Source organism: Pelobates fuscus, chromosome 5, assembly GCF_036172605.1.
Source record: "Pelobates fuscus isolate aPelFus1 chromosome 5, aPelFus1.pri, whole genome shotgun sequence".
In the NCBI taxonomy this organism is placed as follows: Eukaryota; Metazoa; Chordata; class Amphibia; order Anura; family Pelobatidae; genus Pelobates; species Pelobates fuscus.
This window is the reverse complement of record NC_086321.1, coordinates 272,767,287-272,911,465: the sequence shown is the minus strand read 5'-3', so window position 1 is coordinate 272,911,465 and position 144,179 is coordinate 272,767,287. Positions and strand designations below refer to the sequence as shown.

The 144,179-nt window shown below is 44.0% G+C and overlaps 3 protein-coding genes across 4 annotated transcripts; all 3 read left to right on the top strand.

Annotated features, from left to right (window-relative positions):
* Positions 1-44,590: 44,590 nt before the first annotated feature.
* On the top strand, positions 44,591-57,319 carry LOC134611436 (solute carrier family 46 member 2-like). The gene is made up of 4 exons (XM_063455320.1): positions 44,591-45,886; positions 54,372-54,455; positions 55,071-55,227; positions 57,266-57,319. Exons 1-4 carry the CDS (start codon positions 44,791-44,793, stop codon positions 57,303-57,305), a joined length of 1,377 nt encoding a protein of 458 aa, XP_063311390.1. The 5' UTR covers positions 44,591-44,790; the 3' UTR covers positions 57,306-57,319.
* A 16,466-nt stretch (positions 57,320-73,785) lies between these two features.
* LOC134611435 (solute carrier family 46 member 2-like) lies at positions 73,786-116,064 on the top strand. The gene is made up of 5 exons (XM_063455319.1): positions 73,786-73,887; positions 82,749-84,108; positions 87,961-88,044; positions 102,569-102,725; positions 115,852-116,064. The coding sequence occupies exons 2-5, from the start codon at positions 83,028-83,030 to the stop codon at positions 115,937-115,939; spliced, it is 1,410 nt and encodes a 469-aa protein (XP_063311389.1). The 5' UTR covers positions 73,786-73,887; positions 82,749-83,027; the 3' UTR covers positions 115,940-116,064.
* A 9,820-nt stretch (positions 116,065-125,884) lies between these two features.
* On the top strand, positions 125,885-143,805 carry LOC134611430 (solute carrier family 46 member 2-like). 2 transcript variants are annotated; one of them, XM_063455307.1, is made up of 5 exons: positions 125,885-126,027; positions 135,162-136,517; positions 139,566-139,649; positions 141,449-141,605; positions 143,456-143,805. In XM_063455307.1, exons 2-5 carry the CDS (start codon positions 135,434-135,436, stop codon positions 143,535-143,537), a joined length of 1,407 nt encoding a protein of 468 aa, XP_063311377.1. In that variant the 5' UTR covers positions 125,885-126,027; positions 135,162-135,433; the 3' UTR covers positions 143,538-143,805. The 2 variants fall into 2 exon arrangements, with proteins under 2 accessions (XP_063311377.1, XP_063311378.1); XM_063455308.1 differs by lacking the exons at positions 139,566-139,649; positions 141,449-141,605; positions 143,456-143,805 and adding an exon at positions 138,554-138,668.
* Positions 143,806-144,179: the final 374 nt, after the last annotated feature.

Genomic DNA, 144,179 nt, shown 5'->3' with positions numbered 1-144,179 from the left:
CACACACACTGCACTCATACACACACACTGCACTCATACACACACACTGCATTTATACACACACACTGCACTCATACACACACACTGCACTCATACACACACACACTGCACTCATACACACACACTGCATTCATACACACACACTGCATTCAATATATACACACACTGTAAATAAATATTCAATTAATATAATTTTTTTAGGATCTAATTTTATTTAGGAATTTACCAGTAGCTGCTGCATTTGTCACCCTAGTCTTATTCTCGAGTCAATAAGTTTTCCCAGTTTTTTGGGGTAAAATTAGGGGCCTTGGCTGATATTCGGGTCGGCTTATACTCGAGTATATACGGTATATACTGTATTTAGTTATATATTTTCTACATTTGATGTCATATTACATTCATTATATATATTTAGTGTTTATTGTATTTAGTTATATATTATATATATTGTATTATAGTGGCTTTGGGATTACTGCCCGTTTTTACTCATTGCCTCCCCTGTTCTTGGGGATGTTTCCTTTCATGTGGTGGTTTTAGGGGGGTTTCTTGGGGATTCCTTTAAGTTTAAATTCCTTTAACTACCACCATACTATCAAGGTGGTCCCTTCCAAGCTCGATAAATGGGTGCATTGAGTTGACTATTGTTTTACCCTATTCCTTATACCATGGTACAATAACCTTCGGGCGGCATGCTGCTGATGCGTACTATGGATGAAGAAATCTCAGACTGGTCTGCATGCCCATGTGCATATCCTATTCTCAGTTAAAATGTATTGCTCACTATATCATGTTTTAATGGACACTATTATCACTGGAACATTTTCAGCTTATACCCATTACACCTGGAATACCACTAATTGCCTGCTTGGCATTTAGGGACTACTAGTCCCAGTTATATCATTAACACATAAAAAAAAAGGAGGAAAAAAGGCTGCGCCAAGATAAAACACAATAAAAATGGAATAAAATATTATAAGATTAGTCCCAATATATACAAAATAAATAAAGAATATAGAATATATAGTAAAATGTCTGTATAACACGTTCCACTTGGTAGAGTATTCTCTTTTTCTTTGATACTTCAAATCCTCCCGTGATATGGAAAACATAAAGGGAAAAGGACCAATCGTGCAGAGTGTATAAAATACGTGGCAATAAATAATAAGATGTAATACATTCACATTTACATGAGCTATAACCAGCTCAGGAGTAACAGGTGTTCAGCAGTTTAATCCCTGCTTGTAGGATATAACGAATTATTTTCCACTTTGGGTCTGGTGCTGTCCAATTCTCAGGAGAAGGAAAAAAATAGGAACAACAGATAGTGCTCTCTGATGATAAAATGTGGTATAAATAAAAAGAGAAGGAAATATACTCACAAATTGAAGTGCAGATCACACTGCACTTGAGATATAGCGTGGGCGGTATAATCCCCACCTCAGGATATATAAAATGCCAGGAAAGGAGATAATAAAAATATTTTATGTGTAAAAATAATAAAAATAATAATATGAATGGCACAGGAGAATAGCCAAACTTAATTTATTATTTAAAATACACAATAAAATCCATTAACGCGTTTCACCACTGGGGTTTTATCAAAATGGAATAACATTAAAACCTGGCAAGAATAAAATATATATAGGTGCACTGTTACTTTAAAAATGGTGCCAAAAGTAGCAGCAATTAGCATAATCCAATCAAAGTTAGGCATGATACATATTGGAAACAATATTTGTAGTAATAATAAAAATAAGGATAAAAATAAATAAAATAAAAGTCTGGCATGTAACAGACATAATGTATAGGAAATAAATATAAAACAAAGCTTATAGCTAAAACGGTGTTGTATTTACATATTAGGGAAGCGCGTCACGTGACCCGCGCGGAATTATGGGGGATGTAGTGCGCGGACCACGTGATCGCGCTCGCATACATATGATGACCGTCTAGGAAGTGGGCGGATGCCGCCCACTTCCTAGACCAGGGGTAGGCAACCTTTTAGCAGCACTGTGCCGATATAGGATTGTGATGTCTAGTAGCGTGCCGGTCCAATTTTTTTAAATTGAGGTGTGTGTGCTGCCGTATTCTGCTTGTGTTATTTATACTGTAATTGCTTTGCATCGTTGAATATGTGTGCGTATATGAGCTATTATAATGTGTATGTTCAGGAGTGGTTTGTGGTATCGTGTATGATACATATGAATGTGGGCGGTGTATGGGGGCTGCTTGTGGAATTGTGTGTGTGGATGGATGTGTCACGTTGTGTCTTTGGTAGTGTGTGTATGTGTGGGGCATTGCATGTGAGAGACTGCATGTGGGGTTGTGTGCATGTATGTGGATTGTTAGCAGGTTACGTTTCTGCGGATTGTGTGTATGTTTGTGGGCTGTTTGTATTATTTGTAAGAGGGGAGGGTTATTGTGCATTTCTGTGTATATCTAGCAGTGCGGGTGGCTTCCCTGGGTTCCAGTGGGGACCAGGCTGGCCAGGTACAGGTCAAGGACAGGAGCTGCAACAACAACTGCGAGCTGCTCTACTACAGTGTGGATTCACTTCCTCTATGTGATGCAATGCATAAATTAAGGATTGTCCTTCACCACCTTTTTGTATTAGCAGGTATCTGAAGTTTGTCCAAGACTTGATGCTGTTCATCTTGACACATAACCATTTTATCTTCCAGGAGAAACACTACCACCAGGTGAGAGGAACAGCTATGGGGACGGCTTGTGCCCCCTCATATGCCAACCTCCACCTGGGGTGGTGGGAGAGCACAATGGTATTTAATGAACACATGGAAAAATATACAAGGTATATAAAAATATGGAAACGATACATTGACGATGTATTGATCATATGGACAGACACCTCTGACCTCTTTCTTGAGTTTGTTAACATTCTAAACTCCAACACCATCAATCTGAGACTGACAAGTGAAATAGGTGGTAACCGAATTAATTTTCTTGACCTAACTATCTCTCTGTCAGACAAGGGGGTGCTTACATCCACCCTCTTTCGGAAACCCACGGCAACCAACAGCCTATTGGAGTGGACAAGTCACCATCCACCCTCCCTTAAAAAAGGTATCCCAATTGGGCAGTATTTGCGCTTAAGACGCAACTGCTCTACTATAGAAGATTTTAAACTGAAGGCTAAAACCTTACAATTCCAGTTTAAACAAAAAGGATACCCAAACAGATGCTTAAAATCTGCATATAAACGTGCACTGTTGGTAGACCGTAAAGACCTCTTAGCTGAAAAAAGCGTACAGTCTAATCAAGAAACCATAAGATGCATAGGGAACTTTGATGCGGGCTGGCATCAAATTATGAGTATCCTTGATAGGTTCTGGCCCCTACTGCACTAAGACCCACACCTACAGAAGGTGATTACACCTAAGGCGTCTGTGACAGCACGAAGGGGACGAAACATCAGGGACATCCTAGTCCCAAGTCACCTTAAATCTAGCATTCAGAAAACTTCATGGTTAAAGTCTCCAGTCCTAGGCACATACCAATGTGGAAAATGTAAGGCGTGCAAATTCATACGCCGCCCTTCTAAAACCTTTCCAGACTCCTCAGGGACACAAGAATTTAAAGTTCGCCACTTTTTCAATTGCCAATCCAAGGGTCTTGTATACCTACTCTCATGTTCATGCAATAAACTATACGTGGGAAAAACTTCCCGTATGTTTAAACTGAGAGTAAGGGAGCATGTGACCTCAATTAACCCTAAAAGACAAATTGATACCCCAGTTTCAAAACATTTGAAACTACATCATGGGGGATCATCTGAAAGGATAAGATTTTGCGGCATTGAGAGTGTCACTCTTGGACCAAGAAGGGGAGATTTAGACAAAAGATTACTCCAAAGAGAGAGTTTCTGGATTTACAAGCTCAAAACATTGTCACCATCCGGACTCAACGAGGGTTTTTCGTATACACCCTTCATTGAAGACTAAGGGAACCAGGCTGGACACAGTGTCTCTGCACTTTTACGGGTCCCTGACATACTCGTAACATATATGTTAGACATATATATTTAATCGTTATCAATAAGCTTATTATGCCTGATACACTTGTAAATTCTGTAATATAGCGTGTGTAGTGTAAATATATATATATATATATTCCTTTAATTTCTTTATCCTTATTTATTATTATTTATTTATTTTTTCTTATTTTTCTTATTCTTTTCATGAATACCTTATACATGACCATAGGTATGGAGAACTAAGTTGATCAGGTCCGGACACATCGGACCATCCACTTACTGCATTTTTATTCATTATCTATATTTATATTTATTTCTATTTTTATTTCTATACATACTTCAGTATATTTATATGTATCCAATATCTGTACTTGAGAGGCATTAGGGCTATTGGGGAGACCTTAGGGCTGTCATACTAACGTATAGGCATCAATGGGAGCCAATCCCGTTGTAACCCTATACTGAATCTTTACCTTTACGGATACCAGCCCATTTCGTCATATGCCCGCCCACCGGTCCCAGATGGGCGGGGTCTACCGACAAGGCATGGCTGCTCCTTTGCATATCGGGTCCAGCCTCTATGACGAAGGGCCGGATAGATCACGTGACTCGTGACACGCCGAGTCACGTGACCGGCATCAAGTGTTTTCCCCCCTGCATACTTAGCGGCTGTGTACTCATGCCTCCTGGCATACAGCATATAAAAGAGACTCACTAACAGTCTAATGTTGGCCCCTGACGAAGGTGCTCCTCTCTAGCACCGAAACGTACATTGGGCATTTTTTCCTCTCATATCATGTATATGAGCACTGGGCACTGGTGGTTTTAGCACCATGATAATCACCTAAATTTATATTCTATTTATTTTTCTTTTCTATGCCTGTCTAGCTAGATTAACAGGGAGAGAGGCTTCTTAAATTTAAACTAGCAGTCCGAATTTGACTGCTATTAACACTTTATACCTTCCTCGATCTCCCTCTACCTTTGTACTAGCTCCATTTGGAGCCCCTTTCAATTTTGTACCTATTACTGACCTTCTTTAGGAGGTATTTATGGTAGGGACTTAGGGATTTAAGCTTATCTCCTTATAGTGCATTATATTAAAGCTGATAATTAGGGGTGAGTTTTGATGTCATATGGCATAATTTATCCCTACCTATATGTACCCCTCCTTGGACGGGCATGGCACTCTAGTATCACTTGTATATACTTTATTTTTGTATTTAGCAGTATTATTATAATTTTTTCTGTCTATGGGTCTATAGTGACACTTACAGTGGTTCACAGTGACACCTACAACCGTGTCAGCCAGGATTGTAATTTTAGACACTACAGCTATAGATATTTCCAGAGCTGCGGTGAGTTTCAAGTTACCTTTGAATCTGACCACATTTTTGCACTTTGTTGTTTGGCCTCCGGTATCTGAAGTTTCACTGGGACTCCTAATAGGCCAGAGCCTGTTTGGCTCTAGCAGCCTTGAGTGCCGTGCAAAGACACCTTGAGTGCCGTGCATGGCACTAGTGCCGTAGGTTGCCTACCCCTGTCCTAGACGGTCATCATATGTATGCGAGCGCGATCACGTGGTCCACGCACTACATCCCCCATAATTCCGCCCACTTCCTAGACGGTCATCATATGTATGCGAGCGCGATCACCTGGTCCACGCACTACATCCCCCATAATTCCGCCCACTTCCTAGACCAGGGGTAGGCAACCTTTTAGCAGCACTGTGCCGATATAGGATTGTGATGTCCCGTAGCGTGCCGGTCCTATTTTTTTTATAAATCGAGGTGTGTGTGCTGCCGTATTCTGCTTGTGTTATTTGTACTGTAATTGCTTTGTATCGTTGTATTTGTGCGTATATATGCAGGGCTGTCTTTAATAATGACTGGACCCTGGGCAAAGCATTTGCTTAGGGCCCCCTGGACCCTGTCCCCCCTTCCCAGGCATGCAATCACGTCCTCCACCTCAACACAGTGGCGGACCTAAAGTAGAGAGGTGCAAGAATTCTTGGCGGTCTCCCTGTTGCACGGGTGATAAAAAGGTAGATCCCCCATCTGTCGTGCAACTCCAGAATAGCATTGACAGCTGGGGCTTTACCATTTACTCATGTTTGCAGGTCTGTATTTAGCACTAAGCAGTTTTTGTGTGTTTTTGTGGAATATGTTTGTATGTGGTGTTGGCGTGATTGCAAGCACACACACACACACACACACACACACAGATATACTGACACACACAGAGACATACTGACATACACACAGACATGCTGTCATACAAACATACTGACACACACACACACAGATATACTGACACACACACAGACATACTGACACACACAAAGACATACTGACACACAGACATGCTGACACACAAACATACTGACACACACAGATATGACACACACACAAACATACTGACACACACACACTGACAGACATACTGACACAGACATACACTTTAAAACTCACCCTCCAGTTTCCTACCTTAACTGCTGGTGGCTGAAGGCGTTGGGAGTTGGGGTCTAGAGCTCTTGGCCAGCCCCCCTCCAATCTGCCTACTCTTCTTTCCTGCGTGCTCCTCTCTTTGTGGGAGGAAGTGATGCGTGGCCGTCACTTCCTCCCAGCCTGCTGCCGAAAAGCAAGGGGCCTGCTCGCGCTGTTAAAGCACCTCAGCGTGTGCCGGATCCCTGCTGACAGAAGCCCAGCGGGTGGTCCTTTGTGCATGGGCCACCCGGTGGGCCTCCTTAGTGTGCAGATTACCAGCCAGAGGGTTAGAAATAGTTGAGGCCAGCAGGGCTCACGGTGCAGCTGCCCAGTTTGCCCCACGTTAAAGAAGGCCCTGCGTATATGAGCTATTATATTGTTTATGTTCATGAGTAGTTTATGGTATTGTGTATGATACTAATGAATGTAAGCTGTGTATGGGTGCTGCTTGTGGAATTGTGTGTGTGTGGATGGATATGTCAAAGTGTGTGTTTGGTAGTGTGTGGGGGCTGTTTGGGGTATTGCATGTGGGGTTGTGTGCATGTATATGGATTGTTAGTGGTGTTTCGTTGTGGATTGTGTGTATGTTTGTGTGTGGGCTGTCTGTATTATTTGTATGAGGGGAGGGTTATTCTGCAGCTCTGTGTATATCTAGCAGTGTGGGTGGCTTCCCTGGGTTCCAGTGGGGACTAGTCTGGCCAGGTACAGGTCAAGGACAGGAGCTGCAACAGCAACTGCGAGCTGCTCTACTACAGTGTGGCTTCCTATTCACAAGTGCTGGGAAGAAGTGATCTAAGATCACTACCTCTATGTGCTGCAATGCATAAATTGAGGATTGTCCTTCACCACCTTTTCGGATTAGCAGATATCTGAAGTTTTACTGGGACTCCTGATAGGCCAGAGCCTGTTTGACTCTAGCAGCCTTGAGTGCCGTGCAAAGACACCTCGAGTGCCGTGCATGGCACTAGTGCCGTAGGTTGCCTACCCCTGTCCTAGACGGTCATCATATGTATGCGAGCGCGATCACCTGGTCCGCGCACTACATCCCCCATAATTCCGCCCACTTCCTAGACGGTCATCATATGTATGCGAGCGCGATCACGTGGTCCGCGCACTACATCCCCCATAATTCCGCCCACTTCCTAGACGGTCATCATATGTATGCGAGCGCGATCACGTGGTCCGCGCACTACATCCCCCATAATTCCGCGCGGGTCACGTGACGCGCTTCCCTAATATGTAAATACAACACCGTTTTAGCTATAAGCTTCGTTTTATATTTATTTCCTATACATTATGTCTGTTACATGCCAGACTTTTATTGTACTTACTTTTAGCCCTATTTTTATTATTACTACAAGTATTGTTTCCAATATGTATCATGCCTAACTTTGATTGGCTTATGCTAATTGCTGCTACTTTTGGCGCCATTTTTAAAGTAACAGTGCACCTATATATATTTTATTCTTGCCAGGTTTTAATGTTATTCCATTTTGATAAAACCCCAGTGGTGAAACGCGTTAATGGATTTTATTGTGTATTTTAAATAATAAATTAAGTTTGGCTATTCTCCTGTGCCATTCATATTATTATTTTTACACATAAAATATTTTTATTATCTCCTTTCCTGGCATTTTATATATCCTGAGGTGGGGATTATACCGCCCACGCTATATCTCAAGTGCAGTGTGATCTGCACTTCAATTTGTGAGTATATTTCCTTCTCTTTTTATTTATACCACATTTTATCATCAGAGAGCACTATCTGTTGTTCCTATTTTTTTCCTTCTCCTGAGAATTGGACAGCACCAGACCCAAAGTGGAAAATAATTCGTTATATCCTACAAGCAGGGATTAAACTGCTGAACACCTGTTACTCCTGAGCTGGTTATAGTCAGGGGTCAAGTCCTGGGGGAAAAAGTGTGGGAACTCACCCAAGATTCCCCCCCCCCCCCCCACCTAAAAAAAAATAAAATACAAATACAATCCTATGCATATAGTGCAGTGCAGGGGGTGTATAATGAATGTAGTGTGTTTGTAGTGAAAGCAGAGTATGAATAATAAATGTAGTGTGTTTGTAGTGAGTGCAGTGTGTATAATAAATGTAGTGTGTTTGTAGTGAGTGCAGAGTGTGTATAATGAATGTAGACTATTTGTAGTGAGTGCAGTGTGTATAATAAATGTAGTGTGTTTGTAGTGAGTGCAGAGTGTGTATAATGAATGCAGTGTGTTTGTAGTGAGTGCAGAGTGTGTATAATGAATGCAGTGTGTTTGTAGTGAGTGCAGATTGTGTATAATGAATGTAGAAACATAGAAACATAGAAACATAGAATGTGACGGCAGATAAGAACCATTCGGCCCATCTAGTCTGCCCAGTTTTCTAAATACTTTCATTAGTCCCTGGCCTTATCTTATAGTTAGGATAGCCTTATGCCTATCCCACGCATGCTTAAACTCCTTTACTGTGTTAACCTCTACCACTTCAGCTGGAAGGCTATTCCATGCATCCACTACCCTCTCAGTAAAGTAATACTTCCTGATATTATTTTTAAACCTTTGTCCCTCTAATTTAAGACTATGTCCTCTTGTTGTGGTAGTTTTTCTTCTTTTAAATATAGTCTCCTCCTTGTAGTCTATTTGTAGTGAGTGCAGTGTGTATAATAAATGTAGTGTGTTTGTAGTGAGTGCAGAATGTGTATAATGAATGTAGTGTGTGTAGTGAGTGCAGTGTGTATAATACATGTAGTGTGTTTGTAGTGAGTGCAGAATGTGTATAATGAATGTAGTGTGTGTAGTGAGTGCAGTGTGTATAATGAATGTAGTGTGTTTGTAGTGAGTGCAAAGTGTGTATAGTGAATGTAGTGTGTATAGTGAATGTAATGTGTTTGTAGTGAGTGCAGAGTGTGTATAATGAATGTAGTGTGTTTGTAGTGAGTGCAGTGTGTATACTGAATGTAGTGTGTTTGTAGTGAGTGCAGTGTGTATAATGAATGTAGTGTGTTTGTAGTGAGTGCAGAGTGTGTATAATGAATGCAGTGTATTTGTAGTGAGTGCAGAGGGTGTATAATGAATGCAGTGTAGGTAGTGTGAGTGTGTTTGTAGTGAGTTCAGAGTGTGTATAGTGAGTGCAGAGTGTGTATAATGAATGTAGTGTGTTTGTCGTAAGTGCAGAGTGTGTATAGTGAATGTAGTGTGTATAATGAATGTAGTGTGTTTGTAGTAAGTGCAGATTGTGTATAATGAATGCAGTGTGTGCTGGATGGTGTGTGTGTGCTGGATGATGTGTGTGTGTGTGCTGGATGGTGTGTGTGTGTGTTGGATTATGTATGTGTGTGTTGGATTATGTGTGTGTGTGCTGGATGATGTGTGTGTGTGTGTGTGTTGGATGGCATGTGTGTTGGATGGTGTGTGTGTGTGTGTGTTGGATGATGTGTGTGTGTGTGTTGGATGATGTGTTTTGGATGATGTGTGTGTGTGTGTGTGTGTGTGGGATGATGTGTGTGTGTGTGTGTTGGATGATGTGTGTGTGTGTGTGCGCTGGATGATGTGTGTGTGTGTTGGATGATGTGTGTGTGTGTGTGTGTGCGCTGGATGATGTGTGTGTGTGTGTGTGTGTGCGCGCGCGCTGGATGATGTGTGTGTGTGTGTTTGTGTGTGTGCTGGATGATGTGTGTGTGTGTGTGTGCTGGATGATGTGTGTGTGTGCTGGATGATGTGTGTTGGTTTGTGTGTGTGTGCAGGATGATAGGGGAGAAGCATTTTTTTAAAATTCATGTGTGTGTGTATATTTTTTTAGTTTATTCCCCCCTCCCTGCTTCTTACCTTGTCAGGGAGGGGAGAGATCGCCTGGTGGTCCGGTGGAGGAAGCCAGCCGCTGCACACAGGGCCCATCACACACGGTGTTCCCTCTCCAGCTCTAACTCTCGCGAGACTCGCCTGTGCGGAGCGTTGCCATGGTAACCCATGGCAACGCTCTGACAGCCGCGGGTCTCGCGAGAGTTAGAGCTGGAGAGGGAACACAGCGTGTGATGGGCCCTGTGTGCAGGTAACAGGGCAGGTCCTGCAGGACTGGGAACGGCGTTCCTGCTTTGGAAAAAGTGCAGGAACGCCGTTCCCATGCATTCCTGCAGGACTCGAGCCCTGGTTATAGCTCATGTAAATGTGAGTGTATTACATCTTATTATTTATTGCCACGTATTTTATACACTCTGCACGATTGGTCCTTTTCCCTTTATGTTTTCGATATCACGGGAGGATTTGAAGTATCAAAGAAAAAGAGAATACTCTACCAAGTGGAACGTGTGATACAGACATTTTACTATATATTCTATATTCTTTATTTATTTTGTATATATTGGGACTAATCTTATAATATTTTATTCCATTTTTATACTGAGATGAATACAGAGGACACGCTTTGAGTGTGACACATTCTCATAGAAGGAGCCGGACACGGAGGTAGACTACAAAATGTTGGTGATTTACGGGGCGGCCCGCTCATACTATCAGCCGGACGCTGACACTGAGTTCGGTTACGTTATTAGAGAGTGCGGTAACGTCCATCTGTCCATCACACAGGATTGTACCTATACAGGACAATGATGACTGCATAGAGTGGCGTCCCTCCTGCATTCATTGCAATATGGAAGTGCAGACCACATGTCGAGTTTACCGCTAATGCTTCAGCTCGGACACAGGGGTATAGTACCTCACCGGTATGCGAGGGACACGATGCGTCATAACACTGGGCAAGGGGAGAGAACCCCTCCAGTAGAGCTAACGACCGTGCCATTGATTTTCGTTATAGAGGACTACCTAATCGTGCAGGGTATGCATGTTTAGACTGGATTCCTCTATTTCATCTCTTATAATGGATTTGCTGGATCCGGGCCACTGTTCCCACGTGAGAAATTTCTCAGTGGTATTATTGGGGGGATTCCCCGCTTATTCGCACACACTTCCGCAGACCTAGTGGGACAGTATAGGGGCTGTTTTGATCTGACTATCTTGGGTTCAGATTCCAGGATTGGCCCATTTTGATTGGTCACCCTATCCATTCCTTTGGATGTGCTCCTGGAGACGGTACGGCTAACGGATAAACCTGCGTTATTACAAGAGTGCAGGTTTTGATATAATCTGCACTATTTTCAAACAAACAATCAAACTCTTACAAGTATACCGTACGCATGGATCGCATGGAAGTACCGGTATCCTCGATCGATTTGGGTTCCCCGGTTATTAACAATCTTGGGATGAGTGGACAGGACTGTCTCTACTCCTCTGAGAACATATCTGGAGAACATGATTCGGATATGGAAGGGCTCTCCTCCTATACCCTAGAACTATCTTGGTTTGGTTTCTCGCTAACCCACCTATTCTGCTACCATCAACAAGACCTACTTGGACTCTAGGGTGTAACCCTGTGTGTCCCCGACCCCTACACGGACGTCGCATGTTGGGGACGCAACCTATCGCTGGAGCACTGTTCAGGATGTGTAGCAGACTCTGAGACGGCTGCCGACATTCTCAAACTGGACACACCTGCTTCGGACGTTTGAAGCTAGACCTTTGTTTTCGTTAGACCTGGAGTCTCCTGTCGTGAAGTGAAGGGACTTTACGTCTTGCCTACGTATTAGGGAACGCTAGGTGTTCGCGGGACTCCAGGCTAAGAAGGGAGGTATTCCTCTACAAGGATGCCTCGACTTCGGGTCTCACTATACTATGCCCTATCTTGTAGGTGGCGTGCAGACCGGGAACTCATACACGGATTTTTGACAGGTCGGGCATGGAACAAGATCGTACACGCGAGTAATCGGATTATTACAATCTCTCACTACAGCAAGTGTGGACCCTTCTTTGTTATACAGGTCCCGATTACCATTGGATCCGGATATCTGGTCACTCTTAGACGAAGATATATCTGGATGGTAATCTCAAACCCAGTTACGTTCCCCTCCTTTTAAATATTTCCGGGATTCACAATCTCCAGACTAGTCGCCCACCGCTTCACTACACGAGTTCAGTTTGGGACCCTGTTTGGACGTCCCTTGAGAGTTCCTCCTCTACCACAGTCGCGGGTTACACAGTCTGGAATTCTGGAATCACTTAGGATACGGCTAGTTTGACTGCACTCGTGCCTGCATAATTTATTTTCAGATGAGACAAATCACCGGGTAGGCCATGAGGGATCGGAAAGACCTTACTCGGTTTTATGACGGAATTGGTGGTAGACTTAGATGCATTACTTGAGTTTGGAGATTTGCCGGCAAGGCCGCATCGCCTGGTGGCCCTGGCACAACCAGAGGAGCCAACTTCCACATAGAGGATCGAGACCTGGTGACAGTTTCTTCTTGTGACCCTAAGTCTGTAAATTACCTTTGGCAGTTTACACCTACAGGGAAATGGCTAATAGGTCAGCTTGACAGCTCATGGACCGGCTGCTAGGAAACCGGTCGCAATACAATGTACAAGGGATCTACCAGCGGATGGTGTTCTTTTCCGTATTTTAGGGTGCCTTGACAGTTGGCATCTTCATTAATCTGTCTAATGACACTTCTCACAGTTGGAAGCTCCATTTAGGATGGCTCTTATATCTCTGTCAGGGTACCTGTGGTCTCTACCTCCGAAAGAGGTAGAGATTTAGCTGTTCCTCCATCCAGACGGTCTGACTGCTCCCTTCCCCGCGGTCTATCCGGTCATGCTAGGCCGGCCGCGAGGGAGTGACTGCCTTTTACAGCATCTAGGCAGGAAGTAGTCATCAGGACACTCCCCCGGAACGACCTGTCAGTCAATTGCTGCAGGACCAATCAAGACGCCTCGGAGGCGTGGTTACTGCTCTGAACAGGGTATTTAACAGAGCTTCTTTCATTAGCTCATTGCCCTGTCGTGGTTCTAGCTTGTTCTAGTCACTCAGTGCTTGTGTATTCTATTATCCCTTTTGGTTTTGACCCGGCTTGTTTACCTTACTCTGCTTATCTCTGTTACCCTTGATTCGGCTTGTCTCTCGCTTACCTGTCTTCTGTTACCCTCGACCTCGGCTTGTCTTTGACCATTCTATACTGTGCTACTTACGTTAGTCCGGCCATTCTAAGGTCCGGTATACGTATCTGGCTACTGTTTGTACTCTGCGTGTTGGATCCCTGTCCCGATCCAGACATTACGACAGGGCCAATGGATCCTGCGAGTACAAACAGTCAGCTTGCCTCTCCTGATCCTAGGTTTGAAGCCATGGATCACAGAATGGATCAGATGGCGCTTGCGCTACAGGCTCTATTATCTCGTGCCAATAACCCACCAGAGGAGATACGTAATACCCCTGTTTCTCCTGCCGGTTCAGGTCTAGAGGTAGCCACAGTGGGTGCTTCTTCTCGCATTACCCCCCCAGTACGCTATGGTGGGGCTCCTGAGAAGTGTCGTGGTTTCTTAAACCAAATTAGTATCCATTTTGAATTGCAACCTCGCTCTTATCCTACAGATAGGGCAAAGGTAGGATTTATTATCACCCTACTTATTGAGAAAGCTCTGAGATGGGCCAACCCATTATGGGAGAACGATAACCCATTAGTTTATAACTATAACGCCTTTGTAGCTGCTTTTAGAAGAACATTTGACCCTCCAGGTAGAAAGGTTAATGCAGCCAGACTACTGTTGCGTCTGAGACAGGAGAACCGAACACTGGTGGATTATGCACTAGAGTTCAGGTCTCTGGCGTCAGAGGTCAAGTGGAATGAGCAGGCGTATATGGATGTATTTTTGAATGGCTTATCTGAAGTAATCCTTGATGAGGTTGCTACCAGAGAACTCCCTGAGAATTTAGAGGATTTAATTTCGTTCATCTCTCGTATAGATGAACGTTTAAGAGAGAGACAGAACACTCGAGAGAAGAACCGGAGACCTTCTTTTAGGTTAGCCCCCGCTTTTCCAAGTCCTGACTCCACGGTATCTTTGCTTCCGGAACCTATGCAGATAGGGTATACCCGCCTCTCTGAGGAGGAAAGACAGTACAGGAGAAGAGAGGGTTTGTGTATGTATTGTGGAGCTAAGGGTCATTTACTCTCAAACTGTTCTAACCGCCGGTGAAACGCTCGCACCTAAGTCTCTCTAGAGGACAGGCCTTGGGTGTTTCTATTTTGTCCTCTACTCCTAAGTATAAAGATCACAGGCTTCTGCTACCAGTTTCCTTAACTTGCGGGAGGGAAGTAGTAAGGGCTATGGCTTTGATAGATTCCGGTGCTGCTGAGAATTTTATCGACCAAGCCTTTGCCAGTAAAAACAATTTCCCATCCCAGCTAAGGGAGACACCCTTGGCCGTTGAGGCCATAGATGGTAGACCACTACTAGACCCTGTTATCTTTCGTGAAACCATACCCATTGAGTTAAATGTTGGCATCCTACACGTGGAGAATTTATCTCTTCTGCTCATTTCGTCTCCTTCCGTTCCCATAGTTCTGGGGTACCCATGGTTGAAAGAACATAACCCTATTATTGATTGGGAGTTAGGGGAGATACTCTCGTGGGGCCAGGGCTGCCAGGATCGGTGTTTGTGCAAGGTTTCTCCATTAGCTAATATTAACATACAGGAGAATCCTACTCAGTCCACAGAAAGACCAATACCAGACCTTTACCTAGACTTAAGGGCAGTGTTTGACAAGAAGAATGCCGATTCTTTGCCGCCACACAGGTCATTTGACTGTAAAATTAAGCTTCTACCCGGGACTATGCCTCCGAGGGGCCATGTATATCCTTTGTCTGTTCAGGAGAACTCGGTTCTAGAGGAGTATATTCAGGAGAATTTAGAAAAGGGATTCATCAGGAGGTCTTCTTCTCCAGCCGGGGCGGGGTTCTTTTTCATTAAAAAGAAAGATGGCACGCTGAGACCTTGTATCGAGTACCGAGGCTTAAATAAAATAACTGTCAGAAATGCCTATCCCATCCCACTGATTACCGAGTTATTTGATCGTCTTAAGGGCTCCAAAATCTTCACCAAGTTAGATCTCAGAGGGGCTTACAATTTGGTGAGAATCCAGCAAGGTCACGAGTGGATGACGGCATTCAATACCCGGTATGGCCATTACGAGTACACTGTTATGCCATTTGGACTATGCAATGCTCCTGCAGTATTTCAAGAGTTGATTAATGAGGTACTTAGGGAGTTTCAGCATGATTGTGTTATTGTTTACCTGGACGACATACTAATACACTCTAAGGAGATTGAGACTCACCATAGACAGGTCAGAAAGGTGTTACACAAACTTCTGCAACATGGTCTATACTGCAAATTGGAGAAGTGCAGTTTTGATCAGTCTCAGGTAGACTTTCTTGGGTACGTGATTTCTGGGGAAGGTTTTAAAATGGATCCTGGTAAACTCCAATCTATTTTAGACTGGCCTTTGCCCAAAGGACTCAAGGCTATCCAAAGGTTTATTGGTTTTTCCAACTACTATAGGCGCTTCATTAAGGGTTACTCCTCTATCATTGCGCCTATTACCAATATGACGAAACAAGGGGCTGATACTAAGTTCTGGTCTGAGGAAGCTCTTGGTGCTTTTAAGACTCTCAAGGAACTTTTTGCCTCAGCTCCCATTCTAGTTCATCCTGATACGACTCTGCCTTTCCTGCTCGAGGTCGATGCTTCTGAGACAGGAGTTGGGGCTGTTCTGTCTCAAAGGTTAGGGGTGGATAAACCGTTACACCCTTGTGGTTTCTTCTCTAAAAAAATTTCTGGGCCTGAGAGCAGATATGACATCGGGGAGAGGGAACTGTTAGCGGTCATTAAGGCTTTAAAGGAGTGGAGACATTTACTGGAAGGGACACTACACCCTGTTACTATCCTAACGGATCATAAGAACTTGTCTTATATTGGGGAGGCTAAGCGCTTGTCCGCCAGGCAGGCTCGCTGGGCTTTGTTCCTCACTCACTTTAATTATGTACTTACGTATAGACCTGGTTCTAAGAACTCTAAAGCCGATGCTTTGTCTCGTCAATATGAACCATCCACTATAACTGAACCACTTCTGTCCTCCATAGTTCCTAAGGGGAATATCATCGCGAACATGAATCTCAGGATTCACTCTCCATTGCTTTCTGAGATCATGAAGTTTCAGCATTTGGCACCCAAACAGACTCCTGGGGATCGACACTTCGTTCCTGCCGCTCTCCAACTGGAGGTGCTACGCTGTCTCCATAACAGCAAGGTGGCTGGGCATCCTGGTATCCGCAAGACTTATGCGCTGGTCTCTAAAGATTTTTGGTGGCCTGACGCAAGGATATTAAAGAATTCATCGGGGCATGTGAAGTTTGTACCAAGACCAAGCTACCCCATTCGCTTCCATGCGGATTTCTGCACCCTTTAGGTTCCTGAAAAGCCTTGGTCCTGTCTGGCAATGGACTTCATAGTTGATTTGCCTATCTCTAAAAAGCAGACTGTCATCCTCACTGTGGTAGACAGATTTACTAAAATGGCTCACTTCATTCCCTTACCTAAACTCCCATCTTCGCCCGAATTAGCGGAGATATTCGCCAGGGAGGTTTTCCGGTTGCATGGGATACCTTCCCAAATTGTCTCTGACAGAGGCTCCCAATTTGTTTCCCGTTTTTGGAGATCATTCTGCTCCCAACTAGGCATCAAATTGAATTTCTCCTCTGCCTATCATCCTCAGTCCAATGGAGCTGCTGAACGCACTAACCAAAAAGTTGAACAAGATCTACGTTGTTTCGTTTCAGAACACCAGGACGATTGGGTCGGTTTGATTCCTTGGGCGGAGTTTGCACACAACAATCTCATTTGCGATTCTACTCATTCAAGCCCCTTCTTCATGAATTATGGTTTTCATCCGTCTATTCTTCCTTCGGATTCTCCTTCCCAGGGGGTGCCGTCGGTTGATGTTCATGTTGCCAATTTGAGGAAGTTGTGGGATCAAACTCGACAAATCCTTGTGCACAACTCTATGTTGGTTAAGAAACACGAAACACGCTGATAAACGTAGAAGGGCGGCCCCGGTCTTTGTTCCAGGTGATAGGGTATGGCTGAGCACGAGGAACATCCGTTTAAAAGTGCCATCCATGAAGTTCGCTCCTCGTTATATTGGACCCTACAGGGTGCTGACCCGTATCAATCCAGTTGCGTATCGTTTAGCTCTTCCTAATACCTTACGCATCCCGAACTCGTTTCACGTTTCATTGCTGAAACCACTCATATGTAACAGATTTTCCTCCACAATAGCCCCTCCTCGCTCCGTTCAGGTGGAGGGTCAGGAGGAGTATGAGGTTAACTCTATTATTGATTCTCGAATCTCCCGGGGGAGAGTACAATATCTGGTTGATTGGAAGGGATATGGTCCTGAGGAGAGGAGTTGGGTACCTCAGGAGGATGTTCATGCTCCCCGTCTCCGCAGGGCGTATCACTCTCGCTTCCCATCTCGTCCCGGTTCATTCCGCCCGGTGGGCGTATCTGAGAGGGGGGGGTACTGTCAGGGTACCTGTGGTCTCTACCTCCGAAAGAGGTAGAGATTTAGCTGTTCCTCCATCCAGACGGTCTGACTGCTCCCTTCCCCGCGGTCTATCCGGTCATGCTAGGCCGGCCGCGAGGGAGTGACTGCCTTTTACAGCATCTAGGCAGGAAGTAGTCATCAGGACACTCCCCCGGAACGACCTGTCAGTCAATTGCTGCAGGACCAATCAAGACGCCTCGGAGGCGTGGTTACTGCTCTGAACAGGGTATTTAACAGAGCTTCTTTCATTAGCTCATTGCCCTGTCGTGGTTCTAGCTTGTTCTAGTCACTCAGTGCTTGTGTATTCTATTATCCCTTTTGGTTTTGACCCGGCTTGTTTACCTTACTCTGCTTATCTCTGTTACCCTTGATTCGGCTTGTCTCTCGCTTACCTGTCTTCTGTTACCCTCGACCTCGGCTTGTCTTTGACCATTCTATACTGTGCTACTTACGTTAGTCCGGCCATTCTAAGGTCCGGTATACGTATCTGGCTACTGTTTGTACTCTGCGTGTTGGATCCCTGTCCCGATCCTGACAATCTCACAGAATAGGTACCAGTGAAACAAACAGCGTTGGATTGTTGGCCGAGCATTAAAACAGCAAATACGAAGCCTCCTGTCATGTTATACAATTGTAGATTATGCTAGCTTTAGTGTACCTATAATATTAATTTTATTAATGACAGGAGGCGAGTATTTCCCACCCGTTCTTATCCCTCCCTTGTTTAGTTTATAGTTTTGGTTCATGAGGTACGTATGCAACTCTTGTTGTTTCTGCTACGTGTCACTTGTTCTTATGTCTGTTTTTCATAAGTAGGGTTGGGATCTATGCAGGTTACGGTAATTTTGGTTGCTACATTGGGTACCTACATGTTGTTCAAAGTACATTTCATTGGATAATCAACCTGTTCGATTCTGTTTTTCTCTCGTTTCAGTTTACAGTCCATCGACACTAGCTGGTTTGGCAGTTCTTCTCGGATGGTGGACATTGTTGTATTCATCGTATCTAGGACTTCGTTTCTTCTCCATTATATTTTTTCTGCCTTTTGTTCTGTTTTTGTCGCAGCTTGAAAGAGGAAATGATGTATGGGGAGGGGAGTTTTATAGTACCTAACTTTTTTCTGATTGGTTGTTTTTCTGTGCTGCTGTGGAGTTCTATTAAAGAGAGACTAAAGCAAATACTCGCCTCCTGCCATTAATAAAATTAAGATTATAGGTACACTAAAGCTAGCATAATCTACAATTGCAGATTAGGGTTATCAAGATGAGTCTCTGGATTTTGTATTTAGAAGCTGTAGGTAGGAATCCCTGGGCTGCGCGCTCAGGACTTGGTCTGTCCCTTCAAGGCCCTGATGAATTAAAAACAATATCGGCTTTTATTGCCTCTAATGTGGCACGCCCGCCAATTTCCACGGGTCTCGCCCCTAATACATCATTCTGCGTGCATGCTAGTGCGCATGTGGCCTCATTCACTCAAGTTCAGGGGCCAGAGTGCGCACCATGTGATGCTTTGTGTGTACTGGCGCTCCCAGAATGACGTATATGAATGTACCATTCCTATTACCGAAAAACTCAAAACAACTTTATTTGTCAATGACAATGTTTACATATATACAATATCGGTTTCAATATATTTCAATTGTTATTCTGCAAGTTATTTGTAAATGAAGGGGTAAGTTAGATGTATTTATGAAAATTCTCTTTGTGTGTGAGCTTTATTTAACCCCTTAAGGACCAAACTTCTGGAATAAAAGGGAATTTTGACATGTCACACACGTCATGTGTCCTTAAGGGGTTAAGCTCAATATCCCTTAAATCATAGATTATAGAGAAAAGAAGTATTATCCTATATTTTCAATGATGGTAATATACAATAAAGGAGGAAATATTTGAATAACCCCATATATGAGGTTAAAGGTCCTGTCTAATTAGATATCTCTACGTGAATTACAGGGAAAGAGGAAGTTGTGTGGTAGATAATGGTTTAAGAGTTAGAATGGAATGGATATAGTTTCAACTGAAAAAATGCGCCTACTACCATGACCTCTAGAGATTTATAATAGTTTAAAGTTAATGAAATTATATAAAACTATATGACTTCATCTCTGGCCAAAAACCTCAACATGCACTTGTGGTGCTATGTTGTAGGGCATAAATGTCATATTCTATAAAGTACAAGGGTAATCAAGGATACACTTCACACTCTGGCTTTAAAACTAATAATCAATAAAAGCATACTCGCCAGTGGTGTTATGTGTGAAAGTTTATGTGCTGTCCTTTAGTGGGGACCCTGCTTCCCATCGGGTGGCGGACTGTAAAAGGTCAACATAGTTAGAAGTATAAGGAGAGTTCAAGAGCCAATCAGACCAATCATGGTCGAAGTCATGCACTGTGAGGTGGGCATAAAAAATAATTACATATTAATTAGACCATTTAATACGTTCGGATAAGAATTTTAGCTAAAATATTACTTCAATGTGTGGTTAATAAGGATTTGCATAGACCCACTCCTATACCCTATAGGAAGTGCTTAAGGTTGTAGTCTTCTTTCAAACCCATTGAATATATTGTCTCCAAAGTACTTATCCACTTAGTTTCTTTCTGGAGTAACAGTTTTTGTCTGTCACCTCCCCTACGTAGGGGTTTGACACTGTCAATTAGCTGGAACTGTAATTGGTTAACACTATGCCCTTGCTGTTTAATATGTCTAGGCACCAGGTTTTCACATACTCCTCTCTGTAATGCTGCCCTAATGCCTCTCTTGTGCTCTCCAATACGTTCTTTGACCGGCCTGATCGTTTCCCTCACATAAATAAACCCACAAGGACATTTCAAAATATAAACCACATAATCTGAGTTGCATGTGTAGTAGTCATGTATCATTTATCGGTTACCTGAGTGTGGGTGTGTGAAATGTACACTCCTGATTATGCTGTTACAATGTATGCATCCAAGGCAAGGGAAAGTACCTTTCTTGGGTTCAGAGAAAAAACGTTTTTGTTTCTTACTACTTCCGATATCTGATACCAATACATTTCTAAGATTCTTAGCTCTTTGGCAGGAGAATCGTGGAGGATTGTTGAATTCTTTAGGTAAATTTATATCACTTTCAAAAATGTTCCAATATTTCATTATAATTTTCTTGATATCCTTACTATATGGTGTGTAGGGAGATATAAAAGGGATTGTCACTTACTCTGGTTGAATTAAGCGCATTTTCTCTGTCTAAGCTCTGTACTCTTTCCTTGTGTTTTTCTACTAGCTCTAGTGGGTAACCCCTATTTACAAATTTACTGCACATAAAATCTAGCCCTGATTGGATCCGGTTCTCTTGCAAAACTATCCTCCTCACTCTTAGAAGCTGACTATAAGGAAGACCATCCTTCAGATGTTGTGGGTGATAGTTGGTGTACTCTAGAAGATTGTTCCTGTCCGTCGGTTTGGTGTAGATGTCTATATGTAATTTATGTTGGGTCAAGTGTACCTGTGTGTCTAAGAATGGGACCTTGTGTCTGTCACATGTCATGGTAAATTTGATGTTGGGGTCCAAGTAGTTCAGTTGGTTAAAGAATAAGTCCAGTTGGGCTCTCGTGCCACCCCAATATACAAATACATCATCTATAAACCTTTTCCATGTGAGACATTTCTTATACAAATATAGTGGTTCATATATATATTAGCATATGTTGAGGTGACATTCAAACCCATGGCCGTTCCTCTTATCTGTCTGTAATACTTGTCCTCAAAGAGAAAATCATTCTCTGTGAGAACAAATTGTAGTAGATCCAGTATATATTTCTTGGTGTCTATATATTGTGTTAGATCATTGTCCATTCCACCGCTCTTAGTCCACCAACATGATCTATCGATGTGTATAAGGAATGGACATCTAGAGTCACTAGCCAAATCTCTTCATGATCTTCTAGAGAGAAATTACCTAACAATTTAAGGAATTCATTTGTATCCTTCATGTACGATTTCTGTGTTGGTACGTATTTGATAAGAAATTTGTCCAAGATTTCTGCTGGTGACTGCAGAACTGACCCTGTCCCACTAACCATCGGTCTTCCTGGTGGGAATTGTGGGTTTTTGTGTATCTTAGGGAGAGTACACTGGTCAGGGTTGAAGAAAAACTGAACACGGCAAGATATACAGAGACATTCCTAATGAAAACCGGGGCTAGAGAGCTCAGTACCTGAGACGCAGTGTGTGTCTGTGTGTGCTGGGGATTGGCTTCCTATGTGCAGCACACTGTGTGTGCACAGCAGCCAATCAATACACTTACCCTTGCTGTATCCATGGTGGTGTGACTTCTGGTTAGAGTTGAGTCTGAAGTGACTCCTAGCAGCTCCGCTCCTCATTTTCCTACCACTGAAGGAGGCAATGTTCCTGCATCAGGAAGCTGTATGTCCTGCCGCCTGTGCTACCCTGTGGGTTGCCAGCATGCAGATAGTCGAGCACTAAGAGGGATTCTGCCACGCCAGCTGAACCCACAGCACTGCAGTAAAGTATGTAAGTAAAGAAAATCAGTTCTGACACACACAGCTAGTAATATCAGAGAACCAAAACTTCAGTGATAAACATGCATAACCAAGAGTCAACCCCAGATCAGCCACACTCTCCCAACGCCCCTGATATTTAAACATTTTGGGCAGCATCACAGCCCACCCTGGCAGAGGGACTGATCAGGGAAGACAAGAATTTTCCCAAACCGCTGTTAGATAATGACAGGGGTGGCAAAAATGCCACCCCTGTCAAAGTGCAGCCTAGAGCCATGGCCCCACCGGGACCTATAGATGGGCTGGCCCTGGTCTGAATATTTGTGTCAACGTGGTATTTTTTTCTGTTTAATATATTTGCAGTGGTGTCAAAAATATTTTTGCTTTGTCATTATGGAATATTGAGTGTCGATTGATGTGAAAAAAAAAAAAAAGAAAATAATAAGTTAAACAATTGTAGCTTAAAGGGACATGAATCAATTGACAATTATCTTTTTTTTAAATCCGCAAGCAAACACTTAAAAACAATTATACAAACCAAAAAAAGAAAAACTTTGAAACTTACAGAATAAATGTTTATACATTTTTATAAATAATGTTATTTTGCATTGTTGGGCACACATCTCTGCTAGAGGAATCTCTTCAGCCTTCCGCCCTTAATACTATCTCAGACCTGTTTCACACCAAATAATTCTACCTCAAGCTAATTCCGCAATTGTCATCATTGACTTGCTGTTTAATTAGTTTTCTACTAGCATAATGCAAGCCTCATAGCTTGATGTATGATGTATGTTATCATATCAACAAATCCCCAAAGGCTCCCGCATCAGCTTCCTATGACACCATAGTTCATTGTCAATTGCTCCTAGACAGAAGCCACATTATGTCTGCATAGCAGGGAAAAGCGCCTTATGCCTTCGATTCTTCTAATCTCACCTTTTTCCAAGATGTCCACAGGTCATCGCTTCAGTGGATGTAATCATTAGGCCCGGTCACACGCCAATTCCGAGAAGCATGGGTCAAATACCGGTGGTCGGCACCAAGGTCCTTTACTGTTGACAGAGATGGTTTCATTTGTCGGCTATCCTCTCCAACTGAGTTACAAAGATAGTTGTAGGAACCACACTCAATCCCTTTAGCAGCCACCGGTGCTCTGGAGCAGGACCAGCAATCCCAACACGTCAAGTCAAAAAATAAATATCCAGGCACTCAAGTGTGAAAACCGCAGGCAGATTTTAATGGAGCAAAAAGAGCAGCAATGTTTCGACCTTCACAGAGGTCTTTGGCAGCAATGTTTCAACCTTCACAGAGGTCTTTGTCAAGCTTGACAAAGACCTCTGTGAAGGTCGAAACGTTACTGCTCTTTTTGCTCCATTAAAATCTGCCAGTGGTTTTCACACTTGAGTGCCTGGATATTTCTTTTTTGATCCTCTCCAACTGAGGCCACAGCTGTTCTCCAATGTCTAGACCACCACACCAGGCCTCTTGACTCCTTTCATCTTCTGGAACTCATGGAGAGCCCATTGGGCCTAAGAGGAAGAGACGGATCAAATTCAGTGACATGAGCACTGTCATGGCCTATGTTAAGTAACATTTTCAGTTTGTTTTGATATTCTTTTAAATCTCCACTTTATTTTTTCACAAATGTTACCTACACACTCGATATACCTTATATAAGCATATATGGCACTTACATTAATCTCTGGAGCACATTGAGCACTGACATATAGTCTCCCTCTCCCCCGGAACTCCTCTTACACTAAAACTAAATTGTTATACACTGTTAGTTGAATCATAGTTTTGGAGCTCACTGCTATACTAGTCCTTTTTCGTGTTTTATTTTATTCATTAGATTTTAATCGAGTAATGCATTTTCAGATCCTATTATTTTTTTGTTTCTTTATTAGATGCACTTATGTTTTCTTCGATCTTTATTTATTTAAAAATCATTATGTGACTACAATGCGCTGTCATCCAGCACTATTCAAACATAATTTTTGGGAAGTATTAGGGATGTGCATGGGAAAAATTATATGTTTTAGTATACCCCATGTGCTTTTGTTTTTTGAGTTTCAAAGGACACTTTATTGTGATCACTATTTCCCAAGTGCTCACCTACTTGAATGTTGGTCAAAAAAAAATCAACATTGTTTGTTAAAACCAGGTCCAGACAAGCGTCCATTCTAGTTGGTGCTTGTACAAGTTGTGACATGAAGGTGTCATTTAACAAGTTTAAAAACCTAATTCCCTTTGCTGAGCTACTAGTCCCTCTGTCCCAATTCATGTCCGGGTAATTTAAATCTCCAATAATTACCCAGATAAGTGTTACCCAGATTTGCAGCTTTCTCAATTTGCTCAAACAGCTGTTGTTCCTCGTCAATATTAACATTTGGTGGTTCATAACATATCCCAACCAATAGTTGGTTTCCCTTCTTTTCCCCCAAGCAGATATTTACCCATAAAGCTTACACATTTTCCTCATCGCATCGCATTCCACTTGCTTAAGATTTGGCTTTAAATCACGGTTTCTACCCCACCACCCTTCTTGTTTTTCCTATCCTTCCTAAATAACATGTACCCATTTAAGTTAACTGCCCAGTCATGTGTCTCATCCCACCAGGTTTCAGTTATGCCTATTATATCATATTGTTTAGTGTATGCTACTGCCTCTAGTTCCCCCATTTTGTTATTTAGGCTCCTTGCATTAGTAAGCATACATTTAATATCATGAGTCACTTGTACTTTTTGTGAATTATCACATAGCTTCTCTGTTCTGAGCTTGCTCCTCCCCCCGTCTCCACCCCCCTTATACTGTGCTGAAGCCCATCTCCTTTCTGTCCCATCTCCAGTTTGTAGATTGCTATGACCCTCCCCCCTACTACTAGTTTAAAATCTCCTCCAACCTTCTAGCCATCCTGTCCCCCAGCACTGCAGACCCTCTCTGTTTAGGTGCAATCCATCACTACTATAAAGGTTGTACCCAATCGCAAAGTCGGCCCAGTGCTCTAAAAACCCCAAACCCTCCTTCCTGCACCAAGATTTAAGCCACGCATTGACCTCATTAATCTCCCGCTGCCTTTCCACTGTAGCGCGTGGCACAGGTAATATCTCAGAGAATACCACCTTGGAGGTCCTTTTCTTAAGTTTGCTACCTAATTCCCTGAAATCATTCTTTAGGACTGTAACGGATCACCTTCCGTTGACCGATGCTCCTAGCGCTGCCTGAGGACTCCCAGCACTTCAGACGACACCACAACCACCGCAGACTCCACAACCGCCGTAGCTTAACTGGAGCCGCGCCGTCTTCCTTCCACCCTGAATGAACCTCCAGCATTCAGGACCATGTGGGAAAGACCTCTCCTCCAGGAGAGGGTATCAGGAACAAGAACAAGTGATTAAAGCTCAAGGGAGTATGCAGAGCATAGCAATCCCCAGTGTGATATAGCAGTTCCCTCCAATAACGAGACAAGGCTACGTATTGAGGGTCAAGAAGAACTCTTTGTCTTTCTTTTCCGAGTTCTGGACTACCAGACGGTGTTGACGGAGACACCCTCCCTCCATATCCCATAAGCGGGGATTATACCGCTGTACGCAATCCACACCAGAGCTGGCCATAGCTCTCTTGAATGTGAGTTCTCTACATATTGTTACCTATCACACCCTGAACTTTCATACTATCCCATTAGTCGCCTCTACCTCTCTTGTATTTACATATACGGAACGGTCTACACTAGACGCATGCACAGAGGAACTCTATCAAGTATCCTAGACCATCTATTGGCACCCTAGCAATACTTTACTGGACTATCTACCCTTATTTGGCGCAGCCCTTCCATATCTTTTTGCACCAAATCAGGACTAGCTAGCCTCCCCCCCTGCTTCCTCGCCCCACTGTCACCCAGCTAAATGCCTGTTCCTCATCTGTCTTATCTCCTCCCTCTCCACAACCTGTCCCCACTAAACTCTGCTCAGTGAGCAGCAGACTCCTCTCAAAATTGTCAATCTCCCTCAAAGTTGTGATTTGCTTCTTGAGATCTGCAATCTGAGCTTCCAGAGAAGCCACTCACACACAACCGTCACAGAGGTATGGACCCTGGACGGGTACATCCAGGCATCCATACATGCAACAAGATGTGCATTGAGTCAAACCACCAATCTTGCTAACACTAATTTCCCCAGATACAGAACAATAAAGGAAAATTTGCTTCATACTTACCGTAATTTTATTTTCCTGATAATGTATTCATGGCAGCATTTACTCATGGGTAGCTCCTCCCCTCACAGCAGAAAGGACAGGAAACAGAACTCTGAAACTGGTATAAATAGATCCTCCCCCTTCCCATCAGGCAGTCTTTGTTATATAGCTACACAACTCTTATAGTATATGGGTGGGAACGTAATGCTGCCATGAATACATTATCAGGAAAAGAAAATTACGGTAAGTATGAAGCAAATTTTCCTTTTTCCTGAACATTATTCATGGCAGCATTTACTCATGGGTAATACCCAAGCTAAATATAAAGAGGGAGGGACAGAGTTCAAAAACAGCAACTAGTTATAAAAACATTATTGGGCTGCATGAACCTTAGAAGACTTTAAAAAAGTCAAACCCGTAATCAATCGGATATTGTTATAAAATCTGTTCAGACAAAGTAATTTACCTTAGCGGCTGCAAGGACTGCAACCTCCTGGCATTCAAATGTCTGATATAGCCTGAAAAGGCCAGATAGGGATTAAGGCCATGACAGTCAAACCTAGAGAAGGAACAAGGCTAGACAAACTCTCGGAAGCAATAAGGAACCCATCATGTGATGGATTAAAAAAATTAAATAAAAACAATGTTCTTTTCTGATATAAAATTAAACCCACTGGATGACATCAATTCAGAACCTTGATAAAGGCATGACTTCCAGATATCATATTGGAACAAGCAGATAATATTGGATGAGAACAGTCACACCATGCTATTAACCATGGGGAAAAATACACTGAGAATCCTACTACTTTCTGGTTGTATTTTACTTACCTGTAGATACAGGCAACCAATCAGAAAGAGGCAGAGCGCAATAATGACTATATATTGCAAAACCAGACTCACAACACTACCTCACACTGTGGATGAATTGATACAGCAATGACCAGAGAGGCATAAACCTAGGCAAAGGCAAGAAGTTGAAGATTAGTTCAAAAAGGAATATCGGTATGAACCGTAGAAATTGTGGCAACTACTAAATTATAAGTAGGCCAACCACGTCAGTACCTACATTCAAATATAAACATATTGTAAATAGTACAGATTATGCTAAACCATATAGTCAAATTTATTAGATACTGATGTGCAATATAATAGGAGATATGGAATAGGCAGGATACTGATGAGAAGGTTGTAACCAGAGGCACATCATACATTGTGGCAACAGACACATAATCAGCAGGATAGTAGGAGATATTTTGTTATCCTTAGGAGAACAAACCACTGCATACTTACTCTTACCGTATCTTCAGATAGTGAAGAAGTTCTATGGCAGAGCCTATGGTGATAATAATCAGTTTGTTTTATCTGCAGGGTATCAACACCAATCCAAGCATATAATCCACCGGTATTACATCCATGCAATGTTAGGAGAGACCATAACTTATACCGCTCTAGGTACAGATACCATGTAAAACATATCAGTCAAATGTTTGTCCTCAACACGCTGCATTACATTATATTGTGCAGGATGAATTAACCACTTAAAGCCACACATTGGTTGCAATTTCAGATATAAAAAGGACACCTAAAAGAATCCCCATGGATATCAGAACCAAGTTCTGAATGGAACGACCTGTTCAGTGATATCCTTTATTGTTCTGGTAGCAGGTGAATTTTACCTGAGATAGTAATACACAGCATCAAAGTTACCTGGAGTATATGAGCCTAAAGAATACCTATTATTACAGAAAAGGAATTTATAAAGTTGCCCTTCACAACAGGGGAACCTGTCAGAATTTACTGATCATTAACTCCTTAAGAACCAAAAGCATGCCACCCCTAACATATACTAAACGGGATTGCCAAACTTTCAGGTCCCCAAGATATAAGAGAGAAGACTTAATATAAAAATTCCGTACATTCTCCAAATTATAAAGATTGAGCTTTAAGGAAATGTACTCAGTTCGAAGAATATGTTAAAACCAATTCCAGAGAATGGAGCTAAAACGGAATTAAAAAAAAATCATAAACCAGACCAGGAGTAGAGAGTTTTTCAGAGTAGAAGCTTGCAGAAAATACAATGATACTAAAGTTATGCCCAGGTGAAAGAAAAAGCCAATATGAACAGCTTTTAAATTCAGTTAAGTTAGATTTTAGAAAGAAAAGAAATATACCAGTGAAAACAGTCAGGTAACAGCTTCAGAGTTACCTACTTGCGAGATCAATAAATAGCCCAATGTGAGCTCCTGCAACCAGCATAAATACTGTATAAATACATAGGTGTGCACACAAAAACATAAATTTTACTTACCGAAAATTTCTTTTTCCTGAAGATTAGAGGCAGTGCTTATACCACAGGGATATCCAATCTGGAGGGAAAAAACAGGCAGGCAAATCTCCAAACATTTTAATCCCTCCCCTAATTACCTCCTTTCCCATAAGTAGCAGCTCCTCCTGATCATCCCCAGACAATACATAAGCCAAAATAGCTGCAAAATTACTTAGTTTATTAGAAAAAAGGGGCGGGAATTGTAGCACTGCCTCTAATCTTCAGGAAAAAGAAATTTTCGGTAAGTAAAATTTATGTTTTTCCTTTCAGATTAGAGGCAGTGCTTATACCACAGGGATATAATAAAGCAAATCCAGAGGGCGGGTTCATTTCACTACTGCTTGAAGCACCTTGCGCCCAAAAGCTGCATCCTCCGAGGCCAGTATGTCCAACTTGTAGTGTCTTGAGAAAGTATGGAGAGAGGACCACGTAGCCGCTGAACAAATCTGAGAAGGAGAAGCAGCTGCTCGCAGAGCCCAGGACGTTGAAACAGCTCTAGTAGAATGGGCCTTTAAAGGGCCTCCATGATCCATGCCATTCTTGGAATACGCCAACTGAATACAATCCTTCAGCCATCTAGCCAGAGAACTCTTCGAAACTTTCATGCCTTTCCTTGTGCCCTTGAATAATACAAAAAGACTGTTATCGGAACGGTCGCACGTCTATGGAGCTCCGGACCGCGAGGTACATAACTTACCGATTTTCGGCACTCCAGCTGAGCAAACCGGCCTCAAACAACCCCCTCAACATACCCAAGACCCATGGGGAAAAAAGCGAAAAAGCCTCGGCAGGAGGCACCCCGACTAGGCAGGAGCATTGGGGACATGTGGAGACAGGCCCAGGGCGCCCACGGGCACAACATGGCGGCCATCCCAGGAGACTGCTCTGACCTCTCAGAGGACTTCTCCTACGGCACAGAGGAAAGCTACATGCCTGCTCCAGCGCTCCCACCACCGCCGCCTCCCTCGACAAAGCAGGACTCAGCTCCGGTGACTACCACTATACTGAAAGAGCTGCTGGCGGACCTGCAAAAAAACCTCCAGGCAGACATGGCCACGATACGCCAGGACCTGAAGGGCCTGACAGGCCGCATCGGAGCGTTAGAAACCACCTCACAATCCAGCATGCAACGGATCACAACACTGCAACAGGAGGTCAGTGATCTGAAAAAGCAAAACCTGACGTTTGAAAGCCGCTTTGCCGCATTGGAAGATGCCCGTCGTCGAAACAACTTGAAAGTAAGGGGAATCCCTGAAAACACACCAGACGCTGAGCTCCAACACGTGGTGAGAAGACTGCTAACAGCCATACTAACGCCCAAACAAGCCAAAGCAATAGTGGCAGAGGATATGTTCAGAGTGCCCAAGTCAGCAAAAGCACCGCCAACGGCTTCCAGGGATCTGATAATCAAGTTCCAAAATGGAAAGGACAAGGCAGCTGTCATGAATGCGCTTAGGGGCAACTCACCATACACTTTTGAGGACATGTCACTAACATTCTATGCAGACCTCAGCGGCAGCACACTGGCATGGCGCCGAGAATTGAGACCACTCACCTCACTTCTCCAACAGCACAAGATAAGCTATCGCTGGCGCCCCTCTCGATCTCTATCCATCACCCATGGGGATACAACCCACGTGGTCCGAGACCTCCAAGAAGCCGCCACAGCCCTGCCAAACCTAGGGATCCACCAACGATTTCTTAACATGGCCCCCCAGAGCACGGCACCTAAATTGACCCACAGCTGGAACCCAGGAACATCCACAGAATTCGTGCCCAAACAGGCACCATATGGTGCACCCACCCGAGATAAAACCAGACCCCGCACGGGACTGCCACCTACAGGCCCTGACCGGGACTCTTATGCCTAAACACCCATACCCACGCAAGGCATAAAAACCCACATCCCGCTAGTATCATGCGGAACCAAGACTGTGGCATAGACCGAAGCTTAGAACATGGACTCGGCTCGCTGGCACAGTTGGACCATACGGCAGTAGAACACCCTGCAGACACCGGTTCCATGCTAACCTTGTTAAATCGTTCTAATATATATTTTTTTATTATTTGTATTTTTTTTTTTTTTTTTATGTTTTAAATAATTCTGGGTTTTTTTTTTTTTTTTTTTTAGTGCAAGCAGTCTCTAAATGTTTATTTTACCATACATGTACGGTCCTCGGACCAGCTTCAGTAGACACTGCTGCATATAAGCGTTAACCTCAGCGAATTGTGTTATAATATACCTTGAGCAATTCGATTTTATCTGCAGTAATTAACCTACACCCAGCTGTGTCTAACCTGCCAAGGTTAACCTACGACAGGTATCTCTCACTCGTACTTAATTTGACAAAATGCTGAGTACCATAGGTTCAGAACAGCATACGACAGGCGTATGACCACACATATTGTACCTTCTGGGAGCAGATACCTGGACCGTTTATCCTACGTTTAATTATGCTTTTTCGTTGATTATGTTCCTCTTTTCCTTTCTTTTTAACATACAAACGACAAAGAATATAACAAAGATAAACGGCATAACAAGCCAAGATACAAACCTCACTTGTAACCATAAAGCAGCTCTCCTGGAGAATACTGAAATGATTTAGATGATATGTAACCGTCTATAAAGTGCTAGCTGCTATAAGACGCCCAGTTTAGCATCGTTAAGCTCTAAAACCGTTTGTTTTTATTAAGATTTGCCTCCTCTACTTCGAGCTATTGTAAATGTCTAGATAAGCTGGATAAATAACAAAAAAAATGTGCATATCCTCCTGCCACTGTCTAACATGTATTGATCTTGCTATACGCTGTTGTGGCGTTCGTTGACACCTTGTACCCACCTGCACAACCAAAATAAAGAATTAAAAAAAAAAGACTGTTATCCTTCCTGAAGGATTCTGTCGCTTTTAGATATTGCAAAAGACATCTCTTTACGTCTAGGCAGTGAAATTTGCTTTCCAAGGCATTAGATGGATTCTGACAAAAAGTTGGTAAGACCACTTCCTGGTTAACATTTGAAACAGAAAAAACTTTCGGGCTGAATGAAGGATCGAGCTTTAGAACCACCTTGTCTTGATAAAAAACTAAAAAAGGAAAATTTGCCCGAAGAGCTTGGATCTCACATACTCTTTTAGCAGAAGTAATAGCCACCAAAAAAACAGTTTTCAATGAAATGAGCTTTAGGGAAGCTTCCTCCAATGGTTCAAAGGGCGGCTCACAAAGCGCGGAAAGGACTAAGTTTAGATCCCAGGGAGGACAGGTTTCCCTAACATAGGGCACCAAACGAGTCAGAGCTCTGAAGAACCTAGAAATCAGAACATTTGAGGCCAGGCATCTGAGGGAGAAGAAACTGATAGCAGAAACTTGTAATTTCAACGATGCAGGTTTAAGGCCTTTTGCAAATCCCATCTGAAGGAAACTTAGGATCTTCTGAATGGACGCGGAAACCGGGTTGACTTTAAACCTACAACACCATTGACAAAATATCTTCCAAATTCTAGTGTAGATCTTAGACGTCGATTCCTTGTTAGTTGCCAACAGGATCTTAATCACTTCAGGATCCAGACCTTTGCTCTCTAAAATCTGGAATTCAGAAACCAAGCTGTCAACTGGAACTTCCGAAGGGTCGGAAGAGGCACCATGGCGTCCTCTAGAATTTCTCCTGAAAGCGGCAACTTCCAAAAGGTGGCCCCCGGAAAGTTCAGGAGAACCGAGAACCAACTTCTTCTCGGCCACCATGGAAGGATTAGGATAATTCTTACATTTTCCAGCCTTACTTTTTGAAGTATTCTGGGAATAAGCACTACTGGCGGGAAGATATATGCCAGGTTGAACTTCCATGGTACTGACAGGGCATCTATGAAATCCGGCCTGTCTGCTGGATTTAGGGATGCAAAACGTCTTGTCTTCCTGTTCATTCTGGATGCCATCAGGTCTATCTCTGGAACACCGAAGCGGTCTGTGATGAACTTGAAAGTTCTGCATGACAGGGACCAATCTGCTTGTTTCAAATGATGCCTGCTCAGGGCATCTGCCACCACATTGAATTTTCCTAAAATGTGAACTGCAGAGATGGACATAAGGTGCACTTCTGCCCACAGCATGATCATTGAACACAGGCTTTCTAATCTTGTTGATCTCGTACCTCCCTGTTTGTTCAAATATGCCACTGTCGTACGATTGTCTGAACGAATTTGAATATGTCGATTTTTGATGAGAAACTGAAACGCCAAGAGTGCCATCCATACGGCCTTTAATTCCCTGAAGTTCGAGGAACTTCTCATATCCTTCTCTTGCCAGGACCCCTGCTTCTTTATGTGTCCCAGATGGGCCACCCAGCCCAGCGCAGAGGCGTCTGTTGTTATGATAGTGAAGGACTTCATCCGGAATGACAGACCCTCGTGGAGGAATCGAGAAGATGTCCACCACTGCAGACTTTTCAAAGTTTGATTGTTGAACCTCATCAGCCCATCTAGGCCGAGTTCCTGTCGATTCCAGACTAGCAGAATGTTTCTTTGTAGAGGTCTCATTCTGGCTTTTGCCCAACCGACTGCCGGAATTGAGGCTGTAAACAGACCCAGCAAGCACATGGCTTCTCTGATTGAAAACACACTTTTTACTCTGAGATTCCGGATTAACCGCTTGATCTTTAGTTTCTTTTCTTCTGGCAGAAATAACTTCATTGCGATAGAATCCAAAATTAGACCCAAGAACTGGATCCTTTGAACTGGCACTAGTTCCGATTTGTTGAAATTTATTAGCCAGCCATGCTTTTCCAGCGATTTGATGGCTGTCCCCAGATCTAACTGTAGTTGAACCTGGGACTCTGCAATCAACAGCCAGTCGTCCAAATATGGAATGACAGCGATGCCCATACCTCTTAGAAAAGCTGAAACGACTACTAGAAGCTTTGTGAATACTCTGGGCGCTGATGAGAGGCCGAAAGGCAGTGCTCTGAATTGGTAATATTTGGTTACCGATTGGCAGCACACCGCAAACCGTAGAAAACTTTTGCTGGATTCCGCTATGGGTACATGAAGATAGGCATCTTTCAAATCCAGGGACGCAAATCAACTCTTTGGGTGAATAAGCAGAGCCGCTGATTTTACTGATTCCATGAGGAATTTCTTTTTGATAATCCGCTTGTTTACGGCTTTTAGATCTAGAATAGGTCTGAACGAACCATCCGGTTTTGGCACCAAGAAAAGTCTTGAATAGGTGCCTTGATGTCTTTCCTTTATAGGAACTTCTTCCACCACTCTTTTTAGTAACAGAGTCGACACTTCTCACATCAGAGAGAGTTCCATATCTAGAGACTGAACCCTGGAACATAGAAACATGTTTATAGGGGCTTGTGATAATTCTAGAGCGTATCCGTGCTCTATCACTGTAAGGACCCAGCGATCTGATGTCGTCTCTTTCCAATGCTCTAGGAAGTGACTCAACCTTCCACCCACCGGCCTGGCGTCATAATTTTTTATTTCTCTTGGCAGTAAACCTTTCCTTCTTCCTATAATCAAAGGCTCTTTGCTGTTGACCCCTGAAGTAGTTTCTACGAAAGGAACTTCTGAATGAAGGACGTGTCTCTGCGTGACGGTTTCTAGACTGCTTCCTATATGATACTGGTAAAGCTTTCCTTCCTTCCTTCATCTGTTTCAACAGCTCATCCAGCTTAGAACCGAAAAGTCTTCCTGGTTCAAAAGATAGTTCACACAGAGAATTTTTAGATGCCGCATCTGCAGACCAATTTCTAAGCCAAAGCGCTCTCCTGGCGACTGTTGAGATACCTATATTCTTGGCCGATAATTTCAGGCTTTCTGTAGAGGCATCCACTAAAAAATCAGACGCCATCTTGATATTTTTTAATAGCTTTAACGGGTCTTCCTTAGCTTCTCCCGTATATACCTTTTCTAGTTCTTCCAACCAAAGTTTTTGGGCCTTGGCAACGGATGACCCCGTAATCAAGGCTTTAGCTTGGGCTGCAGAAGAGATGAACAACTTCTTTAAAGAGGAGTCCATGCGTTTATCCATGACATCCTTGAGCCCGCTTGAATCTCCAATTGGTAAAGTAGTCTTTTTACCTATTTGAGCAATAGGGACTGTAGCGGAGAGCCGATCTTGCACAGCTATTCTCCACTAGAGATTCCAGTGAGGCTCAGGAACAAGGTGATGTTAAGTCCATAGGCAAGGTTTCCAGCAGGTAAAGTAATACAGCAGTATCCCCATCGCAATCCCAATAACTGGACGACACACAGTTTCAGGAGTAGACTGACAAGCTTTATTCCACAGTTCCTTATAAAGCCCTCTCCCATGCAAGGGAGGAGGTTCTAACACTTAAGACATTATCCAATCTCTAAGTAGTAACCTCCCACAGATCTCCTCCCCTCCTCTAGCATCATAATCCCCTTATTGTGTACACAGTTTTCCCCGAGTTTTGGATGTACCCTAAATACTTGGGGTACATCCACAAATCCAACATCCCCAGATAGCTCTATTCTGGGGGACCAACATACTTAAAAATTAGCCCATTCGGATGAATGGTTCGTGAGATATGGGGTTCCAAAGATTTGACCGACCGCATGGGTAAAGTATCCGAAAACAGTTCCATGCATTTTGGCCCTGCGGTCGGTCACAAACAAGGGAATGAAAACAGGCGAATTGCCTGTGTTATAGAGCCTGGAGAGGGTTTGAATGAATTCCCTTGTTTATGGGGTTCTTTCTACCGAACGGCGGGTCATTCGGTAGTTTCCATACGAATTTCTGGAAGTATGGAGGTCTCAGCGGTGTTTGCCTAGTCAAGTGTCCGATTTTAGTTCCAGACACTCGACGGCAAAACACCGCTGTTCGGTAGTTTAAGATGGCCGCCGCCACGTGTTTGTTTCCCGAATGGCGGCCACCCAGAGGACAAAGACCACACTGCACTGATTGCCAATTACCTGTTTGCAACATTGTTGCAAACGGTAATTGGAGGCACACTCATTCCTGGGTGGTCTGGTTGTTCGGTAGTTTCATTCCCTTGTTTTATTTGAATGATTCTACCGAACAACTAGAGGAATACAATTCTTTACATACATTTAACTGTCATTATACCCGGATACCATGCTTTCTATACATGTACATACACATTAAACCAGCCATATGACCAAATACACTTATTCTCATACATGTCGTGGGACAGCCCGGTACCAATCCGCTACAGGGACGTCCACTACAGGGACCGTATCCAGCTTACAGTCTTGCTCTGATTCTATGGAAAAAAGAGTTTTAAAATGCTTAGACATAAACGGCTTGTGACTAGGGAACTTCCATTCTTTCAAAATCAATTCCTTAGTCTGTGGGTGAAAAGGAAACACTTTGGACTTTTTCCCTGTTTCCCCAAAATTAAAGATGCACTGCACTTCTTTAATCAATTTCCCAATGGCTTCATCTGGGAAGGCAAATTCCTCGTCTGAGGAATCACTGCCTGAATTATCTTCATACTCAGAACCACTAGTTCCCGAACTAGTATCAGAAGTTTCCCAAGATCTCAGTCTTTTCTTAGCATGCTTTACCATCTGAGAATCCTGGGCAACAGAAGCCTGGACTGAATGTAATGCAGCTGACTGCATATCCACAAATGTTTGCTGCATACTTTGCTGCAACCAGCTGAGAAAAGTGGACATTTCTGTTCTCTTTGCTTCCTCTGAAGCTTCTTTTGAACACACTGAGCAAAGTTTCTTTTTACAACCATCAGGCATAGGTTGGCCACACACAGAGCACATTAAATGCTTGGTTTTAGATGCACATTTCCCCTTCTCAGCAACTTTATCCATACTTTCCGGATTAGACATACTGGGAAAACAAGAAAACAAGAAAGGGGAAAATAATCAAAATTTTCTCCTTACGGATTCAGGCTAAGAACCATTTAAAATGAAAACTTAACAGTCTTACCTTAAATGGCCTGAGAGTGTGTTGGAGGGCAGGTGAGAAACACACTTCACAACCGTTCTGAGAGCTCCTGGCAAACAGAGGTTGCTGCTGGTGCATGCTCCTATAAGTCCTGTAACCAAACGAAAACGTCCAGTTCGAATTTGGCGCCTGAATCCAGGTTCGCATTGCGCATGTGCATAGCGCTCTGCGACTCCCTGGTGGAACGCAACGCAACCTGTGTGTGCTTTCCACCGACAGGACCTCCCAGCCGACGCACGCCTGCGTCCTTCGTCATACCGGCACCTGGCACGGCAAAAGACGGCAACATAAATTTTGAGTGACCACGCCGGCCGGCGTGATGAACGCTACTTACCGGACATCAAGGAAGCAGAGCCTCCAGAGCCTCAGCCCTTCTCACCTACTTCCTGGAGAACCTCCTGTCTAACCTCCCCTGCCGAAGGCAGGCAAAGAACTGGGGATGATCAGGAGGAGCTGCTACTTATGGGAAAGGAGGTAATTAGGGGAGGGATTAAAATGTTTGGAGATTTGCCTGCCTGTTTTTTCCCTCCAGATTGGATATCCCTGTGGTATAAGCACTGCCTCTAATCTGAAAGGAAAAAAAAGCATTAATTCTGAACATTACCATGCTCCCTTTTGGAAATTCAGGTCTCCTTCTCTCCTGGGAGAGGCACTCAGACAGGTTCAGTAACACCTGCAATCTATCTGAAGTGGTAAAATGTGTTAATTGCTTATCCTGAAACACCTGAGGGAGAAAGAATCTAATGCAAAGCCATAAGAGCAGTATGTTTCTCTTATCTACTTCATTTAAAAAACTGTAATAGAAATCCACAGTAGGCAACAGTTACTTACCCAGTGCAACAGTACATTTGTTTTTGCTAGAATGGCTGTATTACAGTTCAGCGCAAAACTCCTTACCTTAGATCATTTGTATTATTAAATCTACCAAGGCCGTGAATAAACCTGCATACAGAATATAGGAATCACATACATAGTGGATATTTCTAACCCAACCTTAGGCACAGATATATCAGTTACATATATTTAGTCTGTTCAAACAGTAATCATACATAGCCTGCATCTGCTATAAAGTGACACTATGCATGTACACATATTAAGTTTATATGAGGGAGATAAATTGAGGCTGTGTTTAACAGGGCTTCATTTACATATATTGTGTTTCTACTTATACATCAAGCATTTAGTTAACAGATACACAGAATCAATGTCTCCACCCCCACTTACATATATAGCGCATGTAGAGGGCATATACCGAGGCTGTTTTTTCACAGCATATGAAGAACACACATACTGAGCCAGAATCTTCAGATCAACTCATACATAGAGACTATTCATACATAGAACATATAGTGGATACATATACTTTGGCTGTGTCCTCATAGTAACTTATACATCATAGAAACTCATACATAGAGCATATAGAGGGTACATATATACTGAGGGTTCGTCCTCATAGTAACTCATACATGGAGCATATAGTGGATATATATATACTGAGGCAGTGTCCTCATAGAAACTCATACCTACAGCATATAGTGGATACACTAACTGAGGCAGTGTCCTCATAGTAACTCATACATAGAGCATATAGTGGATATATTAACTGAGGCAGCGTCCTCATAGTAACTCATACATAGAGCATATAGTGGATATATTAACTGAGGCAGCGTCCTCATAGTAACTCATACATAGAGCATATAGTGGATATATTAACTGAGGCAGCGTCCTCATAGTAACTCATACATACAGCATATAGTGGGTATATTAACTGAGGCAGCGTCCTCATAGTAACTCATACATACAGCATATAGTGGATACATTAACTGAGGCTGTGTCCTCATTGTAACTCATACTCCTCATAGTAACTCATACATAGAGCATATAGTGGTACCTAAACTGAGGCAGCATCCTCATTGTAACTCATACATAGAGCATATAGAGGGTACATATATACTGAGGGTTCGTCCTCATAGTAACTCATACATGGAGCATATAGTGGATATATATATACTGAGGCAGTGTCCTCATAGAAACTCATACCTACAGCATATAGTGGATACACTAACTGAGGCAGTGTCCTCATAGTAACTCATACCTACAGCATATAGTGGATACACTAACTGAGGCAGTGTCCTCATAGTAACTCATACATAGAGCATATAGTGGATATATTAACTGAGGCAGCGTCCTCATAGTAACTCATACATAGAGCATATAGTGGGTATATTAACTGAGGCAGCGTCCTCATAGTAACTCATACATACAGCATATAGTGGATACATTAACTGAGGCTGTGTCCTCATTGTAACTCATACTCCTCATAGTAACTCATACATAGAGCATATAGTGGTACCTAAACTGAGGCAGCATCCTCATTGTAACTCATACATAGAGCATATAGTGGATACATATACTGAGGTTGTGTCCTCATAGTAACTCATACTCCTCATTGTAACTCATACATAGAGCATATTGTGGATACTTATACTGAGGCCATGTCATCAGTGTAACTCATACACAGAGCCTATAGTGGATACATTTACTGAGAGCAGAGTCCTCACAGTAACTAATACATAGAGCATATAATGGATACATTCACAGAAAACTCATACTTCATACATTACAGCATATAGTGGAAACATACCGAAGCTGTACCACAACCAGTTCATGAACAGATACTGAGGCCCAGAGATCTCATATGCAGAATTCTACCGCTCTCTGGAAAAGCCTGCTTATTTGCAATAATGCACAGATAACAGCAATCAATGCCACATGCCTTGATAAAACAAGTATGTGTGTGGACTTATTTTTTGGTTTTAAAACCTGTCATAGTGTGTACTTCAATCAGACATCCAGTAAAGTTCTCTTACCTTGGATATTTCTGTCTTCAGGACTGTGGAATTCCAGCAGACTTTATACAGCCAGGATATCCATTATCAGCACTCTTTTTTCACAATGCCTCATTGCATTATCAGCACTCTTTTGCACAATGCCTCCTTGCATTATCAGCACTCTTTTTCACCAAACATCCTTATTAAAACTTACCTAAAATGCTCACCACACAAACCTCCTAAATGTGACCTATTTGTTAGAAGGAAGCCTAAGTAAGCAGCTGGGAGGGACTGAAAAAACAGAGACCCAGGTGCCTATACTAGCTTTAATCTAAATTACTAATGCACTTACCTGAACAGTTGCAGGCCTGTGTTTCAGCGGCCAAATGGGGATTTTAACAACTGACAGCCTAAACTGTTTAAACTATAGGCTTCCATCTGTACCCCATATGCCGTACATCATCACCAGTGGGAGAAGTTGTAAACCAAACCCAAGTGTAATATATAGAATAGGTATAGCCAGGTAGTCACCTTATGGAAGTGCTGTTTGCTGGGTCTTCAGCGATAAAGGCTTAGATTCGGCTGGGCCTCATGTATGTAGTGGACAGCTGTCATTACTTCTGAGAAAGAGATAGGCCAGATTCCTGATTGCTGAAGTAGGTACCCAGGCTGGCGACTCTTACAGATGTGCTGTATGCTGGGTCTTCAGGGATAAGAGGCTGAACCCTGGCCTGGCTTCCTGTAGGCAGTATATCACATTTATCCCTTGAGGGGATACCCAAGCTGGCCTGTTGCTCGGTCTTCAGGGATAAGAGCATAGGCGTGCGCAGCCTATTGCATTAGGGTGTGCACCCTAAAGCACAAACACACGGCGCATGTGTATATATGTAATATATATTTATATATATATATATATACATACATACATACACACACACATATACACACACACACATACACTGCTGTGTATGTGTGTGCTGCTCGTGTGCTGTGTGAGGGTGGTTTGAGGGTGCTGGTAGTGTGCTATGTGGGTGAGGGTGTTTGTGTGTGTGTTTGTTAGGGTCCTGTTACTGTGCTGTGTGAGGGTGCTGTGTGTGTGAGGGTGCTGTTTGTGTGATGTGTGCGTGTGATGGTGCCGTTTGTGTGATGTGTGTGGGTGTCGTGTATTTGTGAGGGTGCTGTTTGTGTGTGTTTGTGAGGGTGCTGTTAGTGTGCTGTGTGTGAGGTTGTTGTGTGTTTGTGAGGGTGCAGTTAGTGTACTGTGTGTGTGAGCGTGCAGGCTGTATGTTTGGAGGGATTGTGGAGGTGGGGGCAGATTAGTAAATATCCCCCCTCCCTACCTTATATAGGGAGGGGGGATCCTTGCTGCCATGTGCCATCCCTGGTGGTCCAGTGGAGAGTGAACTCTAGCCTGCGGGGCTAGAGTTAACTCTCACGAGATCTGAGTGTTGCCGTGGCAATGCTCAGATCTCGTGAGAGGAACCTGGCGGAGCTGCTGTCTAGAGCTCCCCGGGTCCTCTACTGCCTCCCTCCATGTTGCTGTGGGCTGGTGAGGTAGATCTTTGATCTCCCCGCCAGCCCATGGAGGCTTAGAGCAGAGCCGGCACTCAGATAGCGCCGACTCTGCGTGAGCCGACAGGGGAGATCTGGAGATCTCCGGTGAAGTCCTGGGGAATAAAGTGTGGGAACTCTTTTCCCACCTCCCAAAAAAAATAATATACACGTGTGTGTGTGTGTGTGTATATATATATATATATATATATATATATATATATATATATATGCGTGCACACACAGACTGACACATACACAGATACACATATATACGCGTGCACACACACACATTCACAGACACCCACACACCCATACACACACAGACACACACACACATTCAGACACACACACTCTCAGACACACACCTACATTTACAGACACACTTACAGACACACATACATACATTCACAGACACACTCACTCACAGACACACAGACACATACACACATTCACTCACAGACACATACACACAGACACAGACACACAGACACACACACATTCACAGACACTCACTCACAGACATATACACACAGACACACACACACATACATACATTCACAGACACAATCACTCACAGACACAGACACACACATACATACATTCACAGACACAATCACTCACAGACACATACACACAGACACACACACACATACATACATTCACAGACACAATCACTCACAGACACATACATACAAATTATTATTTTTTAATTAAAAAAAAGTCCACCCAGCCTCCCTACCTGGAGTGCTGGCGTGGACTTGTCCCTGGGGTCCAGTGGGTCGGTCAAGCGCCGGTCTCCACTCAGCCACGGTGAGAGAGCTATGTGCTCTCTGTTTCCTCTCGCCGCGCGGGCTGTCTGTTGTAGCTGGGAGCCGGAATATGATGTCATATTCCGGCTCCCAGCATCAGCAAACAGCGCGCGGCGAGAGGAAACAGAGAGCACATAGCTCTCTCACCGCGGCTGAGTGGAGACCGGCGCTTGACCGACCCCAATGACAGGGGGAACATAGGGTGAGGAAGGGGGAGCTGAGTGCCTGCAGGAACAGCGTTCCTGCTCAAATAAAAGTGCAGGAACGCTGTTCCTGCAGGACTCAATACATAGGCGTGCCACGGGGATTAGGGTGTGCCCAGGCACACCCGGCACACCCCGTGCGCACGCCTATGGATAAGAGGCTGAACCCTGGCATGCAGTGGACCATTTTCATCCCCAGAGGGAGAGGTTGGGTCCGACCCCCGGTCACTAAAGGGGTACCCAGGCTGGCTACCTTACAATAGTGCTTTGCTGGGTCTTCAGGGCTTAGAGGCTGAACCCCGGCACGGCTACAAAAATATTGCCTGGTGAGCATAAAAGAAAATTCTAGGCCTGCATAAGCAGACTCCTTCCAAACTGCTGTGCAGGACAGGAAAAAAAAAGACTGCCTGATGGGAAGGGGGAGGATCTATTTATACCAGTTTCAGAGTTCTGTTTCCTGTCCTTTCTGCTGTGAGGGGAGGAGCTACCCATGAGTAAATGCTGCCATGAATAATGTTCAGGAAAAAACAATTACCTTATTAGCGTAAACCCCTTTTTAGTTTCAACTCCTGGTTTTCTAACTCCTACTTGAAAGAGTCTACTTAATAGAGTCTGCTTTCAAGCAATGTGAGCAAGCTCTGTGAGTTAGGGGTGTGCCTTTATGGGGATACAAATCCCACACAGGTGCAATTAATAAACACTCCCCCAATCAATCAAGCAGCAGCACAAAATAGGGGGGGGGGGGGGGGGGAACCAGAACACAGAACATTTTTAAAATGTCATGTAGAACTAAAAATAATTTTTAAAATTATTTTTTTCTCTCATTTTGTAATATTTTATTCATATTAAATTATGTTTCATAGCTAAATATTTGATGTTAAATGAAAGCCCTGTTTCCCCTGAATAAAATGATATATAATAAGTGTGGGTGCACTTAATATGAAAGAGGTGAATTACAGTTGAACAGACATATGAAGCAAATTTCAGGTTTTGTTTACGTTTTGATTTGATCACAACTTGTACAATTGGCTCAGTCCTTACGGGGTTAAAAAAACTAACAAAATCTGCCAGCACCAAAGTTGCTGTTTAGTAGATAAGGAAGTGCGCTGGATTTTCATTTTTTTTTTTTTTTTTTTTTTTTTTCAATTTATGTTTTTTATTAGAATTGGATGTTCATAATATAACTTTGTCATAATATGTGATTAATAACAAGAATGAGGTAACATAAGATTATAACAATAATAAGAAGTAGGTAGCACAGTATTATAGTGACGTCTCGAAGTTCGCTATGCTGTGGTGTAGCATATATTAGCCTGACTATATCTACATTTAATGTCCGGTTACATTAACAAGTCGTCTGTTGGGGCTGTAATAGGTATATTAAAGAGTAGGTGACGCTCAGGTGAGGTTTCAGGTGGTGACTGTAGGCGATGTATATAGGGTATTAATGCCTCTCCTTCCACGTTTTCTGGAATCCCTCTGAGGCGTATGTTCCGCCTTCTGTGTCGAGCTTCCATAGTGGTGACAGTCCGGGTTAGTTTCTGGACTTGTGAGGAGAGGGTCTGCATTGTGTCTTGGGAGTTCTGCATCTGGCGGTCTTTTGCTTTTTCTCTAGTTTCCATTGCTGTGAGCCTTTGTTGGATGTCCCCCACCTCTTTCTGTGTGTTTAAAATATCTGCCCTCCACACTTCTCTCATTTCTTGTAAAAGATCCCTGATGTCTCTTTTCGTGACAGGGGATGATTCTGCCTCTGATTCTGTGTCAGGACATGGGGGCTCAGACTCTGCTGTATGTGAGGTAAGGCTTTCCCTATCGTCCTGGGAGTCTTCCTCTGCACTGCTAATTGCGGCCGCCATCTTGGCGACTGCCTGTGGGTTAGGCCTTGTAAATGATAGCCGGATATCGGCTAATTTGGGTGTCTCTGGCTGGCGTTTTTTTTTATTTTTGCGCCCCATTAGTGTCTCTAGTCGGGGGGCGAGTGTGTGGCCGATTTTGGGAGCTGGATGTCGGGTGAGTGCTTACTTTATTTGTCTGCTGAAGCGGAGCTCCGCACACTTGCGTCTTGATCGCTCGGCAGCCGGCCACGCCCCCGGATTTTCATTTTTATTGGATTACAAAAACTATGTCTGAAACAAATTGCCTAAATAAAAACTGGCTGACAAAAAAAATGAGAGAAAAAAAAAAACAGCTTCTCCTTTTTGTAAACCTGTTGAGGAATGAGGAAGTATTGCTTATTTTTTGCTTTTTGAACCGTCTTTACATTTTGTTGCATGCTTACAAGAGGATTGCTGCATTTGCCTTGCATTGCTTAATATTATCCATTATTGTTATCATGTTATATTTTATGCAGATCGAATGGGCAAAAGAATGAAACTAAACTTCCTTCTACTGTTTCCTGTTGGAGAAAACCAATCAAAAATTCATATCGTGTAAAGAAGGCAAGCAATATTCAATCACAATGGTAATGGTGAGGACCTGGATTGAGCCGGTGGTTGCAACAGCCCAACTGTCCTACTCTTTCTACGACACAGGTCTGCTTATGGTGGTGCAGGGCTACTATAACCGGACTAACCCAACAAGTAACAGTTCGAGTGAGGATACTTTACAAAAATCCATTTCAGATTTCTACATAATCTACAACCTTCTCACAAAACTGACCCCTTTCCTGTCTGCTTATATAGTGACAAAGCTTGGAGACAAAATACACAAGAAGATTACTCTTTGTCTTCCTCTGACAGGATATCTGGTATCTACCTTGATATTTCTTTTCTTGATTCTATGGGATTGGCCAATACAGGTGATCTTCGGATCTGGTGCATTCATTGGTTTAACTGGCGGATTCCCAATATTCTGGTCTGGAGTCATGGTTTGGGCATCACTGAGTTCATCTGAGAGCCATAGGTCCATACGGCTCACTGCAAATGAATGTGTGTTTGGGATAGCAGGTTTTGCGGGCAGCTTAATATCTGGGCATATCTTTAATAATCTTCAATTTGGAAACCACCAAGGGGTTGTTCTAGTCACCTGTAGCATAATAGGTTATACGTTGTGCCTTATATATAGTATATGTGTTTTGAGAATTCCTTGTTCTAAAGAGTCAAACATAACACCTTCTGCATCACATGAGGACAAAGACACAGATATTCCGGAAAGCCAACAGGACAATATTGAATATACCGAGAGCAGTAGTTTGATCAATGCCAAGTCCAGTGAATCATTACCAGATAACCCAAATAATGTTTCTAGAAAAAGTCCTGTCTCCAAGGTCCTAATTTTCCTCCTTTTCATTAGTGCTGCCCTATACAATTCATCAGTAAATGGTGCAGAAGATGTGATTAGTCTATTTGTACTAAAGGAGCCTCTAAAATGGGGACCGGTAGAAGTGGGCTATGGAAATGCAGCAGCCTATATGATATTTGTTACAAGTTTTCTGGGAGTTATTGTTCTCTCCAAGTGTTTCAGTGATCTGAGCATGATCGTAATTGGAATGTTCTCATTTGCTGCTGGAATTATGACAATGGCCTTTGTTTCTCAGAGTTTCATGTTTTACATTGGTAAGTAATTAGAAAGAACATAACTATATGATATTTACAATAATATGTACAACTATCTAACGTTAATTTTTCTTCTACTTGTTATTTTAATGCATGTGTTTGACGATGGTTGGGCATTATATATACCGATTATAGCAATGTATCTTGCTTATATATAGCAATTTATATTTGGGATTCCAAAAATACAATTTCCTTGTTAAATTTAGATACCAGGGCTTTCCTCTCTCAGCTGGGACCAGAATTGGTAAGATTGACAGTTAAATAGCTACTTAAAAAGTGTCAAAATACCCTTGGGTAAATAGCATGTGATATTCTACTATGTAAAAAGTGTCATAATACCCTTGGCTAAATAGAATGTGTTGTATACGTTATAAAATTATATACTTGAGTGGTCCAATTTTGTTATCTGATGATGGATATTAAGCTTACAAGACAAACATAGCAAATTGTAAAATCGTTTCATATTGAAATTTTATTTTACTCCTTCCTCGTATTTTGTGATTTATAACTAACAAACGTAAACTGAAATCCTAGACATATGATGTACTCTGGAAATCAGGACAAAAAAGTGAATTTATTTTGAATTACAGTTCTTAAGCTGTACAAAATACGCAGTGATTTTTATTGCCAAAACTGTGAAAATATTTTTTTCTTATAATAAATAAGAATTTAGATATAGATAGGGTTATCCAGGAGCTTATAAAATGTGGATAAAGGTATCCAGAAGTAAAATATATAGTTACCGGTAATAGATCCTAGACATAGATGCAATCAACAAAATAAGTTTTGGGGGATATCAGTATTAGTGGAAAAAACTGTCTAGGATCTATTAACTATATATTTTACTTCTGGATACCTTTATCCACATTTTATAAGCTCCTGGATAACCCTATCTTTATATTTGCAAAAAACCTTTGGGACCTGGTGAAACCCCACTTTTTCCGGTTTCTGAGCTTTTATTCATTCTCTGTCTTATTCCCTATACCTATTTTCTGATAGACATACTTTCTGACTATCAGGACTTAATACTATTATAAGAATTTATATATGTTTATGCCACATCAATTAAAACCCTTTTTGTCTATTGATTATGAGGCCAACAACTTACATGGGTTTAAGCTGTTTTGATGTATAGAGTGTTCTTTTTTTTTTTTTTTTTTTTATAAATTCTTTATTTTTGAGTGCATGGTTAAACAAGACAGCTTACTCCGCCACAATAGCTTCATGAGCATAGATATATCACGGTAGCGTTACATTTATGGCATTTGAACAGTGCACAATTTTTATATTTGCAGAAACAGAACATAATATACTATCAGTTACGTGTTATAACTAGATTTGCTCGCTTTGTCTACGTTTAGTATGGAGAATAAAATCAGTGCTTGTATAATAACGGTTGAAAAATATAAAGTGAGAGCTTAGATTTCAATGGTACTAGTAATTCCGCATCGGCTACGCTGGCATCTTAAGATATGACAGGTTTACATTGTGCTCTTCCTAACCACCTAGAAGGGATCGTCGCTTTGCCCATCGATTAGTGACGTGGTTTAGGGTAAGGTAGGAGTAGAAAAAACATGCTAAGGCATCGTTTTATAAGATTAAGTCAAGGACAAATGGTTCAGTGCTTAGTGTGTTAAAACAAAGTAAAACAGAGGGAGTCTGATATACTACCAATAGTTAATACACAAGATAAAAGCAGTATTTAAACTAAAGGCATGCTTAATAACATAAATTAATAAATTGCAGGTTATAGTAAACAGCGTTAAGTGTAAGTAGCTCCGCACTTTTTAAATTGACCACCAGGGGGCAGCGAGCCGCTGAGCTTGCCGGGTAATGCATATTTTCAGGCATAGACAGGTGTAAATGTTTGCCCTACAGTGATAAAATCGTCTGTGTTACACTCATATATGATATTAAAAAGTCAGTGCAAAACCCAAGTATATACAGTACTCTGCAGGATCATCTTTCTGTATAGTTAGCCTCTGCTTGGTTACTGCTGCAGCTGTGCTGGGTCTCAGCTCTCTCTGTGTCGCTTGTGTTTCCCGCTGGGTGCTATATTGTTTCAGTACTTGCTGGTCATGTGTGAGTTCGTTGTTATGCTTTGTTAGCATCAGCCTTGGGAACCTGAGGGAGCCTGCGTGTTATGCCCGCTCTGTGTGAGCAGAGTGAGAGTCCAGGTAAGATGGGAGCACTTTCTCTGATTGTTGCAGGCTGAGTGGGTGTATGGTCGGTCCTCCGGCAAAGGAGTCACGCTGGGATAAGTGCTGTTTAAGGTTCTGTCCCTCCGTTGCAGCTGTGGTCTCCCGCTGTTCGTTGTTATGCTCCCTCTAGGTGCTGGCCCGAGAGACTGCGAGGGCTGTGATTGCCGCTTCCCTGTGTGGGGATCGGGACGTAGGGGCCATTTTGGCGAGATCAAGAGGAGGCAGGAGGGCTTCCGCTCACCATCTGCACGCATGGCGACCGCCATTTTGGAGGCAGCGGTCGGGCTTCTCTGCCTTAACTGCGGGGTCACAACCAGAGTGGGGACCGGGATCACCCCCCCGGTCCATAGGGGGGGGAACGGAGCCGGACTCGCGCCGGTCTGTACCGTTAGTCTGGATCTGTGGTGCAGGATAGTGAGGCAGCGGCCGTCTGCCCCACTCACTGCTGAAGAAGGCCCGGGTTGTTGCAACCGGTTCCTCTCCCCTGGGGGACTGAAGCCCAGTGAGCCAGCCTCTCCCCAGGTCCCGCAGTCCCTTGGCTCTGGGTAGCTTCGCCGTCGGTCCGGTTTGGGGTAATAAAACGTGTTTTTTGCGATCTTTCTTTGTAGTATGCCAGGAGCCGGTCCGACATGCGACCGTCCAGCTTGGCGGCCCGGCCCCGCCCCTAGAGTGTTCTTTTAATCAATTTTACTTCCATTCCACTTGAAGATGTTGGTTTACCATATCAACAATACAATTATGTGTTTTAAATTCTTTTTAGCTTCAACTATGACAAAATTCCCATGGTAAATAGGAGCAAACTCTTCCTGTTTTTCTACATATCAGATATGTGCCTGACATCAGAAGAATATATGTTGTTTGATTACAGAAAACCTAGCTAATTTTGTCCTAAAACGGGAACTAACATAGACCATATAATTAAGTCATATACCTGTTACACTGTAGGTAGGCCCTTTGTAGGTTTATAAATTAAAGGAACACTATAGTCACCTTAATTACTTTAGCTAAATAAAGCAGTTTTAGTGTATAGATCATTCCCCTGCAATTTCACTGCTCAATTCACTGTTATTTAGGAGTTAAATCACTTTGTTTCTGTTTATGCAGCCCTAGCCACACCTCCCCTGGCTATGATTGACAGAGCCTGCATGAAAATAAAAACTGGTTTCACTTTCAAACAGATGTAATTTACCTTAAATAATTGTATCTCAATCTCTAAATTGAACTTTAATCACATACAGGAGGCTCTTGCAGGGTCTAGCAAGCTATTAACATAGCAGGGGATAAGAAAATCTTAATTAAACAGAACTTGCAATAAAGAAAGCCTATATAGGGCTCTCTTTACAGGAAGTGTTTATGGAAGGCTGTGCAAGTCACATGCAGGGAGGTGTGACTAGGGTTCATAAACAAAGGAATTTAACTCCTAAATAGCAGAGGATTGAGCAGTGAGGCTGCAGGGGCATGATATATACACCAAAACTGCTTCATTAAGCTAAAGTTGTTCAGGTGACTATAGTGTCCCTTTAATGAAAAAATTAAAAGTGTGAATATGAACCTTAAGATCATCTGAATAAACAGAATGTTGTTGGTTATTTATAATTTAATTCCAAAATCTAGGGTTACTCCTACCAATAAAACAGTGTTTTAATAAAGCACTATTCTTGCATTAGTACCCCTTCCTGGAATGTCTCCTACTTTAACTAAATACCGGTATATTAAGAAATAAAAATTAAAATTACCTACAATCCACCTCAGGACCATGTTTTATTATTTATATTAGTGATGTTGCAGAAGGTCTTGAAGGTATGCATTTTTGCTGATAATACTAAGATCTGTAACAGAGTTGATGTTCCAAAAGGGATAAGCCAAATGGCAAATTATTTAGGTAAACTACAAAAATGGTCAGAGTTGTGGCAACTGACATTTAATGTGGATAAGTGCAAGATAATGCATCTTGGACGTAAAAACCCAAGGACAGAGTACAGAATATTTGATAGAGTCCTAACCTCAACATTTGTATCTCCTAAAGGTATTGATACTTTAGAGAGAGTTCAGAGAAGGGCTACTAAACTGGTTCATGGATTACAGAATAAAACTTACGAGGAAAGGTTAACGTTTTTTGGTTACCTCAGGGCCGGATTAAGAGCACACTGGGCCTGGTGCTGACAATTATGATGGGCCTAATTACGGAATCTTATCAATCAAAAACACTAAAACAGTCATACCTCCCAAGCGTCATGTATCTGATAGAGATGGTGCTGGAGGGAAACTCATAGGATGCGCTATAAGAAAACACATACTCTATGCTAATCTCTCTCTAATTTATGCTTTCATCTTTCAAGTAATTCCATACCCCTAACAGCAGTGTCCAGTGAAGCAGGAAGGCAATGGGCGGGGTAAAAGGGTGTGCCACTGGTGCAAATCACGTGACCAGACCTGCCAAAAGGGGAGAACATGCCCAAAAAGGGGGCATGTCTGTCCAAAGAATTTGAAGGACAGCCTGGCTTCATTGCATGTCAGGCTGCCCGCCAATCCTGCAGGCTGTCCAACTAAGGGCATACTATGCAGGCAGCACCCTAAGCTTGACATAAATGTGTCTAATGATGCGCTCACTCCATGCTTTCTAAGGACTGTCCCCTAGCACTCGCATGTCCATTTTTCTCATTATTGTCTTATAAGCCGGCAGAAGTCCCTGGTATATAGTCTGAGACAGAGAAAAGGTGTATGTAGTGAGTGTAGAAGAAAGGGGACATGCCACAGTGTTAGAGAGACCAACGTCTGCATTACCTAAACTAATTTTATTGTCAGCCAGTCCACACAAGTTTTGTTCCCATACATCCCTCTTAAGCTTTCAAACTTAAAGGAACACTATAGTCACCATAACAACTACATCTTATTGTATTTGTTCTGGTAAGTATAATCATTCCATTCAGGCCTTTTGCAGTAAACACTGTCTTTTCAGAGAAAATAACTCCACTGGCCACTCCTTAAATGGCTGCTAGAGGTGCTTCCTGGGGCAGTACTGCCTAGTGTGCAGCACTGCCATTCAGTGTCTCCACCCTCTGCATGCAGACACTGAACTTTCCTCATACAGATGCATTGATTCAATTTATCTTTATGAGGAGATGCTGATTGGAATTGTGCTGGCTCTGCCCCTGATCTGCCTAGTTGACAGTCTCAGCCAATCCTATGGGGAAGTAATGTAATTTGCTCAGACCACCACTTCTGATGATGTCAGCAGACAGTCCGTTCAGAGGCAGAGCCAGCAGCTGCAGACTTGAATACAAGTTATATTTTACTATACTTAGGGAGGCAAGAAGGGGCCAACGTGGTGGTTTTAACATAATAGGGTCAGAAATACATGATTGTGTTCCTGACCCTATAGTGCTCCTTTAAGCAAGAGTATGTAAAGAGTAGTTAGGGTTGCCACCTTTCTTGGAAAAAAATACCAGTCTTAATCATTTGTTTAATCACAAGGAGTGACATCAGAGAAAATTCTGTAAAATCACCAACAAACTACTCAGTTTGATTCTGCTGTATAGATGGATTGCTCCCAGTGTCTCAGTCTCGCAAGTCACCCAGTTTCTCACTGTTCCTATGTATAACAGTGTCAGTGTCCCCATGTCACCCAGTCGCCTAGTCTCTCAGTGTCCCCATTTCTCCCAGTGTCCCAATGTCACTAGGATACTGGGGACACTAAGAGACATGGGGACACTGAGAGACATGGGGACACTGAGAGACCCGGGGACACAGAGAGACCCGGGGACACAGAGACATGGGGACACTGAAACATTTAGGGAAACTGGGAGAAATGGGGACACTGAGACACTAGGGACACAGACACTGGGAGACATGGGGACACTGAAACATTTGGAGACACTAAGACACTAGGGACACAGAGACATGGGATCACAGACACTGGGAGACTAGGGGACACTGGGAGACTAGGGGACACTGGGAGACATGGTGACACTGGGGACACTGGGACATATAGGGACACTGGGAGACATGGGGACACTAGGCACACTGAGACACTAGGAACACAGACACTGGGAGACATGGGGACACTGAAACATTTAGGGACACTAAGACACTAGAGACAAAGTGACATAGGGACACTGGGAGACTATGGGACACTAGGAGACTAGGGGGACACTGGCTGGGAGACAGACACTTGGGGACACTGGGAGACATGGGGACAGTTGTGGACATAGACATGGGGACACTGGGACATAAAGGGACACTGGGACACATGGGGACACTAGGCACACTGAGAGACATGGGACACTGGATGGGGGACATGGGGACACTGGGAGAAATGGGGACATAGTGTCTCCGTGTCCTAATGTCTCAGTGTCTCCCAATGTCCCTATGTTTCACAGCATCCCCATGTGTCCCCTAGTGTCTCAGTGTCCCCATGTTTTCCAGTGTCCCCAAGTGTCTCAGTGTTTCCAGGTCTCCCAGTGTCTGTGTCCCCCATGTGTCCTAGTGTCAGTGTCCCCTAGTGTCTGTGTCCCCATTTGTCCCCTAGTGTTTGTCTCCCCTAGTGTCTCAGTGTCCCATAGTGTATCAGTGTCCCCATGTGTCCCTGCTGCCTTTCCCCCCATCCCTCTCTTACCTGAGCTGTAGAGCTGCTGTCTGGACTCTGATGTGTTGCTGCTCCCTCACGGGTCAGTAAGTAGTAGAGAGAGGCAGGGATATGCTGTAACTTCCTATCCCTGCCTCTCTCCACACACAGTGACCCCTACTGGCCAGTGCTGGTATTGCAGAGTAATCTCCATTTATTCTGAGAAAAATACCTGCATTTGTATTGCCGGTATTACTGCAATACTGGCACGGCCAGGCAGCCTCAAATACCAGTGAGGTGGCAAACCAGTAAAATACCAGTCAGGTGGCAAACCTAAGAGTAGCGTGTGTAAAAAAAAAAAAAATAATAATTTTTTTTTTAAATGGGCCTATTTCATGGGCCTGGGCGTAATAAATAAAACTCCAAAGGGTTTACTTGTTTTTCTTATTCTGTCTCCGCAAGTCCAACAATTTCATCCCATTAATATTCTCTGACATTTAATCCTGTTCCTTCCATGAGGACACTGTAGCGGTACTTACCCTCTCCAGGGGCCGGCCGGGGTCCTCTGTTCTCGCTGCGCGCAGTCCTGCTTCTGCACGTGCCGCGCGGCTCATCCGACGGCGAAATCAGGAAGGCGGGCAGTGACCGCGAGAAGCGTTCACGTGTCCCGCCTGACTCTAAGAGCGCGCCGCGTGTCTCGGGTGCGCTCTTAAAGGGACAGTGGGAGCCGAAATTTTAAACGATCTCCAATTGGCCCCTGTCATGCCACATTCCCCATACACTCACGTTTTGGGGGCGTGGATATGACAGGGGCCAATCAAAGTGAACTCTAGGGTATTTATACTCACCTGTTCCTTAGTACCTTGCCCTATAATGGTTTCTGTTCAGTTCCCTTTAGTGCTTGTATCGTTCAGTTGGTTTTCTGGTGCTTGACCGTGGCTTTGTTCCTGACTCCGCTTTCTCTTTATCCTTGCTTGTCTAGTCCGCCGGTTTGCTCTCCTGTGTACCAGTCCTTGGCTTGTTCTACTTTACGCTGTCTCTCTGTTCCCTTGACCTCGGCTTGTTCTGGTCTTGTACTCGTCTAAGTCCGGCCATTCTAAGGTCCGGTAAGACGTATCTTGTTTTCTTGCCTCTAGACTATCTGGACTATTCTTGCGTGTTTGGGTTTATTACAGTGACAGACACGGAATATGTTAATTTTAAACAACAATACACATCAATAATAATGGGTTTACAATTGACAATAATATTATTTTATCTCAATTTTGTTTGGTGTTATCATGTTCCTTCTTTTGTTTATTATAGGAGATACCATTGTACAAGTTGGGCTTCCAGCAGATCATGTCAAGTAGTAAATGTCCCTAGGCAGACATTCAATACTGGCTTGGCCAAAAATATAGACTAGCGATGATATTGTCCTATTTAACAAATTCACTGTAAACATTTAAATTTAGACTTCCAGGTAGGATAGCACATTGGTAGGCAACATCTAACACCCCGGATGTTGTGAATTACATCTCAATTCATGCTGTGCCAGCATTATGGCTGTAAGAGCATTATGGGAGGGTAGTTCACATTATCTAGAGTGCCGAAAATTGCCTACCCTTGGTAGTATATAGTGTTGTACAGTATGGTATTGTATGGTATCATATGGTATTTGAAACCATGTGTAAATCGTTATGTGTTTTTGGTTATTTTATTTTTCTGTCTTATATTTCAGCTCGAGTTGCAATGATATTTTCTCTGATACCAGTGCCGACAATCAGATCTATGTTATCCAAACGGGTTCAGGAATCTTCATACGGTGAGAAGCAAATTTACATCTCGGTGTCATGTAGATATTACATTCAAAGAAAGACATAGTACTCCTGGACTAGAAATGTATAAATAAGTTATTTAAAGATCCACTATAGTGCCAGGAAAACCCCTTCAGCCACTTACCTTTCTCCAGCGCTGGGCTCCCCTGGCGCTGGGGAAGTCTCCTCCTCCTGAGGCACAATCAAACCGCCCATAGGAAAGCATTACTCAATGCTTTCCTAGGGACGTCCAGCGTCTTCCCATGGAGACAGTCACTAGAGGCTGGATTAACCCTGCAGGGTTAAAACTAGAGGGACCCGGCACCTAGACCACTTCATTGAGCTGAAGTGGTCTGGGTGCCTATAGTGCCTGGGTGCCTTTAAAATGAGGCTATGGGATAAATGCAGATTATGTAAAGAATATAAACTTTAATTTACTTTGTTCTGTGACAAATAATAATTAATTGACAAGTTCCAACTTTCATTGATCAAAGCTGTAGAATGTGTATGTACTGTAAAAACAAACTTATACTAATAGTTGTTATTATTAAGACATCATTGTTATAAGATCTACTACTTGCCATCTTTCCCTTCTCATTTACTTCTGTTTTTCTATATTCTAGGAAAAATCTTTGTTGTACTCCAAATTATCCTATCAGTCATTGGTGTGATGGCTTCAGTTGCATTCAATGCGATTTACCAAGTTACATTACATTGGTTTAGTGGATTCACCTTTATTGTGATCTTCATCATTGCATTCATAAGCTGTATTCCCATCAGGTAATGTAATATTTAGAGCAGTACATTCAGCTGGCCTATCCAGCGTGTTGGTTTTCTTAGCTATCCAGGCTTCTTCCTGCATGGTTCTCTTTACTTTTATACAGCTGGTCCAAAAATACAATGTCATAACCTTGTCTGTAATACAGAGAACACCAACAGGGAGCTGTTCTACACGCTATCAATTACCAACTAACAGCATTTGTGATGTGTTGCTGAACACCCGTGTTCCCACTCCAATTCATACTATTAAAGGGGAACTGCCACATGCCAAGTTTTCATTTTTCATATTATGTTTACTTATACCTGTATGTGACCAATATGTATTTTTAAAGGGGTGAAAAAAAAGTTAAATGTAGAGTTCCGTCAACTTGGTGCCTCCATTTTGGCTTCCTGTCATTCATTTTATAAGCTCTGTCTTATACACCTGGCAGTCAGCATATAGGAAGCATAAAGAGAGGAAATTAAACAATATTTCAGCTTAGCCTTTCCGTTCCTAAACGAGATAATTACACAGTTGGCTAAATCTTTAATTAAAATGTAAAATAAAATAAAAACTTCTCATGAAAAATGATTTACACAATTCAGTAGCAGAACTAACGTAGAGAGGATGTTTGTTCAAGAATTCTTTTGGGCCCCCCCCCCCCTATGGCAAAAGCTATATACCCATCTGTCATAAAACTCCCACAATGCTTTGCCAGCTGGGGATCTACTATTTGCCCATCCTTACATCATTGCACTTAGCACTGAGCACTGTTTGTTTGTTTGAATGTAAGCAAATGCGAGTGGATGTAGGGGTGTATTTGTAAGTTACATAGTTACATAGCTGAAAAGAGACATTTGTTCATCAAGTTCAGCCTTTCTCACGTCTGTTTTGTGCTTCCAATTTTGCAACAAACTAGGAAAAAATTGACCCCAGAATGGCAGTCAGATCTCTCCTTGGATCAAGAAGTTATTATCCCACAAAGTAAAAAATATTATGTTTTTTGCAGTTATTCATCCAATTGCTGTTTAAAAATCTGTACAGATTCTAATAAAACCACCCCTTGAGGCAGAGAATTCTATAATCTTATTGTTCTTACATTAAAACAACTTTTCCTTTGACTTATACTAAATCTCCTTTCTTCCAGTCTAAATGTGTGACTTTGTGTTCTATGTATAGTCCTGTTTATGAATAGATTTCCACACAATGGTTTGTATTAGACCTGAATATATTTACCTAAAGCTAGCATATCCCATCTGAGGTGCTGTTTTTCTAAACTAAAGATATTTAAATTTGATAACCTTCCATTAAAACTAAAATGCTCCATTCCACTTATTAATTTAGTATCTTTATATATTAATGTTGTACGTATCTGCCATCACATTCTATGTTTCTATGTGGGGTTTTTTAGTAGCTTGCCTCTGTTCCTTTTCTTGTGTCGTAATATTCTTCTTTAGAACACGTATCCAAAATTGCACAGCAAGTTGCACCAGTGATTTATAAAGAGGCAAAATTATACTTTCATCCCAAATGAATGCCCCTTTTTATACATGACAATGGCTTAAAGGAACTCTCCAGTGCAAGGAAAACATATGTGTTCTCCTGGCACTGCAGGACCATCTATTGCCCCTCTACCTCCCACCCCCCATCCCAAGTTGCTGAAGGGGTTAAAACCCCTTCAGTGACTTACCGGAGTCCAGCACCGATGTCCCTCAGCACTGGGTCAGACTCCTCCTACTTATCTTCTAATATTTTACTGGCCTATATTTTACCATGATTTTGAAATATGGACTTATAAGCATGGACTCTGTCTTGGTCATGATACCCTTAAGAAATATAGCTTTAAAAAATAAATCATTCTTGAGTGAATTATTATTTTTTGTGTAAATACATTCTCTCTGAAATCTGTGTTGCTGAAACTTTAGTTTGATTTATTTTTATTTACTTGCTAGAAAGAATTAATAAAATCTGGTAAACTTTTAATATTCTTCATATCAATCTTCAGTGAAACATTCTAATGTTGGAAGTTAATTTGTCAAATTTCTTTATTCTCTCCAGCATTGTATTCTGCAGGGAAAAAATGAGAAAGGAAAAATAAAGGCTGAGCTACAACGCAATGTACAAGCGAAATTATCCATCTCAGAGTTTACATAAAGGCAAGACATTCCTAATATCGTTCCAGAAAAAAGTGGTGGAGATCTAATAAACATATATTTATTGTTAAAGCTAAATATTGCAGTTTCTATGTGAAATGCATTGGCAACGATGCTTTAACCACTTTGCCTCAACATGAAGTATGTCTTTTATTTTCTAAATCTACCCCCCTGTGGAGATTCAGAGCAATGATTCTTCACTAGAAGGTCATGGCACGTGAACTAATACAGCCCCTAAATACGACTTTATGATTCCTTAAATCTAAACAAAATCACCCATCTCTATGAGAAGCTTTGGAGATCTGTCCTCAATGATTCTCTATAAGAAACATTTTATCGGACATCCCTCAACACTACAATTAAGTGCTGGTCAAAAAAGGGGTGCATTTTCATTGGCTGCTGAGACCAGTACTGCAGCTAATAAAAGGTAAGTTTTTAGGACTTACACAAATATTTGTGTACATTTTAGTAAATGCATATTTTTTTGCAATGATTAAAGGGGCAGGAATATAAACGTGTGTTCCTGACCCTATGGTGTTAAAAATACTATTTAAGTGGGAAAGCATTGGATTGTCAATTTTGAAAATCTCAGTCAAGGAGGCAGGGCAGGTGCAGAGGGGGGGCCGAGCCAAATGCAGCACTGGTCAATCAGCATCTCCTCGTTGAATCAATGCATCTCTATATGGAAAGTTCAGCGTCTTGTGCAGCACTGACCTTGGAAACATCTCTAGTGGCTGTCTGAGTGACTGGCACTAGAGGTGTTCCTAGGCTGCAATGTAAACACTGCCTTTTCTCTGAAAATGCAATGTTTACATTAAAAAACCTTCAGGAACAATATATAGACACCAGAACAACTACATTAAGCTGTAGATGTTCTAGTGACTATAGTGTCCCTTTAACTGTAACCTTGATTACAATTGAGCCGATAGCATTTATTGGCAGTTTATCAGCTCCCATAAGCCTTTTATCAGTTTGAATATATGTTAAAAAATGTTGCCACCTGGATTTAACTAAGAAAATTGGTAAGAGCCTCCTATTGGATAGTTACTGCATGGACGATTATCTTTCAACTGGCAACAAGTTACTTAACCCCAACTGATGCAATGAGTAGCTTCTCATTTCTTAAACAACCATGTAGAAAGACACATCCCGTGGCCGTGGAAAAGATGTTAGTCTGTTTTAAAGGGTCAAATCATTGACATGCATCAAGCAGAGAAAACATCTAAGGAGATTGCAGAAACTAAGAAAATTGGGTTAAGAACTGTCCATCGCATTATTAAAAACTGGAAGAATAGTGGGGAACCACCAGTGATGGGCGCATCAGGGTAAGAAGAGAGGTAGATGAAGTGATGCACCCATCATGCCTAGTGCCTACTGTATAAGCCTGTGGGGGCAGTGCTATGATCTGGGGTTGCTGCAGTTGGTCAGGTCCAGGTTCAGCAACATTTTGTGCCCAAAGAATGAGGTTAGCTGACTACCTGAATCTACTGAATGACCAGGTTATTCCATCAATGGATTTTTTTCTTCCCTGATGGCACAGACATATTACAAGATGACAATGCCAGGATTCATTAGCTCAAATTGTGAAAGAGTGGTTCAGGGAGCATGAGACATCTTTTTCACGCATGGATTGGCCACCACAGAGTCCAGACCTTAACCCCATTGAGAATCTTTGGGATGTGCTAGAGAAGACTTTGCGCAGTGGTCCGACTCTCCCATCATCAATACCAGATGCCCCAGGAAATGCGTGCCGTAATCAAAGGTGGACAAAAGAAATATTAGAGTGAACTTTTTTTTGGCCAGGCAGTGTATATACATGCTTTTCTGTCAGGAATCATACAAAAGAATTAGAGAAAAACAGATGTGGTGACTACATTTAAAAAGGTGTTATTAATACAACCCGAGAATACAATCTACCGGGTGTACGAAAACGCTTCTGGTGTTTAGGCCTGTTTGGATTTTAGCGCATGGGGACTGGGTGATGTCATGTATGTCAGTGAGCTCTCTTACTCAGTAAACGGGAGAACGATCAGTAACCTCTTTCATTACGCACATTGTCTCAAATTCGTTGTTTGTTTGCTTATTCCCTGGCATTATGTTCAGATTGCTGTGGACCTGCGAGTCCCAAAGGGCTGTCCTGTATTGTTACTGTCTTATTATGCTCCTTTTCAATAAAAATCTACATTTAATATTCAATCATTCATTTTGAACATCAACATTAGTAGGAAGCAACATGATTTTGTGAAATAAAGGTCATGACAAACTAACTGTGTCCTATGAAGAAATGAGTAGAAATATAGATCAGGATGTTCCCGTAGATTTTATTAACAGACACAGAGGATCATAATATGCTGCACACTTTCTTTATTACATAATTAGCTAAGAATACAAAAATACAATACATTAAAAAAATAAAAAATAAAGTAAATGCATCATAGGGCATAGTAACACATTAGCCAATTACAGTATGCTGAAGGTTATAAGAGAATAATGCACTCCACCATCTGTTCCAGTGGACGTGATTTACTTGGATTTTGCTAAGGCATGTGATACAATAACACACAAAAGGTTACTATTAAAGTTGAAGTCAGTTGGTTTAGAAGATAATTCTTGTTCTTGGATAGAACATTGGCTGAAAGATAGAGTGCAGAGAGTAGTTGTAATAGCTGCAGCAGTTAGACACTAATGATATAACCGGTAAAAGGAGCGATTAGTGCCCGACTTTGGATGCAGATCTGTCCCATTACGTGGTTCATCTCTACGTTTCTGTTACCTGCTTGTTCTCCTCTTTCTTGGCAGGTTTTGACCCCTCTGCCTGTCCTGCTTTTTTCTGGTAGGTACTGACCTCTCTGCCCTCTCTGTCACATGTTTCAATACTTCATCAGAACAATGCATAACTGGATAATGAGCCAAAAGACTGCTATAATGAAAATTGCAATAAATTAGAGGGCAAATCGGCCTACAATATAGAATTAACTGTTTAGCTGATATTTTATATGTTTATATATATGGTCTCACAAAATGTCAGCGACATTTGCTGACATTTTGTGAGACCATATATATAAACATATAGAATATCAGCTAAACAGTTAATTCTATATTGTAGGCCGATTTGTCCTCTAATTTATTGCAATTTTCATTATAGCAGTCTTTTGGCTCATGATCCAGCTCTGTACTACTGTTATTTTGTACAATTAAGGAGGTCAGTTCTTTGTTTTTTTTCATAATGCCATACTGATTCATATTCAGTTTTATACCTTTAAGACAAAGTTGGTTATTATACCTTTAAGACTATGGTGTACTATTTAGGATTTTTGTAGACTCCATGTCATGTTTTGGAGTTTATTCTATGTATGTGGTTGATAGACATGCCGAAACATTGCACTTGGCACTTTTTATGAGGTGGTGTACCCATAAATAAACATACCTTCTTGATCCTGGAGTGTTGCCTGTGTTCTTCAGCTTTTGAGCTTATACAAAATATGTCAGTATTTAGGTGAGGTGAGGTGAGGAGAGGTAGAGTATGAGTCATGACATAAATACTGACAGTTGCTGAACAGGGTAGAATAGAATGAGTTCAAGAGTAGTATTGCAGTGCTAGAATTGAAGTACAAGAGACAAAAGCAGAAACTTGTGGATTATACCAAGCAAAACTTCCGCACTGCCTTGAAATGGATTAATGCATTATATTATTGCAGGCTTAACATAGCATGAGGATAATGCCACTGGGTACAAATCGCATAAAAATAAAAACAAACGGGGGGTGTGGCCGACCGGGGAACTGAATGGGCGCACACTGATTCAGCTCCCTCTGACTCGTAAGGCAATCCAGTGCAATTGGAGACAATAGGACAACATGGGGAACCCCAAACGGCAGAACCCCACACAGAATACGGTAGGGAAGACCCTGGCAAGCAAAACTGGTTCCCTTTCTAAATTTGTCAGGGATGCATGGAGTCGCCAAGGAGATGGCAGGGAAGACAAAATGGCTGCGGCCATGTGGCCTAGAGACTCGGCCCCTCCGAGCCCGTCGCTCTCTGAAGGTTCCTATGCTTCACAGGAGCCCGACATAAGAGACTTACTAAAGCAACTACCATCCAAGCTGGACCTGGCAAATATGCTAGGGAAATTGGAATCTTCGTTCCAAACTAAATTCGATGCGCTGAGTACCGACATCCGCCATATGGGCCGCGGGGTCACCGACTTGGAAGAGGAGAGGGATGTGACCAATTCGCAGTCTCCCCGAATCACAAGATGAAGACTTGTGTGCCACACTGTCTGAGATGTTCAACCTGCTGTTGGGGGACCTCAGCGATACACCCATTGCACTTGACAGGGCCCACAGGTTGCTTAGACCAAGAGGTACAACTACAAAGGCACCGAGAGATGTCATATGTCATCTGCATTATTTGAGAGTAAAGGACCGGATCATAAAAGTATTATAGGACACTACACCACCGTTACCTTTTCACGGCAACGCTGTACAGATTTACCCCGATATGTCTTGGCATCCGATCCAAGCCAGAAGAGCACTCAGGCCCGTGACGGAGCTCCTCAGGAACAGACAAGTGAAGTATAGATGGGGATTTCCCTTCACACTAATTGTTTCCCACAAGGGCATCACCCATTCCATAGTGACTCACCAGGATGTAGCACCCTTTCTGAGGTCCTTGGACTTACCTGACACGTACCCACGTGTCCTTGGACTGGTACACACCACAACCTGCACCGGACGTGTCAAGACTTCCTCAGAGACAGAGATGGAACACTCCAGCGAAAGAGATGAAAACCGACCTAAATGCTGCCACCCAGCAACGGGGTAAATCATTGGGGCACTAATCAACTCACCACCTGCTGATGCCGGTGGAGATTGTCAGACTGGGCTTTTACTTTCCTGGGATCTCGGACTCAATTAAGGGAACCCTTGGCGCAGTGGAAGGCAATACACTAGGGTCCTCACCCATAAGGAGTGACCTGGGGAAATAACTATATTTTTACAGACTGCAAGCATCTGCCAAGATCAGTCTCCTGGGACACCTCCTTAGCACTGCTCCATTGCCCCCCCCCCCCCACACCCCTGGTATACAGTGTACTTACCCAGATGGATAACCAGATATGAAGCAAGGCCTTTGTCATTGTGCATTTGAAGGATGGCTGGTTACGATCACTGTAATAGGACGCCACGGTGACTTGCTTGCCCATGCACCATAGGTAATATTGGTTGATCAGCCACATGCCTGTTTATGGATGAGTCGCTCCCTCCAGCAGGTATCGCTGCCACACGGGGAAAAAAAACTCCCCTCCGCCTTCTTCCCCAACGGCGAAGACGGGAGAATACTTGCTCTAACAAATACTCGGGGGGCCGACAATCCTCCCCCAGGTGTCTCACATTAGCTCAACCTCACTGTAACTGTTATGTACATACTTCTGGTATGTTATTCAGTTGTTCTTGTTGTCTTCATACAATAGACAAAACACGAATCTGGAGTTGCCTAACTCCGAGTCATATTCATGCCACCCGCCTGAAGTATTGTTCTATCTCTGACGTCAGGATAGAATCCATATCATTGTCAAGTTCAAGCTTCTTTAGCATTGTATAGAGTCTCATTAACACGAGTGTAGATACCCTGTTGAACTTGACATTCCTACGCCCGGGCACCCCTGCCTAGCGTTGTTTAGTCACAGGGGTGCCAGGTTCCCGTACAACCTAGGTGACATAAGACGACAGGTGCCAAAAGACAGGATACACTTGCCTGGAGGGCCCCAAGCTTACTCATTATTAACTAGTTGAAATTATGTGATCCTACCTGAGCTACTTCCCACGGAGGTCACCTTTACTGTTATATTGTTATTTTGTTCTTAGTTAACTCTAGTTCTTCACACACTTATTTATCCTTTAATGCCACACTCTTGCTTACACAACTGTACCATAGGCACACACAGCATAGGTACACTTATTCATGACTAAGGAGCACAGCATTCGAAAGCCAACATCTAGACCACAAGAGAGACAAAAAACATGGCTACGATACAGATTGTTTCCTTTAACAGTAGGGGTCTCAATACTCTGGAGAAAAGAAGCATAGGCTTACTGACTTTCACCGCCTCAAAGCTGAGATAGTCTTTGCCCAGGAGACGCACTTCCATACAGACTCACCCCAACATTTAGAAGCCGGCACTTCCCTACAGGATATTTCAGTAACTACTCCGGATCAAAATCTAGGGGGGGGTAGCGATCCTAATAGGCAGACACGTACCATTCACATTATGCGACAAACAGATAGATGAGGTGGGGAGATTTATCTTCCTCAAAGGGAAAATAGGTAATGCACTAGTCACACTGGCGCATCTTTAGCTACCAAATAAAAAACTATGTCAAGGTGGGCGGAGCTTGACAACCAGCTTGGTGGGACTGAGCTCACCGTGCTGCACAAACACCCTTACCTGCACCCTGACGGTGTGAGGAACCGGCCGATGCCATTTTTACAGGCACCGAAGGAGCCTAAGCAGAGGCCCAAAACAGCGGCCTACTACACGTCTCAACGATTCTGGACCTTAGGAAGCTGTTTGGTGGGCCATACATGCAAGAGTGGGAGGACACTCCTCTACATCCAGCCACCACACAGGCAGCCTGCATGCCGGCAAAAACACGGTGATCGCACAAACCGACTGCCAGTTGGGACATAGGGGAGATGCTACAGCTGCCTGCACAACTTGGGCCTACTCCCTGAACCTCCAGCACCCCCATTAAGACGGGAAAACACCACCATGGCTAAAAATACGGCTGATCAACCCCAGGAGCCTACAAATGACTCACCCCCACCACAAAACGGGACCTTAGGGTACTCCTAGATGACATACAAAAACTGTTGGCTGCAGACGTGAACCTGCTTAAGAGAGAAATCCACCAGCTCACAGACAGAGTGAGAACAAATGAGGAAGACATCAAGGAGGTACAGTCCAACCTATCAACACTCAAAGACTCTTTCCATCAGCTACAAACTGAACAGAGGGCACTATCAACACGAACGATTGCTCAAGAAGAACGGCAGCGCCGTACCCACATAAAAATCAGGGGTATACCTGAAGCAATCTCGGTCGGAGAACTGCTGAACTATGCCCGACGCTTGCTAACCACTATCTTGCCTCACTCTGTCGAAAATAGCCATAGATGGGATTTACCGCATTTCCAGTCCGGCCAGAACTCCCACAACTATGGTCAGGGATGTGATTGTGTCCTGTGTATCGGTGCAGGACAGAAGTCTAATTATGTTAGTCTTAAGGGGCAAAATCCCATTGGCCTTCGAAGGCTCCCACCTTTCCTTGTTCCAGGACCTCACGAGATCCACTCTGTTATGGAGGAAATCCTTCGGTACCATAACCACTCAACTAGGAAATGCTGGAGTCACCTACAGATGGGGAATAAATGGATCCCTACAAACCCCCCACAACGGGACCACACAATCTCTAACCACACCAGAAGGAGCACCCGCTCTCAGGAAGGCACTGGGCCTTCCAGACTTGCCCGCATCCCAACCCCCAGCAACACCCCAGAATCTTTTGGATCAGAACCAACATCCCCCCTTTTGTACCAAGGGCAGGATCCTCCCAGGACCCAACTACCTGACTCAGGACCGGGACTAAGCTTCCTTGCTGGGCAACCAAGCCCCCTGGCTGCACCAAAGCGGACGTAGGACACTCATTAGACATGTGCAATTCGTTTTGGTCCGAATATGAACTTGGACGAATTTCAGGCAATTCGGACATTCGAATTACCAAAGTGCCGAATTGCCGAGGTCCCGAATTGCCGAGGTCCCGAAGTTCCGAAATTACTGAATTTCCGAAGTTTCGAAGTGCCGAAGTTCCGAAGTGCTGAAGTTCCGAAGTCGCCAAAGTTCCGAAGTGTCAAAGTGCCGATATAATATACTTACCCAGTGGAAGAATGAAGAATGTTACACTGTATACAATTTTAAATAAAATGTATACAAAAGTAGCCAGGATTCAGCTGTAAGCATTTGCAAACCTTACAACAATCAAGTAACACACATTCATATAAAATGTAAGTTACTTAGCCTGTCAATGTAATGACAGGAATGAATAAGTAGATAACTCCCTAATTCCCACGGTATTAGGGAGCTATCTACTAAAAGGCTAAAAGACCTAGATTGGTCTTTCAGCCAAATTTATTAATACTAAGTAAAGATTACTTAGTATTAGTAAATGATGCCCCTATTCGCTATACCGCCTGTGGCTGCTCACTGTAAAAAAAAAAAAAAACATGTCCCCCCCTCCCAAGCCCCCACCCGTGCTGCGCTAGTGGGGTCTTGTAACCTGAAGGGGGGGCCTTTTTAAGCCTTACCCCGCCCTGCAGAGCTCAGTCTGCGCGGAGCACTCCATGGGTGAAGATGGATTTTTTTTTTTTGCGCTCGTTTTTTTTTAGTTTTTTTTTAAAGTGCGTCGGGTATTATGGCTTTTTATTTGGAGTTTTTTGGGGCTGAAAAAAGAAGATTTTAGAAGAAAAAAAACATCAAATGGTAAGTTTTATTTTATTTTTTAACAGGTTTAGCTAATGGTCCCCCCTCACTATTTTTAGGGTGAGGGAGGTAGGTAGGGGTTCATTTTTTTGCGAGGGGGTGACTAGGGGTTTGGGGACCCCTAGTCACCTGGGGTGGGGGGAGTTTAATTTTTAATTTAGGGCCCCCACCCGCCACTCAGGGCCTCCAACAGGGCAGACAATCCACCTTCATCCCCTCTATTAAATTATGAAACGGCACACAGACTTACTTGATGGTTGACATCCTCACGGCTTTTCAAGACTTCTACACACAATTATACAATTTACACGAAAGCCTGCCCTCGACCCAAGATTTCCTAGAAAAAAGGATTAAATCTACTATCCCACGCAATGTTCGAGACTCCTTAGATGCCCCAATATCAAATTGGGAAGTGTGGCAGACGATAAAATACCTACCCTTTGGCAAAAGTCCAGGCCCAGATGGATTCATGGGAAAATATTACAGGCTTATATCTGAGACTTTGATCCCACCAAAGCTGCACTGGAAGCTACCATAGCTCTACTTCCGAAACCAGGTAAAGATCTCACCAACTGTGGTAGCTATAGGCCCATATCATTAATAAATATCGATATAAAAATCTTTACAAAGATCCTGGACACCATGTTAAAGTCTCAGTTACTGGAGCTAATCCACCCGGATCAATCAAGCTTCGTGCAAGGGAGGGAAGCCAAAAAACAATACCACAAAACTCATCAACCTACTTCACTAGACAAGAAAACAAATATCTTGAGATACACCCCGGAGGCTTGATTGTTTATATGAGACCAATCTCCCACCGCTATTAGCAGCCATCACAGCAGACCTTAAAACACGGCACAAACCACAATTCAGTTGGTTATTGTCAGGGTATCTGAAGTCTCTACCTCCGAGAGAGGTAGAGACCTAGACGTCTATCCGTCCGGACGGGCTGTGTCCTCTGTTCCTCGCGGTCCACCCGGTCACGTAAACGCCGGCCGCGAGGGAGTCACTTCCTTTTGTAGCAGGACGTCCGGAAACCGACGTCATGACGCCAGCCCGGAACGACCTGTCACTCAACCCTTTAGAGACTAATCAGATCTCGCCGGAGGCGTGTCTATCCCTCTGAGCCAGGGTATTTAAACTTGCTTCTCCCATTTGCTCATTGCCCTGTCGTGGTTCTAGCCTGTCTAGTCACACAGTGCTCTGGTATTTTCTGTTATCCCTTTGGTTCCGACCCGGCTTGTTTGACTTACGCTGTTTACCTCTGTTATCCTTGACCCGGCTTGTTCCTCGCTTACCTGTCCTCTCGTTCCCTCGACCTCGGCTTGTCTCTGACCATTCTCTATACTCTCCGTACGTTAGTCCGGCCATTCTAAGGTCCGGTATACGTATCCTGTACCTGTTTGTACTCTGCGTGTTGGATCCCTGTCCCGATCCTGACAGTTATGCAGACTCAACATTATTAAAATGAATATCCTTCCATGTATCTTATACTTGCTGCAGACAATTCTTATAATCCTTCCTAAAATATTTGTTGCAACTATTCAGAAACTCCTTACTTCCTTCCTATGGTCACACCTCCATCTCAGATTGTCCAACTCTCTTCTCACTAAACCTCGCTCGGAGGATAGCCTGGGTCTCCCTATTGTGGAGCAGGCCGTTCACCAAACGAGAATATACGAATGCTAACACAAGTACACAGTGGGTTAAAATTGAGGCTACATTCCTCGAGATTCCCATACATACAATCCCGTGGCTCGGGACAGGCCGCACATACATACGTTCCAAACACCAACTGACCATCTCAGCCACACTTAGAATTTTGGACATGACCAGACAAGCTAAGGGCTTGTCTCCCCATCCATCACCTAGGTACCCACTTACCCATAACCCTCTGTTCCAGGAGGAGTGATCGGGTACCCATTGCCACCTATACCATGACACTCCAGTGCTTATGCTCCAAGAGGTCATTCATGAGAATGGGATAAATACCCTCTTCCAAATGCTGCCTAGTCAGGCCGCTACAGGCATTCAGCATCTACACTACACACAACTATCCCATTTCATACACAGTACCAACCTTCTACCGAAAGGGAATAGGGACCTTACAAGATTTGAAAGACTATGCCAATAGCACACATAAAAAAAGAAACTTCTATGGACAATGTATTCTATCTTGGCAGAAGCAAACACTCACACTATTCCATACTTCGCAACGAGGTGGATGGAGGCAGGGCCGGATTAACATAGGGGCTGATGGAGCTGCAGCTCCAGGCCCATGGAATAGGCCCATTTAAAAAAAAAAAAAAACTTTTTTTTTTTTTTTTTTACACACTACTCTTAAGTTTACCACTTAACTGTTACTTTAATGGCACAGATGGTATTTGAGGCTGCCTGGCCAGTGCCAGTATTGCAGTAATACCGGCAATACAAATGCAGGTATTTTTCTCAGTATAAACGGAAATTACTCTGCAATACCAGCACCGGCCAGTAGGGGTCACTGTGTGTGGGGACAGGCAGGGATAGGAAGTAACAGCATATCCCTCCCTGCCTCCCTGTACTACTCACTGATCCGTGGGGGAGCAGCTACACAGCACAGAGAGTCCAGACAGCAGCTCTACAGCTCAGGTAAGTGAGGGATGGGGGGAAAGGCAGCAGGGAGACATGGGGGGATACTGAGAAACTAGGGAACACATGGGGACACAGACACTAGGGGATACTGTGAGGCCTGGGGACACTGGAAAACACGGGGACACTGAGACACTAGGGGACACTGGGAGAAATTGGGACACAGAGACACTAGGGACACAGTGTCCACATGTCTCCCAGTGTCCCCTAGTCTCCCAGTGTCTGTGTCCCCATGTCTCAGTGTCCCTAGTGTCTCAGTGTCCCCATGGCTCCCAGTTTCCCCTAGTGTCTGTGTCCCCATGTCTCCCAGTGTCCCTAGTGACTCAGTGTCTCCATGTCTCCCAGTGTCCCCAAGTGTCTCAGTGCCCCATGTCTCCCAGTGTCCCCGGGTCTCTCAGTGACATGGGGACACAGTGCCACATGGGGACACTGGGAGAAATGGGAACACTGAGACACTAGGGGACTGGGCGACATGGGGACACTGACACTGTGATACATAGGGACACTGGGAGACAGGGAGACACTGGGAGCAATCCATCTATACAGCAGAAACTAACTGTGAGTAGTTTGTTGGTGATTTTACAGAATTTTCTCTCATGTCACTCCTTGTGATTTACATCATGTGATGTCACATATAACTAATTAATTATACAAATGTATAAGGCTGGTATTTCTTTTCCAAGAAAGGTGGCAACCCTAACTACTCTTCACATACTCTTGCTTAAAGGAACACTATAGGGTCAGGAATAAAATCATGTATTTCTGACCTTATTATGTTAAAACCACCATTTAGGCCCCCTGGCCTCCTCTTGCCTCCCTAAATATAGTAAACTCTTACTTGTATTCAAGTCTGCAGCTGCTGGCTCTGTCCCTATCTGCCTCTGAACTGACTCTGTCTGCTGACATCATCAGAAGTGGTGGTCTGAGCAAATTACAATGATTCCCCATTGGATTGGCTGAGACTGTCAACTAGGCAGATCAGGGGCAGAGCCAGCACAAGTCAAACATAGCCCTGGCCAATCAGCATCTTCTCATGAAGATACATTGATTGAATGCATCTCTATGAGGAAAGTTCAGTGTCTGCATGCAGAGGGTGGAGACACTGAATGGCAGTGCTGCACACTAGGCAGTACTGCCCCAGGAGGCACCTCTAGCAGCCATTTAAGGAGTGGCCGTCAGAGTTATTCTCTCTCAAAAGACAGTGTTTACTGCAAAAAAGCCTGGCAGGAATGATTCTACTTACCAGAACAAATACAATACGCTGTAGTTGTTCTGGTGACTATAGTGTCCCTTTGGAAGCTTAAGAGGGATGCATGGGAACAAAACCTGTGTGGACTGACAATAAAATTAGTTTAGGTAATGCAGACTTTGGTCTCTCTAACACTGTGGCATGTCCCCTTTCTTCTACACTCAACACTCACTACATACACCTTTTCTCTGTCTCAGACTATATACCAGGAACTTCTGCCTGCTAGTAAGATGATAAGGAGACAAGTGGACATGTGAGTGCTAGGGGACAGTCCTTAGAAAGCGTGGAGTAGGCGCATCATTTGATGCATTTATTTCAAGCTCAGGGTGCTGCCTGCATAGTATGCCCTTAGTTGGACAGCCTGTATGATTGGCAGGCAGCCTGACATACATTCATACCAGGCTGGCCTTCCAATTCTTTGGACAAACAATGCCCCCTTTTTGGGCATGTTCACTCCTTTTGGCAGCTCTGGTCATGTGATTCGCGCCAGTGGCACACTCTTTTACACTGCACTTCCTGCTTCACTGGACACTGCTGTTAGGGGATATGGATTTACTTGAAAGATGAAAGCATAAATTAGAGAGAGATTAGCATAGAGTATGTGTTTTCGTATAGCTGCATCCTATGAGTTTCCCTCCAACACCATCTCCATCAGATACATGATGCTTGGGAGGTATGATTGTTTTAGTGTTTTTGGTTGATAAGATTCTGTAATAAGGCCCCATCATAATTGTCAGCACCAGGCCCACTGGGCTCTTAATCTGGCCCTAGATGGAGGAATTACAGTACAGTGGCGTACTAAGGGGAGGGCGGGGGGGCGGTCCGCCCCGGTTGCCATCAGGCAGGGGGGTGCCACCAGGGCTGGCCAGGCTTGTAGTTCAGTGAGCTGTGTGGCTGCACCGGTTGCCATAGCAGCAGGGGCGCCGGGCAGCCGACACAGCTCACACGCAGAGGCTGAGAGCAGGAGCTGGAGATCTGCACGGAGATTTGGGGGCAGAGCCAGAACAGCCGTGGGGGCGGAGCCAAGCCGGATGTGGGGGCGGAGCTAAATGCAGCCTCATACTGCTGCACACAGAGGGGAAGCAGGAAGGAGTCCCTGCTTCCCCAACTACAGCACAGGAGGGACTGGATCCACTCCTCCACCAGCCCAAGCTTACTGTAAGTGAGAGAGTGTGTGCTGTGTGTAACTGTGATTGTGACTGTCTTTGACTGTGTGTGTGTGTGTAACTGTGATTGTGACTGTCTTTGACTGTGTGAGTGATTGTCTGCCTGTGTGTGTGTGACTGCCTGTGATTGTCTGCCTGCGATTGTCTGTGTGACTGTGTGTGTGAATGTCTGCCTGTGATTGTCTGTGTGACTGTGTGTGTGATTGTCTGCCTGTGATTGTCTGTGTGACTGTGTGTGTGAATGTCTGCCTGTGATTGTCTGTGTGACTGTGTGTGTGATTGTCTGCCTGTGATTGTCTGTGTGACTGTGTGTGTGATTGCCTGCCTGTGATTGTCTGTGTGATTGTCTGCCTGTGATTGAGGGTTTGAGTGACTGTCTGTGACTGGGTGTGTGACTGTTTGCCTGTGATTGTGTGTGTGTGTGTGTGTGTGTGTGTGACTGTCTGCCTCTGATTGTGTGTGTGTGACTGCCTGTGATTGTCTGCCTGTGATTGTCTGTGTGACTGTGTGTGTGTGACTGTCTGCCTGTGTGTGTCTGTGTGTGTGTGACTGTCTGCCTGTGATTGTGTGTGTGTGTGTGTGTGAGAGTGACTGTCTCTGACTGTGTGTGTGTGACTGTATGATTGTGTGTGTGTGTGTGTGTGTGTGACTGTCTGCCTCTGATTGTGTTTGTGTGTGTGACTGTCTGTGATTGTGTTGTGTGTATGTGTGACTGTCTGCCTGTGTGACTGTCTGCCTGTCACTGTGTGTGACTGTGACTGTGTGTGTGCGTGTGACTGTCTGCCTGTGATTGTGGGTGTGTGTGTGAGTGACTGTCTGTGACTGTGTTGTGTGTATGTGTGACTGTCTGCCTGTGATTGTGTGTGTGACTGTCTGTCAATCTGTGTGTGTATGTTTGACTGTCTGCCTGTAACTGTGTGTGAGTGACTGTGTGTGGGACTGTGTGCATCTGACTGTGTCTGACAGTCTTCGCCCTGCAGTGAGCCGGCAGCCAGGATATGATGTCATCGCGGCCTCGGCATCATTACAGGGCGTGCGATGGACCTGTGCAGAAAGAGCACAGAGATCCCAGCAGCAACCACTGACCACCAGGGACTGAGGATCCACTCCAGCCCTTCTAGAGCAAGGTAAGAAGACTGGGTGGATCTCTTAATTATTAAATGTGTGTATGTATGTGATGTTTGTATCTACTAAACAACTGAAAATAATAAGAGGGCGTTTTTTTTAAATCCTTTAGCTGTTTAATAGATAATTCCCTGAATTGGTGCCCATATGTGAGATTTCCATATTTAAAGATACCAAATGAGGGTGCTGTTTAGCAGATAGCTCCTTATTTGGTGTCCTTAAATATGACAATCCCACAAAGGATAGCAAATAGAGGAGTTATCTGCTAAACAAAGATTGAAATTGAGAGGTGTCAGCCAGCCCACAACTGGCATCAGACAGCCAATGACAGCATATTACCCCATATTACCCCATCCCCTAGTGAGAAATTTAACTGCTCTCCCTCCTGTTTTGACTGTGGTATCTTATGTGCCCCCCCCCCCCATATATTGTTCCTAGAGTCGTCACGATGTCTGCATGTGTATCTGTGTGTGACTGTGTTTGTGTGTATATGTATCTGCATTTGTGTATATCCGTGTATGTGTATATGTGCAGACATCTCAAAATCTCTCCAACACTACACACAAATACACTCATGCATTTCAACGTTAACACTACATACAAACCCCACCATTATATATAACCATACCACTGCATTCAAATACCACACAACACACAAATGCATGCTTGCATTCAAACACCAACACTACATACAAACACACCGCTACATTCACTCACATATACTCCATACAAAAACATGCATACATTTAAACACACAAACACTGCTTAGTTGTTTTTATATTTAAAGTTAAGGGGGGAGAGAGGGGGGAGTGAGGGGGGTGCCAAAAATAGGACCCGCCCCGGGTGCCAGATGCTCTAGGTACGCCCCTGATTACAGTTGGCCATCACACAGAGCCAGTGGAAGGCTATACTCGTGAGAGTACACACATCGTCCACTAACCTAAGCACCCAAGAAAGCAATTATAAACACATTGTGCGATGGCACTAAACACCAGCAAAAATCCATAAAATTCACGACACTGCTTCAGACGAGTGCTGGAGATGTCCAATCCAATGCGCATACGACACATGTATGGTGGCTTTGTCCAGGGATCCAGAAGTTCTAGAAACGCATTTGCACAATGATTCAAACGGTCAGCTTATCGAATTTTCCATTTCCCCCCCGAATACATTTTGTTCTTAGTACCCATGCCAAATGTCAAGGCTCCTACAGCCAAATTTATATCCCACCTATTCATAGCAGCAAATCTGCTCATCCCAGCTTTTTGGAAGCAGGCAAGTGCACCCACAGTCAAGGAATGGATACACAAAGTTGAATTATAAGACAAATGGGTGGGAAGAAACACACAGAGGATCTGAGGGGAGAAAGAGACACAAGAGGGAATTGTGTGGGAGAAATAGACACACAGAGGGGCATATGCACAACTGGGCAAGCATTCTGGGATTTCCAATCAACTGTAAGCAGAGCAGTAGAAGTCAAAATGACAATGTCACAAAGAAATACACCTCACAACATGTTCATTCACAGTGGTCAAAAGCTAAAGATAGATAGATGGATAGTTAGGTATGTGTCTGCGTGTATCTGTACTGAAATACTGAAAGTTTGTGTAGCTTATTGTGACATAATTGCAGTTATTAAAATACTGAGATTTTCACAAAAATACCACAAGGGGGAGGCATTTCTTTTGAATGTACTCAGCACGATTTCCCTGACTGAAGGAAACTTCTAAACAGCGTGTCTCTTTACCTTCGTAAGACTTCAACAACAATGATGAATCTAATCTACATACATCTTGAACAAGATACACTTTCATAATAGGAGCATGTAAGTATTTGCTTTCATAGCACTTACAGTCACTGTTAACCCTGCAGCTGATACCTTGCTACGTGGCTAAGGGAGGAGTGAGGGGGGTGCCTTTCTAAAAGCAATGCATTATTTTGTAATCAGCTGTACACCTTTCTTGCACTTTACACAATAAAATGGCAGTATGGTTAGTTTTCAGCATTGTATTTAAAGGGTTACTCCAAGCATCTTAATTACTAAGTGATTATGGTGCATGAGTACCCTGACCCAGTTCCAGTACATGCACTTATACACACACTGCCTAATACATAATTACACATACACACTGCACTTTACATACACACCCATACTACCTAATGCATACATCCATACACACATACTGCACTTTACATACGCACCCATACTACCTAATGCATACATCCATACACACATACTGCACTTTACATACGCACCCATACTACCTAATGCATACATCCATACACACATACTGCACTCAGTGGTGTATCCTGGTTTTGTGCTGCCCTAGGCAGGACAAAACTCAGGTGCCCCCCCTCCCCCCGCGTCACCCCCACCCTACCTTTCCCCCCGCCCCGCATTCTAAATACACACACACACATTCACTGACAGATACGCATACACTAGCTAACAGAAACACACACTCGCTAACAGAAACACACACACACTAACAGAAACACTCACACACTAACAGACACACTCACACTCAGTAACAGACAAACACACTAACAGACACACACACACACACTCACTAGCAGACACAAACTAGCAGACACACACACTCACTAACATACACACACACTCACAGGCAAACACACACACACTAACAGACACACACAGTCAGACACACACTAACAGACACACACACTAACAGACAGACACACACACTAACAGACACACACACACACACTAACAGACACACACACTAACAGACACAGACACACACACTAACAGACACACACACTAACAGACACCCACACTAACAGACACCCACACTAACAGACACCCACACTAACAGACACCCACACACACACACTAACAGACACACACACACACACTAACAGACACACACACACACACACTAACAGACACACACTAACAGACACACACTAACAGACACACACACACTAACAGACACAAACACACTCAGACACAAACAGACACACACACTAACAGACACACACACTAACAGACACACACACTGACACACACACACTAACAGACACACACACTGACACACACACACTAACAGACACAGACACACACTAACAGACACAGACACACACTAACAGACACAGACACACACTAACAGACACACACACACACACTCACCCACCCACATTAACACATTTTTTTAAAATGTATTTTTAACACATTTTTTTAAAATGTATTTTTAACACATTTTTTTGTAATTTATTTTTAACACATTTTTTTGTCATTTATTTTTAACACATTTTTTTGTAATTTATTTTTGACACTTTTTTTGTAATTTATTTTTAACACTTTTTTTGGTAATTTATTTTTAACACTTTTTTTTTTAATTTAACACCCCTCCTTACCTTTGGGAATGCTGGGGAGGGGGGGTGTCTCTTCCTCCCTGGTGGTCCAGTGGCTGCTGGGCGATCGGGCGGCACTGTCTGGCGGGCGGGCGGCCGGCGAGGGAGCACTTCCCCTGAGCTGTCTGCTCAGCTCCCTCGCCAGCCGCAGAGTGAGGCTGGGAGCCGGAATATGACGTCATATTCCGGCTCCGCCTCCCATCCTCACTCTGCGGCTGCGAGGGAGCTGAGCAGACAGCTCAGGGGAAGTGCACCCTCGCCGGCCGCCCGCCCGCCCGCCAGACAGTACCGCCCGATCGCCCAGCAGCCCGCCGGCATGTCTGTTAGCCGCAAGGCTAACAAGACATTTGCCTTGGGCATTTGTGGGCGGCTTTTTTTGCCGCCCCCTGGAAAATGCCTTGTTTGCCTCGCAGCTAATACGCCCCTGACTGCCAAATGCAAACATCCATACACACATACTGCACTTTACTTACACACCCATGCACACATGCTACCTAATGCATACAACCATACACACATACTGCACTTTACATACACACCCATGCACACATACTACCTAATGCATACAACCATACACACATACTGCACTTTACATACACACCCATGCACACATACTACCTAATGCATACAACCATACACACATACTGCACTTTACATACACACCCATGCACACATGCTACCTAATGCATACAACCATACACACATACTGCACTTTACATACACACCCATGCACACATACTACCTAATGCATACAACCATACACACATACTGCACTTTACATACACACCCATGCACACATACTACCTAATGCATACATCCATACACACATACTGCACTTTACATACACACCCATGCACACATACTACCTAATGCATACATCCATACACACATACTGCACTTTACATACACACCCATGCACACATGCTACCTAATGCATACAACCATACACACATACTGCACTTTACATACACACCCATGCACACATGCTACCTAATGCATACAACCATACACACATACTGCACTTTACATACACACCCATGCACACATACTACCTAATGCATACAACCATACACACATACTGCACTTTACATACACACCCATGCACACATACTACCTAATGCATACATCCATACAAACATACTGCACTTTACATACACACCCATGCACACATACTACCTAATGCATACATCCATACACACATACTGCGCTTTACATACACACCCATGCACACATACTACCTAATGCATACATCCATACACACATACTGCGCTTTACATACACGCCCATTCACACATACTACCTAATGAATACATCCATACACACATACTGCACTTTACATACACACCCATGCACACATACTACCTAATGCATACATCCATACACACATACTGCACTTTACATACACACCCATGCACACATACTACCTAATGCATACATCCATACACACATACTGCGCTTTACATACACACCCATGCACACATACTACCTAATGAATACATCCATACACACATACTGCGCTTTACATACACACCCATTCACACATACTACCTAATGAATACATCCATATACACATACTGCGCTTTACATACACACCCATGCACACATACTACCTAATGCATACAACCATACACACATACTGCACTTTACATACACACCCATGCACACATACTACCTAATGCATACATCTATACACACATACTGCACTTTACATACACACCCATGCACACATACTACCTAATGCATACATCCATACACACATACTGCGCTTTACATACACACCCATGCACACATACTACCTAATGCATACATCCATACACACATACTGCACTTTACATACACACCCATGCACACATACTACCTAATGCATACATCCATACACACATACTGCACTTTACATACACACCCATGCACACATACTACCTAATGCATACAACCATACACACATACTGCACTTTACATACACACCCATGCACACATACTACCTAATGAATACATCCATACACACATACTGCACTTTACATACACACCCATGCACACATACTACCTAATGCATACATCCATACACACATACTGCACTTTACATACACACCCATGCACACATGCTACCTAATGCATACAACCATACACACATACTGCACTTTACATACACACCCATGCACACATGCTACCTAATGCATACAACCATACACACATACTGCACTTTACATACACACCCATGCACACATACTACCTAATGCATACAACCATACACACATACTGCACTTTACATACACACCCATGCACACATACTACCTAATGCATACATCCATACACACATACTGCGCTTTACATACACACCCATGCACACTTACTACCTAATGAATACATCCATACACACATACTGCACTTTACATACACACCCATGCACACATACTACCTAATGCATACATCCATACACACATACTGCGCTTTACATACACACCCATGCACACATACTACCTAATGCATACATCCATACACACATACTGTGCTTTACATACACACCCATGCACACATACTACCTAATGAATACATCCATACACACATACTGCACTTTACATACACACCCATGCACACATACTACCTAATGCATACATCCATACACACATACTGCGCTTTACATACACACCCATGCACACATACTACCTAATGAATACATCCATACACACATACTGCGCTTTACATACACACCCATTCACACATACTACCTAATGCATACATCCATACACACATACTGCGCTTTACATACACACCCATGCACAAATACTACCTAATGAATACATCCATACACACATACTGTGCTTTACATACACACCCATGCACACATACTACCTAATGAATACATCCATACACACATACTGCACTTTACATACACACCCATGCACACATACTACCTAATGCATACAACCATACACACATACTGCACTTTACATACACACCCATGCACACATACTACCTAATGAATACATCCATACACACATACTGCATTTCAGATACACACATACTACCTAATGCATACACACATACTGCATAATATATCCCTCCTTTGGAGGGTTTCCGGTGCTCGTAGGCAGGGGCTATCTAGTCACTTTGCAGCTTTCCCTGCCTGCAGAATGTATTAATTTCTGCTCAGGCGCTGGAGTTACAGTAAACCTTGTTACCTGAGCAGATAATCGGATGGCGACATCAAGGCAGAGAAAACCCAGCTGAGGAAATTGCTACACTGGGCGGTGGCGAAGGAGACGCTTGCCATGCTCTCCGGCTCCATTAACGCCCACTCTGCATAGAACTGACATTAGCTGGCTGGTGACACCCTATGACTCTGCCAAAGGTGAAGTTAAACCTCCGACAGCAGAGGGGTTAATTTCTGCATGTGCAGCGTTTCAAAGCAAAACAGTGCTCGTACAGACTGCAGGCACCACAGTGGCGGATCCAGAGCCTGATCTCGGGAGGGGCACTTGTAGATTATTTAAATAAATAATCCAGACACAATAACCACTACAGCTCAGTGTAGTGGTTATAGTTCCAATAATGCCAAGACCCCCTCCCAGAGTAAGTAGTCAAACTGTTTAAGAACTGTTTGACAACTTACCTGAGGTCCTCTGGGGAATGGGGCTGTAGTAGGGCAGAGGAGCAGTGGTATGTGTGAGTGGTGCAATGTGTGAGGGGTGCAGTGTGTGTGTGTGTGTGTGTGTGTGTGTGAGGGGGACAGTGTATTAGCAGTGTGTGTGTGTGAAGGTTGCAGTGTGTACGTGAGGGCGGCAGTATATGTCAGGGGTGCAGTGTGTGTGTGGGTCAGTATGTGTGTGTGACAGTTACAGTGTGTGTGTGGGGCAATGTATGTGTGTGGGGGCAGTGTGTTTATGGGGGGCAGTGTGTGTATGTGGGGGCAATGTGTTTATGGGGGACAGGGGCAATGTGTGTATGGGGGGCAGGGGCAATGTGTGTATATGGGGGGCAGGGGCAATGTGTGTATATGGGGGGCAGGGACAATGTGTGTGTATATGGGGGGCATGGGCAATGTGTGTGTATATGGGGGGCAGGGGCAATGTGTGTGTGTGTATGGGGGCAGGGGCAATGTGTGTGTGTGTGTGTATGGGGCAGGGGCAATGTGTGTGTGTGTGTATGGGGCAGGGGCAATGTGTGTGTGTATGGGGGGCAGTGGCAATGTGTGCGTATGGGGGCAGGGGCAATGTGTGTGTATGGGGGGCAGGGGCAATGTGTGTGTATGGGGGGCAGGTGCAATGTGTGTGTGTATGGGGGCAGGGGCAATGTGTGTGTGTGTATGGGGGCAGGGGCAATGTGTGTGTGTATGGGGGCAGGGGCAATGTGTGTGTGTGTATGGGGGCAGGGGCAATGTGTGTGTGTGTGTGTGTATGGGGGGCAGAGGCAATGTGTGTGTGTGTGTGTATGGGGGGCAGGGGCAATGTGTGTGTGTGTGTGTATGGGGGCAGGGGCAATGTGTGTGTATGTGTGTGTGTGTGTGTGTGTGTGTATGGGGGGCAGGGGCAATGTGTGTGTGTGTGTGTGTATGGGGGCAGGGGCAATGTGTGTGTATGTGTGTGTGTGTGTGTGTGTGTATGGGGGGCAGGGGCAATGTGTGTGTGTGTGTGTGTGTATGGGGGCAGGGGCAATGTGTGTGTATGTGTGTGTGTGTGTGTATGGGGGGCAGGGGCAATGTGTGTGTAGAAGAAGGATAGGGGGGGGGGGCTTTTTTTTTTTTTTTAATGTGTGTGTGTGTGTTTTTTTTTTAACATTTAATTAAAATTAATATATAATTTATGTCCCCCCTCCCTTCTTACCTTTACTGGGAGGAGGGGGGACATCTTTCTTTCCCTGGTGGTCCCAGTGGGGATTCCCTGGTGGTTCCAGTGGTAGGAGTGAACTCTAGCCCGCGCTCCAGGGCTAGAGTTCACTCTCGCGAGATTTGGAGCGTTGCCGTGGTAACCGCGGCAACGCTCCAAATCTCGCGAGAGGAGTACCCGGAGGAGCTGCTGGTAACAGCTCCCGGGTCCTCTCTCCCTCCCCTGCCGGTCGGCTGTCAGTAATGTGCCTGCAGACCAGGGAGGGAGATCACGGTTTTAGAGTTATGAAAGTTGGGTAAAAAGTATGTTTTAACTGTATGTATAATTGAGTTTCCTCTCAGGATCAGGGGAGGGGATATGTGGGATGTAACTGTGATATGATTGGTTGTTTTATCCCTCCCTGTGGGCGGTCCTGTGTTTGCAACAACTGTAATAAAAGCCAGACTGGGTGTGCTAGCACCTCAGATCATCTTATACCTTCATGAAGTTTCGGCTCATGTTTGGGGGATTGGAGAACTACACTCTGGGGATTGCTATAATCACTATACTCCCCAGGGTATAATCGCTGAGCTCTGCTAAGAGCTTATTCCTGTTCCTGCTCTCTGGAATTCGGAGAGGTCCACCTACTGGAAGCTGGACCCTGGTCTTGCGTCCAGAGTGGGTGGAGTCGGCGAGACCCCAACCAAGCTGCGGCGGTTCGTGGGGTCTGCAGTGGTTATGGTGTCAGGCAGAGTGCTTGGAGACCTCGGAAACCACTAGGAGCATCCGTCAGCGGAGGGTACCCGGTCGGGGTGCCAGCGGTTCCGTTACACACACACTACACACACTGCCCCAGAAACACTGCCCCCCATACACACACTACACACACGGCCCCAGAAACACTGCCCCCCATACACACACTACCACACACTGCCCCAGAAACACTGCACCCCATACACACACTGCCCCCATACACACACTACACACACTGCCCCAGAAACACTGCCCCCCATACACACACTGCCCCCATACACACAGTACACACACTGCCCCAGAAACACTGCCCCCCATACACACACTACACACACTGCCCCCATACACACACTGCCCCCATACATACACTACAAACACTGCCCCAATACACACACCACACACACTGCCCCAGAAACACTGCCCCCATACACACACCACACACACACTGCCCCAAAAACACTGCCCCCATACACACACTACCCACACTGCCCCAGAAACACTGCCCCCCATACACACACTACACACACTGCCCCAGAAACACTGCCCCCATTCACACACTGCACACACTGCCCCATACACACACTACCACACACTGCCCCAGAAACACTGCCCCCATACATACACTACAAACACTGCCCCCATACACACACTACACACACTGCCCCCATACACACACTACACACACTGCCCCCCATACATACACTACAAACACTGCCCCCCATACACACACTACACACACTGCCCCAGAAACACTGCCCCCCATACACACACTACCCACACTGCCCCAGAAACACTGCCCCCCCATACACACACTACACACACTGCCCCAGAAACACTGCCCCCCATACACACACTGCCCCATACACACACTACCACACACTGCCCCAGAAACACTGCCCCCATACATACACTACAAACACTGCCCCCCATACACACACTACACGCACTGCCCCATACACACACTACCACACACTGCCCCAGAAACACTGCCCCACATACATACACTACAAACACTGCCCCCATACACACACTACCACACACTGCCCCAGAAACACTGCCCCCATACATACACTACAAACAGTGCCCCCCATACACACACTACACACACTGCCCCAGAAACACTGCCCCCCATACACATACTACCACACATTGCCCCAGAAACACTGCCCCCCATACACACACTACACACACTGCCCCCCATACACACACTACACACACTGCCCCAGAAACAATGGCCCCCTAACACATACCACTGCTCCTATGCCCAATATCCCACCAGACCCCAGGTAAGTTGTCAAACTGTTCTTAAACGGTTTGACTACTTACTCTGGGATGGGATCCTGGCACTACTGGCGCCATAACTACTACGCTGAGCTATAGTGGTTATTGTGCTTAGATTATTTCTTTAAATAATCTACAAGTGCCCCTCCCGAGATCAGGTTCTGGATCTGCCACTGGGTACATCATAATGGTAGTCGTTTTTTTGTTGGGTTTTTTTTCACTTTTGATTACCAGTTAAATACACATTTGTAAATGTATACATACACATTTAACTATTTTTTTCTGCGTTTGTTTATACATTTTATAGAGACATAATAAAAGTTATTTAGAAATACAACACCACATTTGACAATTTACTAACAACTAATAATATAAGAATTTGTTTTGATCATTGTAAATATAAATTGTAAATTGGTTTGTTGGAGAAGTAGATGTGGTATTTATTTTTGTTTTTGTATTCCCTTTTTATTTTCAGCCTAATTCAACAAATAAGATCTCGCTATCTTCATTTCAACCCTTTCAATTCCCAACATGGAAACACAACAGTAGGAAATAAGCACATTCAACGGGTCAGAATAATCTTAAAGTTCCACGTTTGCTCAACAATGTTACTTGAATGTCCTTTCTTCAGTGTACTTAGATGAGTTTTGTCTCTCCATCCTCATTAATTATGTAGGACAATTAGTTGAACTTGTAATACTTTGACATTTAATATATTGCTTGCAATCTAAATCTTCCACCAGTCACATTAATAATGATTATGATAAGGACCTGGATTGAGCCCGTGGTTGTTGGAGCCCAGGTTGCTGCCTCCTTCTATGATACGGGGCTACTTATGACTGTGAGAAATCACTATAACAAAACTACATTGTCTTCTAACAGCTCTAGTGAGGATGCTCTACAGAAATCCATCTCTAACTTCTACATAACATACAATGTGATTATGGGTTTAACCCCCATGCTGTCTGCGTATATCTTGGCAAAACTTGGAGAAAGAATTAGTGGAAAGATCTTAATATGTGTGCCTTTGGCAGGGTACTTGGTATCTAGGTTATTTTTATTATTCGTCATTCTTTGGGACTGGCCAATAGAGGTAATTTTTGGATCAGCTGCATTGAATGGTTTAACAGGCTGGTTCACTACCTATTGGGCTGGTGTGATGGCCTGGGCTTCACAGAGTTCCTCCGAAAGCAGAAGGTCTCTTAGACTCATTATCATTGAAATGGTTTATGGACTGGCAGGGTTTGTCGGCAGCTTGGTATCAGGTCACATATTTATCGATTTAAATCTTGCAAAACGTCAAGGTGTCATTCTTGCCTGTTGCAGTACGTCTTGCTACGCGCTTTGCGTCCTATACAGCATTTTCATTTTAAAGATGCCAGATTTAACAGCAATAAATGCTGAAAAAATCAATTGTGAAAACGAACACATCCAGGAAAATCTAAATGTTCCCATAAACTCTGAGTACACAGAACAAAGTAGATTGCTAGATAACGAACTTATTGGAATATCAACACCTCGCCAATTAAATGGGACTCCATCAAAGTTAATTCTTATTCTGTTGTTTATGGGTGCGATTCTATTAAATGTTGCCTCAATTGGAGCAGAAGATGTCATTAATGTATTTGTCTTAAAAAAACCTTTAAGTTGGGGCCCAGTTGAAGTTGGCTATGGTTATGCTGCATTATATGTAACATGCATCACCAGTTTCTTGGGAGTTCTGGTGTTCAGCAAATGTTTTGAAGATCCAGGCCTCATCGTTATTGGAATACTATCCTTCAGTGCTGGGATCCTGATTATGGCCTTCGTACAATGGACATATATGTATTATGTTGGTAAGTAAGAAGGATGAATAACTAACAAGATATTAATTTAAATATACAGCAATTTATGTTAATTATGCTAATACCTGGAGAAATAATTCTAATAATTATCATATATCAGATATACATTAATATACTGGGTGATGTCATTTGCAAGATCTCCATTTCAACCTCTCGCTTTCATGAAAATAATTCTATAAAAACATTTTTAAAATGAAACATATATTTACTTAGCGGGAGACTGTGAGGGCATCAGAACAGAAACATCAGGACCAGAGGCGTTGCTAGGGTTTTGTAGTTGTTCCGGTGACTATAGTGTCCCTTCAAAATTTACAAGACTAGGATCCTAATATAACCAAAAATAAACTCATGCCAGATATTCAATGCAATTCTGCTCAACCACAATCCCTAAATAGGAGAAGCCTTGCTATGGGTTTTATTTGGGGGAATGAAAGCCTAGATGTGTGGCTGTTCAGCCCCGTATTCCTACAGGTGGTGAGTGGGCAGGATAATATTTTTTCTCAAAGCAGCGACAATGTAGAAATAAAACAAATCTCTATTACTTAGTTTGCAAGGTAGGATTGCATTTAATATCGGACTGTCCAGCCTGTACAATTTCCAGCTATGCTTACATTGAGATCACTGTGCACAGCAGGTTCAAGCTGTGCTTGGCTACAGAGATGGGGACATAACATAGAAAGGCAGAATATTGATTTGCTTTTAAAGTGGTGTTTTTGAAGACTTACAGGGCTGGAAACACATACCAGATATTCCAAAAAAATCCCACCAAGCCAAGCTCCCTGCATAATGTGTAGTTGGAAGAAAAGGGGAAACAAAAGGATGGGAGGAGATAGGGATTAGTGGTTCCATAGGGTTTAAATTATTGATGGAAATCATGAACTGCTTGTCAGGGAAATTGGTGGGAGAGGTGTAAGAATATGATAAATGTAAGTGTAATTTACTTGTAATGGGAGGAGATGTGACCTCCCCTTCCAATACATCACCCAACCCCACTCACTCCACTGTTCTATGCTCATTTGCACCTACTAAAACGGAAGAGGTTTCTGCTCGGCTCCTGTCCTTCTGCCCCACCACCTGTTCCCTTGATCCTATTCCCTCATATCTCATCCGCATTCTGTCTTCCTCTCAGAAAAATGTTCAATCTCTCCCTTTTCTCCAGCACATTTCCTTCACCCTTCAAGCATGCAACTATAATGCCGATTCTGAAAAAGCCCAACCTCGACCCCAACTCCCCATCCAACTACGCCCTATTTCGCCACTGCCATTTGCCTCCATTTCTGAGAAAGTTGTGTATGCGAGATTGACAGACTTCCTCGAATCCAACTTTCTGCTTGACCCGCTTCAGTCTGGATTCCGCGCTTGTCACTCTGTTGAAACAGCTGTGACCAAAGTATCCAACGATTTAATCGCTGCGAAATCTCGCAGCCATTACTCTATCCTAATTCTCCTTGATCTTTATGCTGCCTTTGACACTGTTGATCATCAACAGCTTTGGCTCATTCTCCACGGCGCCACCATCACCTCTACCTCGCAGGCTCGCTCCGACCTCTCCTTCACCCGTCATGTTCATTTGATCGCCAAATCCTGACGTTTCCATCTCAAAAACCCAACGCGCATCCGCCCCTATTTAATGCCAGATGCAGCTAAGGTGCTGGTCCATGCCGTTGTTCTTTCTCACCTTGACTACTGCAATCCTTTTCTCAGTGGTCTTACTGTTACCAGATTGCACCGCTGCAATCTATAATGAGTGCGGCGACAAGGCTCATTTTCCTGACCTGATATACCATTTGAGAAAGTCTGATGAGACGAAATGTGTTCTGGTCATTTTTACTGTGTATTTATACAATAAAAGATTTTTTTTGGTTACAACTCTGTGCCAATCATCTTTTTTAATACACATATATATCTGGAATTTTTTTTTTTTTTTACGTGGCTTCCTTTTTTTTTTTTTTTTTTATTCTTTATTTTTGCAGTGCAAAAAATCATAACAGCAGGCGTGTGGTGCCCCAATAGCATTCCTCACGCTGATCATCAACATTTTTAACAATGAGGTTTTCATAAATCCGTGCACATTTTTTAGTTATTTATGTCGAGATTGTCCACGTTTCCCCATTACACTGAGTATACAAATAAAATGTGGTCCTAGTTTAGCCGAGCAGGTCTAATGAAACCTTGGTGGCACAATGCGTTATAAACTTTATGGAGCATTCAATCTAGGCACTGGCTTATCTAACTGATCTAGGACACTTGAATAAAAATGTAACATCGCTAACTATAGTATAAAATATTCAAAGATCTTGTTACCCTGACTAGGCACAGGAAAAGCATTGAAAAGTAGTTAACAGCTGACTGATGATTAGTATAGTAGTACCTAGTTGGAATAATACTTATAAAAGTTAAACTATGTATACACAGCTAGGGGGCGTCATACAGCAGTTAGCATTGCTAATTGTGCATAGGGAAATCACAGCTGGCTTTCAATACCATAACAGCTAGGAAAAGCATTTTTCAACATAACCTGACATTCGTTGAGCATTAGTGAGTACTGCACTTTTTTATATAATAATTTTGCGTATCTAAATGCTATTTTTGCTGCTGAATGTGAATGGTAAAGTACGAGATCAGACCCCTCGAGGCCCTACGTCTATACTCTGTACGTACTCCCACATCTGATGCTCGCCTCCAAGACTTCTCCAGGGCTGCACCTTTTCTGTGGAACTCTCTTCCCTTCTCCGTTAGACTTTCACCCAGTCTCCACTCCTTCAAAAAAATCTTTGAAAACACACTTCTTGAGGAAAGCATATCATTTAAACTGTTAGCGGGTTTTCATTCCCTCCCCCTTCAATGACTCCTCTCCTGCAACTGTCAAAAATAACCTAAGTTCTCAGTGAATAGTTTTCTAGCAACCTATTTCATTACCCCTACTGATACCCTTTGTGTCACTATACCCCACTCCTCTAGCACAGGCTTCCTCAAACTCCGGCCTTCCAGATGTTGCTGAACTACAACTCCCATGATTCTATGATAGAAATAGGCTGAGAATCATGGGAGTTGTAGTTCAGCAACATCTGGAGGGCCGAAGTTTGGGGAAACCTGCTCTAGCATGTAAGTCTGGTTACAATTACGTGTCTGTTAGTCCACCCATTGCACAGCGCTACGGAATTTGCTGGCGCTATATAAATAATAAAATAATAATAATAATAGGTTGGATAAATAGTGACTTGGGTGGTGGAGGAGCTGGAATTGAGTAAATTAAGTTTAAGCTCTGCGATGCACTACTTACCTCATTGGCTGAGCGGCCTTTGCTAGGGTCAAAAAACACCCAGGACTTGAGTCCAGAAATTATTTGCATGTGCCCCTTTTATAAACCTCCAGTACTTTCAAGCATGTGAAAGAAAACAATTCCAGGGTTTTAGAATGCATTAATAATGATAAGTAATGTGCCAACTGAAGAGCAGGGGAGTGGGCTCATCCTCGGTTACAGGAGGGAAGTGGTGCACAGAGCACCCCTGTTCTAGCCCTTCACTCTTCGAAGCATGGTTGCACAAGTAGTTGACTTCATATTATTATTATTAGTAGGTAAGAAATACACAAGACGTAACGTGAGTTAAGGCACACAAGGCGGAAAAGGGCAATAGAGAAAAACACACAAGGGTCAGTAGACAAACACAAAAGGGTGAGGCAATGCAGAGGACACAGAAAAGAAAAGTTTACCATTTAGGTGGGGGTGCCAACATATATATATCTGCCCCAGATGCCTAGTAAACATGTAAAAATATACATGTGTATAAATAAGCTACACATCATGTATTATATTTATAAATCTATGTTCTTTGGTTTCAGCTCGGGCCGTGATGATGTTTTCTCTTATTCCAACACCAACCATCAGGTCAATGATCTCTAAACATGTTGAAGGATCTTCATACGGTGAGAGACAAATTGTTTTGTTTCAGTATTTGAAATGAAAGCTTAAAGGACCACTCCAACCGACCCACCCCCAAAACCCATCTCTGTTTAGTCGATATACCCCCAATGAATACATACTGCATATTTTTATGTATGTATTCATTGGGAATATAGTCTAAAATAGATTGCAAAAGCTGCAGTTATTATAACTGCAGCCTTTGTAAGCCCCTGTCCCTTTTTCTCAGAAGAGCCTTTCAGCCTCTTCACAGGGAAATAACCTTATTCTTATTGAGAAGCCTCTGACTTGGTCCCCACGTGCATATATATATAGGGATTCAGTTACACCATATGGCCATATTGTATTAAAGGGACACTATAAGCACCCAAGCACGTCATGTGCCTTATCTCACCGTGTTGCCGTTATGCCTATTATGTCACATTGCTTACTGTATGCTATTGCCTCTAGTTCCCCCATTTTGTTGTTTGCAATAGAAAGCATATATTAAATATTATATTATCATAAGTCACTTGTACTTTGTGTATATTTTTATGACATAACTCCTCTGTTCTGATCTTGCCCCTCCCCCCATCCTAACCCCTCTTTTTTTTTATTCTTTATTTAGAAGCTCACGTAGAAACAGTTTATCACAAGTCAACATGAATAATATATGTGTATGGATTATTTAACATTAAAGGGACACTGCAGGTACCCAGACCACTTCAGCTCGTTGAAGTGGCCTGGGTGCAATGTCCCATGTCCCTTAACCCTACAGTGGTATTTATTGCAGTTTCTGAAAAACTGCAATAATTACCTCTGAGGGTTAACTCCTCCTCTAATGGCTGTCTATAAGACAGCCACTAGAGGGTCTTCCGGAATCGAAACGGACCTTTGGTTCGTTAGCTGACGCTGGACATCCTCGCGCCCTGCATGAGAACCTCCAGCATCAAATTTTTCCCCATAGGAAAGCATTATTCAAATCATAATGCGAGCACGGCCATTGATGCGCATTAGGTCTCCGCCCTGTCTGATGTCGGCGTCGGGAGGAGCGTGGGCAGAGCCTGACCCAGCACTGGATTCAGGTAAGTGACTCAAGGGGCTTTAAACCCTTCAGCACCGCTGGGGGGGGAGAGGGATGTGAGGGAGGGGGACACTGCGGGAGCCTAAAGTGCCAGGAAAATGGGTTTGTTTTCCTGGCACTATAGAATCCCTTTATAGAAATTGCATGCATAGCAGCGTGTATGGTACAATGTGGGAGAAAAACATCAAATACAATTATATTAATACAGAAGAAACATCAGCATATAAATTGGGTTCGGCTGTGTCAAAACAGGTTATGGGATATTGTGACAGAGGCAGAATTGACATCCCTAGGTTTGATGTGTAGTGAGCCTCATGATGCTTGATAATCATTCTTAGTTTCTCTGCGTTTGCTTCAATATTTTTCTCCGGCTACTAGGACTTTTCTGTTGAATTTTAATATCGCTACCTGGCACTGCTTTTTAAGATCTAAATATAGATGAGGAAGAGAAGGAAAGAAAGAAGAGAAATAGTAAAGGAAAGAAATGGGGAGGGGTGTGTGGGGGGACAGGGTGAGAGGTAGGCTTCCCCCCTGGGGGGAGGGGGCAGGCATCATCTATTTGTTTGTGAATTCATCCCACGGTTGCCATACTTTATTAAAAGTTGACTCTATGTTACAGATTTGGGCAGTTAATTTGTCTATCAAGTAATTGTCTTTTATCAAGTAATTGTTGTTACGGTTACCCTTAGGCTTGCTGAGAGCTGGACCGCTTAGTCGTCTGGATTCCTAGTTGCTGAAGAGGGGAGAGCTGCTTTCCATAGTATTCCATATGAGTCCTGTAAGTGTAGAATAATCCCACTAGCTATAGCATAGCTAGGATACCTTTCTGCCCAAAAAACGAGTCGAGGCTGCGATTTGAGGGTCAAGTAAGAACTGAGGTCTGGAACACCCAGCCTGCTTTTTATTACAGTCAGGAACACACAGACCCCTCCCAGGGGGAGGTATAAAATAACCAATAACAGCATAGTACAGCCCCCTGGTGCCCTCCCCTCCGCTTGGGAGATAATCGAGTTTCCTACTGTATCTACTCAATTATCTCCAAGCTAAAACTTATACATTTTTATACATTTTTATAACTTTCTCATTTTGACTAGTACATTAATAAAACTTATATTTTTGTGAACAACATAAATGGTGGAACAACATACTCAAATTTCGTGGGAATCCGTCCAGTAGTTCCAGAGATATTAAAAGGTCTCTTTGGACCGACCGCACGCCTGTTTGCAAGCCCAGAAACAGTTCCACAGATTCAGGCTGTGTGGTCGGTCGCTGTTTAGCCGGAAAAACGGTAAAGTTCCATCCGAAGCCGGTGTTCGAATATTCGAACGCACCTCGGCTTTTGTCGAAGTGTCGAAGTAAATGCGGTTTCTATTTCCGCGATGGTCGCTAGCCGTGTGGTGATCTATTCCCATAAAAAGAGACGACAAAGTTCCTTTCGACGGTTGTTTCGAATGTCCGGCCGGGACTTAGTCTCCGCTGTGGTGTCGAAGGATCGGGAAAGATACAGGTTACCGCTGACCGCATTCGACTGCATTAAAATGGCCGCCGCCACGTGTTCGACTGTAATGGCGGCCGCTTCGACTACCTCAGTGACTTCGACGGCTTCGGCACTTTGACGGTATTCGAAGTGCCAGTTCAAAGATTGAAATGCTGTTCCTAAGTAATTAAAGGTACACAATTAGAACTAGTGTTTCTGTAACAGTGCTCCCTTTTTGTGGAACACTCTGGCAGACACCGTCTGACCCCTTTTCGGGGCAGACTAAGGCTGTCCAGACCGCTGGTTATGCTGGGCTGAGGTCCGTTTGTCTGGACAACCCGTCCGCGTTGCCATTCTGTTTCCCGGGTCGGTAGGTAATGGTAAAATTGAAGGGTTGCAATGATAAACTCCAACGTAATAACCTGCCGTTATCTCCAGAGACCCGGTTTAGCCACACCAACGGGTTATGGTCGGTGACCAGAGTGAACTCTTGTCCATATAAATAGGGAGTCAATTTCTTTAATGCCCACACCAAGGCCAAACACTCCTTTTCGACCGCTGCATAGCTGACTTCGCGGGGTAGGAGCTTCCGGCTGATGTAGGCAACTGGATGCTCCCCTCCATCTTCACCTACTTGGCTGAGGACGGCTCCCAGCCCGAACATGGAAGCGTCTGTATGGACGATAAAACGTTTATTAAGAGCTGGGGCCGCCAAGACAGGAGCATTAACCAAAGCGTTTTTGAGGGCCTGGAAAGCCTTTTCACAGTGGGGAGACCACAGGACCTGTCGAGGTAAGTTTTTCTTGGTCAAGTCAGTCAGGGGTTTGGCAAGTGTGCTGTAGTCGGGTACAAATCGTCTGTAGTACCCTGCCGTGCCCAGAAAGGCTAGAACCTGGGTTTTAGTGATGGGGTGGGCCAATTGGCAACAGCTTCTATCTTGGCTGGCTCTGGTCGCTGTTTTCCGCACCCCACCCGGTGACCCAGGTACTGTACCTCGGCCATCCCAAAGTGACATTTTTCTGGTTTCAGAGTCAGGCCAGCAGCCCGGATCTGATCCAGAACCATTCCTACATGAGCTAAGTGGTCCTCCCAGGACTCACTGTGAATCGCTATGTCGTCCAGGTATGCACAGGCAAAACTCTGGAAGCCATCCAGGAGCCTATCCACCAAGCGCTGGAATGTAGCTGGGGCATTCTTCATCCCAAACGGCATTACCTTAAACTGGTATAAGCCGAATGGGGTGACGAATGCCGACTTGGGGATAGCCTCCGGGGCCAGGGGAATCTGCCAGTAACCCTTGCAGAGGTCAATAGTGGTCAGGTAATTTCCCCTGGCTATACGATCGAGTAGCTCGTCTACCCTGGGCATAGGGTACGCGTCCGTCACTGTTTTTTCATTGAGCCTCCGGTAGTCTACATAGAACCGGGTTGTCCCATCTTTCTTGGGTACCAGGACAACCGGGGAGGCCCAGGGACTATCGGAGGGCTCAATCACCCCGAGTTGGAGCATCTCATCTATCTCCTTCTTCATTCCTGTTCTAACTGCCTCGGGGATGCGATACGGGGGCTGGCGTAAGGGTGTTTGCCCGGGGGTATCGACCTGGTGGGTAGTTAGGGTAGTGTACCCTGGCTTCTGGGAGAAGGTGAGGTGTTTGGCCTGGAGGAGTGTATTGAGCTGCTCCCTTTCAGTGGGGCTAAGTCGGTCTCCTATCTGAACCTGGGTTACTATCCCTGTGGGGGGACTCTTTTCTAATAGGTCGGGAATGGGTAGACTGTCGGGGTCTTCCTGGGGAGGACAACATACGGCTGTCACGTTCTCGGGTCGCTCTAAGTATTCTTTGAGCATGTTTACATGGAACGTCTTCCTAAGGTTGTTGTCGTGGCAACTGGCTATGACATAAGTTGTGTCGCCCCGTTTCTCTACAATCTGGTAGGGGCCCTGCCATGATGCTTGCAATTTGTCTGTCTTCACCGGCTTAAGTACTAACACCTTTTGTCCTATGGTAAAGATTCTCCTTCGGGCCCCCCGATCGTACCATACCTTCTGTCTTCTCTGGGCCGACTGGAGGTTAGCCTGCACTGATTTGGCTAGCTGCTCCATTCGGTCTCTGAGTTCCAGCACGTATGGCACAATGGGGACACCGTCAGTTTCCGTCTCTCCCTCCCAGTGCTCCCGGATCAGGTTTAGGGGGCCCCGTACCTTTCTTCCGTAGAGCAACTCAAAGGGAGAGAACCCTGTCGTTTCCTGGGGCACCTCCCGATAGGCAAATAGGAGATGCGGCAGGAAGCGTTCCCAATCTCGGTATTCCTGAGTGAACGTTTTGAGCATTTGTTTGAGGGTTCCGTTGAACCTCTCACAAAGTCCGTTCGTCTGGGGATGGTAGGGGGAGCTCAGAAGGGATTTAATTTTGCAAACCTGCCAGAGTTGTTGGGTCAATTCGGCTGTAAATTGGGTGCCTCGGTCAGACAGGATTTCTTTTGGAAATCCTACCCGGGAGAACACTTGTACCAGTGCATTCGCTACCGTATCCGCTTGGATGTTGGACAGGGCGACAGCCTCGGAGTACCTGGTAGCGTAGTCCACTACGGTAAGGATGTAGCGCTTACCGGATGGACTAGGGGTGGCCAGTGGTCCTACTAGGTCAATAGCAACCCTGCTAAAGGGCTCCTCTACGATGGGCATATTGACTAGATGGGCTTTAGGGTGATCGCCTCGCCTTCCTACTCGTTGACACACATCGCAAGTATTACAATAAGTCCTAACATCAGCGTGTACTCCTGCCCAAAAGAATGTGTGGGTAATGCGGTGTAGCGTACGGGTTACAGCTAGGTGACCTGCCAAGGGGATGTCGTGTCCTATCTTGAGGATTTCTCGACGGTATTTGTGGGGCACTACCAGCTGTCGCCTACGTTGTCCCTTTTTCTCTGTCAAGCGATATAGTTTGCCTTTTTCCCATAGAAAAGTTTCGTTATCTGCCCCGCTCCCCCCGGTCTCTGCTCGTTCCCGGTATTTTTGTAAAGTCGGGTCAGTCCTAGACTCGGTCTCGAAAGTATCTGGGGTGTCCCAGGGTATGGGGCCTAACATGTCAGGAAAAGTCGGGGTCGGTCTTACCTGGGTCTCCCGCACTGGTGAGGGTTCTCGGTCCGTCCGGGCTTGTGCTCGGGTAGTCACTGGGTTCGCCTCGTTGTTGTATGCTGGAGCATAGGCAGAAGTCATGGGGCCCAAATCGTTGCCCAGTAGTACTTCAGCAGGTAAATTATCCATTATGCCCACGTTCACAGCCCCCTTTCCCGCTCCCCAATCAAGATGTACTTTAGCGGTCGGAATTTTGTACACATCCCCCCCTGCCACTCTAACGGCCACGGTCTGCCCTGACCGCTTGTGTTCTGGCACCAAATGACTCTGTACCAGTGTGATGGTAGCCCCTGTGTCTCTCAACCCCTCGGTAGATCGCCCTTCGAGCCATACCTTCTGCCGATGGTGCTGGCGGTTATCTGAAGCAGCATATACAGGGTCTGCCTCGTGAAGCGGCCCCAAATATTCCTCCATCGAGGCCTCTTGGTTAACACAGAGGGCTCGGGCAGGACGGTATGGCCCAGAGGGGTAATTGTAATTCCTGGGTGTCTGGTGCGTGTTAAGAGGGCAGTTAGCCATGAAATGCCCTGGTTGCTTGCATCGGTGGCAAGTCGGTCTGGGACGATCAGAGTTGTTATTGGGTGACCCTGAGTGTCGGGTGGGCCCTGCGGGTACCGGGGCTCGGAACTCCGTACGAGGAGGTGCACGGTAAACCTCTCTGGGCTCGACCCGTGCTGGAGCCCGGTAGTTCGTTGGCTCGTGAAGAAGTGAATCATAATGTTCATCAGCTAATTTGGCTGCTTCTTCTAGGGTGGAAGGTCGCCTGTCTCGCAGCCACTCCTTCCCCTGCTGCTCCATGCCATTATAAAAATGTTCTAAGAGAAACATTTGTAAGATTTCCTCACCAGTCACAGCTTTACTTCCGCTCATCCAGTGATTTGCCGCTCTCCGCATTCGGTGCGCCCATTCCATATGGGTATCGTTAGGCTTCTTTTTCGTGCCCCGAAACTGCCGGCGATACGTGTCTGGAGTTACAGCGTACCGTCTTAGCAGTGTCTCTTTAACTCGCTCATACTGTGTCACTTCCTCAGCACCCAAGGTACGAAAAGCTTCCAGGGCTCGCCCGGATAGTTTCCCAGACAGGATCGTGGGCCACTCTCTGATGGGAATCTGGTGCAGGGCGCATTGCCTTTCGAAGTCCGCCAAGTATTCATCAATTCCTGTCTCGCTCTCTAGGAAGGATCTAAATGCCGCAAAGGGTATCTTGGGCTTCCCAGCATTTTCGACAGGAACGATTACCTGCGGGGCTTCAGCATTGCGTTGTGCGTTTACTAGGTCAAGTGCGTGGGCTCGGGCCTTTCGTATATCCTCGTCTGCCTCCGCCATCAACTGCTGTACTAGTTCTATAGGTGGGTTTGGCCCGTATAGGGAGAGCCTCTCCCGAACAATTCTTGCCTTTTCGTCACCATTCGTGGTTGGTGTTTCCGCCATTGTGAAGCTTTGATCCAGTTCGGTCAGTTCTGCGATCAGTTCTCTCCTTGGCCGGTTGCTGGCGTACCCTCCTCTGCTTTCCAGTAAATCTTTTAGGGTTGTACGCTTCAATTTTGTGTAGGTGCTCTCCATCCGTTCCGTACCTCTCCTAGGAAATCCAGAATAATCCCACCGCTGCCACCAAATGTTACGGTTACCCTTAGGCTTGCTGAGAGCTGGACCGCTTAGTCGTCTGGATTCCTAGTTGCTGAAGAGGGGAGAGCTGCTTTCCATAGTATTCCATATGAGTCCTGTAAGTGTAGAATAATCCCACTAGCTATAGCATAGCTAGGATACCTTTCTGCCCAAAAAACGAGTCGAGGCTGCGATTTGAGGGTCAAGTAAGAACTGAGGTCTGGAACACCCAGCCTGCTTTTTATTACAGTCAGGTACACACAGACCCCTCCCAGGGGGAGGTATAAAATAACCAATAACAGCATAGTACAGCCCCCTGGTGCCCTCCCCTCCGCTTGGGAGATAATTGAGTTTCCTACTGTATCTACTCAATTATCTCCAAGCTAAAACTTATACATTTTTATACATTTTTATAACTTTCTCATTTTGACTAGTACATTAATAGAACTTATATTTTTGTGAACAACATAAATGGTGGAACAACATACTCAAATTTCGTGGGAATCCGTCCAGTAGTTCCAGAGATATTAAAAGGTCTCTTTGGACCGACCGCACGCCTGTTTGCAAGCCCAGAAACAGTTCCACAGATTCAGGCTGTGTGGTCGGTCGCTGTTTAGCCGGAAAAACGGTAAAGTTCCATCCGAAGCCGGTGTTCGAATATTCGAACGCACCTCGGCTTTTGTCGAAGTGTCGAAGTAAATGCGGTTTCTATTTCCGCGATGGTCGCTAGCCGTGTGGTGATCTATTCCCATAAAAAGAGACGACAAAGTTCCTTTCGACGGTTGTTTCGAATGTCCGGCCGGGACTTAGTCTCCGCTGTGGTGTCGAAGGATCGGGAAAGATACAGGTTACCGCTGACCGCATTCGACTGCATTAAAATGGCCGCCGCCACGTGTTCGACTGTAATGGCGGCCGCTTCGACTACCTCAGTGACTTCGACGGCTTCGGCACTTTGACGGTATTCGAAGTGCCAGTTCAAAGATTGAAATGCTGTTCCTAAGTAATTAAAGGTACACAATTAGAACTAGTGTTTCTGTAACAATTGTCTTTTATTATTATTTAATAATAACATTTTTTTAGGGTGGGCATTGTGGTTTTGAGCCAAGCTTGGGCAACAGCACATCTGGCCGCCAATGTAAGTTTATTAGGGAGCTTCTGCTCTAGAGAAGTGAGGCTCTCTGTTGGTTTGGGCAGCAGACACGACCATGGCTTCAAGTCTATCTGTCTTTTCAGTATATCTTTGAGGAGGTTTTAAATGAGAACCCAAAATTGTACTATTTTTGGGCAGGTCCACCACATATGTATGAATGTTCCCTTATTCCCACATTCCTTCCAGCATTTGTCGGTGGAGGTTTTCCCCATTCGGAACAGTTTTACAGGGGTGGTGTACCACCTCATCAACATTTTGCAGGATTGCTCCTGTAGTGTTTCACAGATGGAGCTCATATGTCAACCCAGTCTTCTTCACCTAATGTTTGTGTGAGATCCGCACCCATTGCTGAAGGAGTTCAGAAGGAGCTGCAACCTATCGCAGAACTCACCCGCAGCCGTTTAACGCACTATACCTGCTGCTGTCAAGACAGGCCGCTCTCACACTCACCCGCCCGACAAAGCACGTTAAGATATCACACCCTGCACTAATGGGGAGAGAACCGAGACACTGGGGCAAGAAAGTGAGAGGACCCACTCAGTGCAATACATACTCCACCTGCCCACCCAAACTGAGAGCCAAATGGGGTTTGCCCCCACAACTCCAACCACACCAGTGGAGGACCCAGGGCCAAAAAAGGGCACCAGATCATCCAGGACTTCTATTGCCCCTCACAAAGGATGGACTTGGCCTTGACAAGCACCAGATGTCACAAACGCACCCTACTTCAAGAGTGTGTGTGACGTATTTGTGGTGGTGAAAGGGGTAAAGTTCACTATTTGTCTGCGCTAGACCGGAAATAATGACAAAATCCCCCTTAACGCCACCCACACTTAAAGCGGCACTGTCATGGCCGAATCCCGTTTTTTTTTAATCCCCCTCCCGCCTCCACTACATCCAACTGACCCCCTAGTCACCCCCCAAATGCCCCCATATTACCTATTTGTAATCTTTATTTTCTGCCCCGATCTATATTCAGGGTGCTGCCATCTTTGTGTGGGTAGAGGAAGTCCCTGTGGGACACGTCATCTGCCCACACTAGACAGACTGTGAGATTCCCGCACATGCCCAGTGAAACACCTGTACATGCGCACGGGAATTCCATCTATTCATTCATCAGAAAGCCGAATGAATGAATAGAAAAAATCAGACGAACAAACAAACACTGAATATCAGTGTTCGTTTGTTCGTTCAGTTTATTACAAGGAGGGAGCTACCTGCGCGCAGCTCCCTCCTTGTAATATGTACAGATAGAAGCGGCAGGGAGCTGTGCTCCCCACCACTTCCTAAGCCCCCATGTCCTCCCCCCTCACTCTATGGGGGTCAATATGACCCCCATAATAGCATAAGGGAGATTAGAATCTCCCCAATGCCCCTACTCGCTATAAGTTCTTTGGAATTTTCCCACGCTGTGTAAAATGACAAAGAGCACTCTGATTGGGTGGCTTGAAATCCATCCAATCACAGTGCTCTGTGTAATTTTACACAGCGTGGGGAAGTTCTTTGGAATTTTCCCACGCTGTGTCAAATGACAAAGAGCACTCTGATTGGTGGGCTTGGAATCTAACCAATCACAGTGCTCTGTGTCATTTTACACAGCGTGGGAAAGTTCTTTGGGATTTTCCCACGCTGTGTAAAATGACACAGAGCACTGTGATTGGATGGATTTCAAGCCACCCAATCAGAGTGCTCTGTGTAATTTTACACAGCGTGGGAAAGTTATTTGGAATTTTCCCACGCTGTGTAAAATGACAAAGAGCACTCTGATTGGCTTAAACCAGCCAATCAGTGTTCTTAGCCTAATTGCAGGGCGGGGCAAGGCTTTATAAGCCTTCCCCCGCCCTGCAGAGCTCAGTCTGCGCGGAGCCCTCCATGGGTGAAGATGGATTAATTTTTTAAGCGTCGGGTTTTTTCTTTTTGCTCTGGATTTTTTTTTTTGCGCTCGGGTTTTTTATTTTATTTTAAATTTGACGGATATGATGGCTTTTTATTTGGCCTTTTTTGGGGCTGAAAGATGAAGATTTTAGAAAAAAGAAGACGTCAAATGGTAAGTTGAATTTTTCTTTACAGGTTAGTTATTTTATTCCCCCCTCACTATTTTTAGGGTGAGGGGGCTAGGTAGGGGATAGTTTTATTTGGATGGGGGGGGGAGCCAGGGGCTTGGGACCCCTAGTCACCTTGATTGGGGGGGATTTTTATTTAGGGCCCCCACCCACCGCTCAGGGGTGGGGGCCGGGGGGGAGGACAGTAGGTCCACCCCTTATTGTTTTTTAGGGCCCCCACCCACTGCTCAGGGGTGGGGGCAAGGGGGGAGGACAGTAGGTCCCCCCCTTATTGTTTTTTAGGGCCCCCACCCACCGCTCAGGGGTGGGGGCCGTAGGGGGAGGACAGTAGGTCCCCCCTTATTGTTTTTTAGGGTCCCCACCCACCGCTCAGGGGTGGGGGCCAGGGGGGAGGACAGTAGGTCCCCCCTTATTGTTTTTTAGGGCCCCCACCCACCGCTCAGGGGTGGGGGCCAGAGGGGGAGAACAGTAGGTCCCCCCTTATTATTTTTTAAGGGCCCCTACCTACTGCTCAGGGGTGGGGGCCAGGGGGGTAGGACAGTAGGTTCCCCCCCCACCATTCTTATATAGGGCCCCCACCCACCGCTCAGGAGTGGGGCCGGGGGGAGGACAGTAGGTCCTCCCCCCTTATTGTTTTTTAGGGCTCCCACCCACCGCTCAGGGGTGGGGGCCAGGGGGAGGACAGTAGGCCCCCCCTTATCCTTATTTAGGGCCCCCACCCGCCGCGCAGGGGTGGGGGCAGGGGGTGGACAATAGGTCCCCCCCATTGTGATTTATAGCTCCCACCCGTCGCACAGGGGTGGGGCCAATAGGTTTTTTTTTGTGTGTGTTTTTTTTTTTTACAGTGAGCAGCCATAGGCTGCTCACTGCTTACTAGACATGCACCTACTCTCGGTATAGCGAGTAGGGGCATATTATTTACTAATACTAAGTAATCTTTACTTAGTATTAGTAAATTTGGCTGAAAGACCAATTTAGGTCTTTCAGCCTTTTAGTAGATAGCTACCTAATACCGTGGGAATTAGGGAGTTATCTACTAAGCGGCTGCAAGATGCAGGCACAGCAATGAATAGGATCGGAGTTTCATTAATTCAAATGAAATTCCGATCCGAACAAAGTCCCGAGCATCGTGGGAACAGGGAGGAAAGCTAAGGATCATGGGTAAATTGCTGTGACCACCGGAAACGAAGCACACTTTGCTCCTCCGCTGGTCACTGCGTAGGAAACCTCCAGAAGAGAAATAGTCCCTACTTTTTCTTAAGTTTTAAAGAAAACTATAGCAGATAGGAAGAAAAGAAGAACAGATCCTGAGAGAGGGAGAGAAGAGGAATCAATTGGGGAAAGGTAAGTTCGGCATGACAGTGCCGCTTTAAACATAATAATATAACTATTACTATTTTAACGCTGCCACCACCAAAACAATTTATAAATGGGGTGCCTTGGTCCCCCAGGTAAATCAATAATAAAAACCCACAAAATATTACTTAGCACAATATCTACGTAATTGCAAAATACTAATTAGTCTCTTCAGGTAATGTGATCCTTTACCAGACAAAGGCAGAACTTAATAAATTAATGTTTATTATAAGCAAAAAATTGTCACAGTGCATACAAAAATATATTATAAACAAATTATTTACACCAACAACAGATAAGCAGGTTTTCAAAGTAAAACTTCTGCCCAGGGGGTCTCTGGCAAGAAGGATGATGGTGACTCACTCAAAATTAGATCTTGACCCGAGCAAATACACCCATGCCCCTCCAAATCATTGGATATATACCCTGTGGATTATCAAGTCTTGCCCAGGGGTGGAGTTAAGGCGTACCTATAGAAATAATAAGTGACCACCTGCTTTGTTCCAGACCAACGTCAATCCAAATGGACACATTTAACTCTATCTACTTGCCACAGAAATAATAATTGCATCTACGAATGTATTATTTTCCCATCCCATAGACACGTTGCACGCCCCACCCGTGATCCAATAGGACTGCCATCACAATTCCTGCCACACGGTTTAAGTTGTGCAACTCATGTTTAGGCTTAATTAAAGTATTTGGCTCGTCCCATTCCAAATATAATAAAAATGAGGCTTAATTATTAAGCTGTGGTAAGTATTAATGTTTCTCTTGGATATGATACTGGAACACACGGGTCTTCATGAAGCTAATACCATTACCATATCAAAGGATTGAACTATCAATTCAGAGTTTCCAGCCATATGGTCAAAGTCAGTTAGTTTACATTGAAACTAGATATAGTGTGAGATAGAGGCGAAAAATGCCTACAAAATTCAAAGTATAATCAAAGAAAATTAGACCTGTGCTGCAGATACTCCACACTGAAGTCCCAACAGTGTATATACAACCAAAAAATAAACAAGAGTCCTGCGCATCCAGTATAGGTGTGCACACCCAGGTGCTACCACAATTTATTTGAGGACAAAGTTAAAGCAGCAAATGTTTCGGTCAACAGCCCTTTCTCAATGCTAATCTCAGGACATGTCAGGACATTAGCATTGAGAAAGGGCTGCTGCCCGAAACGTTTGCTGCTTTCACTTTTTCCTCAAATAAATTGTGGTAGCACCTGGGTATGCACACCTATACTGGATGCGCAGGACTCTTGTTTGTTTTCTAGGGACATTGAAACTAGACATACATGCGGCTCAAGTGTAAAATGTCTCACAGGGCCTTTGATAGATCAAAAGGGCAATCCTTTTCACACCTTGCAGAAGCCTCTTTTGATCAAAAGAGCAATTTTTCGTATAACCATTGCTACTTTTATTTTTGTCACCAATGCAGCACACCAATGTGTCACCCTCCAGTAGGACATTTACCATTATGTCACACCTAATATGTTCCCTACTTTTACTCAGCCTACTATTTTACAATGTGGAACATACTTCTAGTTAACGTTAACAGCATACTTAGTACACCACTCATATCTTAATAGTCGTACACAGTTTTTATGTCTCAGTACCAGTTCTATGTCTCACAGTTAGACGTGTTTGCCTAGCTTGTTATGCTGTCCTTTAGTAAAAAAATGTGCTCAAAGTCATAGCCATGTATGTGTAACCTACGTTGACTATTCTGTGCTTGCAAACACTATCGTGGCATTGCAAGCTCTCTCTTATGCACAACGAAAAATAAAGATTTTTCTTTAAAATGCTGTAGAGAAGGCTGGTTTCAAAAATGTAAAAGGAACACAATAGTGTTAGCAGTACAAAGCTGTATTCCTAACATTATCCAATGGTGGAGGATTCTTGCATGTTTGGGGAAGCATATCTACAAATGCAGTTGGTTCCAAATGAATGTTCTCCTCGATGCTGAGAAGTACAGGCAGCTACTTGTTCGTCATGCAATAAAATATGATTAGCCCCAAATGTGTTCTGATGCATGACAGCAACCCCACAGATACAGTTACATTTATTAAGAAGTCAAGTACTATTGTTAGCATAAAAAAGGACAGAGTGTCCTGGAAGTGATGGCATGGCACCCACAGAGCCCTGATCTAAACATTGTGGTGACTATCTAGGATAACATAAAGAGACATAACCAGCTGGGCAGTCTAAATCCAACATGTTTGAAACAAGCTACTTTTTTAGTTCCTTACAAAACTGTGTATAAGTGTATCTTGAAGAATTTATGCTGTTTTTAAGGGAAACAGGGGTCGAAACAAATATTAATTTCACTTAGATTATTCCTGTGTTTAATCACTTTGCATTTTGTTAATTGATAAGAAAATATACCATTAGCATTTCTGTTCTTGAAAGCATTTTTTCACATCTGTCTAAAATGTTTGTGCGTGTATGTAGGTGTATGTGGGATCCTTGGTGCTCATGCTTTGAATGTTTACATCTACCCCAAGCAGGCTGTTAGCTGAGCCTGCTTCATACCAATATGAGAAATCCCCACATATAAGTCATATATAAGGGTTATAGGGTAATTTTCCTATTTGCCCAACTAATTTCATCTCCTGTATTTCCAGATTGTGATGTACACTTTCTATCTGAGTGTCTTTGTAATATCTTTCTAGGTAAAATCTTTGTTGTTCTTCAATTGGGAATAGAAATCGTGGGAGTGAGTTCTTCAGCTGGATTCAACAAATTATATCAAGCCACGCTGGACTGGTACAGTGGATTCTGCTTCATTGTGTTCAGCAGTCTTGGATTTGTCAGTATTATTCCAATCATGTAAGTAAATATATCATAAAGTGTGAATATTGTACACAGAATATTGGTGCTTCAGGGAGAGAGAACTTGTCCACATTAGTGCTTGTAAGCCAACCAATTAGTGTGCTCTGCTAGGCAAGCCTTGTCTCCCACAAGACTTGCCTGGGGTTAACCCTGTCTGTATTTCTTATATACATGTAACTTATTTACTTCCATGCTCTCATAACCATGTATGACAGGTGAGATGTCAAGCAGGGAGTTGAAGACAGCTGACTGTCCTACACAAATAAACAAGCACATGGTGTTATAATAGTAAAACAATATCTAGGCCTCTTTGAAATATCACAAGGTATCTAATGAAAAATAAAGCCATCTGCATTCCAGTCGGAGACATATTTGTAGTTTATTCAGACAAACCAATGGTTTGAAAGGTATACAGTTGCAAGAAAAAGTATGTGAACCCTTTGGAATGATATGGATTTCTGCACAAATTGGTCATAAAATGTGATCTGATCATCATCTAAGTCACAACAATAGACAATCACAGTCTGATTAAACTAATAACACACAAATAATGAAATGTTGCCATGTTTTTATTGAACACACCATGTAAACATTCACAGTGCAGGTGGAAAAAGTATGTGAACCCCTACACTAATGACATCTCCAAGAGCTAATTGGAGTGAGATGTCAGCCAACAATCAATGAGATGAGATTGGAGGTGTTGGTTACAGCTGCCCTGCCCTATAAAAAACACACACCAGTTCTGGGTTTGCTTTTCACAAGAAGCATTGCCTGATGTGAATGATAGAAAATATAAGAAATACCTAAACCTATAAAACAAAAGAAAATACGCTCATAGGGGATTAACGTCAAAACATAAATTGCCCCTTAATAATACACCTAACGAAAGGGAAGTAATTACTACATTTATTTTGTATACTGCACCTGGGTGGTCTAAAACCTATATCTCTGATGTGAATGATGCCTGGCACAAAAGAGCTCTCAGAAGACCTACGATTAAGAATTGTTGACTTGCATAAAGCTGGAAAGGGTTATAAAAGTATCTCCAAAAGCCTTGCTAATCATCAGTCCACGGTAAATGGAGAAAGTTAAGCACTGCTGCTACTCTCCCTAGGAGTGGCCGTCCTGTAAAGATGACTGCAAGAGCACAGCGCAGACTGCTCAATGAGGTGAAGAAGAATCCTAGAGTGTCAGCTAAAGACTTACAAAAGTCACTGGCAAATGCTAACATCCCTGTTAGCGAATCTACAATACGTGAAACACTAAACAAGAATGGATTTCATGGGAGGATACCACAGAGGAAGCCACTGCTGTCCAAACAAAACATTGCTGCACGTTTACAGTTTGCACAAGAGCACCTGGATGTTCCACAGCAGTACTGGCAAAATATTCTGTGGACAGATGAAACCAAAGTTGAGTTGTTTGGAAGAAACACACAACACTGTGTGGCGAAAAAGAGGCACAGCACACCAACATCAAAACCTCATCCCGGGGGGCGGAGCCTGACAGCCCAGCCGAGAGGTTGCAAGCCAGAAGAGCTCCGGGCAAAATAGCCCGATTTAAGCATAAATTCAGCCTGAAACACCTCCACACACGACGAGCTACTCACCTTCAGACCCCAGGACTAGGGGCCTATAACGGGAGGAAGGCCAAATCGACGAATAGACCCGACTGGGCGACCACGGCTGATGGATGGTCCTGAGGCCTACGCGAGGCCTACCCGGGAGGCGCGGGGGAGACGGCCGATCCCTCCGCCGACTGAGACCCGCTACACTGGAGGTCTCCAAGGGCCAACCTTGCCCCCCCCTGCTGGTGAGGGATATCCCGGTAACTCCAGCATGCAATCCAGCACGAGGGCATCACACTCCGAAGCACGGCACCACCGTACCAGGGACAAGCAACATGGCGGACGCCACGTGGGCCTCAGAGCCGGAGCCCGACCTGCCCCCGCTATCGGTGAGGCTGGATCGCATCTTTGCAGACTTTTGGGCCAAGCTCTCCAGGCGTGAGAACACCCTGAACGGTACCCCGGGACTGCAAAGAAACAGGCACCCAAGCTAAAACCTTCAGCACAAGCGAACGCCCCAAGAGTACCAAAGAAAGCGGGGAAGAGCCGACCAAAGTCCCAGCACAAAGACCAACAACCACGGGTGACCCGACTGAAACCCCGACCAGCGGTGAGTCGCCCCAAGCTCCCACAGGGACTCACTCCTGTATCGCCCCACCGACGCCTCGCACTCCACCGGCAATGGGCTGGGAGACCCCTTTTGGCGGAGCCATTGCTTCTTATGTATGCTTACTATATCATGCTCCCTCAACCGCCCTAACTGCCCACAACCTAGTTCTCTTGTAGAACAATATAAAAGTACTCCGAGATAAGCAACAACATTATACAAAACATGGTATGGAACTAGCAACTCCCACTAGCATTACATTACGCCTGCTATTAACCTGTTGTAACGCACAGAATGTTTAACTAAGCTTTTATTAGCCATAGCGTGCATGATTGTAGAGCGCCTAGACTTAGCGTACTGTCTAAACTTTATTATATATAAAATGAGGTTGATAATCATAGGAGACTTTGACAATATGTTATGACGACCCTAACCTGTACAACTCTTGAACGTCTCCCTCTCTTTTTTCTGTATCCCTATAATCACATGCCTCAACAAAATAAAGAATTAAAAAAAAAAGAAAAAAAAAAAACCTCATCCCAACTGTGAAGTATGGTGGTGAATCAACAACAAAATGGCTTAAACAGGGGCGGAGCCGAGCCGAGTAACTGACTGGACGCACTCTACATGAGCTCCCCGCAGTGCAGGCCCAAAACGAATGGATTACCCGAGACCAAATGCTGCGATCCACTCAAGCACCAGCCCATGGGCAAGAGAAAGCAGCCACGGTCATGCCGATACCACAAGTAACGCCCGACTCGACCGGGAAAAGTGGCAGCCCGCCTTCCCGCCAGATGCCACCCGCAATGCACGAGTGCAAACCACGCACCCCCCCCCTATGGACCGGTGGGGGATATCCCGGTCCCCGCCAGGTGGGTTGCCCCGAACCCCGCACCCGACGACAGGCAAAAAGACCTACACAAGCGAGAGGGAGAAGAGTGCACCTAAGATGGCGGATCAAGCAGTCACAATAGTGTCTAACAAACGAAGACAACACCATGGTGTGGCAGATACCGGGAACCAGAGGCGGCTCTCTAATTAGGCGATTTAGGCGGCCGCCTAAGGCCTCGCGTTTGCTGGGGCCTCGCGGCCGCCTAAATCGCCTTAGGGCAGACTGAACTGTCGGATCCTCGGTCTATGACCGAGGATCCCACAGTGAGAGGAGGCCCGGCGGCTTGCCCAGTATGCCGCCGGGTGGCCCCTCCACATGGTCTGCCCACATAGAGAGCCAGCCTCTGATCTGCAGCTCCGCCGAGTGCAGAGCTGCAGATCACTTACTGTGGTTCTCGCGAGCACACAGAGCGTTGCTGCGGGTTACCACGGCAATGCTCTGACAGGCGCTCGCGAGAACAAGGTCTGCAGCTCTCGCGGAGCTGCAGATTGAACAGTAATCCCACCAGACCACCAGGGACTGCTGCCACCGGACCACCAGGGAATATTTAAAAAATAAGTTATTTAATTTTGTGGAGGCTTGTCACAGCCTCCACACACACTGCCCTCCCACCCCCACTGCCCAACACGGCCCTCCCACCCCCACTGCCCCAAAACTGCCCTCCCACCCCCACTGCCCCAACACTGCCATCCCACCCCCACTGCCCCAACACTGTCCTCCCACCCCCACTGCCCCAACACTGCCCTCCCACCCCCACTGCCCCAAAACTGCCCTCCCACCACCACTGCCCTCCCACCCCCACTGCCCAGTCCCCAACACTGCCCTCCCACCCACACTGCCCCAAAACTGCCCTCCCACCCCCACTGCCCCAACACTGCCCTCCCACCCCCACTGCCCCAACACTGTCCTCCCACTCCCACTGCCCCAACACTGCCCTCCCACCCCCACTGCCCCAAAACTGCCCTCCCACCACCACTGCCCTCCCACCCCCACTGCCCAGTTCCCAACACTGCCCTCCCACCCACACTGCCCCACAACTGCCCTCCCACCCCCACTGCCCCAACACTGCCCTCCCACCCCCACTGCCCCAACACTGTCCTCCCACCCCCACTGTCATGTCCCCAACACTGCCCTACAAACCCCACTACTCCAAAACTGCCCTCCTACCCCCACTGCCCTGTCCCCAACACTGCCCTCCCACCCCCACTTGCCCCCAAACCGCCCTCCCACCCCCACTGCCCTGTCCCCAACACTGCCCCGTCCCCAACACTGCCCTCCCACCCCCACTGCCCCATCCCCAACACTGCCCTCCCACCCCCACACTGCCCCAAAACTGTCCTCCCACCACCACTGCCCCATAACTGCCCTCCCACCCCCACTTGCCCCAACACCACCCTCCCACCCCCACTGCCCTGTCCCCAACACTGCCCCGTCCCCAACACTGCCCTCCCACCCCCACTGCCCCATCCCCAACACTGCCCTCCCACCCCCACACTGCCCCAAAACTGCCCTCCCACCACCACTGCCCCATAACTGCCCTCCCACCCCCACTGCCCTGTCCCCAACACTGCCCCCCCCACCCCCACTGCCTCAACACTGCCCTCCCACCCCCACTGCCCTGTCCCCAACACTGCCCTCCCACTGCCCCAACACTGCCCCAACACTGCCCTCCCACCCCCACTGCCCCAACACTGTCCTCCCACCCACACTGCCCCAAAACTGCCCTCCCACCCCCACTGCCCCAAAACTGCCCTCCCACCCCCACTGCCCCAACACTGCCCTCCCACCCCCACTGCCCCAACACTGCCCTCCCACCCACACTGCCCCAACACTGCCCTCCCACCCACACTGCCCCAACACTGTCCTCCCACCCCCACTGCCGTGTCCCCAACACTGCCCTCCCACCCCCACTACTCCAAAACTGCCCTCCCACCCCCCCTGCCCCCAACACCCCAACACTGCCCTCCCACCCCCACTGCCCTGTCCCCAACACTGCCCTCCCACCCCCACACTGCCCTGCCAGTCATATACCCTGCCCCCCACACTGCCCTGCCCTGCCCACCACATACACTGCACCCACGTTGCCCTGCCATCCACATTGCCTGCCCCCACATACACTTCCCCCACACTGACCACCACATGCCCTGCCGCCCCACATACACTGACCACCACTTACACTGCCCCCACACCGATGGCCCCCACATACACTGCCCCCCACACTGACCACCACATACACTGCCCCCACACTGACGAACACACTGACAACCACATACACTGCCCCCCACATATACTGCCCCCACACTGACCACCACAGAAACTGTCCCCCACATTGACCACCACATACCCTGCCCCCCACAATGACCCCCACACACCTTGCCCCCCACACTGTCTCCCACACATTCTGCCTCCTCCACTGACTCAATCACTCTCACACACTCTGCACCCCACACTGTCATACACACTGTCTCTCACACAAAATGCCCCCCACTGTCACACACACTGACACCCACACGGTCACACACCCTGCTCCCCCACACTGTCTTCCACACACTTTGCAACCCACACGGTCACACACCCTTCCCCCCCTACACTGTCGTACACACTGCCCCTTCATGCTGTTGCACACCCTGGCCTCTCTACACTGTGTCCCACACACCTTGCCCTCCCACACTGTCACACACTCTGTCCCCCCACACTGTCACACACTGTCACCATCCTCCAACCTGCCACCCCACACTGTCATCTTCCTCCTTACTGTCACCCACTCACACCCTGCCCCCTAAACTGTCACATTCCTCTACACTGCTCCTTCACCCTGTTACCCTTTCACACACTTGCACCCCATATTGTCAGCCCCAACACTGTCACCATACATACAGTCGCTCCTCCCACACACTGCCCCTGCACACACTGTCACCCTTTTCAACACTGCCTCCCACACTCTCACCTACCCACCATCACAATTCCACACACATACAGCCACCCCCCACACTGTCACCCCCCACATGCTGTCATGCCCCCTTCACCCAGCCTCGCTCACATTAACCTTTCCTAATCTTGTTGCTCTCACCCCCTCCATCCATACCTCAATTACCGGCTCTCGCTCTTCCACACTCACCCTATCACATTAACTTCTCCTATCCTGTCACTCATCCTGCCTAGACATGCCACACTCACCCTGTCACATAACCCTCCCTCATCCTGTCACTCTCACTTGCCCTCACCCTGGTACACTTTCTCCTTCAACCGTGCCACACTCACCCCAACAGTGAATACAGAGAGTAAATCTCTGTATCCAGTGTTGCAAGCCTGTCGTTCAATAGAACAACAGATCATTATACACACACTACAACCCCTATATGTTTTTTTACTATGAGTTTTAGTGGGGGCCTCTGGTTTGAGTTTCGCCTAAGGCCTCATAAAGTCTAGAGCCGCCACTGCCGGGAACCAAGCAAGAGACCCCATTACTGCGATCTTCGAACGCTTCTGGGCCAAGATGCAGGCGTGTTTGCAGCCTGAAGAACCTCGCCGACACCCTACCATATGGGCTGGAGTCGCAGGTATGCAGAGGAATGGGGGTCCGCCTCAGGGCCACTCTAAGACCCACGCTACGACATCACACACCCGTGGCCCTCCCGGGCTGAGAGCAGTACGGGGCGCGCCCCAGAAGTGCCGAACACACTGGCGGAGTACAAATCAGCGACCACCCAAGCGACCACCCAAGCGACCTGGCAAGACTCCCCGCACCACCCCGAAGGGGCTAAGCCTGGGCCACGATGGCTCCCAGGCTCACGGCCGACTAGCACCAGCTCTCGCACAGCTCCGGGGCGGGAGAGGACTCCCGGTTCTGAACCACTGTGGCACTACCCAGCCGAGACGTAATTCAGGTAGCAGACCTACACCCGAACACGTTGTATCCCGACACAGCTCACCTGCTCTAGCAGCCTACCGACCATGCTGTTGCAGGTACGTGACCTGCGGTGGGCAAATTCGAGACACTGTCAAGGGAGAGCCTGCCCAAGTGTGGCAGCGCGTGCCTTACTGCACGAGAGCAGGGGAGAGGAACCCCATTGAGGAGGCTGGAGATAGCGGAGACGGGACTTACCTGACACAAGGCATAGGCTGACGGGCCCGCAAGACATGTCTGCTATGTTGCCACCTACCCAGCACAATGTTTGCACCACATATGGGACTTTAAAGGAATGTATGCTGAAGCACGTTTTCTATTGCCCAGTGGCATTTCCTAGTTGTTTGCCTCACCAGTTCTAGTTTAGCATGTTTCTCCTACTGTTCATACCTGTTAGCACTAAATTCTAGATGTCACTTAATTGCATGAAGCTTATAGCCTACTATTTACAATCACGCATGATGCAGTATGTAACCTAGCAATGCCTTAACAAGAGTAGGGGCGGTAAAGTACAGCTTAGAGCAATGTGTCCTCTATCAGTCTCAATACCCCAATGAGATATACTAGGTCGCAAAGTTAGCGAGAACCAATGAAAGTCTAGCCAAACCTAAAGCGCAGTATTATTAAACGTAATGGTTACGCTAAACTTATCATATTATAAAAATTGTGCAGTTTAACCCAATGCTCCTATTGTTACAAGTGAATATTCGCTCAAGGATTGCTCTTGGGGCACCACGAGCTTGTCTGTCATTTTGTCATTGCACAACAAAAATAAAGAATTTAAAAATGTTTTTTTTTTTAAAAATGGCTTAAACAGAAGAAAATTACGCCTTCTGAAGTGGCCCAGTCAGAGTCCTGACCTCAACCCGATTGAGATGCTGTGGCATGACCTCAAAAAAGCGATTCACACCAGACATCCCAAGAATATTGCTGAACTGAAACAGTTCTGTAAAGAGTAATGGTCAAGAATGACTCCTGACTGTTGTGCACGTCTGATCTGCAACTACAGGAAATGTAGTTCAACCAGTTATTAAATTCAAGGGTTCACATACTTTTTCCACCTGCACTGTGAATGTTTACATGGTGTGTTCAATAAAAACATGGCAACATTTCATTCTTTGTGTGTTATTAGTTTAACCCCTTAAGGCAGCGGTTCCCAAAGTGTGGGTCGCGACCCACTGGTGGGTCGCAGGGCGATTCCCAGTGGGTCGCGCTGACCCACACATCCAGGGCCGCCGGGCAGTCAGGCAGACTGACACCAGGAAGGAGCCCGGCGGCTTGCCCTGTATGCCGCCGGGCTCCCTCCAATCAGTCTGCCCAGCAGCTCCGGTCTGCAGCTCCGCCGGGTGCAGAGCTGCAGACCGTGTGATAGAAGTCTCGCGAGCTCCCAGAGCGTTACCATGGCAACACTCAGGGAGCTCGCGAGACTTTTATTACACTGTCTGCAGCTCTGCACCCGGCAGAGCTCAGACCGGAGAGTTACCCCACTGGACCACCAGGGAAATCAAGGAAGGTAGGACACAGCCCCCAGATCCTGCCCCCTAATGTCAATAATTTTCTCCCTACCCCCCCCCCCCCCAAACTGTAAGTGTAACCCCTTCACTCCCTGCCCCCTCCCCACCCTGTAACCCCTTCACTCCCTGCCCCCCTCCCCACCCTGTAACCCCATCACTCCCTGCCCCCTCCCCACCCTGTAACCCCTTCACTCCCTGCCCCCCTCCCCAACCTGTAACCCCTTCACTCCCTGCCCCCCTCCCCACCCTGTAACCCCTTCACTCCCTGCCCCCCTCCCCACCCTGTAACCCCATCACTCCCTGCCCCCTCCCCACCCTGTAACCCCTTCACTCCCTGCCCCCCTCCCCAACCTGTAACCCCTTCACTCCCTGCCCCCCTCCCCACCCTGTAACCCCTTCACTCCCTGCCCCCCTCCCCACCCTGTAACCCCATCACTCCCTGCCCCCTCCCCACCCTGTAACCCCTTCACTTCCTGCCCCCTCCCCACCCTGTAACCCCTTCACTCCCTGCCCCCCTCCCCACCCTGTAACCCCATCACTCCCTGCCCCCTCCCCACCCTGTAACCTCTTCACTCCCTGCCCCCTCCCCACCCTGTAACCCCTTCATTCCCTGCCCCCCTCCCCACCCTGTAACCCCTTCACTCCCTGCCCCCCTCCCTACCCTGTAACCCCTTCACTCCCTGCCCCCCTCCCCACCCTGTAACCCCATCACTCCCTGCCCCCTACCCACCCTGTAACCCCTTCACTCCCTGCCCCCCTCCCCACCCTGTAACCCCTTCACTCCCTGCCCCCCTCCCCACCCTGTAACCTCTTCACTCCCTGCCCCCTCCCCACCCTGTAACCCCTTCACTCCCTGCCCCCCTCCCCACCCTGTAACCCCTTCACTCCCTGCCCCCCTCCCCACCCTGTAACCCCTTCACTCCCTGCCCCCCTCCCCACCCTGTAACCCCTTCACTCCCTGCCCCCTCCCCACCCTGTAACCCCTTCACTCCCTGCCCCCCTCCCCACCCTGTAACCCCTTCACTCCCTGCCCCCCTCCCCACCCTGTAACCCCTTCACTCCCTGCCCCCTCCCCACCCTGTAACCCCTTTACTCCCTGCCCCCTCCCCCTCCCCACCCTGTAACTCCTTCACTCCCTGCCCCCTCCCCCTCCCCACCCTGTAACCCCTTCACTCCCTGCCCCCTCCCCCTCCCCTCCCCACCCTGTAACCCCTTCACTCCCTGCCCCCTCCCCACACTGTAACCCCTTCACTCCCTGCCCCCCTCCCCACACTGTAACCCCTTCACTCCCTGCCCTCCTCCCCACACTGTAACCCCTTCACTCCCTGCCCCCTCCCCACACTGTAACCCCTTCACTCCCTGCCCCCCTCCCCACACTGTAACCCCTTCACTACCTGCCCCCTCCCCACACTGTAACCCCTTCACTCCCTGCCCCCTCCCCACACTGTAACCCCTTCACTCCCTGCCCCCCTCTCCCCACTGTAACCCCTGCTCTCCCTGCTCCCCCACTGTAACCCATTTTCTTCCTGCCCCCCCACTGTAGCCTTCTCTCCCCTGCCCCCCCCACTGTAGCCCTCTCTCCCCCTGCCCCCCCACTGTAGCCCTCTCTCCCCCTGCCCCCCCACTGTAGCCCTCTCTCCCTCTGCCCCCACTGTAGCCCTTTCTCCCCCTGCCCCCTACACTGTAGCCCTTTCTCCCCCTGCCCCCTACACTGTAGCCCTTTCTCTCCCCTGCCCACCCACTGTAACACTTTCTCCCCCTGCCCGCCGCCCACTGTAACCCTTTTTCACCCTGCCCCTCTACACTGTTACCTGCACACACACTCCCTACCACACGGTCACCCTCACCTGTCTCTGCGTGCATGTGTATCTGAGTCTCCTTTTGTGTCAGTGTGTGTGTATTTGTGTCAGTGTGTATCTGTTTACATGAGTGTATGTGTATCTGTGTGTAGGAAAATAAGTGTCATTGTGTGTGTATCGCTGTGTCAGTATGTGTATGTGTGTGTCTCTGTATGTGTGTATTTGTGTGTCTCTGTATGTGTATACACTGCACACATACTCCATGCAAAAAACATGCTTACATCCAAACACACATTGTGTATATGTATATTTTATATACACAATATACACACACTGCATCCACTACACATGCACTGCAATCAAACGCAAACATTACATACAAACACACCCATGTATTAAAACACTAAAAGGATATACAAACACCCCTTCATTCAAACACCGACACTACACACAAAAAGCACACCTGCATTTAAAGTCCAGCACTACATTCAAACACCCCTGCGTTCAGACTCAAACATTACAAACAAGTACACCACTACATTCCAATGGCAACAGTACATACAAACACTCCCATACATGCACACACATACTTAAAGGACCACTTCAGCTTAATGAAGTGGTCTGGGTGCCAGGTCCATCTGGGATTAACCCTACCTGCTGTAAACATAGCAGTTTCAGATAAATTGCTATGTTTACAAATGGGTTAATCCAGCCTCTAGTGGCTGACTCATTGACAGCTGCTAGAGGCGCTTCAGCACTTCTTACTGTGATTTTCACAGTGAGAAGACGCCAGAGTCCATAGGAAAGCATTGAGAATGCTTTCCTATGGACTGGCTATATGCGCGCACGGCTCTTGCCGCGCATGCGCATTCAGCCGATGATGGCTAAAGGAGGAGAGTCCTCAGCGCCGAGGGAGCCCGGCGCTGGAGAAAGGTGAGTTTTTAACCCCCTTTCTCTCCCTTCAGCCTGGCGGGAATGGGACCCTGAGGGTGGGGGCAACCTCGGGGCACTTTAGTGCCAAGAAAGCGAGTTTGTTTTCCTGGCACTATAGTGGTCCTTTAATACACAAACATGCTTACATTTAAACGCTCAAACACTGCTCACAAATATAACCCTGCAACGATGGGCAAATGGTAGATTCCCAGCAGGCATAGCATTGTTGAAGTTCTCCGACAGATGGAGATCTACCTTTTGGCCACACTTGCACTAGAGGGGGCCCCAGAAAGCATACTTGCACCAGGGCTCTCTCTACATTAGTTCCACCACTGGGATAATAAATGTGAGGGGCCTGGATGAGCAGGACACAACGTCTGATTCTGACTGAGTCTGTGAGTAAGCAGTTGTATGCCTCTAAAACTGATTGCCATGAAATGCAAAGTTTCTGCCTCTAAAACTCCATGATATATCAACATTATGCATCTAAAACTGCCATGATATGCCAAATTATGCCTCTAAAACTGCCATGATATGCCAATTGTATGCATCTAAAGCTGATTGCCATGGTGTGCCGATTGTATGCTTTTAAAGCTGATTGCCAGGGAGTGCCAATTTAATGCATCTGACTGTTTGCCAATTGTATACCTCTGAAGCTGATTGCCATGATGTGCCAAGTTTATGCATCTAAAAGTGATTGCCATGATGTGCCAAGTTTATGCATCTAAAAGTGATTGCCATGATATGCCAAGTTTATGCATCTAAAGCTGATTGCCATGGTGTGCCAAGTTTATGTATTTAAAGCTGCCCTGATGTTCCAATTGTATGCCTCTAAACCTGGATGCCATAGTGTGCCATTTGTAAGCCTCTAAAACTGATTGCACTGGTGTGCCAATTTTATGCACCTAAAGTTGCCATGATGTGCCAAGTTTATACATGTAAAACTGATTGCCATAATGTACCAATTTATGCATCTAAAGCTGCCATAATGTTCCAATTGTATGCCTGTAAAGCTGATTGCCATGGTGTGCCAATTGTAAGCCTCTAAAGCTGATTGCCATGGTATGCCCAACTGTATGCCTCTAAAACTGATTGCCATAATGAACCAATTTTATGCATCTAAAGCTGATTGCCACGGTATGCCTATTTTATGCATCTAAAGCTGCCATAATGTTCCAATTGTATGCCTGTAAAGCTGATTGCCATGGTATGCCAACTGTATGCCTCTAAAGCGGATTGCTATAGTGTGCCAATTGTATGCCTCTTAAGCTGTTTGCTATGGTGTGCCAGATTTATGCCTCTAAAAGCAATTGCCATGGTGTACATCTAAAGCGGATTGCTATTGTGTGCCAATTGTATGCCTCTAAAGCGGATTGTCATGGTGTTCACTTTTTTAAAAAAGCAAGTGGGTCTCGAAAAATTACCATTTTGAAAAGTGGGTCTCGGGCCATAAAAGTTTGGGAAGCCCTGCCTTAAGGACACATGACATGTGTGACATGTCATGATTCACTTTTATTCCAGAAGTTTGGTCCTTACGGGGTCAAGCAGACTGTGACTGTCTATTGTTGTGACTTAGATGATGATCAGATCACATTTTATGACCAATTTGTGCAGAAATACATATAATTCCAAAGGGTTCACATATCATTCCAAAGTGTCTAGTGTGTCACAAACTGGAGTAAGGATCATTTTATTTCCTGCTGAATTAGGAGGACCTAGATATGGAGGTCTCCTCCTGACAGTCCACATCCAGTGAGTCTTGATATTAATTTTCTAGGCACAAAGTCCCTGCGTCATAATCCAAACCAGGATTCAACAATCGCAATAGTAATGATTTTAGCAGGAGTGAATTAATGATGAATTTATTCCCCAGTACTGTTATTCTGTTCATCTCTTGTCCTCAGTATTACAGCCTGCTTGCAAAAATCGCGGATGCTACATTCCAGAAGCTGCTTGAATGGAGAAACAGCGTACGGGAGTACTATAAATTAACTGTATTGTTTCTACTGGCACAGACACTAAATCAGAATAACATATAATGTAAGGTTGAATCGATTTTTACAGGTTTTTTTTACATTTTTGGATTTTTAACTTGTGTGGTATTGTTTGCACATACTCAGAATGTATGACTTTTTGTATACTGATATTTTTGAAAAGAAAAGTTAACTTTTTTTTTTTTTTTTTTTAAATTCTTTATTTTTGGTTTGACGAAGCAGATGGTAAACATTGTAAGTGGTTACATTTATGCAAGTGACAGCGCAGTGTCATATAATGGTTTACAGAATGCAGATGACAGTTGTTAGTTTAGGCATGTTATATACATCATATGTTTTGTTGGTGTCTTCGTCTGAGATTTTCTAATTTGGTGGCAAGCTATATTAACTATATACAATAGCATTGATGTGGAGAGTTAGGCTTAGGGAGTAGAGTGTCAGTCCCCCGCCTCTTGGGCCGTGCGACTGCGCACCCGCTCCCCTCTGTATTCCGCGGAATGTTAGCATGTTGTAATCCGCCTTCCCCTCCTGCCCACTTGCAGGTCTAGAGTGCTTGCCTTTAGTAGATAGATAGAAAGGAAAAGTAGAGAGTTAGAGACAAGTACCTGTGTGTAATTATCAGTTTGGTATGGTGTCCGGGTGAATTAAGGATGGGGGTTGCCAGTCCCCTCGAGTTGCTCTTTTATGTTCCGGGTTTTCTCCCTTCACTCGTCCGGTAGTGGTGCCGCTACCACCTGTCCGAGTGTTGGTGTGGTATTTGGTGTGTGGTGTGACTCAATTCCGCCTGTTTCGGATCGCGTGGATGCTGCCCTGCGCCCCGAGTCATCGTTCTAAGTATCATACTGCTCCCACAGGGCCCAGACTTTTTGGAACTTAGTCATTGTGCTTCGTACTTGGGAGGTCAATTTATCCATTATATAATTGTCCCTCATTTTCGTCTTAACCAGGGATATCTGTGGGAGGTCTGGACATGACCACTGTTGCGCTAGGGACCTTCGGGCCGCTAAATAGAGCATGTTAAGGAGTCTTTGTTCGTGTCTGGTGAGGCCCTCTGTGGGTCTTGAGAGTAAGCACGCCCATGGGTCTAAACCCATTCGCTTTTGTAGGATTTGGGAGCTGAGTTCTACAATGTTGCGCCAGTATTCTGTGACCTTCGGGCATCCCCACCACATGTGTATATACGTGCCTCGACCCCCGCACCCGTGCCAGCAATCGTCTGTGGGGCTCAATCTCATGTGTTTCTGTTTCACTGGGGTCATGTACCAACAAAATAATGTTTTATAAGATTGTTCTTGGAGTGTTACACATATTGTGGTTTTGCTGCATGCTTCCCATATATCTTGCCACTCCGTTCCCTCTAGTACCTCCCCCAGGTCGGCTTCCCATTGGTCGGTGTATCGTAGTACGCCCTCCCTGTCCGGAGTCCCGTTTAGGTGGTCGTATAGTAGTGTGATAAGTTTGGTTTGTGTTGTCTCGTTGTAACATAGTTTTTCAAAGAAGGTCAGTGGTGTCAGGGCCGCCTTTCGTATTTCTGGTTTTTGTGCGAAGTCTCGGATCTGTATGTACCTAAAGTAATCTCTCGTGTGTAAGGTGGCTTTGGTGGTTAGGTGTTCGTAAGTGACTACGTTTTGGTTCACGTATAGGTGGACGTATCTTTGGAGCCCCGTGGCCTCTATCCCCTTATAGTCTCTTGCCTGCATTCCGGGGGGGAAAGCCCTGTTCCGAAGAACTGGTGTCATGGGGGATGATTGGGGGCTGAGGGCGTACTTCATTTTGGTTTGGTCCCATATCTGTATGGAGTTGAGTATGGCTGGATTCGCTGTTCGTAATATGGCTCTTTGTGTTCTGGGTGCCCATATGAAAAATTGGGGGAGATCCTGACCTGTCATCAATGACTCCAGATCTACCCATCGCCTCTTGCCTGGAGGTGTGTGCCACTGTATCACCTGTGTCAGCTGTGCGGCTAGATAATAGGCGTATATGTTGGGTAGTCCCAGTCCCCCCCTGGGTTTCGGTCTGTACATGAGGGTGCGTGCTATTCTTGGGCGTTTGTTGTGCCAGATGAAGGCATCTATTGCTCTTTGTATGCCTGTCAGGTCCCCCCGGGTTACTCTTATGGGGAGTGCTTGAAAGAGGAACAGTATCCTCGAAAAGTTAACTTTTTTAGTGTAAACAGAAACCTCAATCTAAACAACATAGTACGTATATGTAATGTTAGCAATATATTTTTGAAATGACTAATCAGTGATTGTGCATATATACATTTCATAATTATATATGTTCTTTATTGCTATTGATAGCTAAAATACCTAAATTATGTTTTCTATATGTTTTCGAGGGTGTGAACATAGAAAAACCTTGCTCAGGTATTAATTATCCTAGGCTCGCCAACATTATATATTAATACTAAGGACTGCCTAGTGAGCAATATGGAAATATATATTACAAACTAAAAGTGTGATTGCCAGGTGCTTAAGAATATATTAATAGTCAGCTGCTGTAAAACACTCTAAAGGCACTCTAACAAACACGCAGGTATTGAAATCATGGATTTGGAGAAGCATAAATGTGCCATATATATTAACACCGACATACTGCACTGTGATCTTGTCGTATTTCTTATTTCCTTGGTTCCATATATCATCACTTAAGTACCACTCTGAAGTTTGAGAATAAGGTCTGGTTGCCACCTGAAAAGTGCACGAACACCTGTTTGTTTAAGAGCCTATATCTCAAAAGGCTCTCATAAATGTGAGTTGGAATTTCACCAGATTAACTTAAACATAAGACAACTATATTACTCAATATATGTCTTCTTACTTCCATGTTAACATCGTCCCTTCATATTGCATTGAAGGGTAAGTGTCTCTTTATTTTGTAGCGCTGTACTCTTACTCAGGAGTTTTAGGTTGAGGGTTATATCACCTAAACACTGAGTTTTGTTGTTTGAGCAATATGCAAATGTTGCAAAGATGACCTCGTATCATACGCTAATTTCATAATATTTGAACCTTCCTTATTCTATTTTCTTACTAATGAATCATAGTTGAGTTCGCTCAGGTGACTGAATTGGGAACATAACAATTTCATAACATGTTTGTCATGAAGTGACATTTAATGGGTTGAGTAAATATGTATAAATATCAGCGCCGGCTCATAATATCTAATTGTCATAGTTTAAAAGGGAAACACCTTCTAAAACAGGTTTAAATTTAGTATATAACATGGCATGATATAACATGGCATGATAAGTAACATAGAGTGAGGTTAAAGTTTGTGATAAACAATAACTACAACAGTGTTGTAAGTGTAAATGTTGTGTAAGTTTTGAACACTTAACATATCTCCTTCCCTAAAACAAGATGTTTTCTTTTCCCCCGAGACCTTCCCACAGTCTCTTCAGTGTACGTGTATATGTCATGAGGTAATTTGACAACTTAAAACCCAAACCACAATAATTAGGTTTTAAACTTTATTGGAATTCCTCTGCCTAAAGTAGTCAAGAAAACAAAGCACGAAGAGGAGTGTTGATCAGTTTTGTAACTAGAATCTGAATGCGTGGTTTATTCCTAACTTAGACCTTGATCTAATAAGCTTTCTGAATGATTCAGTACTCTTAGAAAAACGTTCCAAATGATTTAGCTACAGAGGTCACCATTAAAGTCTATGAGAATGTTTGCAGATAAATTATGCAATGTTCAATGCAGGCAGCGAGCTTACAACTCTGTTAATGCAGTAGTCCCCATAGGAAAGCATTGATTCAGTGCTTTCCCATGGGCAAGCATAAATGTGTTCATGATGTGTGCCGTGCATGCGCATTAGGTACCTCTATTGGAAAAAAGGTACCTCTACTGGAAAAAAGGTAAGTTAAAAACCCTCTATATGCAGAATTGGGAGGGGTGATCTAACACCACTAGGGTCAGGGACACTATAGCATTCGGAATACATGTTCGTATTCCTGAAACTATGTGGTCCTTTACATTGAGGCTTTATTGTGTTTGGATAAGGTACTTGGAAATTCTAAAGCCCTAGTTAATACTTGACAAAAGAGAAGGAAGTTATCAGAAATCCAATTAAAATCAAATAATTTTATTTTTACGTTGTCAAACCCTATTGTTTAACCTTTTGAACTTTTGTTTAAAAAAATACACAAACATACTCTGCTCTCATGAATATCAAACAACTGCAAATGCAACATGGGTTGACCTCCCCCTGCCCCCCCCCCCCCCCAAAAAAACCCTTTGTTAAATATATGTGTGACACAAGTTATTAATCAATATTAATGGAGGACAATGTGAGGTCCTGCAGCACGTAGACCAACCATTCAAATCCTTCTGGGCAAAGTTGGATGCACACCTGGGACCCACAGTGCTGAGCAGCACAACCGGTACTGAGAGCTCACAGAATTAGTCCGTACCGATGGCTGAAGACCCCGTTCATGCCCGAACCAGAGTTGCGCGACAACACTGTCGGCAACCTATCTCAGGACAAGCAGTGTGTTACCCATCACACCACACTGGAGACCAAAGCTATCAGAGATCAAGGTGGACCCCAGTGAGTCTGCCAAATACCATACTGTTCTGTATCAGTTTATTATTTATGTTATATATATGTTATATATGTTATTGCTCATTTCCTGGTACTTAGAACTGATGGAGTATGTATGAGTCAAGGTGTAGATGTTGGTCCATTCCTGGAAGAGTCACCCCAGTCTCTCTTTCCCATCTAGCCATGAACTTTGGTACCTGTGTGTCCCCTCCCGGTAGCATCATTATGCATAGTGTTGAAACCCCTTTGGAGATGTATTCTAACCAATTTTTTCCCCGAGCACAAAGTAATCCTATTTTGCCTTATATCATCTTTAGATTTTGTTAGAATTTTAATGAACTTCCAACACAGTCAGTTTGAGTATTTCTTAAAGATCATACTAAAAAACACTCGGAAGTAACGGCTGTTTTTAAGCATTTAAAAAACACATCTTTATTTTATTAGAATAAGCAAAGAGAGTTACAAGATTAAAGTTCAATAGACGCTTTAAGCATTTTAACTAAATAAGATCCAAAATACCTTTGAGTACACCCAATGATACCTGGAACAGATACTTGTAAATTACATTCTAGTAGCCAGTAAACCTTAAAGGGAACTCCAGGCACCAACACAACTTACTTGGAATTAAGTTGTTATGGTACCATGAGGTACTTGGTTCCGGCTTACCTATAGGTGTTAAAACCATTCACGAACAATTTAACTCCAAAGTTTTTATTACAGCACCTTTTAGCTCTGGGCCTGCCCTTCCGCTGCTCTTTGATTCTTGAAACCGGAAAACTTTGACAAGGGCACCGAGGATAAAGTCAGCTGATGTTCTAAGCCAATCAGGAGATCCCCATGCATAAAAGTGGTGTGAGAAAAATAGTAATTTACACATTTTTGTAATGGGGGGGGGGGGGGGGCTGATTAACAGACTTGTTTTAATAACAACATATACTTGCTTATATCAATTGCATATGTATTGTTTGAAAGCCATTGATAATAAATCTGATTGAATTGCTGAGCAAGGAGTGTGGTCTCTGAATTTACACTCTATTAAAGGACCACTATAGTGCCAGGAAAACATACTCGTTTTCCTCGCACTTTATTGCCCTGAAGGTGCCCCCACCCTCAGGGTCCCACTCCCGTGGCGCTGAAGGGGGAGGAAGGGGTTAATCCCTTACCTTTTTTCCCGCGCCGGGCTCCCTCAGCACTGGGACTCTCCTCCCTCTTCTTCCGTCATCGTCTGAATGCGCATTCGCGGCAAGAGCTGCGCGCGCATTCAGCCAGTCCATAGGAAAGCAGTCTCAATGCTTTCCTATGGACGCTGGCGTCTTCTCACTGTGAAAATCACAGTGAGAAGCGCGGAAGCGCCTCTAGCGGCTGTCAATGAGACAGCCACTAGAGGCTGGATTAACCCATAGGTTTTAGTTATCAATTTTACTATTAATTCCATACGTTTATTTCACTTTTCTCAAGCTTCTTTTGCAAATGGGAAGCTACTTCAATTAGCGGCGTCCCTGTCCGCAACAGTCCAAAACATCTTGTTTCAAGAATCAGAGAGCTGTGGAAGGGCAGAGCTAAATAGGGCTGCTTTGAAGACTTCAAAGTTAAAGCATCTGTGAATGGTTTAACTCTAAATAGTGTGGAATATGGTGTGGGATGCTTGTATTGCTATGTAACATGTAATACATATGTAACATTTATTTTCTCTAATAAAATGGGGAAATCTAAATAAGTTACCTGTAAATATGTGTGACTTTTGGCAACAGTTGTTGCATATGCCCTGTTTGTTTAGACCATGGTTCGTCAACCTGGTCCCTACCGCCCACTAGTGGGCGTTTCAGGATTCCAGGTGGGCGGTAGGGATTTCCAGGTTGATCGGGCGGGCGGGTGCGAGCCGGCGGTACCCGTGCGACTGGGTACCGCCGTGACCATTTGCGGCTCCGGCCCGCCCGGTAAACCGCTGGGGCTGCCTTCCAAAGTGTCCATCGGGTGGCCCATGCTGTCAGGGCCACCCGATGGATGCGGATTGTAAGGGGGCCCGGTCAGCGCTGGGCGCTTTAACAGCGCGACCGGGCCCCCTGTGATGACATCAGAGCTGGGAGGAAGTGATTCCCCGGTCACTCCTCCCAGCTAAAACTGAGAGCCGCGCGGGAGGAACACCAGGGAGTCAGAGTGGGAACTCTGACTCCCATCCACCTGAGCCACCACTGGACCCCAGGGAAAGTCACCCTCCTGCACCTTAAAGGTAGGAAACAGGAGGGTGACTTAAATATAATGTGTGTGTTTGTTTGTGTGTGTGTGTGTGTCTTTGTAGGTATGTCTTGTGTGTGTGTCTGTCTGTCTGTGTATATATGTGTGTGTGTCTGTCTGTATGTATGTGTCTTGTCTTTGTATGTATGTGTCATTGTATGTATGTCTGCATGTGTGTGTGCATGTCTGTTTGTATGTGTGCCTGTCTGTATGTATGTGTCTTGTGTGTATGTGTGCCTGTCTGTGTATGTATGTGTGTCTGTATATATATATGTGTGTGTGTGTGTGTCTCTGTCTGTCTGTCTGTGTGTCTTGTCTTTGTATGTATGTGTGTCTGCATGTGTGTCTTGTCTTTGTATGTATCTGTGTCTGCATGTGTGTGTGTCTATGTATGTCTTATGTGTGTGTGCGCATGTCTGTATGTGTGCCTGTCTGTTTGTATATGTCGTGTGTATGTGTGCCTGTCTGTGTCTTTGTATGTGTGTCGTGTGTGTGTGTCTTTGTGTGTGTGTGTCTGTCTTTGTGTGTGTGTCTGTATGTGTGCCTGTCTGTTATAGTGGACTATAGTAAGTGGGCTACTTAGCCCAGCCTTCCTACTGGGCATTGCTATAAGGACGGTTAAAAAATAAAAAAAAGGGGGAAAAAAGGTGGGGAGGGGAATTGAGGAGGGAGAGGAGATGAGCTGACGCACAAATGAGAAATCATATTATGCGCAAACAGAGAAGTCGTCTGAATATCACTGAAAGAGACCTTTGTTTGTTCCTTACGAAAATCGAACCAGATATCAAATATTTAGTCTCGCAGCATCAACCTCAAGGATCTCATTAATCACTAGTAAAGGTAATTTCAATTTACTTTATTGTTTTCTCATTAAACGTTATAAAGTTAAAAACCTTATAAACCTGCATTAAGTAGAAATAAAAAGATAAATGTACGTACATTTTTTTTTTTTAAAAACACCCTCCTTTCTTAAAAATATTCTGCATTTGCGCGAAAACTGGTGGGCGGTAAGGAAATTTTTTCAACCAAAAAGATGCATTAGTGGGCGGTAGGTAGAAAAAGGTTGACTACCACTGGTTTAGACTCTACAGACTTTGGAGTTTCCTTTTCAAATCCCTAAACTAAATTATGTTTCAGTTTCTGATTAACATGCATGGATACAACAAATAATAAATGTGGACAGGAAAGCAAATGAGCTAGTATAACAAAAAAAGGTGTCATCTAAGATAACTGGAAATTCAAAACATAAATTACAGTGCATCTATCATGCAAATCATGACTTGATAGTATTTTATAGCTGTTATAGTCTTAGTGAAGCCAAAACATTTCTTTGACATACACTGTCACCATAGAGCAGGGGTCCTCAAACTTTTTAAACAGGGGGCCAGTTCACGGTCCCTCAGACACTATTGGGGGCCGGACTATAAAAAATAATAACATTCCTATGCACACTGCAGAAACACGCATAAGGATATAAATACACACACACACATACTGACATACATATATAAACAGAAAGACACAGACAAACATGGACATACATACACACATACATACTGACCTAGATACATACAGACACATACAGACAGACAGACATACTGACATACATACACACACACAGATATACATACTGACATACATACATACAGATACATACACACACAGACATAAATACTGACATACATACTGAAATACATACAGACACATACACACACACAGACATACATGCAGACTTAAATACATACACATACACATACATGCAGATACATACATACTGACAATACATACACACACCTAGTGACATACATACATACACATACTGACATACATACATACTGGCATTCTGACATGCATAAATGCACACACATATTGACATACATACTGACATACACATACATACATAGATACACTTACTGACATACATAGATACACATACTGACATACAGACATACTGACATACACACATACATACATACATACACACACACATACTGACATGCATACATATACACACAGACATACTGACATACACACACACACAGACATACATACATACTGACATACATACTGACATACATACATACACATAAATACTGACATACATACATACACACATACATACTGGCATACATACATATCAATTTTGCTTACCTTTTTTTGCAGGAGGGTGGCTGTGGCTAATGGGAGTCGGCGTGGCTCCTGTGGCCTGGCTCTCTTCCCTCCCGCCTGGAGAGAGGTGGGAGGAAGTGCCCACCGGCCGTCACTTCCTCCCAGCAGTACTTGCGGCTGCGATTTTTTTTATTAAGGGGCCCAGTCGCTCTAAGCAGATATAGGGCCCATCTGGTGGCCCTGAGTGCTGTGGCCGGGTTCTGGGTTTGATTGAGGAGGACCCCTGCCATAGAGATATAAAGTGCACCTACGTCAGTGCAATAGGCATAACACAGGATTTTATAATGCCCCATCTTATACCATCTAACATTTGAAATGGACAAAGAGGGACACTTTCATTTTAGGGATGTCAGTAAGGGTGTTGGCAGGTATGGGGAGACATTTTGGATTACTTACAAATACCAATTTATGCAACTAATATGTAATGTAGAACAAGAACAATGTATCGTATTCACACAAACTATATATATAAATTATTATACTGCATTTAGAATGTCATACTGCAAGTCACTAGTTACCCTGGAAGGACACCAGAGCACTACTCCCCAATTTTATCACCTAAACCAGTGACAATGACATGCATTGCTCAAAATGGATGCTCCATTAGTAAAGTATGATGATTGTTGAGTCATTGAAGACAACTGGACTAAATAATCTTGTGATCTCTTTTCTAATCTTCTGAATTATTATAGGGTACAATGTCAAAATAAACTCTGGTGTAGACAGTGTAATACACCTATTACCTATTAATACACAAAGATAAATAAAATAATAATTTAAAATCATTCTAAATACATGTCTCTCTTACATTGGTCTCTCCCTTCCTTATTCTGTTGCAGACTATACAGGTCAATGCATTAAACTGTGTATGTAGTAGCACCACCTATGGGTTTACTTCTTTTTCATTTAAAAAGTTTTTTACAGCTCAACTAAATTCCTACCAGAAACAGACCACAAGGGGGAGGGATCTACTATGTAATCTATTAAATATGAAACCTCCTATACCAGAAGTGATGAGAAAAACACTAACAGCGTCGGTATATTATAAACAGTTGGTCCTCTGTGAACGCTTAAGAACAATGTCAGAACTCAGACAAGTGTTGAATAGTGGATGTCCTTCTTCATAAGATAGAAGTAAGTATATTTAAATACAAGTTCGCTGTCTGCTGGTAAGACAACAACAAGTCTAATCAGGGGTGGAGGTTTTAAAGTCTAACCAACATCTTTAACCACTTAGGGGCCAACAGGAATTAATACACTTGTTTTGACAATTTGTTGCAGAAGTCACAGCCATGCATGCCAGGGGTTAATGATAATAATTGCATATAGGATTTACATATTAATATTGTTTACTGATTTATTGCAGATCTGTATAATTGTTTTGACCACTAAGTGGTTAAAAATGTTTTTTATATATATATATATATATATAAACAAGGAAATGGACCGCACTCCAAGGACTTTTTCAGTAAAATGTAACTTTTAATGCTCCAAGTAAAAAAGTTTCAACGTTGAAACTTTTTTACTTGGAGCATTAAAAGTTACATTTTACTGAAAAAGTCCTTGGAGTGCGGTCCATTTCCTTGTTTATATCTCTGCTGATCAAGCACCGGTCATTAATTGGATGACACAGTGAGTGCAGCACCTTTTGTATTTATATATATATATATATATGTAAAATTAAACTTGCATTTCTCAAAATTTGTTCTGGTAGATCAATGTTTTGTAACATGCTAACACGAAATACTTAAAAACGAGAGAAATCTCAATGTATCCCCTCTGTTAAAATATTATATATAAACAATATAAAGCCTGGGTACATTGACAATCAACCCTATATATGAGAGAATCAAGTATGCACAGAGGTTTATTACATCTGGTCACCTCCTCAACCAATAAATAAATACATTTCCAGTGTCCATTATTGGATTAATTAATGTTAATGCCATCAACAATTTTTTCTGGCTCTATTTCAACTCTTTGCATCAAAGTTTGACAGAAAACAAAAATGCTCAAAACATTGACATGTTACTTTTGGTCATCATATCTCTACAGACACATGTACGCCATCTGTACTAAGATCTCCGTGATCTTTTTGAAGCTAAAATACTTAACGTCCTCGTCGGGAAACGGGAAGGGGGGGGGAGGGGGGAGGTGGAGGAGTAATGGGTAGCTTTGTAGTTTGATTTTATAATATAATATGATTCACTACTATAATTTCAGGGTACATTTTATTTAAAGTATGTAAGAGTAAATATTTTCATATTTGAATATGGTATTTAATTAAAGACAGGAGTGATTTATAACTGTTTAAACCCACTATATTTGTTGTAGGATGTATAGCAATGTAATGTACGTTAACACAGTGTTCTTCAATATACAGGTGATACTCAAAAAATTAGAATATATAGTTACATAGTTACATAGCTGAAAAGAGACTTGCATCCATCAAGTTCAGCCTTCCTCACATTTGTTTTTTGCTTTTGATCCAAAAGAAGGCAAAACAGTTTGAAGCACTTCCAATTTTGCAACAAGCTAGGAAAAAAAATCCTTCTTGACCCCAGAATGGCAATCAGATTTATCCTTGGATCAATGTACCCTACATTGAAAGATTATATCCTTGAATATTCTGTTTTTGCAAGTACGCATCTAGTAGCTGTTTGACCATCTGTATGGACTCTGACAAAACCACTTCTTCAGGCAGAGAATTCCACATCCTTATTGTTCTTACAATAAAAAAATCTTTATTTTGCCTTAGACTAAATCTTCTTTCTTCCAGTCCTTGTGTCCTATGTAAAGTCCGGTTTGTGAATAGATTTCCACACAATGGTTTGTATTGGCCCCAAATATATTTGTATAATGTTATCATATCCCCTCTCAGGTGATGTTTTTCTAAACTAAATAGGTTTAAATTTGTTAACCTTTCTTCATAGCTGATATGTTCCATTCCTTTTATTAATTTTGTAGCCTGCCTCTGCACTTTTTCTAGTGCCATAATATCCTTCTTTAGAACAGGTGCCCAAAATTGCACAGCATATTCAGTAAGTGGTCTTACCAATGATTTATAAAGAGGCAAAATTATATTCTCGTCCCGAGAATGAATGCCCTTTTGCCACTGCTGATTGACATTGCACATTGTTGCATAGTTTGTTGTCTATAACAATTCCAAGTCTTTTTCGTGTGTTGTTATCCTTAATTCGCTTCCATTAAGGGTATACGTTGCTTGTGTATTCTTTACGCCGAAGTGCATAACTTTGCATTTTTCAACATTAAATTTCATCTGCCATTTGAGTGCCCAGTCCCCCAGTCTATCTAAATCCCTCTGCAGCAAAGTAATATCTTGCTCACATTGTATTATTTTACAGAGTTTTGTGTCATCTGCAAACACTGAAACATGACTTTCAATGCTGTCTTCAAGATAATTTATAAACATGTTTAAATAGAAGGGGTCCCAGAACAGACCCCTGAGGGACACCACTTGCCACCTCTGTCCAGCTTGAAAATTTACCATTAATGACAACTCTTTGTACTCTGTTTTTAAGCCAATGTTCTACCCAAGAACAGTGTCAGGGTGGTGGTCCGGTGCCCGGAACCCAGACACAGTGTCCAGGCGGCGGTGCGTGGACCGGGACCCAATATGCCTGATGTTAAGTGGGAGTCTTCAGCGTGGAGGTGGATTAGCAGGGTCTGGTGCAGGGTAACCGCACACCCCCTGGTGTTGAGCACCAGCGTTTGTGCAGCCACATACCAAGACCCTGATTCAGCTTATGCAGATAACAGGAACTAGGAGCTTGGAAATTAAGCAGACCTCCCAGGAGCTTAATAGGGAGGCTCTGCAGCAGGATTGTATCCAGTACTAGAAACAAGGCTAGACTAGAGATAGGCACCAAACATGAAAACAAGACAGAACTAGTAGAACCCAGAACCAGAGAAGGATAGTAAGCTAAACCCAGAACATATACACAAGACATGAGGAAAACATGAACATAACATGGGCATGACTGGACAGGACTGACATGGACTGGGTATACAAACTAAAACAAGACAGGATAACATAGGCAAAACAAGAGGAGAAATAACTAAGTACTACATATGGAAATCATGGGGATTTAGTCACACTATATGATCATACATTGCATAAGCCTGCCAACAACGCCAATGTACCCCATATCTGGCAGGTCCTACACTGCCCAATGTATGCTAAAACATCCTAAGTAGAGATATATAGCACTTACCTGCAAGAAAGGGCAGAAGCTTTGAGCAGCTGCCTGCAGGACTCTGAAACAGAAAGGAATGATGGAAAACAAACGGGTGTGGCAACATAAAACAAACATTTAAAGGAAACCTGGAGACTGGGAAATCCAGGGCGGAACTATAGGAATGAACCCAGAAATCCCAGCATAAAGAAAACCAGACATAGAATAGAAAACCAAAAAAACCAAGGAAAACTAAGCAAGAATAGCAAAAAGAGTACTGGATACCAGAAGCAAAGTCCAGACATCAGAACAGAGCAGAGCAGATCATGACAAACAGGCATTTTCATCTAGACCGATTTCCTTGAGTTTGAACACTAATCTATTGTGTGGAACTGTATCAAATGCCTTGGCAAAATCCAAATAGATCACATCCACTGCAACACCCTGATCTATACTTCTACTTACTTCTTCGTAGAACGCAATCAAGTTAGTTTGACATGACCTGTGCTGCATAAAACCGTGCTGATTTTTGCTGATAACCATGTTCTTCTCAAGGAATTCTTGAATATTATCCCTTAATAACCTTTCAAATATTTTCCCAGCCACAGAAGTTAAGCTCACAGGTCTATAATTTCCTAGCAAGGATTTTGAACCCTTTTTGAAAATAGGAACCACATCTGCCTTCCTCCAATCCTCTGGAACACTTCCTGAAAGAAAAGAATCTTGAAAGATTAAAAACAGTAACCAGTAACTTGTGTTTATTATACATTATCCCCCATAGCCAGTAACCTGTGTTTATTATACATTATCCCTCCCCATAGCCAGTAACCTGTGTTTATTATACATTATCCCTCCCATAGCCAGTAACCTGTGTTTATTATACATTATCCTCCCATAGACAGTAACCTGTGCTTATTATACATTATCCCCCCCATAGCCAGTAACCTGTGTTTATTATACATTATCCTCCCATAGCCAGTAACCTGTGTTTATTATACATTATCACTCCCATAGCCAGTAACATGTGTTTATTATACATTATCCCCCCCATAGCCAGTAACCTGTGTTTATTATACATTATCCCCCATAGTCATTTATCGTTGGACCTAGGCAGCATGATGTCTTAGGCCGGCCCAGAGAGTGAGTGAGTGAGTGAATAATATAATATATATGTTCAGAAACATATTAGTAATATATGTAAATTGGGTTCATGCAAAGTGGGTGAAAAGGTATTAAAGAAAAACACACTTATTGCATCAAATTTACAAAGCCAAACTTTTAAAAGCTTTCCTCATTTCTTTCTCGGGATGAGGAATATATCGGTTGTAGACTGAGGATTTCCATCTGCCCAATCTTTTAATAATATGCACTGGAGTGTCAGTGTTGAAGGAGACCGAAGCTGCCTCTGTTCTAAATGAAAGACCCGAGACATGGATACAACCCAATCTTAGGAGTAGTGTTCTGATGTAGAAGATGAATTTAGCCGTAGTCAGAGGGATTCAGTGAGAGTAGTGGTGAAATGTGTGTGGCATGACTAAGTGTGGGTAAGTAAGAGTCAAGTATTTTAACTGGGCACTAGTTCTAGGTGGGATAAAGTGGTATAGCGGATGGATGAGTAGTTTGGTTCGTTTTAGAGGTTTGTAGAGAAAGTATATAGTGATCATGATTTTTAGCGATATCCAATATTTTTAAGGTGGTCTCAAACAAACATAAAATGCTATGTAAAATTTGTCGGAATAGTGAATAGTCGTGTACAGTAAATCAGAGAGGGCTCCTAATATCGAACCATCGATCGGTAACCTGGATGAAGTAGGGGGTCTATCTGTTTTATTAAATACGCGGTAATATGCTTTTAATAACCCCTTAAGGACACATGACATGTGTGACATGTCATGATTCCCTTTTATTCCAGAAGTTTGGTCCACTGACATGGACTGGGTATACAAACTAAAACAAGACAGGATAACATAGGCAAAACAAGAGGAGAAATAACTAAGTACTACATATGGAAATCATGGGGATTTAGTCACACTATATGATCATACATTGCATAAGCCTGCCAACAACGCCAATGTACCCCATATCTGGCAGGTCCTACACTGCCTAATGTATGCTAAAACATCCTAAGTAGAGATATATAGCACTTACCTGCAAGAAAGGGCAGAAGCTTTGAGCAGCTGCCTGCAGGACTCTGAAACAGAAAGGAGCAGTGGGAGCCAAAAGTTGATTCAGGCTCCCATTGGCCCACGTCATTCCAGCACCCCCACACACAAACGTTTTGGGGGCAAAATAGCTTGCATTTAAAAAAAACAAAAAACTTTTTTGACTGTAATATAATAGCAGTCCGTTTCCTTCACACGTGTGCATTTCAGGGCCTACCAGGGCACAGTGTCACACCAGTGCAACTCATATCTGGTGTAACAGTAGTGTACATTAAAGAAAAAACTAGAAATTTGACTGTGAAATAATAGCAGTCAGTTTCCTTCACACGTGTGCGTTTCAGGGCTTGCCAGGGCACAGTGTCACACCAGTGCAACTCATATCTGGTGTAACAGTAGTGTACATTTAAAAAAAAAATACAGGGGGCTTGTTGTCACCTTTCGGGGACCCTTGGTGTTGTACGTGGCTGGGTGGAGGAAGAGACCTTCAATGACATCAGTGAGGACAAGGAACGGGACATGGCTAGCTTGGTATCCAACCTTGTGCAAATGTGGAGTTTGCTGTTGTGCAAATAGACTGTTTGCGGTTGTTTGCGGTGCGTTAAACGGGGAGTTTGGTCTGTCACTGTGAAGCGGGCGTAACCCTTACACTACCTGATCGATACAACATCATACCTGATGTTTTAAAGCACGTTATTCCAAACAATTTAGGAATGTTAGGTGATTTATGCCCTTTATGGATTAAAACCAGACTCTGCATCAACTATGTAATTTTCCGTGGGAGTTTTGCCATGGATCCCCCTCCGGCATGCCACAGTCCAGGTGTTAATCCCCTTGAAACAACGTTTCCATCACTATTGTGGCCAGAAAGAGTCCCTGTGGGTTTTAAAATTCGCCTGCCTATTGAAGTCTATAGCAGTTCGCCGGGTTCGCCCGTTCACGAATATTTGCGGAAGTTCGCGTTCGCTGTTCGCGAACGGAAAATTTTATGTTCGCGACATCACTACTCACCAGTGCCACAGGCTGATAGCTTCCATGCCACGCCGCATTGAGGCTGTAATTGCTGCAAAAGGGGCCCAAACCAAGTACTGAGTCCATATGCATGCTTATACTTTACAGAGGTCCGATATTGTTCTATGTACACTCCTTGTTTTATTGATTGCATGTAATATTCTAATTTACTGAGATTGTGGATTTGGGGTTTTCATGAGCTGTAAGCCATAATAATCGCACTTATGACATATCACGGCTTGAACTATCTTGTTTTGCATGTAATGCGTCTATCTCATATATTAGTTTCCCCTTTTACGTTGCAGTACTGAAATAAATGAACTTTTGCACGATATTCTAATTTTTCAAGTATCACCTGTATGTAAATATATTGTTTAGATAAACCTGGATTCATCACAAATAGTCTTTTCACGCATTAACTTTTCTGAATATGATTTTATTCCTTACTTCACAAAAGACCCAGAATTCCACTCTGCACAAAAAAGAAAACACCTCATATATCTATAATCAGAAAGTAATAAATAGTAAAGATGGTAAAATACAGAAATAAAAGGGGCTGCAATCACCGTGTGTATCACTTCAAACAAACAAAAAACGGCGAAATATATAATAAATAGTGGTGAGAGCACATTGTAGATAAAATGTTACCACAGATGGCACATGTAGTAGATGTATCTAAAACCAGAGAGGAACATACACATAGGGTGATAAAGTAAAAACTGGGTAATTGATAAAATCAATATTGGATCTACTCACATGGTTCTGAACCACTCTCCCAACTAGCTCAGACTAAAAGCTGAATAGCATAAGGAATAGTGGCCAGTTTGGTAACGATCTGGATACTCAGATTCACAGCTTTGCCTTTCTCCTGGGGTGCAGCATCAAAAGAAACTCCAAGATACTGGATGTAGGTGTATAAAATCTCCACAGGCTTTATTGAATAATCTGACAAAATACCTTACACATAAAAGAAAAGATAGTCCACCTCCACTGCGTTTCGGCAGGTTTGCCTTTCTCAAAAGTGGTTCTGCCATATATCTAAATGTTGAACTAATGTGGATCTGCTACTATAACCTGATCATACGTGTGTAAATGCTATTGTCATACATTTGTGTGTACTTTTTTTACAAAAATGTAAAAATATATATATATATATATATATATATAAATATATACACTGCTCAAAAAAATAAAGGGAACACAAAAATAACACATCCTAGATCTGAATGAATTAAATATTCTCTTGAAATACTTTGTTCTTTACATGAATGTGCTGACAACAAAATCATACAAAAATAAAAAAAATGGAAATCAAATTTTTCAACCCATGGAGGTCTGCATTTGGAGTCACACTCAAAATTAAAGTGGAAAAACACACTACAGGCTGATCCATCTTTGATGCAATGTCCTTAAAATAAGTAAAAATGAGGCTCAGTAGTATGTGTGGCCTCCACGTGCCTGTATGACCTCCCTACAACGCCGGTGCATGCTCCTGATGAGGTGGCGGATGGTCTCCTGAGGAATCTCCTCCCAGACCTGGACTAAAGCATCTGCCAACTCCTGGACAGTCTGTGGTGCAACATGACGTTGGTGGATGGAGCCAAACATGATGTCCGAGATGTGCTCAATTGGATTCAGGTCTGGGGAACGGGCGGGCCAGTCCATTTCATCAATGCCTTCGTCTTGCAGGAACTGCTGACACACTCCAGCCACATGAGGTCTAGCATTGTCTTGCATTAGGAGGAACCCAGGGCCAACCACACCAGCATATGGTCTCACAAGGGGTCTGAGGATCTCATCTCGGTACCTAATGGCAGTCAGGCTACATCTGGCGAGCACATGGAGGGCTGTGCGGCCCCCCAAAGAAATGCCACCCCACACCATTACTGACCCACTGCCAAACCGGTCATTCTGGAGGATGTTGCAGGCAGCAGAACGTTCTCCACAGAGTCTCCAGACTCTGTCACGTCTGTCACATGTCCTCAGTGTGAACCTGCTTTTATCTGTGAAGAGAACAGGGCGCCAGTGGCGAATTTGCCAATCTTGGTGTTCTTTGCAAATGCCAAACGTCATGCACAGTGTTGGGCTGTAAGCACAACCCCCACCTGTGGACGTCGGGCCCTCATACCACCCTCACCGTTTGAGCAGACACATGCACATTTGTGGCCTGCTGGAGGTCATTTTGCAGGGCAATGGCAGTGCTCCTCCTGTTCCTCCTTGCACAAAGGCGGAGGTAGCGGTCCAGCTGCTGGGTTGTTGCCCTCCTACGGCCTCCTCCACGTCTCCTGATGTACTGGCCTGTCTCCTGGTAGCGCCTCCATGCTCTGGACACTACACTGACAGACACAGCAAACCTTCTTGCCACAGCTCGCATTGATGTGCCATTGTGGATGAGCTGCACTACCTGAGCCACTTGTGTGGGTTGTAGACGCGGTCTCATGCTACCACTAGAGTGAAAGCACCGCCAGCATTCAAAAGTGTCCAAAACATCAGCCAGGAAGCATAGGAACTGAGAAGTGGTCTGTGGTCACCACCTGCAGAACCACTCCTGTATTGGGGGTGTCTTGCTAATTGCCTATAATTTCCACCTGTTGTCTATCCCATTTGCACAACAGCATGTGAAATTGATTGTCACTCAGTGTTGCTTCCTAAGTGGACAGTTTGATTTCACAGAAGTGTGATTGACCTGGAGTTACATCATGTTGTTTAAGTGTTCCCTTTATTTTTTTGAGCAGTGTATATATATATATATATATATATATATATATAAGACATGGAATTCACAACCATCCTTTGATTGGTATTTTGTCCTTAATATATTAATCAAGCATGTTAAAATATTTATGATTATGGTTATCAATAGTCTAATTGCCATGTGAATCTGTTTTTTCTTTCTTATCAGCCATGCTAAGTCAACAAAGTTTCATCATGTTTACCTAGAATTTCAGTCAAGCAAATGTCTGAAACACATCCGAGGACCATCAGCAATTTTTCTGGATGCATTGTCTGAAACTGTGTCAGTTCCCTCAATGTTCGAGAGACAACCCCATTTTAATACATTTATTTCTAAGGAGTTGTTTTTATGTTTGCTCTAGCCACTTCTAATGCCTATTTAAGAGTATATGGAGAATGGCTTTATTAATTACAATCTATGAATAACCAATTAATATAACAATGGTTATGATAAGGACATGGATTGAGCCTATCGTGGCCGGGGCTCAGGTTGCAAGCTCTTTCTATGATACCAGCTTGCTTCTGGTGGTGAAGAATCACTATAACGAAACAACCTCATTTACTAATAGCTCTCATGAGGATGCGCTACAGAAAGCCATCTCAAACTTTTATATAACATACAATTTGATCCTGGGCTTGACCCCACTACTCTCTGCCTATATACTGGCTAGAATTGGTGACAGAAGCAACAGAAAGATCACTATTTGCATACCAATGATTGGATACCTCGTATCTCGGTTATTCTTATTATTTGTCATTCTCTGGGACTGGCCAATAGAGGTGATGTTTGGATCTGCTGCACTGAATGGTTTAACAGGCTGGTTCACTACCTATTGGGGTGGTGTAATGGCCTGGACTTCACAGGATTCTTCTGAGAGCAGAAGGTCTCTTAGACTCATTATTATTGAAATGGTTTATGGACTGGCAGGGTTTGTCGGCAGCTTGGTATCTGGTCACATATTTATCAATTTAAGCATTGGAAATCGTCAAGGAGTCATTCTCGTTTGCTGTAGTCTTGGCTGCTATGTCTTCTGTGTCCTGTACAGCATTTTTGTCTTGAAAACACCTGATTCAGTAGAAACAGATGCTCAAAAAGAAAAAAAGAAAAACAAATCTTTTGAGGAAATTCAAAATGACCCTGGGAATTCTGAATACACTGAAAAAAGCAGATTGTTGGAAAATGATCCTATTATTAATTCTCTACCTGGTGATCAAAAATTTTTAACACCATCAAAACTGATACTCATAATGATGTTTACTAGTGTAATTCTCTTCAATGTTGCATCAATTGGAGCAGAAGATGTGATCAATATATTTGTACTAAAAAAACCTTTAAGTTGGGGACCAGTTGAAGTTGGCTATGGCAATGCTGCAGGCTATGTGAATTACATTACTAGCTTTCTAGGAGTTTTTGTATTTTCCAGATGTGTGGGAGACCTGGGCCTGATTGTTATTGGAATGTTATCATTCAATGCTGGGATTCTGATCATGGCCTTCGTACGCTGGACTTATTTATATTATGTTGGTAAGTAACATAAACCGTGAAAGAACATGTACATGCAAATTGTTAACTATTATACTAATTGAACTGCCATAAGTGTAACATAGCTAAACAGTGGTAAAAGGAAATGTACTACAGATTATATATACAGTACAAACAAATAAAATAAAAAAAGATCAAAAGGCCAAAAGAATGCATGTGCACCCACAGTGCTACTTTTATTTATTGAATATTATAGTCATAGTAGTTATAGTGATTACATTACTGTCAGACAGGGATTGGATTAGACAGTTAGTCGGCCCAATGATGTCAGTGCACGGTTTATGGGGTATGAAGCAGAGAAAAAAATTTAGACTTTACAGAAGTTTCCAAACACTGTCTGACCCAAGGTTTATGTATATGGCTGCAGGATCCTGTCAAATACTAAAGGTAGGAATTAGGTTTTCTTGTTTGTTTGTTTTTTACATATACTTCATTCAACAAAGAATCTATTTTCTTCTTGATTGAAGGATTAATATATTAAAAATTTGTGCTAAGGTGACAGTTGTCCTTTAACGCTAACCAAGAGTCCTTTAGCAGACCATCCCATCCCATCTATGTTGCTTGAACTAATTAGAAAACATTAGCCTAAGCAGCAATAAGTGCGTGTGATCGGCTGAGAGTGTCAGCTGACTGCTTTAAGCCTATCACATTGCTGGTATGAATTGGTCTGGTTAGATGAAAGTGTGTGATCTCACTTAGCCAACTCCAGTGCTGGCTGGCCTTTTGTGGGCCAGCGACCCTTACCTAGTGTGAAACTGCTTGATAATAGTTTACTATAGAATGGAGGGGCAGTGCCAGGAGACCCCTTGCCCTGTAACAAATTCAATGAGATGAAATAGTCATACAGTTTTCCTTTAAGCCATAAGGTGTATATCTTAGAATTGAATTGTGTAATAAGAAATGATGATATAATAATGCCATGAAATCCTTATAAAAAGCCATGCGTCAGACAATCTCCCATGGTGCATGAGAATTGTCCCTATTAAAGAGGGCAGTTCCTGTTTTTGGCCCAAATCTCTCTATCCCTCTTTTCTAGTATTGTTGGTGTGTCTGAGTGTTTAAGGGTGCTCCACGGCAATAAAATGCACAGTAATGTGTCCCTAAATCTTAATAAATGTGTTTAGAATTCAGTTTGTATCAATACTACACATTGTTCTTGTTCTAAATCACATTTTAGTAAAGAAAATTTGTATTTCTCAGAACAGATGGTCCCAGTCCAACCCGCACTCAGACCCATAATATAATTAGAAACTCTTAGTCCCTTAGGAATTTTGAGAGTTACTATTTGTCAGAAGATCCTAAACCATATTTCACACAGCACCAATGGGCTAGAATGTATGAATACCCCATATATAAGAAAGCTGGAATGTTATTAAGGTGGCACTGTCTTTATCTGGGGACGTTGCAGAATTTGGGGGCTGAACCTGTCCCTCGTGGTCTACTTACCTGAACCTGTCCCTCGTGGTCACGTTCATCTTCTGGCGGGTTCTTTTCAGTTCCTGGCCCTGGTAACCTCTCTGCTGTACTCTTGTGCATGCTAAGACAAAGTAGTCCCTGCTCTGACTGTTTCAGTATATGTCTGAAGATTTCAAAAAAGTATTTGATAAAGATTCTATCTTTATGAAATACTCATTTTTCAGGGGGAGCGGGGGTGACAGTGCCGGTTGAAATCTGAACCACTAATCATGCCTTAGAACTGGTTTGGAAACCAGGAAGATCTCTATGACATCTACATGGAGCATATAATAAGAACACTGTAGTGATAGTGAGTACAGAAGGTTTGGGCATTCTGGTAGTTTGTATGGAAAAGGGTTACTGTATTTGGGGTATCCAAGAGATTTTACGTACCATATTAGACATCAACAACAAACAATTGCTAATTGATTAATAAATAATTAATTCAACATATAAACTTGCCTCTGGAAATATAAAAGTACAAATTCTTAATTTGTATTTTAATTAACATCTTTCCAAATGCTTATTTTTGTTTGTTCTTCCTGCATTAATGTTCCTTTCAGGTGACATCTGGCAAACGCAAGCCGAGTCCACCACATATACCATTAATCTTTGATGCTACAATACTATGTAATATATTTCAATTTTGATAAATGGAATCCAGTATTCCCTTTGTTTATTCATGGGTGTGTTTCCTATCCCAAGCCTTTGAAAAGTTTCTAGTTTCTACCACCTCTGCTGGAAGGTAATTCTATTCTTTCTCGGTTTGTTCCTCAAAATAAATTTAAAGGGGAACCATCATTTCTCTGGAAATTACAATACTGAATAAATGACTGGATATCACGTATGACTTACAACTTGCCAACATACATGCATATTTTAATTTGTGGTATATCTACTAAGCAGTGATTTTTTATTTGTATGTGTATTTTGGATGAGAAGTGTCCCTTTAAGGTATTAAGTGTGGGTAGCAGTATGTAAAGCTGTAGCTGTGTGTAACACAGACTGGGCTCCCTCAAACTGAATACAGTGATCCCAAAGACATGCAGCAAACACTATAGGGAGGGGACTTTTCACAGGAAGAATAGGTGCCCCCATCCGGCATGCGCATAATCTGTCTAATGGGAAATTCCTGTGTCTATTAATGATTTGAAATTTTTAACCCTGTAAGTATTTATATACATTACATTGGGGTGTGTTTGTATGACACCAAAGGACATTCCATCTTCACATGTTCACCTTATGCATACCTTCTTACATTGGGAGATATGAGATCAGGACAGGTAGGTGGGGGGGGTCAGGGTAAATAACAGAGTAAGTTGCTGTGCTTTTAATTTACTAGATTTACTTTTCTCCCTATGCAGCACTGTATGTGTGTTTCCTTTGAAAAATAATGTCTATGGAGGTAAACAGATTGGGGCTATCTAAATAGAATGACGAGTATGATGTTTTGTTTGTTTTACTACTTGTGATTCATTATATTATTTTATCAGAGATATGTTATGTCACATTTAGCATAGTGGCCTGTCATGTCCTTCCATCTATGATCTCCATAAAGATGTGCTTTGATTTCAGCTCGGGCTGCGATGATGTTTTCTCTTATTCCAACACCAACCATCAGGTCAATGATCTCTAAACATGTTGAAGGATCTTCATACGGTGAGAGGCATATCATTTAGTAAAGCTAAACGTGTCATTCAAAAAGACTTGGTTAATTTGCTAATATGAACAATCTCTCATATACAGGTTACATCTATACCAGTGACAGACACAATTTTTTTTTTTTTTTTATGCCTGTCTCAATTTATTTCAGATTTTAACACTTTTGTAGCATTTACATGAATGTAGAATCGTTTAGCCCTAGATCTTTTCCTATCTGCAGGGTCCGTGCTCTCAGCCATGCAGAGGGCGATTTTGCCTGTGTGTACCTGTCTAAGAAGTAAATAAACCCAAAGCACATTAAAGATAGTTGCACATAAAAAAAAAAAAATATTCGGGGGCAGAGCTAGCACCCACACGAGACGGCCACACTTCTTGTTAGTTCCGTGCTGCCGACTCCATAAACGACGCTCCAAGAAACATCGAGCGGATCTCGGGCCTGGTCACTGAGATATCGGTGCTTTATTCCAACTAGATGGTGCCGCCTGAGGCCTACTCCACTGCCTCGTCTGAAAATGAGAGCTTCCAGGAGGAGGACACAGCTATAATGCAGGTACAGAAGCCCATGGGGCAAGAGGATAAGGCTCCCCTACCACGGCTGATATTAAAGCCCTGCTACAGGACATTAAAGCAATGTTCCAGGCTGACATGAATGTGGTGAGAGAGGAAGTTACAATGCTGACAGGCCGCATTCTAGACATTGAGGAAGATTTGGGGGGCACACGGGTGGTGGAATCCACCACAGGCGCTGCGCTTAATATTCTGCAGAAGTCGTGTGGAGAACTAAGTGTGCAGATGGCAAGCCTGGAAGATAGGGCCAGGGTCTGCAATGTACGAATCGAGGGAGTACCTGACACGATTTCTCCTGCAGAATTACCCCACTATGTCCAGCGACTATTGTCCACGTTGCTGTCCCCCAGACTGGCCAAGCAGGCCATTGAAGACAGCTGTTCTAGTTTGCCTAAAGCCGCATGAGCAACCTCGGAGTGCTCCTACAATTCCAGAGAGACTCTGATAAAACCGCATTGATGGAGGCTACCAGAGCGTCTCCCTCAATGAGCTTTGAGGGCTCACAGTTGTCCTTTTATAGGGATCTCCAGGTCCACCATAATGTGGAAGCAGTTGCTACCTTCCACCACCAAGCTGCCGGGATGCCAAGATCCCACACAAATGGGGCCCACAAAGCCTACTAACAGAAAAGGATGGCAAGACGTTCCCACTAGCTCACCCTCAAGAGGCACCGGCCTTTCTTCAAGTGCTGGGGATACCGGCGGAGTCACCACCCCCGCAGGGACGCAAGCCTTGGGCAGTTGGCGCAATTTCACCATTTGTTCTGAGACAAGCTTTAGCTGGGCCGGCGGACTCTCCAGCTTGAACCAGTCTGAACTGACTTTTGTTTTGCTACATATTACATGTGGTTCTTTCTTTCTCCATGTTTCCCCATTCTCTACCTATTCTGGCTCCGTTGGCTATTCCATATAGCATTTGCCCTGTTGTTCTATCCCCCATTACAACCCCGCTTGCGCATGTCTCTTTCATGATCTCATCTGTTTTGGAGTTTCCCATGGCACACTTAGAGCACAATGATCAATAAGCCTCCTAAACTGACTGTTGGAATTATGTTATCCAGATAATCCAGGTATATTTTTTAGATTTATCATTATAAAATGTATTAAAAATTATTTTCTGTTGCTATTGTTTTTAGTATTATTTTTTAGTAGTTTTAATGTAACATATTGTTTTCCTCTCTCTGTTGTCTTTAGCAGTGTGTAATTAGCTTCTTTTCAATCTCTTTCCAGGCAAAGTCTTTGTTGTTCTTCAGTTAGGAATAGGAATTGTAGCTGTAAGTGCATCAGCTGGATTCAACAAGTTATACCAAGCCACATTAGACTGGTACAGCGGGTTCTGCTTCGTTTTATTCAGTGGCATTGGCTTTATCAGCATTATTCCCATTATGTAAGTACAGAACTTGTATAATATCAATAAAGATATCTGGTAACAATCTAGGATCAGTTCATAGTTTCTTCACTTCCATGCATGGTAGGTGGATTAAATGGAAACAATTTCCCTGGATTTGTTTCTTTGTGCCCCACCTCCAGGGACACCAAAGAAGAGTTCTATGTAAGCGCATGATCAGCATGTCATTCAATACTGTGCAAACATCACTGGACTGGTCAGCACATCCAGGCAAATACATCCCCTTTTTTTAAAGAGACTGATAATTTTGTAGGCAGTCCTGTCCATCATTACATAATCACCACATCTCCTGTAATCTCACTCCCCCTAGATCCCCCCGTCGTGCATTGATTCCTCCCAATGTTGGGTTTTATGCAATTGGGATGTTCAAATAGACCCGATGTGGCAAAGACTGGGCTGAGCTTAATATTCAAAAGTCATTTTCTTTTCTGCACACCAGAAGTGCATTTTCATAATGTAGATATTTTGTTATGATTATGAGAACTGAGGAAATTAGTAAGCTGACAGGGGTTCTTCTTCATAGTCTTCTTTTAAAAGGAATTACTAATCACCATAACCACTACAGCTTGTTGTAGTGGTTATGGTGCTGGGAGACCCTGGGCAACTTCCATGATAATCTGTCAAACTACTTGTCTCTCAGCCAGTGAGTACTGTGTAAATCTGGTCTGAGTTGGTATAGTAATGCAGAAGTATTAACTTCAGCTTTATTATAGAAACTCAGACCAGAATGACTGTAGGTGCCCAACGCAGCAAGGTGAGTGTCAAACTATTCTTAAAGTAGCGCTCCAAGCACCATAACCAATGTAGAACACAAACCCCATTCTAAGTAGTCACATCAATATAGAATGTGGGAAGAAGTGTCTGGTGGCTCTTCTAAAACAGTTTGACTACTTGCCTACAATGGGGGGGCAGGCCACTTCCGGCCTCATAACGACTACATTTTGCTATTGTGCTGTTGTTGCTATGGTGCTTGGAGTGTTCCTTTAACTAGTTTGCCAGATGGCACCTGGGGATTTTTAGCACCATAACCACTACAGTGTGTTGTTGTAATATTGGCGCTTTAACAAACTACAGCAGCATTCTGTTTTCTTAAGGAGGCTTAGCAACCTGCAGATATTTCATATTACTAAGTACTGTACTTACAATTCTATTTTGTGTAAGTAGAAACATGCATTTTATTTTTGCATGTTACTAAACGCATCATTGGAATCAAGTGAAAGGATAAAATATGCAACATTATATCCTACCTTCTTTCCACTCTCCTGTCGTTATTGGCTATTGTGGTCCAGGGACCTCTACCATTTTTGAGTACAGATAGCTATTGCATCAAGTAATGTCCATGTATTAGGCGATGTTGGGAATGCCAATTTGGTTTATTTTTTTTACACAGGATTTATAGTCTTTGTTGGACATTTTTGGGCCTCTGTTTTTGTTTTTTAATCTTTGTATTCTATTTTATATTTGAGAGAGAATGTTTTGGTTTAATTCCCGTAGGATTTTAATCTACATCTTTATGGTTTTGCTTCTGACCTCAATATTAAACCCAAATCATATAATAGTATTCTAATTTCATGGTCTGTATTGTCCCATAGGAAAGTCTTAAGGTTTATGTACATTCATTGTTTTTCTAATTCAAATCATTCAACCCATAATATCTCACATAAAATATTGTAAATCCATCAATTTAGTATATTGTTTAGAATGGCTAATTGTGTAAAATACATCGCAGGACCTGGTTAGAGTATTGGTTAGAGTCTATTAATTGCCCTTAACCCTTTTTTAAATGCAATTTGTTACTTGTTTTGTAAAAATTGTAATCTTGTCTTCAGTGTTGCAGCCTGCAAGCAAAGATCGGTAAATATGCATCACAGACCTCCCCTGATTGGAGAAACAGTCTATGGAACCACTTAGAAGATTACTTGCACTATTCTAGGCCAAGAGACTGGTTTGATTAACTGTACTGTAGAGTTTTATTGTTTTCAACTATTGATTTTTATTTTTGTAATATTTTTAAAATTTTACAAAATATTACAATACTGCACTTTGCCTGTGTTTGGTTGCAATAATGTTTACATATGTTCTTAAATCTTCAACCAAAATCAATCATTCAATAGTAATCGAAGTGAACAAACTACCCTAAAGTTTACTATTTTATTCATAATAAATGTTATGTAACATGGATCGTAAAAATGTGTTTATCTACATGTCCACATTAAGGTGTCAATACATGTCTTCAATATTGTGTCTCACTCCACATCACAGCTCTTGTATGTCACTTCACCTTCTCAACCCATTGTTATTAGTATTATTATTATTTATATTGCGCCAACAAATTCCGCAGCTCTGTAAAATGGGTGGACTAACAAACATGTAATTGTAACCAGACAAGTCTGCCGCACAGAAACAGAGGGGTTGAGGGCCCTGCTCAATGAGCTTACATGCTAGAAGGAGTGGGGGAAAGTGACACAAAAGGTGTCTTACTCCATCCATTCCCTTTTTTCTCCACCCACTCATTCCCATTCTGTGTCTTACTCCATCTCAGCTTTATGCATG

Coding starts and splice junctions, on each gene's coding strand:
- LOC134611430 (XM_063455307.1), top strand. CDS start 135,434: ATGGTTATGATAAGGACATGGATTGAGCCTATCGTGGCCGGGGCTCAG. Junction 139,650..141,448: donor TGTTGAAGGATCTTCATACG/GTGAGAGGCATA, acceptor ATCTCTTTCCAG/GCAAAGTCTTTGTTGTTCTT. Junction 141,606..143,455: donor ATCAGCATTATTCCCATTAT/GTAAGTACAGAA, acceptor TCTTGTCTTCAG/TGTTGCAGCCTGCAAGCAAA.
- LOC134611435 (XM_063455319.1), top strand. CDS start 83,028: ATGATTATGATAAGGACCTGGATTGAGCCCGTGGTTGTTGGAGCCCAG. Junction 84,109..87,960: donor GACATATATGTATTATGTTG/GTAAGTAAGAAG, acceptor CTTTGGTTTCAG/CTCGGGCCGTGATGATGTTT. Junction 88,045..102,568: donor TGTTGAAGGATCTTCATACG/GTGAGAGACAAA, acceptor ATATCTTTCTAG/GTAAAATCTTTGTTGTTCTT.
- LOC134611436 (XM_063455320.1), top strand. CDS start 44,791: ATGGTAATGGTGAGGACCTGGATTGAGCCGGTGGTTGCAACAGCCCAA. Junction 45,887..54,371: donor GAGTTTCATGTTTTACATTG/GTAAGTAATTAG, acceptor CTTATATTTCAG/CTCGAGTTGCAATGATATTT. Junction 55,228..57,265: donor ATAAGCTGTATTCCCATCAG/GTAATGTAATAT, acceptor TATTCTCTCCAG/CATTGTATTCTGCAGGGAAA.